We start from the raw sequence: 144,179 nt of genomic DNA, 5'->3' as shown, positions 1-144,179 counted from the left end.
ATAAATAAAGATGGATCAGCTAGACTACAAAAGAAACCATGTTTGAGGAGAAATGCATTGAAATGGTCAAACCAGGCACAGGGAGCTTGTTTTAAGCCGTAAAGTGCTTGTTGGAGCTTGCACAAGTGATGAGGGAACATTGAGTCAGCCATGCCTAGAGGTTTTGCCATATAGATATCTTCAAATAGAAGTCCATGGAGGAATGCAGTTTTAACATCTAATGGTCAAATATCCCAATGTCAAACTAAGGCAAGACTGAGGACAAGACGAATTGTGTCGGGTTTGATGATAGGAGAGAATGTGTCAATGTAGTCGATTCCATCCAATTGATGGTAGCCCTTGGCAATGACATGAGCTTTGAGGTGATCAAGAGAGCCATTTGGGTTGAGTTTTGGCTTGAGGAACCACTTGGAACCAATGACATGCATGGTAGGATCGTGAGGAACAAGTTGTCAGATGTTGTTATGATGAAGGGCATTCATTTCCTCTTGCATTGCTGCCCTCCAACCATCATGACTGAGAGCAGCTTTAACCGAGTAAGGTACCCTTGGAATAGCTTGACTATCAACAGTGAGAGCATATTTGGGATTGGATTTGTAAATTCCATGTTGAAAGCAAGTCATCATTTGCTAATTGTAGGTCTTAGGTAGCTCAGGTAATTCAGGTGGCTCAAGGAGATCATGAGATGCCTCAAGCCTTAACGTGCTCTGGAAGTGGGAGAGTTGACATAGGTGCTATGTCCATGACCTAATTCTAAGAGAACAAAGGAGAGTTAGTTGAATGAAGGTGAGAGCTATCATAAACTACTGAAGCAATGGGGGAGAAGGGCAATTGTGGTGCAGCCATCAAGTTTGAGGAAGCTAGAGTACTCAGATGTGGCATATCAGATGATGGAAGCAGTGAATCACACGAATCTGTAGATGGTATAGGAGAATTAGTTTGAGAGATAGGGAACATAGTCCATGAGTCAAAGATACTCATCCATTGATCTGAAGGAATAAAAAATTATGGCCTCGAGGTTCCTTGAAAGGAAAACTCGTCTCATCAAATACCACATGCTAAGATATAAACATTTTTGTGTAGATAGATGGAAACACTTGTAGCCTTTGTGCCAATCATTGTATCCCAAAAAGACACATGGTACTGTCTTTGGATCAAATTTTTGTTTCCAAGTATCCTAAGTATATGGAAAACATTTAGATCCAAATACCCGTAAAAATGAGTAATTTGGATGCACCCCATGCAATATGAAGTAAGGTGTATCTAGATTAAGAGCAATAAATGGTAAATGGTTAAGGAGAAAAGCTGCAGTTGTAAATGCTTCAACCCATAAGTATAACGGAGCACCACTGTGAAACAACATTGCCATACCTAAATCATGAATTATCCACTGCCAATGCTTGACCATACCAGCTTATTCTCGAGTGTGGGAGCAAGAAATTTGGTGAATGATGCCCTTTGCTTGAAAGTGAGAGCTGATTCTTGAATTAATGAATTCACCACCACCGTCAAAGTGAAAGATTTTAATTTTTTTATCAAATTGTCTCGTTACACGTTGCTCAAATGCCAAATAAGCATCAAAAAATTTAGATTTTGTTTTGAGAGAAATGAGCCAAGTATATTGAGAGAAGTCATCAACCAAACATGCATAATAACGATATTTTCCAAGAGACAAAATAGGTGATGGGCCCCATAAATCACAACAAATTTTATTGAAAATAGCTTAACTACAATTGTTAGAACAAGAAAATGGTAATTTACTAAGCTTTCCTAATTGACAAATATTGCAAATGGATTGCAACTTATTGTATCCTTGAACATGAATTAACCCTTTGTTCTGAAGCAACTTTAGAGTGGATGCTTGAGGGTGTCCTAATCGCTGATACCATCCTTCTGCAATACCAAATTTGAACCTATGGGAAAAGTGTAATCATGGGGGCTACAAATAACATATAAATCACCCTTGTGCCGTACTGTCAACACCTTGTGAGATATCTCCTGTTCTTTAACACAAAAACCCACATTAGAAAATTCACAATTCAAGTGATAATGGTCAGTAAGCTAGCTTACAGACAATAAATTTCTTTTTATATGAGGGACATACAAGACATTATTAAGGAGTAGGACTTGGGTTCCATTGTTAACAATAGCATCACCAACAAATTTAATTGCTAGTGATGTACCATTTCTAATCATAACGGAGTCAGTGCCAAGATAGGGACATATATTTTTCAACATACTAGCATTACCCGTCATGTGATTTGAGGCCCCTATGTCTGATGTTCATTCAGTATCAAAGACTGTGATGTCAAGAGTGAGAGCAACCAGAGCCTGCGGGACTTCATCTTGTTTGAGAGATTGTTTTGGTAAATGCCAACAGATCTTTGCAATGTCGCCTATCACACCACAAATTTGACAAGAATCATTGCAATACATTTATCATTCGGCTGGTGTCATTCGCTACTATCTTGGAGGAGCTAGTCGCTGAGACATGGAACCTTATTTGTTGTTGTCATGGGTTGACTGTTGTGGGAGTTGATATGTACCTGGTTGTTGAAATTCTAATTGTTGAAGTTCTAAGTGTGGGCTCGGAAGCCACGGCCATTTGAGTTGAAGTGACTCTATGATCCTCGATTGGTGGAAGCATATTGTTCAGGATGCTTCTTTTGACCATAAAAGGCCAACTGATGAGTTGATGTATTGGTAGTAAACCAATTTTGACGCTATTCATAACCTTGGAGCAGGAACGCCAATTCGGTCTTTAACATGGTTGTGATGAAGGACTTATACATTGGCCCTAGACTTGTGAGAAGGAAAAATACTTTAACTTTTTTAGTTACAAGGCTTCCTATGGCTGCTAGATTGTCATAGATGCCCTTAAAATTGCGAATATGCTCGCCAATGGTGGTGTTGTCATCTTTGCACAGGTAAGTCATTTGCTGACGAAGAGTGAACTCTCTCTCCTGAGAGTCTTCTACATATGCTTCCTTGAGAGCATCCCAGACAGATTGGGTTATGTCTAGAGCAATAACAATGCCAAGTGCTTTTTCAGCAAGTGTGCCAATAAGCCATCTGCAAAGAAGCCGATCTGATTTTCACCACTCGATTGTCTCATCTGTAGATGGGTCTGTGTTTGGGTGTTTCTCCAGTGAGATGACCAATCATGTCTTGACTTTCAACAAGAGCTACAGCTTGCTCACACCATAGAGGGTAATTGCTTGTTTTAATTTAAGAGTGATGAATTTGCTGACATTGTGAGAAAGAGAGGCCATTGAGAGAGAACTTGTTTCTCACACTAGCTGTGACACTAAGAAGAAATTCATTGGACCTAACTCATCTCATAAAATCGGTTCAAAGATAGAGATTTGTTCCAACAAACACACCTAAGACCTTGTCCACAGGTAATGTGAAATTTTTTCCTCAACACCTTCCCTCACGTGCAAGCAAGTAATTTTTTTTTTTTTTTTTTTTTTGTCCTTGTCATGAGGTAAGTAGTGTGGGCCCCATTTATCCTGTGGTAAGCTCTAATACCATGAAAAAATTTAGAATATTGGAGCAACAAATATTATTTTTGTATTTCTTTCTCAACTTGAGCAACAAGAAGAGGTTACAAACTATATTCAAACAAGGACTATACAATGGCTGAAAGACCTTGTGCAAAGAAGTAGAGGGAGAGAATATAGAAGACTATAATTATTGATAGGATTTGATTGAAGATGCTGGTGTATAAAAGGACACTTTGACTGTTTTGCCTTGATTTTAGGCAAGGATCTTCACGCAATGATCGAGTCAGATTAATCCTTGACTATGAATGAGTTGTACTCAAGTCTAACTTGTCATCCAAAATATCTCCACAAATTGTTGCTGATTATGAGGATGTTATTGTGCCTCCTTATCACTCATGGGCATGGTAATTTCCTTCTCTCTCCAAGAAGCATCATCAATGTACTATGTTTGTGGGAGTTTGGTTTATATGTGTTAATATGATGCAGTTGGGAGTATAAGAACAGTTGCTTCTTTCTATGCTAAAGAAAAGGTGATGAATCTATACAGAAGCAAATGGGAAGGCTAGGATAAAGCAAGGCTTGATCACTGGAACAGGATATGGGACATCTTTTGGCTTGTTGTTTCTTGCCTATGCTACCTTTTTCTATCCAGGATCCCAACTGGTTAAGGCAAGGAAAGCAACGTCCTTAGATGTTTTCCAAGTATGAATTCATTCTCTACTTTTAACAGGCTTACCAACGATTTGAAAAGTAATACAAGAAATCTAACAAGGGCATGAACTCTTGAGACCTTGTTAAGTTAAATAATGGTGAATGCTTGGTTTTTAGGTTTTCTTTGCTTTGAAGGCAACCATGGGAGTTTCTCAAACAAGCTCCATGGGTCCAGACACTGGCAAAGCCAAGAATGCTGTTTCTTCTACATAAATAGGAGAATTTGACTAGGACTAAGTGACTAAAATGATAGAGTCTATCCTATCATTAAGTTTGTATTTTAGATGAATGTAAATTATTTTTTACTTTATTTATAAAAATATTTAAAAATATTAAGTTTATCTATGAACTATTAGAGATTATTTTAGATAAGTCATATGTGTGAAAATAGAGTCCCAAGGAATCTGCACTTATCTAGAGAAGAGGTTGAACTAGGATCTGTTACTACAGAAAGGATTTATCGCAAAGTGTCAGCATCCTATCAGGAGAATTCTTTGCAACAGACTCGTCCATCAACAGAGTCCTATTAAAACTAAAACTTCTTCCAAATTGAATATTTAAAGGGATTCGATTGGATAACTCAAGAAGAGATTTTTGCCAAGAATTATTGAGAGTACATTCCATGTGTTTGTTTTTATCTTTCTTCAAGTGTGATTGTACTCCATGTTAGAGATTGATTGGTCATGATTCAACCACTGGACTTCCAGGAGAAAAGTTAATGTTTGAAAATCGTCAGAGGTTCTGACTGATACTGAGGTAGAGGCAAATAGGTCATTTGTCGGGTCAAGTAAGAGAGTCAATTAGCAAAGGTTTTATAATTGAGAACTTATTTGTAACTTGATTTTCAAATGATAAAATTGACTTTTTTTGGTTTGGCTACCTTGTAGGGTTTTACCTTTAAAGAGTTTTTTAAGAAATTTCCCTTTGTTATCAATCGTTGTGTTATGCAATTTATTTATTTACTTTATGTGTTCACTTTATAAAATAATTTCATGATTATGGTCTAACCAATTTATTCAAGTGAATTAGTAGATATTTCCGTATATATACAAGGGTATTTGGTTAATTTCACTCCATATCTGCAATAATAGACCTTCAATCGAAGATAGATGCAAGTGATGAGTCTGGTATAACTTTAGACAATTTCAAGGGTGGAATTGATTTTCGTCATGTCAGGTTTAAGTATCCATGCTAGCCAAATGTTCAGATTTTCCATGACCTCAGCTCGACTATCCATTCTAACAAGGTTCGTAAAGTTCAGTACTCACGGTGTTTTCAACAACTAGCACAAAAGACTCGAACAAGTTGTTCACATTGGTACTATTTTTTTTTATTCTTAGACAATTGCCTTGGTTGGAGAAAGTGGGAGTGAGAAATCCATAGTCATCTCATTGCTGCAAAGGTTTTATGATTCTGATTCTGGTCATATTAAACTTAATGGAATTGAAATTTAGAAGTTTCAAGTGAAGTGGCTAAGGTAGCAAATGGGTCTCGTGAGTCAAGAACTAGTTTTGTTCAATGACACTATTCGTGCCAACATTACATATGGAGAGGAGGAAGGAAATGCAACAAAATTAGAAACTATAGACATAGCAGAGTTGGAAAATGCTCAAAGCTTCATTAGTGGCTTACAAAAGGTAATCAGGACAAACAAAGCAGTGCATTTCTTTAAATTTCTCTCATTATCTATGAAAACACCATTTTTTCCAAAAACTATGAGAAGAGGTATAGAATTTATTATTTATTTTATATGATAAGCATCCTTAAGCTCTATTTGGATGCTAGTATCTCAGATCATCTGTTAATAGTAATGAAATAATTTGTGAATAATTTTAAAATAATAGTGAATAGTTTGTGAATAATAGTGAATAATTTGTGACTAATAGTGAAGTAGTCTAAGAAGAAGGTCTAAGAACACTTGTGTTCCCAAATAGACTCTTAGTCTTTTATTATTTAGTTTTGTTCAATGATCCTACAACAAATATAGTCTTTTGCGACAAAAATATTTCCGACGAGTTTCAAATGGCCCCAAATATAGTTTTTTTCTGGATCTTGATTCTGATACCACGTGAAATCACTACTTATTCAAAAAATATAAGGTGATAAGAAGATATAGATTTTATAATTTATTTTATATCCTTAACTAAGTTATCATACCCTAATATGATTTCCTTCTTGGCTTCCAAAATGAAGGGTTAGGATACCATAGTAGGAGAATGTGGAGTCCAGTTGTCCAATGGGCAGAACCAATGAGTAGATATTATGCGAGCCATGATCAAAAGTCCCAAGATATCACTGTTAGATGAGGCTACCAGTGCACTAGATGCCGAGTCTGAAAGAGTGGTTCAAAATACATTAGATAAAGTTAGGGTTAACCGGACTACGGTGGTGATTGCTCATCGATTATCCACAATCAAGAATGCCGATATAATCGTAGTTTTTAAAGATGGAGTTATGTAGAGAAAGGGAGACATGAGACTTTGATTAAAAAACAAGGATGGCTTTTATGCCTTCTTGGTTTCAATTCACACCAGTACTAATGCTTCGACTGCCTAGCTAGCTAGCTAGGAACTTAATGTAGTTAAATATTTTAACTTTGTAGATGGTTAAAATAAAAGATATAGACAAATCTTTTAATCACAAAAGAAATTTATAAAAATAAGTTTATGAGTGTATTTTTGTAAAATCTTTTTGTATTCATAGCACTTCTCAAAGATATATGAGTCCTTTTTTTTAACATTTTCATTTCATCTTATTGTAATTTCTATCGGACTTTCACAAATATATGTAAAAAATTTATTTTACACCTCCATGCTACCACTTTTTTTTTTCCTAATATGCACCTTAAATTATTAAAACTGGCAATTGATACCCCAAATTACCAAGATTTAACAATTTGCATCACACTCAAGTAATATTTGATCAAGTATTAAGATCGATAAAAATAAAACATGTTATATATATAATCTTAAGGGTCAAATTATTTAAATAATTAAAATTTTCATAGTTTGAGAGTTTTAATGTGCTGATTTCTAGGTAGTAATTTATGAGAAATGATTTGTACAAGTCTCAAATATACAAATCTCATGTAGTCTTTGTAAAAAAAAAAAAAAATAGACTCCACCTTAAAAAATTGTAAAAACATTATTTTTTATTAGTGTGACCCCGCTTTTTAATAAAAGACTTACACAGGACTTGTCTATTTTGATGTTGTACCTAACGTTACTCATAATTTATATATGGTGTTATAGATGCAAGATTTTGGCTATGACTAGGTAACTAAGTTGATAAGTTTGGATAGAACTAGGTGACTAAAATGATAAAGTTTATCCTATCATTAAGTTTGTAATTTTGGATGAATGTAAAATATTTAGTGACTTTATCTATAACAATATTGAGTTTATCTAAAAGTCATAGAGGTTGTTTAAATAAGTATTTTATGTGAAAATCGAGTTCATAAGAATTTGCACTTATCCAAAATAGAAACTAAACATAAATTAGTTACTACAGAGAAGAGTTATCACAAAATGTCAATAGTCTGTCAGGAGACGTCTTCTAGACAGATTCTATCCGTCAACAGAGTCCGATTGAAACTGTAACTCTTTCCAGATTGTTTATTTAAGGGATCCTACTGGTTAGGATCTGCAGAGTTTCAAATCTAGATATTTTCAAGAGCACTTTTAAATGCATATTTTGGTGAGAAAATTCTTTAGAGAATTTTTATATTTTTTATCTCTCTTCTAGTGTGATTGTTGCTCTATGTTGGAGAATTGATTGGTCAAATTTCAGACACTAGAGCTCCAGGAGAAAAGTCAATATTTGAATATCGTCAGAAGTTCTAGCTACTACTGCGATAGAAGATAAACAGGTCGTTTGTCTGGTTAAGTAAGAGTGTTAATTGACAAAGATTTTGTAATTGATAACTTACTTGTAATTTAATTTTTAAATAATAAAATTGACTTTTTTGAGTTTGGCTGCCCCGTAGGGTTTTACCTTTAAAGAGTTCTTTAAAGGGTTTCCCTTCGTCACCAATCATTGTGTCATACAAATTTGATTATTTACTTTATATGTTTAATTGATTAAATAATTGCATGCTTGAGATCTAAACCAATTTATTCAAGTGAATTGGTAGATATTTCCGTCCATATACATGGGTATTTGGGTAATTTCAATTGGCATCAGAGACAGGTTCCCTCATCCGAGTGTGATCCATGCCCTATAGATCATGTCGTTGTCATTATATGTCCCGCCGCACTTCTATGGAAAAAAATATGCTTAATTTAAAGTTCGTATGAGGGCTTTCCTCAAGTTTTTGGATGAACATGTGTGGCATGCAATTGAACGATGATAGACTAAGGTCGAGACATCTCTTGATGCTTGGACTAGAGATGATATCACTAATTACAATTGGAATAGCAAAGGACTTAATACTATTTTCATGCGGTATCCCCTGAAGAATTTAAAAGAATCTCCATGTGTGAGATTGCTAAAGAAGTTAGGGATATTTTGGAGGTTACATACGAAGGCACAAGAATAGTAAAAAATTCAAAATTATATATGCTAACTTCAAAATTTGAAAAGATTAAAATACTGGAAGATGAGAGTTTTAGTGATTTTTATACTAAACTGAATGATATTATAAATTCTAGGTTTAATCTCTGTGAAAAGCTAGAGGATTCAAGGGTCATGAGAAAGATTTTAAGGTCCTTAACTGAAAGATTTCTCCCAAAAGTTACAGCTATTAAGGAAAGTGATTATTTGGATGCTATTAAGGTGAAAGAAATAGTCGACTCCTTGCAAACTTATGAGTCATCATTTCCTCAAACAATAAAAGGTAAGTTCATTGCTTTAAAAACAGTAAAACATGATCAAGATGATTTTTCTAATAAAGAAAATTTGAACGATGAGGATATAGATCTCATTGCAAGGAAATTCAAAAAATTTTTGTTTAACAAGAAAGTTAGTGGAAAGCAAAAACAAGGTAAGAAATTTCCTACAAAGAAAAAATATTCTGAAAAATGGGATGAAGAAAAATATGAAAAAATTGATAAAGTAATGTGCCATGAATGCTTAGGATATGATCATATAAGAGTTGAATGTTCAAACTTAAAAAAAAAAAAAAAAAAAAAAAAAAAAAAAAAAAAAAAAAACGAAGGAAAAGTATTGAATGCCACACATAGCGACAATTCAAAATCTGAAACAGCTGCAGGAAGAAGTGGAACAAGCTCTGAATGAAGAAGAACAAAAATGGAAATAGAGGGCTAAACAACATTGGTTAAAGCATGGTGATAGAAATACTCAATTCTATCACCATCAGGCCAATCAAAGAAGGAAGACAAACTCTATTTCACAGATTCTGGACCAAAGTGGGCAGATAATTGAAGGCAAGCAGGAGATAGCATCGGTTTTTCATAAGTATTTCACTAACATTTTCTCCTCCTCAGGTCCATCTGAATACCAGGAATGCCTCCAAGGGCTGAATCCAACAGTCACCAACAGCATGAACACCCAGTTGCTAGCCAAGTTCACAGAGCAAGAAGTTAAAGAGGCTGTGTTGCAGATGAACCCGCTTGGATCCCCAGGTCCTGATGGGTTTCCAGCCCATTTTTACCAAACTCAATGGGGTAACATAGGCAAAGAGACCTGCCAGTTTGCCCTTGCCATCCTAAACCAAGGTGGCACCTTATCTAGTGTGAATGATACCTTCATTTCACTGATACCAAAGGTCAAGAACCCCAAGAGAGTCACTGATTTCAGACCAATCAGCCTGTGCAATATCAGCTACAAAATAGTTGCCAAAGTGTTAGCAAACAGAATTAAGCCTGTTCTTCCTGAGATAATATCAATGAACCAGAGTGCATTTGTTCCCGGTAGACTCATCACTGATAATGTCCTAGTTGCATACGAGACACTCCATTCCATGCAAACAAGAATGAGGGGTAGAGCTGGTTACATGGCACTCAAGCTAGACATGAGTAAAGCCTATGATCGAGTAGAGTGGGGCTTCCTTAAAACTGTTATGGTAAGGATGGATTTTGATCAAAGATTGGTTAGCTTAGTCATGGCCTGCATCACCTCAGTTTCATATTCTATTCTAGTTAATGGAGAAGCCACCATTTCCTTTAATCCTTCAAGAGGAATTAGACAAGGAGACCCCCTCTCTCCTTATCTTTTTACCATGGTTGCAGAAGTCTTTTCATGCCTCTTGAATCAAGTTGAATTGAAGGGCAGTATCTCAAGTATACCAGTTGGAACTGGGTCCATTCGTGTTAACCATCTGTTCTTTGCAGATGATAGTTTGCTTTTCTGCAAGGCCAACTCCTTAGAGTGGAGCAGGATGCTATACATACTGGAGGTCTATGAGAAGGGCTCGAGGCAGGTGATAAACAAGGATAAAACCAGCATCTTCTTTAGTAGCAACACTCCTACTGAGATCCAAACCAACATCCTGAATATATCAGGAGTTAAAGCTTCTGGCTCTTTTGAAAAATACCTTGGCCTACCTGCTATTCTAGGCAAATCCAAGGGGGCAGCTTTCCACTCCCTTATTGATAGGACATGGCAAAGGATTACAAACTGGAAGACTAAGTTTTTGTCAGCGACAGGGAAAGAAATACTTATGAAGGCTGTCCTACAAGCCATCCCAACCTACACTATGGTTATCTTCATGCTCCCAGTGTCAATATCCAAGAGAATTAACCAACTGTTGAGGAAGTTTTGGTGGGGTTTTGAGGAGGACCATACTAAGGTTCAGTGGGTAAAATGGGATCAATTGAGCCTAGGAAAGGAGAAGGGTGGTCTCGGCTTCAGGGATATCAAGAGCTTTAATCTTGCCATGTTGGCAAAACAAAGCTGGCGCCTACTTCAGGTTCCAAGCTCACTGCCAGCTCAGATTCTCAAACAAAAGTATTTTCCCAATAGGGCACTTTTGGACTCAAACCTGGGCAGCAGGCCATCCTATGCATGGAGGAGCATCCAAAGTGGCCTACAACTCTTAAAGGAAGGACTGGTGTGGAGAATTGGTAATGGAAAACGGGTAAGCATATGGAAAGACAAGTGGATCCCTCAACCTCATACATACAAGATACAATCCATCAAGCCTGAGGAAACAACAATTTCTTTAGTAGCAGACCTTATTGACCCGGTTCTGAAGCAATGGAAGGAGCCAATTCTAAACAGTCTGTTCACTACAAATGAGGTGGATGTCATCAAGTCTATTCCAATTAGCATTGGTGGGAGGGATGACCAACTAGTGTGGAATGGCACCAAAAACAGTAGGTTCTCTGTCAGCAGTGCCTACCACCTACAGAGGGAGATGGAGTCCAGACTAAAGGGGGGTCCTCACACCTTGATCCTCTTTCTAGTGTTTGGAAAACCCTATGGAAGCTACCAACTACTCCAGCAGTCAGAATGTTCGTGTGGAAAGCATGTAGTGAGGCCTTACCCACCATGGCAAACTTGATGAAAAGACACGTTGTCACAGAAAGTTACTGCCCAGTATGCAAGCTGGAGTGTGAAACAACTGAGCATGCCCTTTGGAGCTGTGAGGCTACTAAGGATGTGTGGAGTCAGGGCAGGAGGAAGATCCAAAAGTTGAGTCTAAACTGTGCATCCTTTAAGGAAACCTGGGGTCATCTTAGTCAACATCTACAAGGGGAGGAGCTAATGGAAGTGGCAGTAATATGTCGTCTTCTATGGACCAGAAGAAATGGATTCATTCATGGGAAGGGTTTCATGCACCCAAACCAGGTTCTAAGCAAAGCCTTTGGTGAAATAGAGGCTTACAAATCCAGCCAGGACCACCAAGGTTCTTGTCCAACATGTCATGGTGAGGGGTCAGCTAGTGTCTGGATCTAGCCCCCTGCAGATTACTATAAGTTGAACTGGGATGTAGCCCTTAGTGCTACTCGGGGGCTAGTGGGGATTGGTGCCATTTTGAGAGATCACCTGGGAAGAAGCATCGGTACTCTTCAGGCCAGGAGGGAGCTGAATTTGAATCCTTTCAGTGGGGAAGCTTATGCCTTAATGATGAGTGTCGTTTTTTGTAGGGATATTGGTGTCTCTAATCTGGTAGTCGAGGGAGATTCTTTACAATCATCAAGCTTCTTAATGGCAGTTCCCTCGACTGTAGTTATGGTGGATTGATAGTGGAAGATGCCAAGATGGAGCTGAACACCTTTGCTAACTGGTCAGCAGCTCACACGAGGAGGGAAGGCAACAAAGCAGCCCATACTTTGGCCAGAACTGCTCTCACACTCTCTGATGATTTGTTAGAACTTGAACTTATGCCAGTTTGTATTCAACAGATTATAAGAAGTGAAATGTCTGTAATGTCTTGTTAAGGAAATGAATTGTCTCTTTTCAAAAAAAAAAAATCTGAAACTTCAAGTTCATCATCTAATGAAGAAAATTCTTTTATAACTTATTCTACTATTGTTAATGATTTTCTTAAGGTTATACTAACAAAATCTAAGAGTGAATATGATGACAGTGACTATGGTATAACTCTTGTTGATACTAACCATGAACTGAGTATACATGAAACTTATAATGATTTATGTGAAGAAGTGATCAAACTGAAAAAGATTAATAAGAAGCTGTATAAAAAACTCACAATAGTGGAGAACGAAAAGAATAATTTTTTGGAGGCACTAAAAATTTCTAAAATTGAGATCTGGAGATTGAAGACTTAAAAGGATGCACTAGACAAAGATCCTACAACATCATCATCCTCTGCCACTACCTCTAAATATATTGTCTTTGTCAAAAGAAAAGTTGTGGATGCTCCAAAAGAAGTTGTTTCAAAGTCAAGTCTTTTTTAAAAGCCACGTGAAACATCAACCTCAAAGAAACTAAACCAAGGTAAGGTTGGAGGTAAGTTTGTGCCTATTTGTCATTATTATGGTATTTCTGGCCATAAGACCATATTACTTTAACTTGAATAAAGTGAAAAAAAAAATGGAAGTGAAAGAAAGTTAAAAATGAAGGGAAAGACTCTAGAAAATTAAGTTGATGAGATGAGTCAACAAATCACCTTCATAAGTATCAAACTTGGTGAACTGCCATAGTTTTGTCTTCACAACAAAGAAAAGACCATATAAAGTAGTGTTGATGAAAAGAATAGGCCAAAATTTAAAGTAAAGTGGGTGATCAAAGAAGATGTTGTGTCACATTAATAGGACCACTTGCATGTTCTTACATTCCTTATATTATTACATTAGTCTAGGACATGCATTTTTGTTTTGTTTTGTTTTGTTTTGTTTCATGTTTTTGTTCTTCAGTTTAAAATACATTATTTTTTTCTAGTTTGGTTCAAAAAAAAAATTTTAAGGAAAATGCATGCTTGATATGTCAAAATTTGAGCATTTGTATTCTCATATGATAAATTCTTGAATCTATGCATTTCTCTACTTTGTACAATTCACCTTGTGTATAATAACCCTATGGGTCATCTTGATAAAGTTCATTTACAAGTACTATGAGAAACTTATATGTATGCACATTATAATTAAGTTTCCTATTTATTATTGAGATGCTCATCATAGAGGAAGTCCATACCTTAAATTGACTAATACTAGTTGAACCTAATACAACAATAAAGAGATCTCTTCTTGCCAAACACAAATATTTGATCTATATAGAAAAAGTCGATGTTGGGAAAAAACAAACACATTACACGAATCTATCATTTAAGTCTATCATTTAAGTCCTTATAGAAAGAATCAATTCTCTAATCATTATGGGGAAAAAAAAAATGAGCAACAAAAATAGACATATAAAAGGGTTGTACAAACTAGTATTTGGAGGAGATACTCATGTATCTAAGTCCTAGTATAAAGTTTGATTTTTGAGATGAGTGACAATCTCTTATGAGCATTTATAGAAGAAAATACTCATGAATATTATTATAAAAAATATATTGAAAAAGAGAAAGAAAGAAAAAGTTATTGCTCTATATAAGTATGCTCACTCACACATTCACATCAACTTTGGTATTGATGATCTTATGAGGTGCGAACATCCATAATGATTGCTGCAAATAAGAGGGTGTACTCTAATGAATTTGTTGTGTGAGTGACACCATGTTTGTACTAAAATGAATCTAAGCATGTTACTTACCTCATTGTTTATATATATAAGAAAAAGATTAATTTTTTTAATTTTTTATTACTTTTAATTTTTTTATTTTTTATTTACTTATTATTTTAAATAAATAAAGTGATAAAAATATAAAATATATTTTTTTGGTTGGGTATTGGTCTAAGTCTGGACTTGATTTCTAATATATTGATATAAGTCCCAGTGGGACTTTATGGCTCAAGGCATACGCACGGTCTTTAGTCATGTAAACAACTTAAGTCACTACAAATGCGTATAGCCCCCCCCCCCCCCTCTCCCCAGCGGGGGGGGATATTATTCCCCCTTCACTTGCAGGAACTCACCCTTACACCCACGGCACTCTCCTCTCTCCTTCCTTATCTCAAGCCCTACACGCAAGACACATCACCTTATTGATTTCGTGCCCCTTGTGATTAAGACTCAGAAGTAATACTTCTAATCTATGTTCCTTCATCATGGTAAGGGTTCTATCTAAATCAAATCCGTCTCCCTTTCAAAGTCTAGGTTTCGGCACACCTATATCTGAAGTTTGAAATTTTGGTTGTTGATTTGTGATGTTGGGTCTTGGATTTGGTTTGGGAAGAGTAGGCATTTACCCATATGATCATTTGAAAGTATTTTATGCATGTATTGAGAATGATTTTTGGTGGGTTATGTGATTATATATTTCAGTTTTAATCAAGTGCACATCAAGTATTTGTGTTTATTTCTCAATCAAGTCACACTAATTATTTGTACGTATTTGTTGTGGTTATCTTACCCATATATCTAGAACATAAGTGTGATTAGTCTGTATCAAAAGTTGACACTATTTCGAGTTGTTCATCATGTCTTTTTTAGTATCTTCATCTTGACATACATAAGTGGTATTTATTCTCTTATGAGTCTTTTCAGATTAGTGACAAAAAGGGAGAGTATTGGAGGAGCAGATTGATTTACTTTTAGTAATGTGAAATTTAGGGAGAGTTTGAGTAAGTATGTTGTTGAGGAGGAATTGAATGAATTTGCTACTGAATTGAATTTATTGAGGAGGAGTTGAATGATTTTTTTGTGTTGTTTAATATTGTTACCCAGATGACTAACACAAGAGGGAGGTGAATTGGGTTATATTTAAAAAATTAAAAATTATAAATCAAATATACAATATAAAATATAAATAAAATACGAAGTAGCAATAAATGTAAAGAGTAAGGATAAGAGAGAAGCAAACTCAGTATGTTAACGAGGTTCAGCTACATTGCCTACGTTCTCGCCTTAAACTACCCCTTGAAGATCCTCAAATTCACTATTCAACCTCCTTCAAGTGGAGATAGAAACCTATTACACTTTTGAACAACACCACTACAAATGATCCGTGTAAAACACCCTCTACACTTGCAAATAAAACACCCTCTACACTTCCAATCACCTTACACGTGGTAATTCAATTATTTCCTGTATAGAACACTTTCTACACACAAGGGTTATACACACCATTTACTGATACTAGAGCTGATAGTGAGTAGGTTATCAGAAAACACTCCTCAATTAGCGAAATAAGAACAATACGTCGCAAACTATATCTCTCTCAAAATGAACAAGAGTTAAACCTCAATGCTTAAAAAAGAGAGAATGAAAGTTTTGAATGAATGTTGTATGCTCTTGGTGTTGTAAATGTAAAGCTCTCAAATGATCTATTTATAGGCATATGAGACTTCATATTTAAATTTAAAAAGATTCATATGTCAAAAACAACATCATTCACTTTCAAAAAATTCAATTAAAAGTTTCTTCTTTTTTATTTGTCAAAGACAACATCATTCTCTTTTCAAAAATTTCAAACCTAATTTTTTTACTTTTTGCATATGACAAAAGGAGTACACTTTACTTTTCAAATTTTTCAAACAAAATCATTTACATTTTGCATAAGTCAAAAAGAGTATCAATCACTTTTGAAAATATTCAAATAAAGCATGCACATGTGAAAGATGACAATCAATTATATTTAATATTTTTAAAATTTTCAAACAAAATCATCTACTTTTTACATAAGTCAAAAAGAGCATCAATCACTTTTGAAAATATTCAAATAAAGCATGCACATGTGAAAGATGACAATCAATCATCTTTAATATTATTAAAGTTCAAACATTTAATCATGTCATGCATATGTGAAAGATGACAATTAATCATCTTTCAAAATTTTCAAATTTAATTTTCAAAATATTCATACACATGTGAAAAATGTATTTTAATGTTTTATGATAAAATATTAATTTTGTTCCTTAATCCTAATTTCAAATTTTTAAGATATTTACAATATTACTCTATGATTTTAATGTGAACTTGTTCCCTTCTTGCTTATACTTGATTCTTTGATGTGCTTGACTCCATTGTATAGACAACTTGAGCTTGAGACTCCTTTATTCTTTGAATTCATTTGTTATCATCAAAATTCATATGTAGATATATAATTACACGAAACATGAAACCTTGAGTTCAACAATCTCTCCATTTTTTATGATGACAAATACTTTACAGAATCTGAAACCTATATTAATACTTAAGTTCCCCCTGAAAATGTGAGTTAGTTTTTCAAGCAAAAATATAAATATAATTCTAAGCATATATAACAAGTTTAGCAATTCAGAAAATGTTAATGTTCTAGTCTAAAACTCCTCCCCTTTTGGCATCATTAAGAAGGATCCGCAGAAAATAAACAAACTAAAGAAAACAGTGTGTTAGTAGAAACTGTAGATAGTTGAAAAATTGAAGCCGCCCGTGACCCAACAAGTGTTGCAAAGCCTTGAGACCTAACTCTATGAATTTAATGCAGCTGGAGATTTAAACAATTGTCTGATGTTGTTGACAAACAAGATTGAGGGCTCCGAGTTTTTATAAAAAAAATGATCATTTTTACCTATCTAATATAATATAAAATCACTCTTAAAGTTCATCCAATTCATATCAAATCTTATTCTCATCTCTATAACTCATCTGTATTCCTTTAACATTTTCACTTTAAGCTTTCAATTCTTTTCTCAATGGCTCATTTTTCTAACATTCCTCTAGATCCATTCATGAGGTATTTTACACCTCAATCTTCCGTCTTTTCTGCAGCTACTATTGGTGTCATGTTGTAGCAAGAGAATAATAATTTGGTTAATAAGTCAAACTCCGATACTATCTATGACTTTGTGAGTCTCGGGACTTGCTACTCCTCCTCTATAGTTGCTTTTTACCAGCAGCTACAAGTCAGAAACTATGAGGTTGAAAAGTTTAAAGAACAAATTGTTGTACTTCAATGAATTGTTCAAGAGTCTCACACAATGGAATGAATCCTTCGGCAGAAGAATAAACAGTTGAAATCTCTATTGGATTCTTCATTCCACTTGCCAGTTCCCATGGATAAGAATGGCATGATATTATATGAAGAGAATGAGCGTATCAAACATAAGGCTAAGAACCTCAAGTTTATGTAAAAGTATTTATAAAAATTATCTCTATTTTTATTGACTCTGGTATATCTTTTAAGAGATATTCATAACATGCATCATACATATTTCTCTTCTAATCATACATAATCTATCTTCTAGCAAAGGTTTTGTGAAAATATCTGCTAAATAATTGTGTGTGTTTGTGAACTCTAGTACTATATCACACTTCTGCACATGATCTCAAAGAAAATGATATCTTATTTCAATATGCTTAGTTCTAGAATGTTGTATTAGGTTCTTTGAAAAATTTATGGCACTTATAATATCACATTTGATTGGAATGTGATTATACATGAGTTTAAAATTTTCAAGTTGTTGTTTCATGTAAAGAACTTGAGCACAACAATTATCCGCAGCAACATATTCCGCCTCAGCAGTAGATAATGTAACAGAATTTTGTTTTTTAATAAACTAGGAAACTAGTGCATGACCTAAGAAATAATATGCTTCACTAATACTTTTTTGATCAATTTTGCAACCAGCATAATCTAAATCTGTGTAGCTGATTAAATCGAAAGATGTGTGCTTATGGTACCATAATTCTAAATCAATTGTACAACTAAGATATCTAAAAATGCACTTAACTGCAATTAAATGAGATTTTTTTGGAGATGATTGAAAGCGTGCGCATAAACACACACTAAACATAATATCTGGTCTATTGGCTGTCAAATATAATAAGCTACCAATCATACCTCATATACCTTCGAGTCAACTGGCTTACTGATTTCATCTTTATCAAGTTCAGTAGATGGGCTTATTGGCATTCCAATTTCCTTATCACCTTCCATCCCAAACTTCTTGAATAATTCCTTAATATATTTTGATTGATTGATGAATATTCCACTTTTTGCTTGCTTAATTTGCAATCCAAGAAAGAATGTAAGTTCTCCTATCATGCTCATTTCAAATTCTTCTTACATAGTCTTAGTAAAAACTTAGCATATATTTTCATTAGTAACACCGAATATTACATCATCAATATACATCTGAATCAAAAGAATATCATCATTATTTTCGTGTTTAGTGAAAAGAGTTGTGTCGATTTTTCCTCTTGAAAAACTTTTTTCAATCAAAAAACTATTAAGTCTCTCGTACCAAGCTCTAGGAGCTTATTTGAGTTCATATAGTGCTTTTGTAAGTTTGAAAACATAATTTAGAGAAATATGATTTTTAAAACCTAGAAGTTGCTCAACATATACCTCTTCATTTATAAAATCATTTAAGAAAACACTTTTAACATCCATTTGAAAAAATTTGAAATCTTTATAACAAGCATATGCAAGTAGCATTCGAATAGTTTCTAATCTTACAACTGGTGCATATGTCTCATCATAATAGATCATTCTTTTTTATTGAAACATTGGACTACAAGTCGAGCCTTATTTCTAGTAATGACTCCAGACTCATCTTTCTTATTTCTAAAAATCCATTTTCTTCTAATAATAGTATGATTTTTAGGTTTAGGAACAAGTGTCCAAATATCATTTCTTTCAAATTGATTAAACTCTTCTTGCATAGCTAGAATCCAACATTCATCAAGAAATGTTTCATCAATATTTTTGGGTTCAATCTGAGATAGAAAAGCAGTATAATTGCAAATATTTTTAAGCGATGATCGAGTGCTTACACCTCGTGAAGGTTCTCTTATAATTTGTTCCACTAGATGATATTTCACAAATTTTTACTATTTAATTGCATCTTGTATTAAATTTTGATGATCTTTCCTGATATCTTCATGTTGAACTTCATCTATTGTGTTCTCTTTGTTGAGATTGAGACCTTTCGTGTTATTTATACCTTATGTTTCTTCATCAATGGATTTCTTAGAGAGAAGAGAATAAGATTCATTAAATACTACATGCATAGATTCTTGTACAGTCAAAATCTTTTTATTGAATACTCTATAAACTTTACTATTAATAGAATACCCGAAAAAGATAAATTCATCAGATTTTGTATCGAACTTGTCTAAATTATTCATGTCATTCAAAATAAAATATTTGTATCCAAATATATGAAAATAACTAATGTTGGGCTTTTTTTCATTCCAAAGTTCATAAGAGGTTTTATCTAGTTTAGACCTTAGCATAATTCTATTTATAACATAACATGCAGTACTTACCGCTTTGGCGCAAAAGTAATTAGACAAGTTGTTTTCATTGAGCATTGTTCTTGTCATCTCTTGAATAAATCTATTTTTTCTCTCTACTACCTCATTTTGTTAAGGAGTTTGAGGAGTAGAAAAATTATGCATAAAATCATTTTCATCACAAAAAGTTTCAATATTTTTATTAACAAACTCTTTTTCCCTATCATTTCGGATACTTGAAATAGTATAACCCTTTTCATTTTGAACTCTCTTGCATAAATTGGTAAAGGCATTATGTGCCTCATATTTATGAACAAGAAAGATGATGAAGTATATGTAGAGAAATCATCAACAATAACAAATACATAATATTTTCCTTCTAGACTTGCAACTCTATTTGGTCCAAAAAGATCCATGTGTATCAGTTGCAATAGTCTAGTAGTGAAAATATGTTTCTTGGTTTTAAAAGAAATTTTTGTTTGTTTATCAAATTGGCATGCATCAAAAATTTTATCTTTAAGAAAATTTGCCTTTGGTAAACCTCTCACAAGATCATTTTTTAAAAATTTGGAAATAAGTTTCATGTTGGCATGACCTAGTCGTCTATAACATAGCCAACTAATTTCATTTTGAGCTAAAAAACAAATAACATCTTTTGAGTCAATTTCTTCAAAATCGATTGTATAAACATTGTTGATTCTAAAAGTAATAAAACAAACATTGCAATCATGATCATTCAAAATAATACATTTATCCATTTTGAAAGTAACTGTAAATCATTTATCATATAATTGACTTAATCTCAAAAGATTATGTTTTAGACTTTCAACAAGTAGAACATCTTCAATTATAGGAGAAAATTCATTACCAATTTTACTTATTCTCACGATAGATTCTTTCGAGTTGTCTACAAATGTCACGTGTCCTTCTTTTTTAGATCTAAAATCAAAGAACTTAGTCTTATCTCCTGTCATGTGTCTTGAACATCCACTATCTAAAAACCATTTATTTTTGCTTGTGGAGGACTTCATGCATACCTATAAAAACAATTAAAATGATTTTTTTTTGTACCCAAGTTAATTCTTTGGGTCCCTCTTTTATTAGTATTACAATAAATAAGATTTTTAGGTACCCATATGGCCTTAATAATCAATATATGCTTTCTTCTAATAGGACAAGTATGATAACTATGATCATTTCTATTATAAAAATTACAAATAACATGTGGCATATATGAAGAACTTGAGTGATTATAATAGTATCTTTCTTTGACAAAATTATTTTTATGAAAAGAATTTTGAATTCTGGACTTTAATGTAGAAGGATTATTAAAGAAATTTTTATAAGGTTTGTATTTTTGTTTTGGCATATATCCCAAGCCTGCCTTGTCAAAAACACATCTTTGACTATCAAGAAGTTTTTCAAAAAAAAATTTAATTCGTCAAGTTTTCAACAATATTTTCTAAATCAGTTTTCTTTTTCTTTAACTTAAGATTTTTATCTTTCAAAACGATACTTTCTTTTTTTAAAATATCAATTTCATTTGTTAAAAAATAATTTTTCTTTTTCAAAACAGTATATTTGATACCCAATTTTTCAAATTCCTCATATACCTCTTCTAAAATATTTTGTAATTCTTGATATGAAAGATTTTCAATATTATCAAGATTTGTTATCTCAAAGTCATGTTTAGCTATAAGACAAAAATTTATTGATTCTTCATTACTTATTTCACTATCTGAGCTACTTAAATCATCATCTCATGTAGTTTTCATTACTTTCTTACTCTTGTTTCGATCTTTCTTTAGTAGAGAACAATCTGGCTTGATATGACCAGGCTTATTGCATTTATAATAAATCAAAGTGTCATTTTTATCTGAATCTTTCTTGTAAAACTTTTTAAAGGATTTCCTCGGAGGAGCTTTATTTTTCTTTAATAACCTCTTAATTCTTCTTGTTATCATCACAACTTCTTCATCTTTATTTTCATTTTCCTCATTTTCATCACTTTCACTTTCATGAGGAATAACTTTAAGTGCCAAGCTCTTCTTTGGCTTTCTTTCTTCTTCTCATCTTTTCAATGTATACTCATGGGTGATGAGTGACCCGATGAGTTTATTCATTTCGAGCTTCTTGAGGTCTCTAGCTTCAAGAATTGCTGTCACTTTTGATTCCCAGCGCTTTGATAGAGAGTTGAGAATTTTTTTTACCATCTCCACCTTGGAATAAATTTTGCCAAGAGCTGTCAAACTGTTTACGATGTTAGTAAAACGAGTGTATGTACTAGAAATAGATTCATCATCATTCATCTTAAACATTTCATATTCATGAGTAAGAATATAAATTTTTTATTCCTTGACTTGCGAGATTCTTTCATAAGTAACTTCCAAGTTATCCCAAATTTCCTTTACTATAGCGCAAGTCGTTATTCTATTAAATTCATTTCCATTGAGAGCATTATATAATAAATTCATAGTAGTTAAATTCAAAATATAAAGTTATCATTTTCATGATCAAACTCTTATTTTTCCTTTCTGACCTTTACTCCATCAACAACTTTTGTTGGAATAGAAGGTCCATTTATAATACATTTCTAGATTTCTAGACCAGCCTGAAGGAATATTTTCATTCTAACTTTCTAGAATGAGTAATTGTCTCCACAAAAGAGTGGAGGCCGACTGCTAGATTGACCTTCACCAAATAAAGCTGCAATGTTAGCCATAAGATCTTATCTCAAAAGATAGTTAATCTTATGACAGAGCCCTTGCAGTGATACCAATTGTTACTGATCATAAGCAGCACCTATGTCACCTAACAATTGTACTTATCATACTAGCCGACCACCGTCTCTACTGGTGCACCGTCACCGATGGTTGGAGAGTCTTGCTTCGGTGACACAATCACAAGCAAATGTTCCCATGAATGATCCGCCTGTATGAACAATACAGGTCAACTAGTTCTGATACCAATTATTGCCCAGATGACTAACATAAGAATGGGTGAATTTGATTATATTTAAAAAAATGAATAATTATAAATCAAATAAATAATATAAAATATAAATAAAATATGAAACAACAATAAATATAAAGAGTAAGAGTAAGAAAGAAGCAAACTCAGTATGTTAACGACGTTCAGCCCCACTGCCTACGTCCTTGCCTCAAGCTACTCCTTGATGATCTCCAAATTCACTATTCAACCTCCTTCAAATTGAGAGGGAAACCTATTACATCTTTGAACAACACCGCTACAAAGGATCCGTGTAAAACACCATTTACACTTGCAATCACCTTACATGTGGTGATTCAACTATTCCCTGTGTAGAACACTTTCTACATGCACAAGGGTTGTATATATCATTTTATTTATACTAGAGCTGATAGTGGGTAGGTTATCAGAAAACACTCATCAATGAGTGAAATAAGAACAATACAGTGCAAACTATATCTCTCACAAAATGAACAAGGGTTAAGGCTCAACGCTTAAAGAAGAGAGAATGAAAGCTTTGAATAAATGTTGTATACTCTTGATATTGTAAATGTGAAACTCTCAAATAATCTATTTATATACATATGAGACTTCATATTCCAATTTAAAATGATTCACATGTCAAAGACAACATCATTCACTTTTCAAAAAATTCAAATAAAAGTTTCTTTGATTTGATTTGTCAAAGACAACATCATTCACTTTTCAAAAATTTCAAACCTAATTTCTTTTTTATTTGTCAAAGATAACATCAGTCACTTTTCAAAAATTTCAAACCTAATATTTTTATTTTTTTACATATGACAAAATAAGAACACTTTACTTTTCAAATTTTTCAAACAAAATCATATACATTTTGCATAAGTCAAAAAGAGCATCAATCACTTTTGAAAATATTCAAATAAAACATGCACATGTGAAAGATGACAATCAATCATATTTAATATTTTTAAAATTTTCAAACAAAATCATTTACTTTTTGCATAAGTCAAAAAGAACATCAATCACTTTTGAAAATATTCAAATAAAATATGCACATGTGAAAAATGACAATCAATCATCTTTAATATTTTCAAAATTCAAACATTTAATCATTTCATGTACATGTAAAAGATGACAATCAATCATCTTTAAAAATTTTCAAATTTAATTTTCAAAATATTCATGCACATGTGGAAAATGTATTTTAATGCTTTATAATAAAATATTAATTTTTTTCCTTAATCCTAATTTCGAATTTTTAAGAGATTTACAATATTATTCTATGATTTTAATGTGAACTTGTTCCCTTCTTGCTTATGCTTGATTCTTTGATGTGTTTGATTCCATTGTGTAGACAACATGAGCTTGAGACTCTTTTATTCTTTGAATTCATTTGTTATCATCAAAATCTATGTGTTGATATATAATTATACGAAACTTGAAACTTTGGGTTCAACAAATATTGAAGGGGAGAACTAGATTTTGGTTTGCAAAAACTACTTTAGAAACTTTTACTTGATAGTTGATTTCATTTAAGTTTATATTTGCTGGACATAATTTTGATGTTGGAATAGGACATTATTTCATTTAATATTTTAAATCTTGTGAACTTTGATAGTACTAATCTTAGTTATTGTTCTATGTTATTATTTTTTATTCTTGATTATTTGTTTGAAATTTCTACTCGGTTTCTTGGTCTACTGGTTTTGTTTTGACAGGTCTATATTACATTAATCAAAGTTGATTATATTACCAATCCGCCAAAGTAGGAGATTGTATATGCAAGATTTTGACTAGGAATAAGTGACTAAGTTGATAAGTTTGGATAGAACTAAATGACTAAAATAATAGAGTTTATCCTATCATTAAGTTTGTAATATTGGATGAATGTAAAATATTTAGTGATTTTATCTATATCAATATTGTGTTTATCTAGAAGTCATAGAGGTTGTTTCGATAAGTCTTTTATGTGAAAATCAAGTTCATAAGGATTTGCACTTATCCAAAACAAAAGCTTAACAGAAATTAGTTACTGTAGAGAAGAGTTATCGCAAAATGTCAGCAGTCCATCAGGAGACATCTTTGCGAAAGATTCTATCCGTCAGTAGAGTCCTACTGAAACTAGAACTATTTCCATATTGTTTATTTAAGGGATCCTACTAGTTAGGATCTGCAGAGATTCAAATTTAGATCTTTTCTATAGAACTTTTCAATGCTTATTTTGGTGAGAAAATTCTTTAAAAAATTTTTGTATTTCTTGTCGAATTTTAGCCACTAGAGTTATAGGAGAAAAGTCAATATTTGAATATCGTTAGAGGTTCTAACTGTAACTGTGGTAGAAGGCAAACAGGTCTAGTCAAGTAAGAAAGTCAATTGACAAAGGTTTTGTAATTGAAAACTTACTTATAATTTGATTTTCAAATAATAAAATTAACTTTTTTGGTTTGGCTGCCCATAGGGTTTTACCTTTAAAGAGTTCTTTAAAGGGTTTCCCTTTATCAAGAATCGTTGTGTCATGCAAATTTAATTATTTACTTGATTGATTAAATAATTGCATGATTGAGATCTAACCAATTTATTCAAGTGAATTGGTATATATTTTCGTGCATATACAGGGTTACTTATAGGGATACTTGAGTAATTTCAGGTGTATATTGCAATAAGGGGTAGTTAATTTGGAGGTATGAAATGTAATTTCCTGTGTCGATGTTATGCTAATTTCCTATGCCTTTTAGCAAACAAAGAAAAATTAGAGAATATGAACAAAATTAACCAATCAATTAGAAGCCAGGTTTCAAATTGCTAAGGAAATTTGTTAGGATATTCCAGCCATAATAGCAAAGTTTTGGTGGAGAAATAAAAACAGAGAAAGAGGTATCCACTAGAGAAGTTGGAGTCAGTTAGGGATATCAAAATCTTGGGGTGGACTTGGCTTTCGAGATATAGAAGATTTCAATACAACTTTGCTTGCCATATAGTGCTGGAAACTTTTACAACAACCTGACTCATTGGTAGCTCGAGTGTTTAGAAGTAAATATTTTAGTCTAATATATTGGAAGTAAAAGCAAGATCATCATTTTCATTTATCTGGGGAAGTATAAGTTCAGCAATTGGTTTGTTTAGAGAAGGGTTGTTATGGACAGTTGGGGATTGGAAAACGATAAAAATCTGGTAGTATAAATGGATTCCTAAGGAGTCATCATTCAAAATTCAATCTCCTATTAAGGTTTTGGACCCTACAGCAACAATTCATGAATTAATAGTGGAGGAAACCAAAGAATGGAATGAGCCACTTATGGTTGAGATATTTGATATTTGAGCAGGATGAAGTTCAACTAATATGCAATATATAGGTGGGGGGAAGATAAACAGATTTGGAATTACAGCAAAAATGGTATGTTTACTGTTAAGGGTGCCTATCACCTAGCACAAGCAGTGAAAAGAAAATGTAAAGGTGAATCCTCAAGAGCACAAGAGAAAGATGGATTATGGAAGAAGCTATGGGAATTAGAAGTACCAGGGCAAATTAGATTTTTTTTCTGTGGAAAGCATGTAACAATATCCTGCCCATTGGACTAAATCTATTTCAAAGAAATATTGTTGATTCATCGTTATGCCCGATATGTCTACTGGAATAGGAATCAGTAATGCATGCTATATGGAGCTGCACATCTGCTCAAGATGTGAGGGCAGAGAAAGTGAGTTTAGTTCAAAAGAGATCTAGTGCTAAAACTGACTTTATGCAGCTTTGGTTTTCTTTAAGCAGTATGTTTAACAGAGAACAATTAGAAGGGATTGAGTCGATTAAGAAAGGGATATGGTTCAGAAGAAATAAATTTATTTATGAGTCTCTTTTCGCAAGTCCACGAGTGATTGTATAAACTACAGCAAATAGTTTGGAGGCTTTCAAAGAAGCTTTTTCATGGTATGGCCAAATAATTGAAGATTTGAAACTAGTTTTCATTAACTACAAGGAATGGTGCCTTAGATTTACATACAGAGAAGGAAATTTGGTTGCACACCAATTAGTTAAGTTTGCCTTACAACAGCAAGAGGATTATTGTTGGATGGAAGAGGGTCCTGATGTTATTTTTAGTCTTGTTTTGAAAGAGAAATTTTGTAATATTTCTTGGTTTAATGAAAAGTATGTTTCTTGAGTTTCAAAAAAAAAAAAAAAAATTGTAAGCCAGGTTTCAAGTTATTGTGTATGTTTTAAAAGGAGGGGGGGGGGGGGGGGGGGGGGGGGGGGGAAGGTTTTCTGTCCGCTTTTATAAATTAATTGAGCCATAAGAGGAGATCAGCAAAGAGCAAAAGAGAAAACCTGGACTTACATGATCGATTGGTTTTCTAACGAAAAAAAAAAAAAAAGCCTTAGAATTTCACTAAGTTTATGGGTTGATTAATTATGAGAATATCTTTTCATAATTTTACCAAATTAAAAGAAATTACTTGTAGGATAAGTATTTAATATAACAAAGTAAATCAAATATGAGTTATTTTATTTTCAAGTTGGTATGCAGTATACACCATCTGCATTATTTAAATAATCAGATTTTATTGGTATTAGATTCAAATTTTTTTATAAATAAAAAAATAAAAAAAAAATCCTTTCAAATCAAATTGTGTCATACAAACACTTTACTAAATTTGTTATCCACATCAAGTTAATTATAAACAGAAATTTTCATTATATATATATATATATATATATATTATATATATAGTATGGTCCGCTAAAACCTAAACAGAAATTTGTTTCGATCTGCCCTGCTTGCTTGATCAACTACGAAAGTTGTCATTTTTATATATTGAAGGGATCAATTACTTTGTAAAAAAACAAATTATATAAGTAAATTTATAAACGGATATAATTTTATGTGGTCCATTAAATGTATCACATGAAACTGCGACCTCAGATAAATCTACTTTTACAAAATCTCTTTATGTTTATAATATTTTTTTATATTGAATGTTGTGAACCACTAAAATTTATTTGCGACGAGAACACAACTAGGTTGGTTGGTTGGTTGGCGTTTGGGTTTTGTTCATGTCAATGCACGGCAGTTGCGATAATATTTTAATTTGAGTTTTGCTACGTACAAGTAAAGTCACTTACTAATCTATATACTAATACTGATTCATTCATATTTAAATTTTAAATTGATATTATTTTTAATAAAATCTACTTTTTAATTAATTACATTAAATTAATACATATATTAATATATGCTTACAACTGAAATTTTTCTTTTAACTTTGATGAAGATGTTACTTAACATTTTTGAGTTAATTCCAAATGGTTTTGTATGCATTAAATGTTTGACTTTTCGATAGATCATTAATGTTAATAGTTTAAAGTGACAGCAAATGAGATTAGTTAAAATATATAATTTGTAAACGTTAAAATAAGGAGGAAAATTCAGACTAATTAATATTTATAAATGACATTTAACAGAAAAGACGGCCACAATTAGTAGTTATATGGCGCTAGGTAGCTACTCTATATCAAACTATAGATTAGACCAGTACTAATTAATATAAGTCTTGACTGGTCACAAAAGATAGATTGGAGCATGCTAGCTAGTTGCGTAGATCCTCGATCTTTTTCGTCCATTTTGTTAAGTGCAGTACTTATCTATGTTTAAATAGAATATTTATATTTATACAGCGCAACTGATGTCTTGTATTTCTTTATTAAGAAAATAAATAAATATGAGATTTATATAAAATAAAATAAAAAATTAATTTTTTAATAATAGATATTTTAGAAAAAAAAAAGATGTGATTGTATCAAATATTCTATACTTATCAAAATATTATAAAATTAAAAAAATATTTAAATATTATTTTTGTTTTAAAATTTAAAAAAATAATATTATTTTTATGTTTTGTTTGTAGGTTTTGAAAAATTATAATGTTTAGATAAAAAAAAAATTAAAATTTAAAATTCAAAAAATATTTTATATTTAAGTGAAACGTGTGAAAGATATATTTAACAAAACTTGAGAATAATTTAGAACAATTTTTATTGTCTAACTTTAATGTCTAATGACCCTTAGAAGATGGCATCATGGCCGCAGGCTAGAAAATAGGGGACGTACGCAGCCTATGTCTTTATTATCATAAAGTTTTCATCAATCAGAGATCAAAAAATGTCAAATAAAGTTTGCGTGCATTAATATATATATATATATATATATATACCGATCAGGCTTCAAGACTACTAGTAGCTTTAAAATTCCGTATATATATATATGGTTTATCTATATTTATGTTGCTTGTTTAAGCCATTAATTGAGTTCTGCAGCTGCAATTCAAGGTCTGAAAACTAGATTATCTCTTGGACAAGGAAATATGGTGGAGGATGGCCTGGAAGGCGATACAGCTATAAATAAGGCCACCACTTCGGAGGGCAATGCCGAAGCAGAGGAAAATCCGGCCGGCATAAATGGGACCCAGCTGGAAGATTCTCAGAGAAGCAAAGGAGATGATCATCAAGAAAAAAAGACAGTTCCTTTTTTCAAGCTTTTCTCGTTTGCAGATTCCACTGATATTGCATTGATGATTGTTGGCACAATTGGAGCCATTGCAAATGGGTTAGGCATGCCGCTTACGACATTACTGTTTGGAAAACTGACCAATGGTTTTGGCAATAACCAAAATAATGTCCAAGAACTCGTTGATGTAGTTTCCAAGGTTTAAAAAAAAAAAAAAAAAAGAACTTCTACTTTCATGTATTTGTTTGATTGATGTGAAGATGCTAATTATCCCACCTTGTGAAATATTACAGATTGCTCTAGAATTTGTCTACTTGGCTCTGGGTATTGGCTTTGCAGCATACCTTCGTAAGCACATTTCTTGTTCAAAATCACTGTACATTTTCAAGATGTAGAGATAGTACGCTATGCATAACTTATTCAAGATTTGTAAAATCACCACTTGTCCTCAGAGTTTAAGCTGTTAGCTTTTGGGCGAGACTCTCGTTCAATAGGTAGTCTAATATATAGAATATTTAATTAAATAAAATAAAGTATAGAGTTAAAGTTCAAACTCAAAACCTCTACTGGATACCATGTGAATTACTACTTGTTTGAAAAATTTAAGTTGATGAAAAGATAGATGTTATTACTTATTTTATATATTTGTTAACTTCGCTTTATTATTTGTCAGAGGTGATGTGCTGGACGGTCACGGGGGAAAGACAGGTTTCAAGAATAAGGGGTTTGTATCTGAAAGCTATATTGAGACAAGATGTTACTTTCTTTGACAAGGAAACTAACACTGGAGAGATTGTTGGGAGAATGTCTGGGGATACTGTTTCCATACAGGATGCCATGGGTGAGAAGGTATTAAACATCTGCTATGATAAATCAAAGATAATTACTATAAACAGTTTTTTAAAAACTGACATGATTTGACGTAGTCCGCCATATCAATCTACTTATTTACAGTAAAATGAGTCTTACAATATAATTTGCCAATATTCATCCCTCTAAATGCAATCTTGTAGTCAACTAGATCTGCCTATTTCCTGCAGGCTGGGAAATTTCTACAGCTGATATCAACTTTCATTGGGGGCTTCATAATATCATTTACAAGGGGGTGGCTTCTCACCATTATTCTGTGCTCTATTATTCCTCTTCTTGCGATAGCTGCGGGCGCTGTGGCCATTGCTGTATCCAAAACGGCATCCCAAGGACAACAAGCTTCTTCAGAGGCAGCAAATGTTGTTGAACAAACAATTGGCGCAATCAGAACCGTACGTCAATCTATCAAAAGCAAATATACATTTGGAACGTATTAAGATAATTTAAAATGATATCAGAGCAGAGATTTTGATACAGTTAATCTGATTTTGATCTATAATAGTGAATCTTTGGCAAAAAGTTTGAAATATGTCATTAATTGCTTCCATCGTAGGTTGCATCCTTTACAGGAGAGAAGCAAGCCATATCAAGTTTCGGTAGATGTCTTGTACATTCTTACAAAGCTGGGGTTCGTGAAGGATATACAGCAGGAGCAGGTTTTGGGATAATGATGTTGGTTGTGTTTTGTAGCTATGCGTTGGCTGTTTTTATTGGTGCAAAGCTGATAATTGATAAAGGGTACAAAGGGGGTGATGTGATGAACGTGGTTACTGCTGTCTTAACAGCTTCCATGTGAGCTACATTTTGTATTTTGTATTTTTTTTTTTCCTTTAGCTTATTGCACCACTATGCAGATTTTCTTTTTTTCTTTTTTTTTTTTCCTTTTTTTTTTTTTTTTTTTTGGGATAAAAAAGAGTAGGAGAGAGCAACTGAAGAATCAATATTAACTATAATTTAAAAAAAAAATTAAAATAAAAAAAAAACCTTAACCCTCGTATATATATAGATTTTTACTACTTCGAATTTTAGTTCAAAATCTTATTTCTGAATTATCCTTAAAAACATAAAGTTTGGTCTTAAAGATTTTCTAGAAGTTTAAAAATATATAATTTTATTTTATTTTTTTGAATCTTGATATATGTTTATATATATTTGAAGTTATTTATATGACTAAATATATGAATTTACCCGACGTATTATGATTTTTCTTGGTTTATTTGTTTATATGTTCTTGCCTTACGATATCATATGGATGCTTCAGGTCCCTAGGCCAGATATCTCCCCCCTTGAGTGCATTTTCTGTCGGCCGAGCTGCAGCCTTCAAGATGTTTGAGACAATCGAGAGGAAGCCGGAGATAAGTTCTTATGACACAAGCGGAAAAGTATTGGATGATCTTCGTGGAGATATTGAATTGAGGGATGTTTATTTCAACTATCCAAGCCGACCTCATGAGAAAATATTCAATGGATTTTCTCTTTACGTCCCCTGTGGCTCGACTGCAGCTTTAGTTGGAGAAAGTGGAAGTGGGAAGTCAACAGTGATCAGTCTGGTAGAGAGATTCTACGATCCACAAGCTGGTGAAGTTTGTATAGATGGCATTAACCTCAAAGAGTTTCAGCTCAAGTGGATTAGGGGGAAAATTGGTCTTGTTAGCCAGGAACCTGTGTTGTTTGCCTCCAGCATTAAGGACAACATTGCATATGGAAAAGATGGTGCAAGTATTGAAGAGATAAGATCTGCAACTGAACTTGCAAATGCTGCTAAATTTATTGATAAATTGCCACAGGTTCTAAGATTCATACTTTTAGACCTCCGTGTTCATCTTTAATGGCAGAAAATTGTTAATTTAGTATTGGATTTTGACTTTTACTGCCAGGGACTAGACACCACTGTTGGTAACCACGGAACACAGATGTCTGGTGGACAGAAGCAGAGGATTGCCATTGCAAGAGCAATTTTGAAAGACCCACGAATTCTACTTCTGGACGAAGCTACAAGTGCACTTGATGCAGAATCAGAGAAAATAGTGCAAGAAGCATTGGATAGGATCATGGTTAATCGAACAACTGTCATTGTCGCTCATCGTTTGAGCACAGTGAGGAATGCTGATATGATTGCAGTCATTCACCGAGGAAAGATGATTGAAAAAGGTACCTTAAGAATATATATATATCCTCCACGTTTGGTGTATTCTAAATTTTATATGAAGAGTGCAAAATATTAAGTCCTGGTGTATAAATTTAGCAGTTTTCTTTACTTATCAAAAAAAAATTTAGCAGTTTTCTGAATCATCAGTGCATATCTTTTTTATGTTATGATCATCTTTAAATTTATAAAAATTTGTTAGTTTTCTGAATCATGGAAGAGCAGAGAAATACTTTTCCCATAATTCATTTGGCTATTGATCAGGCTCGCACTCAGAACTACTAAAGGATCGAGATGGAGCCTACTCTCAGCTTATACGCTTGCAAGAAGGAAAACAGAAGTCAAAGCATACATCAGATGATCAAAACAGGCTTGAAATTACTGCAGAATCTTTTAGGAATTCAAGTTTTCGGCAGAAGAGTCAAAGAGCATCAATCCTACGATCCATAAGTCGGGGATCATCTGGAGTGGGAAATAGCAGCCATCACTCGTTCTCATCTGCATTTGGAGTGCCTGTAGGACTTGATGTAATTGATACTGCAGCATTAGAACGAGATAATGGTTTCATAGCACGAAAGCAATTTCAGGAGGTTCCGATTCGCCGCCTTGCCTATCTCAATAAGCCAGAGTTTCCGATCCTTCTGATTGGAACTGTAGCTGCAACCATCAATGGAGTACTACTCCCAATATTTGGTTTGCTAATGTCCAAAGTAATCAAAACATTCTTCGAACCACCTCACGAACTAAGAAAGGATTCGAAGTTTTGGGCAATAATATTTATAGTCCTTGGCCTGGTAGCATTCCTGGCACATCCAGCACGAGGATACTTTTTTGCTGTGGCTGGATCCAAGTTAATTCAACGTATCAGATCAATGTGTTTTGAAAAGGTTGTTCACATGGAGGTTGGTTGGTTCGATGAGCCTGAGAACTCAAGCGGTTGCATTGGTGCGAAGCTCTCAGCAGATGCAGCAACAGTGCGTGCTCTAGTAGGCGATACACTGTCTCAAATTGTTGAAAGTCTTGCATCACTGGTAGCAGGTTTAGTGATCGCTTTTACTGCTAGTTGGGAGTTGGCATTAATTATCCTTGCATTGGTTCCTTTGCTTGGAGTTAATGGATACATCCAGAAAAGGTCCATGAAAGAATTCTGTGCAAATGCAAAGGTATGCTCTAAAACAATTGACACAGTTTCTACTGCAGCAATGCCAAAAAGAATGAATTTTGAGGGAGGAGGGGAGTAAGAAAACAATGTCCTAATTCCATAAGATAGAACTTTGAAGCTCACTTTCTCCTGTTAACCGTATCTTATGGATTATTCATCAAGGATGAACATGGTTGCAGGCAATGTATGAGGATGCAAGCCAAATAGCCAATGATGCGGTTGGTAGTATAAGAACTGTTGCTTCTTTCTGTGCTGAAGAGAAGGTGGTGCAACTATATGAACAAAAATGTGAAGGCCCTAAGAAATCAGGCATAAAGGAGGGCTTGATCAGTGGAATAGGATTTGGGATTGCTAACTTCATTATGTGTAGCGTCTATGCCACGAGTTTCTATGCAGGGGCCCAATTAGTTAAGCATGGCAAAACAAAATTCTCGGCTGTTTTCCAGGTAAATGGGTCTAGTAGCCAGCGTACTTTTTACAAGACTTCAAAACTTGCAGAAAAACTTCGATGTCATTCATCCCATCAAACTTGCAAAAAATAAAAAATAAAAATCTTCTAATATTTTTTGCACGCATGTGTGGTTTGCAGGTTTTCTTTGCTTTGACCATGGCAGCCACCGCAGTTAATCAAGCAAGCTCTCTTGTATCTGATACTGAGAAAGGCAAGAATACAGCTGCTTCCATATTTTCTATATTAGATAGGAAGTCAAAGATTGACCCAAGTGATGGATCTGGGATGACACCAGATAATGTCAAGGGAAATATCGAGCTTCATCATGTAAGCTTTAGGTATCCATCTAGGCCGGATATTCAGATTTTCAGAGACCTCAACTTGTCTATTCGTGCAGGCAAGGTAAGTAGTATTCTCTTAAATCTTGCCTTGAATTCCACTGTTTGTTGGGACCGGTCCCCTGATTTACTTCCAGTTTTATTCTTATGAATCTCTCTTTTTCAGACAGCTGCCTTGGTTGGAGAAAGTGGGAGTGGGAAATCTACAGTAATAGCATTATTGGAAAGATTTTATGATCCTGATTCAGGTTATATTACACTCGATGGAATTGAAATCAAAAGGCTGCAATTGAAGTGGTTGAGGCAACAGATGGGCCTTGTGGGGCAAGAACCAATTTTGCTTAATGACACAATCCGTGCCAACATTGCATATGGAAAGGGAGGGGATGCAACTGAGGCAGAGATTGTAGCTGCAGCAGAGATGGCCAATGCACACAGGTTCATTAGTGGATTACAACAGGTAAGAACCATCCCAATGCTTGTTCATGGATACACATGAGCTAAGCAACATGATGAGCAATTATTCTGTAAAATTGCAGCACTCTTGTACATAAACCAATAATGGTGGGTAAAAGACATTTACTAGAGATATTCTTGTTATTGCTTAGACTCATATTCCTCAAAAAATGGATTCCACTGTACTAGCTTCAAATAAATTAAATACATGCATTAAAATACAAAGCCATCTTATTCCCCACAATGAAAGCACTTCCACTCTTTCACGTGCTAAGGGATTTCACTTGAAAAAGAAAGTATTCCCCACTAATAGATTCGGATCCATAACTATGGGTTCCAATGGACATCTTGTGGCACTTACCAAGGGTACAACTTTTGCAGATACCTAGAACTAAAGACATTTGTTCTTACTTTGATGCAAAAATGCAGGGCTATGATACTGCAGTAGGAGAACGAGGACTGCAATTGTCCGGAGGGCAGAAGCAGCGCATAGCCATTGCACGAGCTATAATCAAGAGTCCAATGATATTACTGCTAGATGAGGCTACCAGTGCACTGGATGCTGAGTCTGAGAGAGTGGTTCAAGATGCATTAGAAAAAGTCATGGTTAACAGAACTACAATTGTGGTGGCTCATCGATTGTCAACAATCAAGAATGCAGATGTAATTGCTGTGGTTAAGAATGGAATTATTGTGGAGAAAGGAAAGCACGAGACTTTGATTAAAAACCAGGATGGGTTTTATGCCTCCTTAGTTGCACTTCATACAAGTGCTTCAACTTCTTGAGATTTTTTAATCTTTTTCCCGTTTTAAAAAATTGTTGGAGGTGGTACTTCTCCCTATCTCTTCCAACTAGAACAGACAATAAAATGTTATTTTTATGTTTATAATATTTTGTTAATTTCCTAAGCATTGATGTTTATAACTCATACCTTTTTAGTTTTTGCGTTTTTGTGACCAATTAATGGGATGAGCACCGACTGAATTAGAGTCGGTATCTCCTAAATCCAACTCCGACTCCAACTTTGTCGGAGTTTGACTCCGAACTTTGATTCTGACTTCTATAGTTTCCGATCCGACTTCGGCTCTGATTTATCAGAGTGGAATCAGATTTACACATCGTAACTCAATTAAAAAAAAAAAAAAAAAGATCAGAACCAAATTAGAATCCAAACAAAATTAAGAAAAATTACTAGTAGCAATATATCGGGAAAAACTTGCATTTCGTCACAAATAGAGAAAAGATCAAAAACAAGCTTGAAGCTTCTTTGAAATCAATACTTGCTCTTCAAGTACATCTAAGAATGGAGTGCCATGAAAAACCAAAGGAAGTGCCAAGAATAACATAAAGAAACTGAGATACAACAGGCTTGAGGAATCTAGAGACCATCATCTTCAACAAATAAGGAAATGACAACAAGGGGATGCTTTTAGATAATTTTAGGGGCTTTCAGTGGCAAGCAAGAGATAGAAGGGAATGGCGGCTTGAGATTGAGAAAGTGAGAGTGCAATTTTTTAGGGTTTATTTAGAACAAAGATGCAAAACGCCACCATAGGGTATATAAGAGCACTCACATCCCATTCTGCATCCGTTACTTATCCTTATAATTTGGAAAAAAATTTATGATTTTCATGAAAACCCTCACTCCATCCCAAGCCCTAAAATGGGGATGAAATTTACGGGTGCTACAAAAGTTCCCCATATTTGGGGAATGACTGTACATCTGCATCGCTCCCTAGCCCTAACAATTGTCCCCTTCGTCCCGCGTCTTCTTCTCCCTCACAACGTAGCATCAATGATAAACCTCTCCTCACCTGTAAGTGATTCTCAGTTCTTTGGCCTTGAACATGCTTCTCTCTTCTCTGAGTTTTGCCTATTTTTCTATCCATCTCTCTCTCCTTCTCTGTTTCTCTCTTCCCCCATTTTCTTCCTCCCGATTTCTCTTGAGATTGGACTGAGGATTTATGCATTTTACTCCCTGTCTGGAAAATCATTATTTGGTACTCTCTTTTGAACTATCCATGCATTTCTATATACTTGTATATGTATGTGTTTTAATTTTTTGAACTTCATTTTGCGATCTAGGGTGAGATCCTTACAAGTACCACTACCACGCCCATAAGAAACTCCCCTTTTTAGTCAACTTGCTTCATTTTCTTGTCTTCTACTTTTCATCCTCTCTCTCTCTCCTCCCTCTCGTCTTTTTTTTTTCTTGTTGACACCTCAATTTGAAATCTCTTAGCTTTTCTTCAATAATTTGTTTTGTTTTGATTGCTCAGTAAATGGTGGAAAGGGGACAATGATATCTTTTTTGTTGTTTATTTGTTTAAGTTTCATTCTTGTTTGATTCTTTTTTGTTGTGCTGATTACAAATGCAGTCCGTTTGGTTTCTGAGGAATTGATAGGAGATAAAACTGAATTTCTCGGTTTGTTTTGGATAGTGAAAAGACGATGAATTGCGTGTCAGCTAACTGAAAGAGTTTTTTTTTTTTATTTAGTTTGGATTTTTAGCTAAGATTTATGTTTTGATTTTTCTTACTATCAAATGTAATTTCAGTTGCTGTGGGGATGCTTGAAACCAATTCCTGTCATTTTGATTGAAATTTTGTTCTCTCTATCTACGGTTCAAAAATTAAATCATTTCAGATTTGTTGTCTATTTATACGCTTGCACGGATGGATACAGACACACTCACATAATTACGTGTGCATACATAAATCATCCATAACTAGTGAATGGGGAAACATTGAATCGTTTGCAGATATATACACCATACTTATATGTAAATACATACACAATTCAAAATTTATTTATTTATTTTCATTTTTAGCTCAATAAAAAGATACAATGATAATTTACTTCTCCAGATTTTCCATGGTAGTTTGACTTTTCAGCTCACTTTTTATAGCAATTGATTTATCGTTTCAATTTAATTGGGTTTATTATAAGAATAAAAAAATTACTACGAGAAACTGATTGACACAATTTTGAGATCCAAGGTTTTGTTGCATGGCATATTTAACTTTAGTATGATAATAGTTTTTTTTTTTTTTTTTTGATAGGAAAACATACTTCATTATCATTAAATAAAGCTTACAAAGTACTTGAATCAGTCCAAAGAATATTAGAAATTACATCGGGATAAGCTCCCCACCATAAACTAATATTCTGAACACTTAAACCAAACTTGGCAAGTGAATGTGCTGCTGAATTGCAGCTTCTAATAACATGTTGAATCTGACAGGTACTAAAGCATGTCATCAACCCCTTAGCTTCTCTAACCACATTACCAAAAGTTGCCTGTGAAGATCCTTGTCTATTGAACTCGTTAACCACCAGCAATGAGTCACTCTCAATCACAAGATTTTGAATACCAAGATGAATGCAGAATTGTAAGCCTCTGAGAATAGCTAGAGCCTCCACCTCAACAGCTGTCATAACAGAAACTTCTCTCTTTGCAGCAGACATTATAACCTCACCCTTTGAATCCCTGACAATAGCTCCAATTCCAGCCAATGAACCCGTAGAAGAAAAAGCACCATCTATATTGAGTTTAAACACACCAGCTTGTGGGGCTTCCCATCTACACTGCTGTCTAACTACTGAAACAGATTTAGTTCTTAATTCCTTATAGGACTTCTGCATTGCTAATGCATTTCCAACAATGGTCTCGACTTTCACTTCCTTTGCCTCAAACTTCTTCATATTTCTTTTATACCAGCAGCTCCAGCATATCAGAAAGAACAGTTCAAGCATATCAGGACCCAGATTTAGTTGCATTCTCTGCACTAATTCAAGAAAAGTATCATGCTCTCTTATCTCCACCCGTGATGGGAAATAGATAGACCATACCTCTTTGATGGAAGGACAAGAACAAAGTGCATGCACTATATTTTCTGTTTCTGCATTACAGCAGTCACAACCCCCCTCTGTTAATACCTTCCTCTTCAGTAAATTGGATTTAGTTGGTAGAATCCCTTTGGCAGCTTTCCAAGCAAAAATTCTCACCTTTGAAGGGAGCTTCATATTCCAAATAAACTTCCATACCTTTCTCAACACCCTAGCATTAGAGGATTCACCATTCTGTCTATTTGCATATAAAGAATGAAACATCCTATAAGCACTTTTGGCAGTATACAAACCAGTAGCTTCATTCTTCCAACAGACTTGATCTTCCCCCTCATGAGTAAGCACAATCTTCAAGATTTGCATAGCTATAGGTGGTGTAAACAGAGAATTAATCTTTCCCACATCCCATACTCTTTGATTAGCAACAAATAAGGAGTTGACAGTAGCATCCTCCTCACTAAGCCCATCTGCATTCTCACTCATTAAGGAACCATTCTGCTGCCTTAGGACAGTTTTAAAACCAGGAACCCATGCATCTTTCCATATCCTGACTTTGTTTCCCGAGCCAATCCTCCACTGACATCCCTCTTGCAATTTATTCTTTGTTCCCCAAATACCCCTCCATACATAGGAGGGATTATGACCCAAAGCAGCATCAAAAAAATGTGTTGTGGGGAAATATCTAGCTTTGAAAATCTTGTGAAGTAAAGAATCTGTTTTCTGCATTATTCTCCAACCATTCTTTGCCAAAAGAGCATCATTAAACACTCTTAAATCCTTAAAGCCCATTCCCCCATTCTGTTTTGTATCACACATCTTTGCCCAACTCATCCAATGTATTTTTTTCTCTTCTTTTCTTTGACCCCACCAGAACTTTGCCATCAATTGTTCAAGATCATAGCACAAAGAGGAAGGTAGTTTAAAACAGCTCATTGCATAGGTAGGAATTGACAAAGCCACAGCCTTTATAAGTATTTCTTTCCCTCCAGCAGAAAGCATCTTCTCTTTCCAGCCTTGTAACTTCTTCCAAACTTTATGCTTAATATCAGAAAAAGCCCTATATTTTGCTCTCCCAACCAACGGTGGCAACCCCAAATATTTCTCCAATTGCTGGCTGTTCTGCACTCCCCAAAGCTCAAGAATTTCACTTCTATTTGCAGGTAGAACATTTGTACTGAAAACAATACCTGTTTTTGCTCTATTGATCATTTGTCCTGAGACAATCTCATAACGGTGCAAAAGATGTTGAATCCTCTGGTTTTCATACACATTTGCCTTACAAAATAAGATACTATCATCAGCAAAAAGCAAGTGTGATAATCTTGGAGCACCTCTGCATATTCTTACAGGTGTGATCTCACCATTCTCTTCTGCCTGCTTAAGCAAAGATATAAGACCTTCTGTGCAAAGAAGAAACAAATAGGGGGATAAGGGATCCCCTTGTCGAAGTCCTCTAGAAGGAATGATAGGACCTTTTGGCTCACCATTAATCAAAACTGAAAAAGATACAGTTTTGACACACATCATCACAAGATTAATCCACTGAGCATTAAATCCCATCCTAGACATTACACTTTCAATAAAAGACCACTCCACTCTATCATAAGCTTTCCTCATATCCAACTTAATGGACATATGACCCTCTTTTCCCTTTCTTTTTTGTCTCAAGTAATGCATCACTTCATATGCTATAAGAATATTATCTGAAATGATTCGGCCAGGTACAAAAGCACATTGTGAAGTAGAAATAACCACATCAAGCACTTGTTTAAGCCTATTTGCAAGAACTTTAGAGATCAACTTATACACAACATTACAAAGGCTAATAGGCCTAAATTCAGAAATCATTTCAGGCTTACTTTTCTTTGGTATCAGGGTTATAAAAGTATGATTTAGAGAAGAGGGAATTGTACCAGTTCTGAGGGCCTGTAGAACAGCAGAAGTAACTTCATTTCCTACAATATGCCAGTATTGTTGGAAGAAAAGTGGTGGCATACCATCAGGTCCTGGTGATTTTGTAGGATGCATCTGGTTTAAAGCAGCTTTGACTTCCTCTCTTGTAAAATCTTTTAATAACTCCACATTCATATCCTCAGTTACTCTTCCTCGCAGCCCATCCAGGAAATTCAGCTCCTCATTTGAAATGCCACTTTGTTGCTCTGATTGAAACAAATTCTGGAAGTAGGAAAGAATTAGTTGATTTCTATCCTCACCATGCTGCCAACTCCCTTCTTCATTTTTCAGACTTGTAATCCAGTTTTTGTTTCTCCTTTGAGATGCTTTATGATGAAAAAACTTAGAGTTACTGTCACCACCTTTGAGCCATAATGCTTTTGCTCTTTGACTCCACAAAATCTCTTCTCTTTCTAACCAAACCTGAAGTTGATCTTGAGCCTTCTTCATTTCTTCTCTTGTTATATTACTAGGATCATCTAACTGAATTCTTTGAAGTGACTCTCGAGCCCTTTTGATCTGCATTTTCACATGCCCAAACTTCTGTCTGTTCCATACATCCAACTCCTTACTACATATGCTCAATCTGTCAATGATAGAACCAGTAGGCCTATGTGCATGAAAACCTTGCCAACATCTTGATATAACATCACCACATTCATCATCCTCCACCCACATTGCCTCAAATCTAAAAAGCTTGTGTCTATATTCATTCTGAGCAGAACTTGGTACAAGAATGATAGGAACATGGTCAGAAGATGCAGCAACACCATGCACAACTCGAAGCTGGGGAAAACATGCTTTCCAAGAAGGAGTAGCAATAAACCTGTCCAATCTTTCACTAACCACCCCATCTTCATATCTTCTGTTACACCATGTATATTTCTGGCCCTCAAACCCCAAATCAATTAAATTGCAATCATCAATAACACTTCTAAAAGCTTGCATTAACCTCTCTGGTCGTGGTCTGCCCCCCAGCTTTTCTTCTTGATTGAGAACCTCATTAAAATCACCACATACCAGCCATGGCATATTTCCTTCTACCCTCAGTGTTCTAAGTAAACTCCATGTTTCTTCTCTTTTTTCAGTTTCTGGGTGTCCATACAAACCAGTGAATTTCCACTCCAACTCTCCATCACTAATTTTAGCATCAATGTGAAACAAAGAGTAACTTGTTATAGATAACTTAACTTCCTTCTTCCATAATAATGCCACACCACCCTTCCTTCCATCACAATCCACTGCAAAACAGCCATCAAACCCAACTCTCACACGAACTCTTTCCATCTGTCTACTAGTCAACTTTGTTTCCATTAGAAATAAAACCATAGGATCTTCACTCCTGACTAAGTCACAGAGAGCTCTAACTCCTCGTGGGTTCCCAAGCCCACGAGAGTTCCAGCTTATAGTTTTCATTGTTCTCGGCGGGGCTGCTGAACAGCCACCACCGTTGGGTTTAAATTGAGATCCTCACTTTCAACCATTGCTCTCCTACCACGTTTTGTAATAGGAGAAGTCAGTTGATTAGAAGAAGCCTTCCTCTTACCTTTCACTTGTGATGCCAGAGACACTCCAGAATATGCATGATCTTCGTGACTCCTTCTGACCCACTTTCTAATAGGCCTGCCCCTCTTTGATTTTGTTTGTGTTTCTAGCATAGCCTCCTCTCCTATGGGCTGAAGCCCACATGTATTACTCATCATTTGTTCAGCCACTATATTAGTATCATCATATGATGGATACTGACCTCTTTCCACTCTGTCATGCTTTGAGGAATCCTGCTGAGTTGGCATATCAGTTATAACCCCCGGAGTTATCATAGTCATATTATGATCTTCTACGTTATCTCCCATTAACTCCTCCTCCCTTATTTCATGCATAACAGAAACTTCAAATAACTCATTCTCTTGTAACGTCTCCTTATTCTCCTCTCTCTTCTCTGTCGACTCCTTACCTCCCAGCTGGACACCATTAGCCTGTCTTTCGCTCCCTGATGAAACTTCCGGTGTAAACTTCCGATGAACTGAAGTCTGAGGTTCAGTACTTTCCTTTCCTCTGCGTTGCAATGATCCAGCACGTAACCAAGGCCCAAATGGTAGTTGATCAGCAACCCGTGTCTCTTGAGGGCCAGCAACCTCACAGTCCTTCAGTTGATGGCCAAGTTTGCCACACCAGTAGCAAAAGTTTGGCAAACGTTCGTAGACAAAACGGATCCAGCATAAGCCATACTGACCCAGATTGACTTTGACACCACGCATAAGGGGCTGTGATATATCCATCTTAACTCTAATTCTCATAAATTCTCCCCATGCAGCCTCGCCTTGTTCACCATCAACCTCCTCCACAGTACCTATCTTGTTACCAATAAGGCGTCCCACCTCCTCATTCATTGCATTTAACGGCATCTCATGTAAACGAATCCAGAAAGAAGCTTCTGAAATTCTAATTTTTGTTACCTGTCGATCGCCTTCCAGTCGTTGCAACAGAACCAAGTTTCTATCAAATGACCAAGGTCCCTCACGAAGAACACGTTGCTTATCACGCTCGTCACCAAACTCCACCAGAATAAGCTTTGACCCCAAATCCTTAAAACTCACTTTCTGAACAGGTTGCCACACTTTCCTCATCATGCTCTTGAGTGCCTCCCGATTATAATACCGATCCGACAACAATGACATCACCAGACAACGTTCACCACGTAGAATATTTGGTTCCAAAACATTAGGATCCACATGAATCTCACTGCTCTCTTTCTCGGATAGAGACAAATGTTGGTATAAGGATTCAATCTCATCTGCCATTGAGACAGGAGACAAAAGAAAAAGAAAAGAAAAAACCTGCACTGAGACAGGGGAGAGAACCTCTACGCAGAGAGGAATTCTTAAAGTGTTGAAACACAGCTTTTGAAAGGGCTATAGCCGGATTTCTTTTCATTTGGGAGTGATTTTAGTATGATAATAGTTAAATGTTTATGCAATTGAATAGGTTCAATGCATATTATGGAGATCTATGGCTACATATTTCTAGTCTTTACTGTTTCAATTAAAATATATTAAAAAATATCTCAGCCATTTTTTTTTTTTAGGTGTTGTGGGTTTCAAACTATTGTCATAATCTACTTTTAGCTATTTTTTTAAAAGCTTTGTTTTAGGAATTCATAAAGTGGGTGAGCTATGAGTATAATTTTTCTTGTACAGGCTTGCCAGTATTGTTGGGCTAAAGCTTTTCTGGATTTAGATTAGCATTTCTGACAGATCCTGAACATTATGTTGAAAAGATAAAACGAATTATGTTGGTGTCTCTAACTGAACATAGGCCAGCTGGTGCTGGTAAGGTTCAAAATTGGCTTGCCCAGTTTTTGACTTTCTTAATCTGCCTCTCAGCATTAGGTTATGTCAAAAGATAAGAGCTTAGAAAGCAAGCTGAGTGCCAAGGAATGTGGTAGCCTAGGTAGAGGTTTCATAGTGACAATGTGTATGGCAGTGGTGTGCTATATTGTAGCTGGAGAGCTAGATTATGAATGTCTCTAGATGTCTTGGAATTGTGTTTTTTTTTTTATCTCAATTGGGGAATTGTGTTTTATTTTTATTTTATTCCTTTCACTAGTATGCAAAGTTTACTTCCATTAGTTGGTTATCTGAATGTTAATTGATTTTATTGTAAATAATAAACCAATACATAGATTGGAGTGCATTATGACTCTAAAGCAAAAGGAGAAAGTATGACACACCATGCATGATCACTCTGCTAGTATTGTTTCTAGCTGTTTTTTGCTGCTACTGAGGATCTATAGTTAAATTCAATATACGTAATTTATGTTAATGCTTCTAAGTAAGATGGGAAGGGGTAAAAAATTGATGTGTATAACAAAATATGAAAGTTAGTGAAAATTATTAAACTAGAGTGAACTTTTGATTGTACGAGTTTGTTTTTTGCTGTTGGTTTATAGTAATTTGTTGCTCAGATTTGTCTTTTGTTAACTTTTATATCATATTCAATATTATTTAATGAATATGTTTTACTTATCAAAATTTTATTTTTTAATGAAATCTTTTAAGCACAACTGGAGCTGCCTTCCTCATTCCTTCTCTTAAATATTCAAGCTTCATGTGTACTCTTATCATTCATTTTATTGGTGCATGCTTAGCTAATGATGTTGTCATATTCCATTCATAGGGACTTTGAATTTCCTGCTAGTTGAATAAGCACAAACCTTATGCCATAATCTCATGTCTTTTCACCTAGATGTCTTATGTTTGGGATGAAAATTTTGTCGTCCTCCATGATTTTCATTCTGTTTTGCTGCATTTTTCTTTGTGGGGATGGAAAAAAAATAGTGAATGGGGACTTTCTAGCATGATTTGATAGTGGTAAATTAGTTGTATGGCTGAGGCCTTCTACTTTCGATTATTTTATGTTTACAAGCTTTTAGTTAAAGTTGGTCTTATGTGTATCCTATCATGTGGATGGTTGGTCTTATGGTTTACAGGATTGCATTTGTTTTTATGTTAAATTAAGTTCTTAGCTATGTGCACTTTCATTGTTATTTCAAAAGAGTAACTTGTTTTATGTTGTTGGGTCATTTTCAGCTTGTGATATCTCTTGGAAGAGAGGGCTGTTATTAGACTGTGATGATGGTGTTATAGTACGGGGTTAATTCACAAATGTTAATGGGGCCCCATCGATATAGCGGGATAATCCTCACTCAGATGACCATATTGTAGTTTATGGTATTTTCCACAAAAGGCAATCAGGATTCAGGTGGGACTTTGCAGCCACTCGATGTTGGACTCCTTGCTTATGCATGTTGTCAATATTTACACCATTCTGAACCCCATTTATTAATATATTCTATAAATGGACTGGATGGGAATGCTCTTATTTAGCATGTACTGTGATTTGCATGTTGTTTGGTTGCTGTTTTGTGTTATGTTGTGATAGAGAAGTAATGTGCAAATTAAACCCCCTCAGTTGTGATGATAACAAAACATGGTGGGGATACAAAAAATTTATGGTCATTTCCTCAATAGCTAGGTAACCCGGACGGCCAACAAATAGTGACAACAGGTTATTGCAGCCATGAGAGGGTGGCCAAATTTTCAAGATGTCACCATTCAGTTCCTGAGCCAGAAATAGATAAACTCCATACTTCATAGTTACGTGTCTAACATTAGAATGCTTTTTTAGAGATGGATTCACAAGACCCTAGACATATATACTCCACCAATCTCCTAAATGAAGATCCTCAACTCAACCAAACTTACCTTGAGCAAAGTGAAAACTTTCCTATAACTGTTGAGGACTCTCCACCCCTACCCCATAACGATCCTATTGGCATTAAAAAATCAGTCAGGAGTGCGAACTTTACCCCGAAGAAGATAAGTTACTTGTTTCCGCATGGCTTAATCGTAGCCTTGATGTCATCCAAGGAACATACCAAAAACACTCCCAATATGGGAAAAAAATTTTGAATACTTCCAATAATTTAAAGAAACCACAAATGACCGAACCATAAAGTCTTTAATATATCGATGGTCGGTTATTCAAAAGGCGACAAACAAATTTTGTGCAAAAATAGCCCAGGTTGAAGGGTTGAATCAAAGTGGCATGACCGAGCAAGACAATGTAGAATTTCCATACTCTTACTTGTTTTACGAATAATTTTTTTTTCCCTACATTGGTTTAACATGGGATATTTTGTCTGATCCAAGTTTGACAAGGCCAAGGTTATATACCAATCGCTAGAGAAATACTCTTCCAGTTCGAGCATTGTTGGTACCTGTTGAAAAACCAACCTAAATAGATTTGGCAATCCACAAAGAAGGATCCAAAGTGAAGGAAAACGATATCCCCATCCCCGAACCCAACTCGATGTTTGGGCACTGCGGTAGATTCAGTCTTTGGTCTCGAGGCAGATAATGTAAAGGATAATGACGTGATCAAATTGGAGCGACCAATAGGAATGAAAGTTGAGAAAGAAAAACGAAAGGCCCAAGGCAGACAAGTAGAGGAAAATTTTGAGATCAGGAAGATGAAGTATACGCTTTTGGAAGAGTCACACGCTTAGGAGAAAGATTTTTATCGCCCTAAGGCGAAGAAGATACAATATGATAAGGAAAGAGAAAAAAAAAATTGCGTCTCGAGGATGAATAAATGAGGTTGGAGGCCAAGAAGATAGTAATTGAAAATGAAAAAAAAAAACTAAATAAAACCCATCAAGGGGACAAAAGACTGAGGTTGGAGGTGTAGAAAATAGAGCTCGCGTTGAAGGAAGCAGATCAGTGCATTATGATGATGGATGTGACTGCCATGCCAGAAATGCAGTGGTTATATTTTCGGCAACTGCAGAGGGAAATCATGGCAGGCCCAATGCTGCAGCAAATTTGGATTGATTGACTTTATTTTTGTAAAAAGTTTATTTCTTTGTTTAGTATGTTTCGGACAATGATAGATGAGTATATTATTGATATTAAACTTTTGTATTTTTTTGTAATGTAAATTGATATTTTTTAAGTAAGGAAATTGGTCATTACAATTTCAAAAACAATTCAAATTACCTCAAATATAGTCACTATTAACATGAAGGAAATATGAACACAAATTTGATTACCATTAATATAGTCACTACTAACATAAAGGAAATACCATACTATAATGCAACATACCTAAAGTTGGGAATATAATAGCCATTGATATTCAATTAGATCTACTTGGAGTTGATGATGTGCCGAGCTGTCTCTAATATGATGATAACGCTGGATGAAATCCATAAGCTCAGTTGTATGATTGCGCGACAGTTCCGGGACTTCATCATCAAGTTGATCATACTCAATGTTCAGACTCTCACTATCATCACGCTCGTCTTCAATGATCATATTATATAGAATAACACATACTTTCATTATATTTGTTAGTTCCTTCACTTTGAACATTCGGAAAGGTTCACGAATGATTGCAAATCGTTGTTAAAGTACCCCAAATGCACACTCGACATATTTTCTGGAAGATTATTGTGCTTTCACATAAAAACATTTCTTATTCCCTTGTGATGATGGAATCGTCTTCACAAAAATTTGCCACTTGGGATATATATCGTCTGCAAGGTAATACCCCATAGTATAGTCGTTGCCATTAATTGTGTAATTGACTGGAGGAGAACGCCCTTGGGTAAATTTCATAAAAATAAAAGATCTCTCTAGCACATTAATGTCGTTATATGAATCAGGCAAACCAAAAAATGAATGTTATATCCAGAGATCATATGAAACAACTGCTTCTAAAATAATAGTTGATTCACAAATGTGGCCGAAGTACATACCTTTCCAAGCTGCGGGATAATTTTTCCACTTCCAATGCATATAATCAATGCTTCCCAATATTTCTGAGAATTTTCGTTGTTCAGTAACAACAAGCAATCGGGCAATATCATTGGCATTTGGAGACCGCAGATATTCATCTGAAAAAATACTTACTATTGTCTCAAAGAATTTTTGTTAGGCTCTCTATTGCAGTGCTTTCACCAATACATATGTATCCATTCATAAAATCTCCAATAACCCCATACGCCAGCATTCTAAGTACTGCAGTTATCTTTTGCATAGAAGATAAACCGAGTCTTCGACATTATCTTTTCTCTAGATGAAATACGGTTCGTAAGACTCTACCTCATTTAAAATATGGAGAAATATGGATAGCTCATCCGAAATCTCTTTCAAAATAGATTCGAGCGATATACTAGATTTTCTGTAAAATAATCGCGAAATATATGCTTATGCCCTTGAATATGATCACGCCGAATAAACTTACAGTGTTGGTGATTGTCACGGTGCCTCGATGACTGTCCGTCGGCCTCGTCATTAAGAACAACACTGCTATCATATTCAGAGGATATGTATGTGAGCAATTTGTGAAAGAATGTACGAGTCATTTGATGAAGAGAATGAGAGATCATGGGAGACTATTGAATTTTAGTTCTTTAGATAAAATAAGACTTGAGTTTATGAGAATGTGAATACTAGCAAAATATGTATTTATAGAAAAAAAAAGTTACCGTTAAATATAAGAAAAAAAATGTTACCGTTTGAAAGAAACCAAAAAACTTACCGTTGGAAAAAAGATAAAAAATGTTACCGTTAGAGAAATGACACAAAATATTACCATTACAAAAATGACAACAAATTTTATCATCACTATGTGGCTAAGTATTACCATTAGAGAAATTGGTAAAGAGTAGATATTAAAAAAGTACCATGACGTTAGAAAATGCACATATTAAAAAAATTTGTCATTTTTATCATACGGATTTTGGTTTGAAAAATAATATTGTATTTGGTAGTCAAAATCATATAAATATTTAGTAAAAAGTGATATTTGAAAAGAAAATAATAAGACAAAAGAGTTAGTAGTTAAGATTGTAAATGGAGGTGAGAGAAAAAAGTAATAAAAAAATAATAGAGAAATATTATTTAATATAATAGAGATATGGATGTGAAATGGGATGTAAGAGGTTTTTAGAAGATAAATAAAATTTAGGAAAAAAATTTTAGAGATGTGATTTTTAGTTAAATTATAGGAAATTTTATGGGATGCTCTTAGGCACCACATAGTCTATAACTATATAAGGGCTAAGCTTATGGAACAAACCATGTAGGGGCTGGGCTTGTAGAACAAACTAAATAAGGGTTTAAAGTATGAGTAATGTTATACACCACACCATCATCTCACTTGTATCCTACTATATATGATGTGGCACATTTATCACCATTTGATGATAAAGAAGTATGCAATAAATGATCATTCAATAATAGTAAATGTACTACATCTTATTTAGTTGGATGCAAATTGAATGATAGTATGGTGTATAGAATTTTTTTCAAGTATAAAAATACATTAAATAAGTTGTAAGTGTATTATAATTAGTATGTATATAACATGTTCTGGACTTTTAGGGCCATATGCTCATGAGTTATAATTCATCATACACATCTATACGGTCCGTAGCTAATATGTTAAGATTAGTAAGCATATTTATAGTATATACTCACAGATTATTAATTAATTAGATTTCTAAATTGCACCTATATGATTAATAGGTTATGAAAATGATCAAATTAATAAGTATACTTGCTGATCAAAGCATATTAACGAACAAATCCTTTTTGTAAAAAGTTTATTTACAATTATAAGTATATCATGATATAACTCTTACCTATTACTCTAGAATGCACTAATTCACTAGTATCTAATTAAATGTTATTATGATATAATATTACAATTTACGTATAATTACATGTTATTATATTATAGTATTATATATTATTTCTAGTGTCTAATTACATGTTACATATTATTATACTATAGTATTACATGTTTTTTTTTTTTATCTCGGCCTATAGTATTACATGTTATTAACTCATTATAATATTTTATACTAATGTCTAACTTATTCCTATTATAGACTTATACTATAGTCCTGTTGTTAGTTTCTAACTTATTTCTAACCTAATTATATACTAGACTTAATATTATATGTTATTATACTAGTTTTTTTTTTATATAACAAATTAGAACTTTTATTCATCAAATCCAAACATTACAAATTAGAACAACCCAAATAGCTTGGGAAATACATTCAGGCAGTGAGTCCCACTGAAAAATAATATCATCAAGGTTCCATGCAAACCTAGCCAAAGCATGTGCTACTCCCTTAGCTTCCCATCTCCTGTGATGAACAGACCAACTAGAATACCTATGGAGCAGTTTTTTGATTTCTTGGATCAAACCACCCTACAGAGTTGTAGAATAGCCTTCCTTTTCCAACTCTTGTACCGCTACCAAAGCATCAGACTCCACCTTCAATTCTACAATTCCTAAAGGTATGCATAGCTGCAAGCCCCTTAAAATTGCAATTAATTCAATCTCCATTGGATCGGCAATAGCAACTTCTAGTTTACTTGCAGCAAACAGCACTTTCCCTTCATGATCTCAAAGTACTACTCCAACTCTAGATTTACACTAATTACTAAAAAGATCTCCATCCATATTGAGTTTTAACACACCTGAAGGAGGAGGCTGCCAATTAAACTTGTGCCTTTGTCTAATTTTCAATGCCTCTACTGCCGCATTATGATCCTGGTATAAAGTGAAAGCATGCTCAATAACTTTATCAGTTGACAATATATTGCCCTCATACATTCTTTGATTTCTTCTATACCAAAGTCTCCATGCAATGAGAAACAATTGTTCTAATTCTCCTACTATTTTTCTTCTAATAACAGACATAGCCATTTTTGTGAACTGTAATCTATTTGTTGCATCTTTGATAGTAGGAAAGAGCTACATCCAACAATCTATAACATGAGGACAGTAAAGTAATGCATGCTTTAAATCCTCATCTCCATTTGACACCACTAACAGCTAGCTTCATCAATTACTCTTCGGGCCTTTAGGTTTTTAAGAGTAGGGAGAATATTTTTACATACTCTCCAGGCAAACAGCTTAACTCTTTGAGGGACATACATTTTCCAAAGATGCTTCCATAACTGTTTATTGTCTGTAACACTTGAGCTTTCTGCCTCAACTCTGTTTTGCTCCAAAGAATTGAAGAAAACATAGGCACTTTTTACACTATATACTCCACTTCTCTCATGCTCCCATATAAGTGAATCTGGCACCTTATCTAGTTGTAAACTTATACTTAGAATCTCAATTGCCTCCCTTACTGGCAGCACACTTCTCACCTTCTCAACATTCCAGCTTCTATGATCCTCCTTTATAAGAGAAGCCACTACCTATGAATCAGTTGAAGTGGGTATACCAACCAGATTAGACAGCAGTTTATGATTTGGAAGCCAATAATTAGTCTATATATTGATAAACAAACCATCACCAACTCGCCATCTACATCCATGTAATAAACTATGCTTGGTTTGCCATATGTCTCTTCAAACATAAGAAGGATTACCACCCAATTTAGAATATTTAAAACTAGATGTAGGAAAATATCTAGCTTTAAAAACCTTACGAAGAAGAGTAGAATCCTCATTCATTATCCTACATCCCTACTTAGTTAACTGATGCAGTGTTGAATGCTCTTAATAGTGGTTCTTTTGCTATTGAGATTAACCATACCTTTGTTACTTTGATCCCTAAAAAGAAAAACTTTGAGCTCGTTTCTGATTATAGGCCAATTAGCCTATGTAATGTCATCAATAAGCTGATTTCCAATATTTTAACTAATAGGCTTAAGCTAATTTTACCTACTGTTATTTCACCTTCACAAACTTTGTTCTAGGAAGATTAATAACAGATAATGTATTAGTGGTCTATGAGTTGGTGCATTTTCTTAGAAGGAAGATAAGTGGAAAGAATGGATTTATGTCTTTGAAGTTGGATATAAGTAAGGCTTACGATAAAATTGAGTAGAGATTCTTTGAGAAAGTGATGTTGCAGATGGGTTTCAGCTCAAAATGGATTCAGATGGTGATGTTTTATGTCACAACTATTTCTTTTTCAATTCTTGTGAATGGTGAGCGATTGAGACAATAAGATCCTATTTCTTCCTATATTTTTCTACTTTGTACTAAGGGTCTCATATCTTTGTTAGACAAGGCCAATGAACATCAACGGATTGAAGGCATTCGGGTATGTATAGGGGGACCTAAGTTGAATAATCTCTTGTTTGCGGATGTTAGTGTTCTGCTTTGTAGAGCCACTATGCAAACTTGCTTAACTTTGCAACATAAGCTTGATATCTACAAGAAAGCCCCAGGACAGAAGATAAATTGAGAGAAGACTTCTACGGTATTTAGTCATAATGTTCCCTCTGCACAAAAGGTGGAGATCATGCAATTTTGGGGTGCTAATCACTTCCAACAATATGACAAATACTTAGGATTGCCACCTATGGTTGGAAGAGGTAAATGTCAAGCATTTTCAATCTTAAAACATAGATTCTAGTCTATATTACACGACTGGAAAGAGAAGCTTCTGTAACAAGGAGGGAAATAAGTTTTGTGATGACCCGCTTTTGAGTGTATTTTCGCTGGAATAATTATTTTTATTTTAATTAATATATTAGTTTAATTATTTTAATTTATTTGCGTTTTAAAATTGGTTTTTAATTTATTTGATGTTGTGTTTTATTTCTTTAAGTTGTTTTGTGGTTTTTAATCTTTTTCGGCGGTTTGTTTCGTTTTCCCGGAGTGAGGATTGGACCTCATTTCTTTTCACATCTTTTTCCTTTTTTTCTCTTTTTTCTTTTTCCTTCTTCTTTTCTTTTTCCTTTCTTTTTCTTTTTTTCTTCTTTTTCTTTTTTCTTTTCTCTCTCCCCGCGTCCGAACCCCCCCCGATCGGCTCTCTCTCTCTCCTCCCTCTCCCTCACGCCGATACCTTCTCTCTACCGGCCCACCGCCGTCCGGCCACCACTCGGCTCGCCACCGGTCCCATTTCCTTCCCCTCCCTCCGGCGCACCACCCCTCCAAAGCCCACCCCCAACCGGCCGGCCGTTTGGCCGGAAAAGCTCTCTAAAGCCTCCACGGATTTTGCTCTGATCCGCCGCCGTCGCTCCACCTCCGGCTACCACTTCTTCACCACTTCATCACCGACTCCTTGCCGTCCTAACCCACCCATTTCCGGCCTCCAACGACCACCGGAACAGCTCCTACGAGCTTAGTTTCCGATTTGCACTTCCCGGCCATTTCCGGCGATTCCGCCGCCACCCACGGCCGTTCATCACTCCCAATAGCTTCACAACCATCCCTAGACCATTCCCTATCAATTTCGTGTCCTAGTTTGTCCCCGTTCAAAAGTGGGTTTTTCACAACCCACGGCCACAGTGAATTTTCACTGTGACGTTGCTTTTCCGGCGCCGTTTGCAACGCCGCGTGTTTTCTAAAATTGCCATATAGCGCTGTAAGTATTTTCCAAACCCTATTTTCAGATTTAAATATATATCGCTCATACAATTTATTTATTGTTGTTGGATGTTGATTCCGGACTGAGTCCGAGGAGTTTCGGGGGTCGGATGGATGGAGGACGGAGTTGTCTGTTTAATTGATTTATGTTGTTTGATTATTTTATTATGCATTGTTATGGCATTGCATGGTGCATGCATGTGTGTTTGTGGAATTGTGTGAAAAGCCTGTGTATTGGCGTGAGTGGTTTTACAGGTGCATGTGTATCACGAGCCCAAGCCGGGATGGGTTATTATCCCGGTGGAGCTCCTCTGGTCACTCGGGAGCGGAATAAACTGAGTGATGTCCCCTGAGTTGTCGCTAGACGACGGGAGCGGGGCCTAGGGGTTGCTTGGCTACGAACGCGCCTGGCGCGGAACCGGGCATCGCCCTACGCACCGACTCCTTGGCCCTTCGCTGGTGAGGGCTAGAGGATGCTTGGCTACGCACGCGCGGGGCGCGGAACTGGGCATCGCTTGTTAGGTGTCACACGCGTGGTGGTACTCTGCGGTGTGGCACTGGAGCCAGGGTGTGCGGATGACCCCTAGGGGAGGTCATGGTGCACGCGGTTAAAATTGGATAATGGTTTGAGAGGCCAAATGGGACTTTTGGCGAGATATTGGGCCAAATGTGACTTTTGGCGTGTTAGTTAGAAAGGTTGTGTGTTTTTGGGCCATATGGGTTTTTGGCGTGTGTGGAAAACTTGTGTTTTATGGGCTTTGTGCATTGGGCATGTTTCATGCATCTTGTTTGAGTTTTATGTGTTTTTATCTGGTAGTGTTTGGGTTTTACTTACCTGCGGTACCATTCTTGGTTCCGTAGCTTTTGGTGCAGAGTTAGAGGACAAAGAGGAGGAGGCTGAGCCCGAGGATGCGGCTCCGCCGAGTTGCTGATGCTATGTTTTATATTTGTTTAAAACTGTATTTTTGTTTTGTAATATTTTATCTATGTACGTTTTAAACAGCTTGTATTACGTTAAGAAAAATTCTGGTACTTAGTTATGACTTTCGTTATCCGCTGCGTGTTCTTTCGTGCACATTTGTTGCCTTTGCACACACTCGGCACCCGTCGATAGGGTGGTGACCCGGGTTGTCACCATCCGGACGTCTCAATTTTTCCGTGTTCGGGTGTGGGGATTTGGGGGCGTCACAAGTTTTGTTGAAAGCAGTGGCCCTTGCAATTCCTACTAACTTTTGGTGGGGTCAAAGAAAAAAAAAAAAAAAAAAAAAAAAAAAAAAAAAAAAAAAAAAAAAAAAAGCTAAGTTGGGTGAGTTGGAGGAAGCTATGTGATTCAAAGCAAGATGGAGGTATGGGATTCAAGTGTATTATACTAGTCTTATTATACATTAGTATACATGTTATTATATATTACTATTACATATTACTATATTTTAGTTATTATGTATTAGTATTACATGTTATTGTTACATACCACAAATGGTGGTTGAAGTTTTGGCCAGCTGGCAAGGCCTTTGGAGCACTTCTCAATTGCAGTTATGTAGAAGATGATACCAATAAATCTTTGAAGATGTATCTAGATGAAGAGGAATGGTCGCAACTTTGAGGTTCGTGAAAGGACAATGGACGATCTTAAAAATTTTTTCCTTCAAACTTTATTCCATTAGTCACTTGTAATAGACTTTAATGGCATGAACATAAATGATTCCCTTGCATCCTTAGACACCCTTGCATAGGTGTTACAAGACTTGCATAGGTGTTACTCTTGTATACGTCTTGTGTACTTGACTTCTTTTTCAATAAAATTCATATTTATTGAAAAAAAAAATTATACATTAGTATTACATGTTATTATACATCAGTGTTACATGGTAATAATAGTATGATATTTACATATACTAAAGTATTGTTAGTCAATTTAGTCTATTTATATTATAGTACGATCTCACTTTCATCCCACTAAGTATGATATTATACATTTATCACTATTAAATGATCATTTATTACATGTTTTTTTTATCATCCAATGATAATAAATGAACCACATCTTATTTAATAGGATAAAAATAAGATGAGAATATCGTGTATAGCATTACTATTTTTATAACATATGTGCAATATCTTAGTCGAAGAGCAAAAGTTAGTCAGGGTCAGAATCGATATGTATTTAAGATTTAATTACACATTGTAGTTTTTATTTTAACAAGTTTAACTAGAGCTAGTAGCTAGTATCTATAATAATGCTAAGCATGTAAAGGACAATTATATCCTGGAAATACAACACCATCACCGACCAAACTTGCCAACACTGAATCTTGCATATCTGAAACAATGCTTGCATTCATGATCAAATTGATCCAAGAACAAATAATTAACACAACAAAAGAAAATTAACTTATTCTAATGTAAATCTGCTATTCATCTTCTTCACTTTCGTCACTATATAAAACTAAACCAATTTTACCAACATCTTGGGACTCGTCACTATTTCTAATAGTGGTTGCCACTGGCTCTAGAATTTTTTCCGTGGGGACTTTTGCCACATCGGAGAGTTCTTTGGATGCTCCTGGGTCTAACTTTGCTTTCTTTGCTTGTGGCTTGACCTTTATAATCATACCAAATGGACGAGCAGGCGGATTTTTCCGACCAACTGATTTCTGTTCCTGCAAACAATAACAGGTTTCATTCAGAAACTAATGCAAACTAATAATTCCAGAGGTGATATTTCACCCCAAAGAATTGGCAAACCTCTCATAAAGATTTGAATACAGAACTCAATACAAAGCAGAGCCTCAGCCAAATTGACTTGGCCGACCAAATAATAATTAGAATCTTATATTTTTACCAACTTCTTTTGTAAGTAAATATTATATTTTACCAACTTCTCAAAAAAATCGGCATACAGAACAAAGCTTTTACTCAGCCAAATTGACTTGATTGGACGACCATTAAAAAATAGAATCTGATTTTTCTTTTTAATTTCAATATAGAGACACCCTGTTAGCAGTCACACAATAATTACACCACTGACGAGGATGAATGTGTTCTGCTTTGGGTTGAGCATCATCTGGGTGGAATCGGCATGAGGTAGAACCAACATCTCGCAAATGTTCAATGTATACAATTGATGCCAGTTTTAATCTGGCTATGGTCCAAGTGCTTACCATCAAGTTCTACAATGTTACTTGACGCATCAAATTTTCCTAGATAGAAGCATTAAATCACATGGTAGAGATTCAAGTGAAATGTCACGACTTGCTTAATTGGTAAAGGCCCATGAGGTTGTATCGGAGACCTGGGTTTCAATGTGGTTGTGAATATGAGTGAGCGGGTAGGAGGGGGTTACCTTCCAATGTGTAGCCCCAAGTGGCTTCCAATCAGGGGCCAAATCACAAAATTTTTTTTTTTTTTTTTTTTTTTGGGGGGGGGGGGGGGGGGGGGGGGGGGGGGGGGGGGGAGATATGATGCAAAACACAAAAAAAAAAACTTCTTAGGGGGGAAATTAGTTTTTATAGCCCACCTTATAAAAAAAACCTTAATATTAAATAAATATCCAAAGATTTTTTTTTTTTTTCTTCTCGTTATTTTGGTTCGCTATTCTTGGGAGATAAGTCTGTCCATGCCTCAAATTGAAAAAAGAAAAAGGTCATAAAGATAGAAATGCACATATATCAAATTAAATATAACCTGGACAAAAAAATATACCCGGACTATAGGAGCAGGGGGTGTTTCCTTGAGCTCATGCACGATATTAGACTGTGCTGCCAGTGCTGCCTGAAGAAGAAATCATAACAACCAGAGGCAAGAGATAACGTTAAGTACAGTCTTGAGCCTCAACAGGACCATGCAACTATCAAAGGAAACTAGGGTTTTCTTTACTTAAGATGCGGCAGTCTCCTAATAGGATATGTTTTCTAAATAGTTATCTTGTATTTAAATTAAACTTGTATATATTTTGATAGGATAAAGTCAGGTAGTTAGTGGAGATTCAAATTGAATCAAAATCTTATCTTTGTAACCCGTGAACTATTGTTTATTTAATGAGAAGAAAATACCTCAAGAGCTACTTCGGCTAAAACTTTGACAGCAACATCATACGCTGAAGGACAACTACTTCAAAATTTTATATGATACTTACGAACCTTTCTATTAGAGAGAACAATCCATGTGATGCAAAACCAGCATAAAGCTTCTTCTTCTTTTTTATAAGTAAAACCAGTACAAAACTTTAAGCAACAAGTATACCATGTATAAAGTCCTTGGCTCTAATTTACTACTTGGATGCATAAACACCCCTTCCACAGACAATATAGTCCACTTAAAACTGAATATCTCTAGATTTCATAGAAACTTCAATAAACTATGCACAAGGCGCATCTAAGTACACTAGTGTATATAGACATTATGGTGAAAAACGTTTCTTGATAAGTAATAAAACTTTATTAAGCTATGCAAAAGGTGCATCCAGGTACAAAGGGTATACACAAGAGAGTCACCTATCTAGAAGTATAAGAAAATCATGAAAAGTCAACCCACTGAAATTTGTGGGCTTCATCCTAACCCTCACCAGATATGAAAAGGTCCATTACTCTTATGGCCATGACCCTAACCAACCCGTTTAAAGAAATCACTGCACAAAGCACTAGCCATCTCACAATGGAGTAAAAGATAGCCAATGGACTCCCCATTCCTCTTAATAATCATGATTCATATTACAAAACAATTCTGACAAAAACAAAGCAATCATGAACCACAATTGTTTTGGACATATGCGGTGCTGACCTAATGCTTCTAATCTAAAGAGTCTGAATTACCAAAACTTTTTTTTAATAGGTAAACAATTGTATTAATAAGAATAAGAATAGGCATAACTCAAGTACACAAGATAGTATACATGAGGTAACACCCATTCAGGAAAATGAAATGGAAACAAGAAAACTAGGAAAGCCAAGGCCATTAAAAACTACAGCTTTGTCCCATAAGAATAAAGTTTTGACAAAAAGTAATCTAAGCTCCTCTAAGGAGCTTAATAGAAATCTAAGCCATAAGCACCAAAACAAACATAAGGGAATCATCCTCCACACTGCTGTACTGCCTCTCCATCCAAATGGACCTTGCCAGCACTTAGTTGTAAGGGATGGGAGGTGTTTTGAATATTGTGAACGTTCTATGGAGGAGTTTGGGGATTTATTGTTTAGCACTTTAAGTTTTTGGGGGAAGAATCTTGTAAGGGATGGGAACATTTGTAATGTTTTGTTTTAGTTCTGTTTTGCTTTAGCATGTATTTAGGTGTACTCACTTTTATACATCCTATGTACTTGGGCTATGCCTATTTACTTGGAATAAAATCTCTTATTAACTATATAAAAAATAAAATAAAATAAAATCTAAGCTCTTCTAAGGAGCGTTCCTTGTCTTCGAGCATCCAGTCATTGCGCTCTTGCCATAAGCACCGCAGAATACAAATATGGACCATCTTCCACATATCTGTGATTTGTGGAATACCTCCTAAATTTCAGTTGCTCAACCACTGTGTCAAACATAACCCAAGCTAGCTCTAACCTGCTAAATACATCTTCCCATAACATTCTAGCAACCTCACAATGCAGTAGAAGATAATCTACAATCTCACCAATTTTCTTGCATATACAACACCAATCCACTATAATCACCCTACGTTTCCGTAAGTTGTCCATCATTAAAATCTTACACAGAGAAGTTATCCAAGCAAAAAATGCCGCTTTTGGAGGTGCCTTATTTCGCCAAATCCTTCTCCATGGAAATTGATTGTTCTGCGATTGTGTGGGAGACTTATAGAAAGAGCTAGTCGAGAATGTACCTTTTCCTGCGGGGACCCACCACAACGTGTCAGATCCTTGAGTGCTCTGGTCTCATGGAGTACAGAAGTCAGCCACTGAAGCTTCTTTCTCACATGCAATCCCAAAAACTAAAGGGAATGCATCCTTAAGAACATTATTTCCACAACATAAATCATACCATAATTTTATTCTAGACCCATCTCTTAGCATAAGTCTAGTGTGACGAGAAAAAACCCCCTCACCCTCGTCTAATGTGCATCCATACTCCCACTCCATATACCCCACGTACCTCCCTAGTGCTCCAACCCTTCCCCATCCTCCATATTTGAAGTCAATTACCGATTTCCATAAGGCTTCCAATTGCATATTATATCGCCACAACCACTTCCCAAGTAAGATCCGATTGAAAATCCTCAAATTTCTAACTCCCAACCCACCAGAAGAGATTGGGGAGCATACCTTATCCCATTTGACCAGATAAGATTTGAAATCATCCCCCCTGCCACTCCAAAGGAAATCACGCTGAAATTTCTCAATACGAGGTAGCCACACTTGCTGGAATTGGGAATAAAGATAATAAATAATTTGGTAATTTTTTTTATAATTAATAAGAAATTTTATTACCAAGAATAGGCTAAGCCCAAATACACAATATGTATGCAAAGAAAGTGCCTATTACACACTAGAAAATGAAAAAGAGGCTAATACAGATTCTAAAAAATTTCATCATTCAATACAAGAGTCTTACCCCACAAACACAAAGTACTAAAGAAGAAATCCCTAAGTTCTTCCAAAGAATGTTCTTTGTCTTCAAAGCATCTCTCATTCCTTTCCAGACAAACACACCACACCAAGCACAAAGGAATCATCTTCCATAAGGTAGCAACTCATATTCTTCCCTCAAAACCATACCAACATGCAAGTAGATCCACCACTTCCTTGGGCATCACCCAATCTAATCATGTCCAACCAAAAACCCCATTCCTCAAAGACCTGGCCACCTCGCAATAAAGGAAAAGATGATTTACAGATTCACTATTGTTCTTACACATGACACACCAATCCACTATAAACATACTACGCTTTCTTAAATTATCCGTGGTCAAAACTTTACCAAGAGAAACTACCCAACAAAAAAATGCCACCTTAGTAGGAACCTTCACTTTCCACGCTTTGGGCTGCCCTACACTCCCTTGCCTGACGGACTCTCAAGTTTCCACTGAGTTGATGTCGTCTCCATATATCTCACCACCGGGATGCCCCCTAGAAGATCATCAGCCGCCATCGATCCTTTCTACGAGGACGTTGATTCCGTCGAAGCACTCAAACCATTGGGCTAAGCCGACATTGCTTCTATCGGGCCAGAAAAGCTTGATTTCCCCTTCTAAGACTTAGGCCTCCAAGAAATAGACCTAGCAATTGGGCCTCTCTCCAGCCCAAATCTATTCCCCATATCCTTCAACCCACACTTCTCCCCCAAAACCTTCTTTTTATCTTTAGAGACCATCGAAAATGGCAAACCACCATCAACCTTCTCCAGCATAATATTGAGCTTCTCCCTCCATCCAAACAGCTCAGATAGAAAAAGCCACAGTGACCCTTCCTCTTCTCCAATTCTATGTAACACCTCAGAAGATCAACCAGCAGCTCCACCAACATAACTATTTCGCCGACACTCCGTCATCAGACCTTCCTTCCTCAAATGTCCCTCTGCACTTGTTCCACCTTCCCCTCGTTTCCATAACCATAGCTTTCTATCACTGGTGCTGGTTTCAACAAAGCCAACACATAAGAAACAGTCCAATGCTTAGAATCAACTATGTTAACGTAAGTCGAACCTAAGGAAAAAGACCCAACCATAACTCTCATATTCCTCACCAAACCAGCCCATCCACTTCCTCTCCACCCTTCAGAAATGACTAGAATTCTTTTTCCCATCCTCATACTGTACTCAATCAACTTCACAAATCTTCCTGACGAATTCTAACCTCTTTGCACCGTGAAAACTTTATCTCCTTCTAGTCTGATACAAATCCATCTTTCCAAAGTTTTTCAAGCAATCCTCCATCTTTCCAAATTTTTGCACCATTAAAGCCAATTCTTTGAAAGCCCGTGTTTATGTATCACGCATGTCATGATATTTGCAAGCACATCATTCATTATGTTTCATTCCGCATATTATAGTTATATATGTATTATATATCTCATGTATCTCACATTGCATAAGACATGTAAGTTTTCATAAAATCGAGTGTAAGATAAACTCAGAACAGTTAATCATATGGCCACTTAGGTGCATGGTACCAATGTGAGGATTGCCAAAAGGAGTTTCACCAAGTGAAGAAATATCGATTTATGGGTAGATGTGCAAGCAACGAAGCTAAAAGTGGTCCACCATGGTATGTTAGAATACTATTAGCAGCTCCCCTTACAGCCGCGGAATATGGGGTCAGTGCATAACCTTGTGCACAAGTAAATGTGTGGGCGAATATGATAAGTAAGATAAATCATATAAGCCAAGATAAGTCATGCATGAATAAGCATACATATGAATTATCATGATTTTAAGCTCCCAACATTAAAGTTTTTTGGAAAAACCTTATGTTAAGTATGTTTACATTATGATGGGTTTCTTACTGAGTTTTCAACTCATTTTAATTTGTTTTATTTTTTTAAACCACCCCAAGTCAGAATATTTATTAAAGTAGAGCTGCAGGACGGGACTTAGTCCAGTGAGGCGTGACAATGGCCTAGATCATGTATAGAAATTTTAAGTTATGATTTTTATGGCACAGATTCACCAAATTTTTAATAAATGCTTTAGCACACTCTCATTTAGGTGACATTTGGATAGTGAATTGAGATAAGATTAGTTGATTCGGAGTCAATACTACAAGGTCCTATCGAACTCCGATTCCGACTCTTAATTCTAAAAACTTCGACGGAAAGCCTTGTAGAAATTCAGACAGAGTTCAGAAATTTTGCTCACCCCTATTCTTAACCATAGGGAGTGGGGTGTTACACAAAAGAAAGCACCTAATTACATTCTATGAAAGGGAAAATGAAAACAGAAAATCATGAGTTGAAGCTCCATCAAGCCCTATAGCAGAAAACCATTGCAATAAAGAAAATACAAAGAATTTTCATATTTCCACCAGTGCGCTGCTTCAATCACTTTAACAATCCAAACAACCATCCCTCCAGAAAAATGAAGAGACTTCATCATCTTTCTACTCTTTTCAAAGTTATAGAATACATTGTCACCTTTTCTTCTGAACACAAACAACTTAGATTTTATGCAAAAACTGCAATCCACCTCCAAACTGACTAACTAAGAAGAATTCAAATCAAAGCCCAACAAGAAGGATTAAGAAAAATAATAGAAATATTAAGAATCATTCCCAGCTAGAAGCATTGGGAATGGAAGATGAAAGGTCATAGCAGAGAGAGCAAGAGAATTTGGTAAATTAGATGAGAGTGCTCTTGATTAAGGTGATCCTACCACCTGCTGACAAGTACAATCTCTTCTAACCTGCCAATCTACGTTAATTTTTTCAATTATTGTATCCCAAATTAATTTAGCCATTGAAGCTGTTGCCAAAGAAAGACCAAGATAATTCATGGCAAGAGATGAGACCTTGCATCCAAGAATATTAGCCTACAGCCGGATGTTTCAAACATTACCAACAAGTACCAACTCTGACTTGTCGAAGTTCACTTTTAGACCCAAAACCGTTTCAAAACAGAGTAAAAGTGCCCTCCATATCCGAATATGGTTTTGTTCTGCCTCACAAAATATCAATGTATCATTTGCAAACAATAAGTGAGAAATGTTAAAAGTACCCCTACTTGGTCCGCCAACCGAGAATCCAACCACAACGCCACTGTTAACCAAGGTCAAGATAATTCTGCTAAGCGCTTCCATGACAATGACAAAAAGGAGTGGGACAAAGGATCCCCTTGTCTTAGACCTCGAGACCTATTAAAGAAGCCAACTGGACTGTCGTTCACCAAAACTGAAAATTTCGCCGTTGATATGCATCATCTCTCCCCAAATCCACACCTCCCAAACAAGTAAAGTAAGAAATCCCAATTAACATGGGTGTAAGCCTTCTCCATGTCCAACTTGCATATGATCTCCAAACTGCCAAATTTTAATCTATGATCTAGACATCCACTGGTGATGAGGACTGAGTCCAAAATTTGCCTACCCCTTACAAATGCATTTGGAGACTTCGTAGTGATCCTCCCCGCAACCTCCCATAGGTGATTTGCAAGCATCTTGGAAATAATCTTATACACCTCATTCACGAGACTAATGGGCATGCAATCCTTCACCTCCAAATTACCAAAACTTATGGTTCCATAACCTTGTTACTTGAGCCTAACTATATAGGGGGGAGTTCTCTTTCATTGATCATTAACTGCTCATCATATATCACAACATGCTTAATCTGACACTAATTTTTTATGCATATGCGTCAGGATCCTAACTTAGGATTGTAAACTTGGCCAATTCAATGCACTGCATTGTTACTTTACAACAATGATCTCAAGGCAAATCCACGATTCTCAAGCTAGAAAATTTTTTGTTTCTTACAAGAAAATAAAGAATTAGAGTAATTATGTGAAACATTAAAAAAAATTACCTGGAAACTCAGCAGCTCTTGAGCTTCCTCATCTGCGATTTGTTGGTCATATTCCCTCCTTGACTTTATGAAAAATAAAATAAAATAAATAAAATAAAACTCTAACAATATAAAACAGGAAGAGATGACAATAGTCCTGCAAACTGAGATAATAAATAATTCATAGTTTTAATGTAAGCCACCATATAACAAAAATATTTCATTTGATTCTGCACACTCTACAATTCACAAGTACAGCAGCTTAATGACTCCATACGTATATCAAATGGTACTAATCAAAAAAATTGCACTCCATGTAGCACAGAATAATATAGATCTTAGAACATAGTCTTACCATTTCCAACCTCTCAAGAAACTCAGTCTCATCTTCATCCAAAGCTTTGGGTGGTCCTGTTAATAAAAGGGATTTTAAGGCCATATTCGTTTAGGTCTCATTGGGAGATAACAAGAAATCCATTATACCACATTCTTTTCCCCTGTTGTGGTATTGTTGCTCTAAATATCTGTTGGAGAAATTTTTATTTAAAAAAAAAAAAAAGAATATTTTGAGTTTCGGACTCACTGTGCTTGAATCGTTCATTAAATTCTGCATCCTGCTTGTCTTTGTTCTCCTTCAGGATCTGCAATCAGAAAATATAAAGTGCATATTTGGTATTGCGGAGAAAAATATAGCTTATAGCTTTAGGGATTATAACTTATAGCTTAAGTAATAACTTCTACTATTAAAAAGTTATTTGTTGGTTGGTAACCATATGCTTAAAGCATTTTCAAATATGTTACATTTGCCAAACAACCTAGTTTGTCCATTAAAGAGTTTTTAAGGCTATTTAAGCATTTTTTAAGGCTTCTAACGCAGCCCCAACAGGTCCAAAGGCTCGGAATGTGTGAATGGCAGGAAGAATAATACCACACCCAAAGGTATTGGGTGCCCTAAACCAATAACTTAGTTCTTGTTGGATAGTACGAGCCATATCATGGTAGGCACAAAACTTGCTTCAATTTATTTACTTGCACTCTTGATAGGTATTGAAAATGGAATCGCACCCATTTTTATCAGTCGGTCTGGAAAAAAAATAATAATAAAATAAATAAAAATAGCAAGTAACAGGAATTTCAAGTATCTATCAAACTTGGTATATCACCCGCATTGAAAATTTTCTCAAATTGTAGACTCACTCTTGTGTCTGAGTTTTCCTTCTAAGTTAGTTGTATGCATGTACGAATCATATATCTGTTTAGTTACTGAACTCTTCTTCTGATTATTAAGCTCTTCTTCCAAATTAATAGTGGCTACAAAATTTTTATACACACCCACACAAACACATATATACTAAAATGGAAAAGAGAAGGAAGAAAGAGAAACCTCAAAAAGGGGTCTATCTCTTTGGGCAGTTCCATCCTCGACGCGTTCGCCCCTTGTCTTCTTAACTTCATCCAACTGCCACACCACCAAAACCCAGAAAGTTCAACAATTTGACTTTGGTTAATTATCACAATTTTTTTTTTCATACCACCGACGCAAACCCAAATTTGCAAAATGAAGTGTCAGCAAAAACAAAAACAAAAACAAATTAGGCTTCTGAACTCGTAATAATATAAATAATGGGATTCGAAAGTTTCGAGAAAAGCCCTAAACCTGTTCCTCCGAGACGAAATTCATTAACCGAATTGGACGGCTCGATTCTTCAGCCATGCTGTCTCTTTCACTCTCTCTCGCGCTCTGCTCCCAAGGTACCCCCTTTTATAACGGTTTCGACTTCCGACTAGAACGCCGATAAGCCGGCGTAGCTGCGTACGTTAACGGAGAACGTTGGAAACGACGGGTCGTTTTATGATAAAAAGCGACTTTGAAAACGGCAAGATTATGAGGGCTCATTTAGATACAAAGATCAAATGAAATAAAATATTTTAAATAATAATAAGGTTTTTGATTTAATATGAGATAAAATAATTTATAAAAAATATATATATTTAGATAGTAAAATAAAATGAGATAATTTTAAATTTTTGGGATTGAAAAATGTATAGGTGCTACTATTTTATAAAGTATCCAAATTATGCATTGTTCACATATTGTTCATGTCATATTAATACTATTCATCTATACTGAATAACTAAATGGGCTAAATGTTTTTCAAACCTTTGGTATTGGAGTCCAAAACAAAGAATAAATATTTAAATATAGATACAATTATAAGTTGCATAAATATTATATTTTTAAAAAAAAAGAATAATAGAATTTATCATCAAAAAATTAATTTTTTATATAAATTTCATATTTACTCACTTTATTTAAAATAAGTGCATAGCGAAATGCATCTTATAACTATAAATATCATTTATTATATTTAAATTGATTGATACATATGATTAAAGTTGGATTGTTTAATAGTCTCTTTTAATTAATTTTATTTTTTTAGTTGTTATGAATTATCAAATTAATTTCTTTTATGAACTTCTATTAGTAAAATGCTAAACAACTTATTTATTTTTTACTTTAAAGTATCTCTATTGAACCTCTAGTAAAACCCTTAAATGATTTTAACATTAATATATATATATATTATTTTTTTGCAAAACACACTTAATGTATTAAAATTTTTCCAAAAATAAATAATAATTGTTCAACTCTAAACAAATATAACTTAGATAAAGGAAATAATAAATAAAAGTTAGTTTGGGGTTTCGACATATTTATTCGAGAAATATTTTATTTATTAAAAAATAATGAATTTTTTTAAAATTAAAATAATTTAATGTGATATATCATTATTATAAGTATATTTTTATTGTAAGATATGCAACTCACTTTAATTTGTAAATTGTTTTATAATTATAAGACATTTTATAAACACAACATCCCTCTATAGTTTATTAGCCTAGCAACAGTGCAAACTTGCATTTCTTTGTTTTTCCAGGAGAATGTCAATTGTCAAGTGCCAACGTGCCTTCAGCAATGCACAAATTTTATAAAATTATGAATAATGATATCTTTACAAATTCTTTATAATTATTTTATAATTTATTTAAAATCAACCAATATAATCATATTCGTTTTAACCCCTCAAGTGTACCTGGAGGGCATTTTGGGTTTTGTCTTGTTTTTAATGTTAAGAAATACGTACAAATTTATTAGTGGTAATTTATTTCAATATTTAAAGAAAAATAAAAAATAAAATACACTAGTAATTACTTTGAGTTGTACAATTTTTTTTAGAAATTATATTTATAGTCATGGTTGTGTAAGCACCGCGCAGTCTTTTTGAAAAAAATAAATTAATACGGGACTCATATGAAAAAAACTAATTTTTTAATTGTGGACTCCACACTTTTTCAAAACGATTGCGCAGCGTTTACATACTCCACGACTGTATGTAGAAGTACTCATTTTTTTTAATACAGGGGTGAGGGGTTCGAATCAAAATTTTCTAATTGGATAATCAGGTCATATCCTATCAGGTCATTAAATTCTTAACTGAGTTGTAATTTAAGTGAACTAACTAACATTTTAGTTTATCATTTTTCAAAGAGTAATTTTATGGGTAATGCTAGACTTACATAGATCCTCAATCCTTAAGGATTAACCAAAAAAGATTTTTTTGTTTATTTTTTCAAACAATTTTTTTAACTTTTTAAACTTTTTTAAAAAATTAAAAAAAAAATACAACTTTATTAAAACATATTTCTTTAACCACAAAGTAAAAATAAATAAATAAATAAAATAGGGTACAAAATCTCGGTAAGCATTGTTTTCCTAATTTTATACATATTACCATTTCTACCCTAACGGGCAAACAATTTGATGGGACAAAATGTAAGGTTGGCTAATAATCCAAGTGGGGTAATTCATCCGAGATAATCCATTTTTTATATGTTTTTTATTCAAATATCTAACACAATTGAGAGAGAGAGAGAGAGAGAGATGCGTGAAATATAAGTAGCGTGTCTATCTTTAGATTGTTTACAAAATATGGAAAAAATTATAGAAATATCTCGATTTAATTGGACCATACACGTTTAGTGATTGACTTAACAAGTGCCACATGTCCGGTTTATTATTATTATTATATATAATAAATATATAATAAGTAAAATTTAATAAATAATTTTTAATCATCTAATATTACATTATGAAATTATAAGAAAAAAATAATGAATAAATTTTGTATATATATAATTTACAAGTCTTTCACAAACTCCATCGAAAAAAAGTAAAAAAAGTTTGAAAAATAATATTTATAATTTTAAAATATGTAAATATCATTTTTTTTAAAAAAAATTATAAAAAAATAATAATTATTTAGTAATGAATCTCATTTTTTTTTAAAAAAAAAAAAGAGTATAGAAAACTTATATATGTTAAAACTGTATAAATATTATTCATTTCACGAATCTATATAAAAAAATTTAACTATTTTCTTAAAAAGAGTGTATAATATTTACATAATTAAAATTTTATTTAATATTAATTTTACATATATATATATATATAATAAAATAAAAATTATTAATCCTTCTAATAATTCGCGATTGAAAACATCAATTCTCAAACTGCATATAGGCCTCATTTATTTTTGTAGATGAAATAAGATGAGTTTAGATAAAATTTAAAAGTTGAATAAAATATTATTAGAATAAATTTTTTTTAATATTATTTTGTTTTGATATTTGAAAAGATTAAATTATTTATTTTATTTTGTGTAAAAATTTTAAGAAAAATTATAATAATTAAATATGATAAGATAAGATGAGAAATTTTGTGAAAATAAACAAGGACAACTCCGTTTGGATAGTGACGTGTTCTCATAACTAGGGATATAACCGGTCCAGTCCAGTCTAATTTTAAACAAAATTTAGAACCGAACAGATATATACCGATTTTGTATTTTTAAAAATCGGTTAGACATTGATTACCCTCCTAAACCGGTACTTCCAATTCGTCCGGTTTTAATCATCTAACATAAAAAAAATCTGCCATAAAAACATAAAAACTACTTCCATGTAAAAAATCTGCTGCCATAAAAAATGTGCTATAACAAAAAAAATTGTTGTAGAAAAATTTGCTATAAAAATATAAAATCTGATATTAAAAAAAAAAACAAATATGTAACAACAAAATAAACCCTAAATGAGAAGCTCATTATGTTTTTACAATGAGTTTTGTTACATACAAGTAAAGTCGCATACTAATCTACGAACCAATACTGATTTCTTCATACTTAAAATTTTAATTAGCATTATTTTCGATAAAATATATTTTTTGACCAATCACAATAGATTGGTGTACATATTAGTGCACAATTATACTTGTAATTAGATTTTTCCTTTTACAATATTCAGTTTTGCACATGCATATTGATACCAGTTCACAAAAAATACACAAAAACAAAAAATGATCAACCAAAACTGACTTTTTTTTATTAAGTGTTCAATAGACATTAGACACTAAATAAATTGATATAAAGGAATCTCAAATACAGGAATTGTTATAGTGATTTATATCTAATACTATATTATTGGTAGGCTATGGTGATGGTATTAGTATACTAATTACTAATAGTATTAGTATTACTATATTATTATTTTCATATGTAATTATTTAGTATAGTAATTTTATTAATATAGTATTAGATCGTTAATATACATTATATACTAATATACATTATATACTAATGTATATTAATATTACTAATTTACTAATATATTATGTACTTATTAAAAAGAATATATTGAGAATTTATTATGCTATAAAAATTTGGTAATAATATTTGAGTGATATTATTTACAACTTTGGTATAAAAATTCAAATCTTGGATAATTATGACTTTTTTTTTTCAATTTTAAACTGATTTTAAGTGATAAAAAATAATATTGATATGATTTATTAATTTTAGTTTAAATTTTTACAATTTCAGTTCATTTTTTAATTAATTTATGATAAAATGTTATTAATATATATATATTATGTATAAAGCATATAATCAATTAAATTTTCAAATTTAAGATTAAACTTTTATTTTATAAATTATGATAACATTATTTTATATATAATTATAATTTATATTATTATATAAAAAATTAATATAAAAATATTATATAATATTAAAAAAATAATTTAAAATATATATTATATAAAACCGGTCCGATCCGGTTGGGCCTAAAAAGTCAAGAATTAGAACCGGACCGGTTTATGCAGTTTTTTAATTACCAAAACCAATTCCAGACCGAACCGATTCAAAATCGGATCAGTTTAGACCAATCCAGACCGATTTTTCAATTTCTCAATTTTTTTTTACATCACTATTAAGAACATTTCATTACTATTTATTATTATTTTTTCCTTATTTTTTATAACGATTTATTATTATTTAATATATTATTATTATTATTATTTATAAAATATATCAAATTACCTCGTTTCCAAACACAACTTCAGACCTTGGAGAAGTGTGCGCACAGAACGGGTATAAAAAGGGTATGTACAGCGTCGCCAGTCGCCAGCCTGTGGCCTGCCGTCTTATAAACACCGAATCGAGCCCGTTAAAGGAAAAAGAAAAAGAAATTTGAATAGAAAAAGAGTCAATTCTTTGTCTTTGGTTTTTTAAGTAACATTACCCTCTATCACAATTATCTGTCCCTCTCAGGTACGCAATTCTCATTCTTGGTTCGTTCAATTCATTCCAATATCTGATTTCCCGTTTCAAATAACCCTAGATCACGTGGTTTATTTCAAAGATGCAATTTTTTTTATTTTGGTTTGTTAGATTTCTCCTTGGGATGGGTTTCTTCTGGAAGCTTCAATTGTGAAGAGATAGAGGGCCAAATGGTCGGGTTTTTTATCAGAACCCGGTAATGCTTGGTCCTGAATTTGATATACGGAGGTTAAATTTTTGTGATCTTGATCCTGCTCATGACTCTGCCGTGGGTATCTTCAAGTGGGTACCGGGGAGAATTCGTTCTTGTACCTTTTTATCGCTGGGGTTTTAGGCTGCTTTGAGGGTTTAGTTGATCAAAAGCTTAACTCTGTGAATTCTCTAAGCGAAATCTGAGGACTGGAATAAGATCCATTTGCGGAATTTTATGCTATAGCTTTGCGAACTTGTTTCTTTCTCATCATTTGCGGATTTTATGTTATAGCTCAAAGAATTTGCTGTATGTCTTCATCATAGGACCCGGTTTGGGGTTGAATTGTCTATAAAGACCGGTTCTTGATTCTTGGTCCTTAGCTTTTTTTTTTTTATATATTTGTATTGAACCTTGAGTTTCAATGGCTAATCCACCACAGCCTTCCGTTGGATATGCTGTCACTATCACTCCCTCAAACCCGCCCACTGAGAAAAGTCCGATTCCTCGTCCTCCTTCAATTTCCCCCACACCTCCCAGATTTCCTCCGCCAAGATTACAAGATCAGAGTGCTTCACCTTCAAGGGAAAGCCCAAATGTACCATCTCCAGCCAATGGTGTTAAAAGTGGCAGCCCCATTCCTCATTTAAGCACCCCCCCTGGACCTCCTGTCTTTACTTCGCCGGTTCGCCCTGCTGCTGTGCCTTTCCGCTCTTCACCTGCATCTCCTCAGCCGGTTGCATTTTCTTCTGGATCATTTTTACCGGCATCTTCACCTCCCCACTTTTCAAATGGATCGGTCGAGTCACAACATCAAGTTTCCAGCGTTACGGAGAACTCAATACCAGCTGGGGAATCACCATATGTTCTATTTTCAGCTCATAAGGTATCATCTGAACTTTCCAGCTCGTATGTTTTATGAATTTTTTTATGAAATTAATTTATTTCATTTAATAACTGCTTTCAATTTCCCGTTTACCCCCACCCACAGAATAGTTTGACTTAAGTAGATTTCCTTCAATGCTCCTACTATGGTTTTTGCATTCTCTGCCACAGCTTTGAATATTTTCATCTCCTTATGTTTTTTTACACAGATTTTGAAACAGAAAAAGCAAGCTAATGTACCCAGTTTATGTTTTGGGGCATTGGTGTCTCCTGGGAGGGAGATTTCTCCCGGTCCTCAAGTAATACAACGCGATCCCCATCGTTGCCAAAGTTGTGGGGCATATGCAAATTTCTATTGCAACATACTACCTGGCTCAGGACAGTGGCAGTGTGTAATTTGTGGTGAGCTGAATGGAAGTGAGGGCGAATATGTAGCTCCCAGCAAGGAAGATCTTCGTAACTTCCCAGAACTGTCATCACCTATGGTTGATTATGTTCAAACTGGTAAAAAGAGACCTGGTTTTATTCCAATTCCCGACTCAAGAATCTCTGCACCCATTGTTCTTGTCATAGATGAGTGCTTAGATGAACCCCACCTCCAGCACTTACAGAGCTCCCTACATGCATTTGTTGATTCACTGCACCCATCGACAAAATTAGGAATTATTTTGTATGGCCGCACAGTATCAGTTTATGATTTTTCAGAGGAATCAATTGCATCAGCTGATGTGCTTCCTGGTGACAAATCACCAACTCAGGAGTCGTTAAAAGCATTGATCTATGGAAGTGGCATATATTTGTCACAAATCCATGCCTCATTATCAGTAGCTCATGCTATATTCTCATCACTGAGGCCATACAAATTAAACCTTCCAGAAGCTTCTAGAGACCGGTGCTTGGGTACGGCAGTGGAGGTTGCTCTTGCTATAATTCAAGGGCCTTCAGCAGAAATGTCTCGAGGGGTAGTTAAAAGGTCCAGTGGAAATAGTAGAATTATTGTGTGTGCTGGTGGACCTAATACTTATGGTCCTGGATCTGTCCCTCATTCGTTTAGTCATCCGAATTATGCTCATATGGAAAAGACAGCATTGAAATGGATGGAACATCTAGGTCAGGAGTCTCATCGGCACAATATAGTGGTTGACATTCTATGCGCTGGAACATGCCCTTTAAGAGTTCCTGTGTTGCAGCCTCTCGCAAAAGCTTCTGGTGGTGTTTTGGTTCTTCATGATGACTTTGGAGAAGCCTTTGGAGTAAACTTGCAAAGAGCAGCTACCAGGGCAGCAGGTTCTCATGGATTGTTAGAAATACGTTGTTCTGATGATATTCTCATATCTCAAGTTGTGGGTCCTGGTGAAGAGGCACATGTAGATACTCATGAAACCTTTAAGAATGACTCTTCTTTATATATTCAAATGCTTAGTGTTGAAGAAACACAGAGCTTCGCTCTTTTCATGGAAACTAAAAGAGATATGAAGAGTGATTACATATATTATCAGTTTGCAATTCAGTTTTCAAATGTGTATCAAGCTGATATATACAGAGTTATTACCGTCAGATTGCCAGCTGTGGATAGCATTTCAGCATATCTTGAGAGTGTTCAAGATGAAGTGGCAGCTGTTCTTATTGCCAAGAGGACCCTCTTGCGTGCCAAAAACTATAACAATGCAGTTGATATGCAGTCAACAATAGATGAACGAGTCAAAGACATTGCTTTGAAATTTGGATCCCAAGTACCAAAGTCGAAGCTTTATCGGTTCCCTAAAGAGCTCTCTTTACTCCCAGAGCTCTTATTTCATCTCAGGAGGGGTCCACTTTTGGGAAATATTATTGGCCATGAAGATGAGAGGTCTGTATTACGGAATCTGTTTTTGAATGCATCATTTGACCTTTCACTGCGTATGGTAGCACCTCGTTGTCTAATGCACCGGGAAGAAGGCACTTTCGAGGAACTGCCAGCTCATGACCTTGCTATGCAGTCTGATGCAGCAGTTGTTCTTGACCATGGCACGGATGTCTTCATTTGGTTGGTATGTCAGTCAAGCCGTATTCCTGCTATTTTAGTGTCGCATCTTTATAGTATATGAGGATTTTGTATATGATGTATGCCACATGTATCTTTTCTCTCTCCCTCTCTTTCTCTCTCACACACACCTCCATTTTTGCCCCTGTGATTTGCCTCTGTGGCACACTATTGCTGTTTGACTGGGGAAGGATAGGGGATCATGGGCAATGTAATGGATTCCACCACTATCACAAAGTCGCATAAAAAATCCATCTTTAAAATTTTCTTGAAAGTTTCAGAAGCTTTTAAGATCTTATATCCAAACATCCACATTTAAAGGTGTACTTGCAGTTCCATGACCCGTCTATTATGGGCAATGTAATGGGTTCCACAACTATCACAAAGTCCCATAAAACCCTTAAAATTTTTCTCAAAAGTTCATAAAATCTTATATCCAAACATCCCGTAGTCTATGTTTCACATTCAAAGGTGTACTTGCAGTTCCATGACCTGTCTATTATGATTTTCAGTATGACATTTCTTTTATTCTTCCCCCGAATTCAGGGTGCTGAACTTGCTGCCGACGAGGGAAGAAGTGCAGCTGCTTTGGCAGCTTGCAGAACATTGGCTGAAGAGCTAACTGAAGTGCGATTTCCAGCTCCTCGGATCCTTTCTTTCAAGGTTCTTTCCCTTGTGGTTCACAATTTTTTGGGTGCATTATATTCCTCTTCTGTTCTATGAGACATCTAAAATGAAAATGAATCTAATAACCTGGACTTGAAACAGGAGGGGAGCTCTCAGGCTCGGTATTTCGTCTCTCGACTCATACCAGCACATAAGGATCCTCCATACGAGCAGGTGAGAGAAAGTAACATGGCAAAAGAAATGGCTTGCATATTGATTAAACTGATGTAGGAAGTAACACTTCAAAAGAAATGGCTTACATATTGAGTGATGCCAACTATTGCAGGAGGCAAGATTCCCCCAGTTGCAGACTTTGACAACAGAAAAACGAACGAAACTGAAAAGCAGTTTTCTTCACTTCGATGAGCCCAGCTTCTGCGAGTGGATGCGAAGTTTGAAAGTGGTACCACCAGAACCAAGCTAAGAAGTTTTGAAAGAGATTTTGCTGGCCGATGTACCTCTGAGACGAGTCTGAAGAGTTGGCATCCTTCCAGCACTGGTGGGAAACTTTAATCTGCTGTTTCATTTGGTTTTTCTTTTTCCGTTTTCACTGGTAAAAGGAATGGTACCTCAATGCGGTCCAGACTGGCAGTGGTGGTCATATTTGATAATTTGATGCCATCTCACCCTTCCTTCCCTTCCTCAAATTTTTTTGTCAAAACTTGAAAGGAACGTTTATTATACATTACTATTTAGGAGTTTGAAACCTTGTCTCATCTGGTTCTCAGATAACATGGCATTTTAGATTGTAATAAAGATGTACCTTGTTGATTCAACTTTGTCATCCAATCAAAAGCGGCTAAATTATCTGATCAGGATATTCTATCTGGGTTTTCTTAAGGTTTATCTCCACGGTACTTGTCTTTTACAACAATTTTATCTTCCATGCTTCAAGCTCAATTTATATTTGCTATTGAAAAATTTTATTTATCATCTTTACATCACACACCACACATAATTTTTTAATTTTTAATTTTTTTTTTCTCTTACCAAATATGTGGTGTATAAATAATGAGTAGAAGAATTTAATTGAAGAATAAAACAAAAAAATTATAAAAAAATAATAATTGTGGTGCGTGGGGATGTTGCTAATACTGATCACTGCTGCATATGAGGCGATGAAAGCCGATTCAAGCCTACTCTGTTGTGCAGTTCTTTCCCGAGATGAGGGTGGGGGACATCTGTGCTAAAATCTATAGGTATTAACAGAGACTGTTACATGCTTCATTTGATTATGCCATTCCAACACTGATATTTTCATTTTGGCCGACTCAAAAATTAGTTGGAACAAATACTTTTGGATCCTTTTAAGAAAAAAAATAATATTTTAATATGCTGAGTTATTTTATATATAAATCCTATCAAAAGTTGTAACTTTTAAATTCAGAGGCAAGTTTTTTTTTATATCATTGGCAAGGATGTTCTGGATTTAACAAAGCTTCACTGATTTCGGAGTAAATGGACCCTTGACTCGGAGGAAGAATTTCCTTTACTAAAGTCAGTCCTACGTATTACGGACAATCTTTTGCCGCGGAGATATATTCGCATAAATATTTATGTGAGAACTGAAGTCACTGAAAATCTTTGTAACCTGGCCTGAGAATTTGCGCCCCGATTTTTTTTTTTTTAATATAACTGGTTGGATGCGAATCTTGCTACCCCTACTGGCGCCTTCTCACTGGTCAAAGAGCAGCTCATCACGCTTATGGAACATTGGAACCCTTTTCACTATCTCTTTTGCTTACTCGCCACGCTTATGCTTGAGGATTGCATTTTTGCCTTTTAAATATGGGATTTTGCGTGATTGTTACGTTTATGGCTTTTCATATTCGGCTTGAAATTGCCCCTATTAATGAGGACTTGCATACATTGCTTGAGCAATGTTACGAGGCCCAATTACCTCGTAGTTACCATCCTTTCTAATTACCTCGTAGTTACCATCCTTTCTATCTTTCTTCAGTTTTCCCACATTCTGTTTTGATTTCCGTTAATAGTTTCCCTTGGAAGTTCGAAAACGCTCTGAGAAAAAAGAGGTCGAACTAAGGCACATTATTTTCCTTTGCAACTTTATTTTCTGCCATTCTTGCTCTTTCATTTCTCTCCATCACATGCCTACAGTTTTTTTATTCAGGTATTGATGAACCCTTTGGGTGACTGGTTTTGTTTGCTCTGTCTTGCTCAAAACAGTTTAAATTGCTTAAATAGATAAGGTTTTGGTCTCTTAATTGGGGCAATATGTAAAATCCAATGCTTTTTTTCCCCTATTCTATTGTCTTTGTTCTCTCTTTTTGGTACCCTTGCAGGTTTTGTCGCCATCGTTTTTTACACATTTCCTTCAAATTTAAAAGGAATTTTGTTTCTTGATTAGAGGAAGGTGTTAGGAAGCCCTTCTCGATATACCCTGCTTGTCTTCACAAGCTTGCAGGTCACAGATTAATTGACTACAAATACTGAGTTTATGATATTATAGCAGAATTCCCACTTCGGATGGGAGCCATGAACCCCATACATAAAAATACAAATTGACCGACTATTGTGCCTTAGTCCCACACAACCTTAAGGCTTAGTTTAATATACCATGTCGAGTATAGGAAGTTGGTGAATGAGATTCCACATCGCTTATAATAGAAAGAGTTCTTGCCTTTTATAATGATTCTAAGGGACTTTAGTTGTAACATTAGTTAGTCCTTTTGGAGTATGGGCTCAAACACAATATTGGCTTTTCTTTGGATCGTGACAAATGGTACCGGATCCAATTCTAATCAAAAGTGTAGGACTTGAGTTGTACCACTAATGATGAAATAGCCTGATGAGGACATCGGCGATGGAAGGTGGTGAATGCTAATTTCGTTAAACCCTTACCCTTTAGGATCGTGAAATTTCAACATGCTTTTGAAGCCAATGTCAATGGTAGTCCACTCTATCAATATTGATGCGATGGTAACCATGTCACTTTTTGGTGGCTCCTTGACTTGAAACAATTTTTTTTAGGTAATCAAGAAGATTTATTCATAAAAGGAGTATGGGCTCAAACACAATATTGGCTTTTCTTTGGGTCGTGACAAATGGTACCGGATCCAATTCTAATCAAAAGTGTAGGACTTGAGTTGTACCACTAATGATGAAATAGCCTGATGAGGACATCGGCGATGGAAGGTGGTGAATGCTAATTTCGTTAAACCCTTACCCTTTAGGATCGTGAAATTTCAACATGCTTTTGAAGCCAATGTCAATGGTAGTCCACTCTATCAATATTGATGCGATGTAACCATGTCACTTTTTGGTGGCTCCTTGACTTGAAACAATTTTTTTTAGGTAATCAAGAAGTTTTATTCATAAAAGGAGGCAAAGCCCAATTAAACAGAAAGTATATATGACAAGTACCTAATTAAAGTTTACAACCGAAAGTAGAAAATCATATACATTTAGCCCATTAAAAACAATGGTCCTCGCCCATAAGAACACTATTTTAGAAAAGAAAATTTAAGCTCATCCATTGTTCTCTCGCGGTCTTTGAAGCTTTTATCATTTCTGTCCCTCCAAATGCACCAACACCTGCATATAGTAATCATTCTCCAAATTGTTGCCACTTGTGGATTACCTCAGATGCCTCTCCAGCTTGCTAGGAAATCCACCATCCTAAGAGGCATGACCCATGATAACCCAATTCCCGCAAAAAAATCACCCCACATGGTCCTGGCCACCTTGTAGTGTAAAAGTAGGTGATCAACTAATTTCCCACTCTTCTTACACATGCAACACCAATTCAACATCATTACCCGACGTTTTTTCAAATTATCTGTAGTAAGAATCTTATCCAAGGATGCTGTCCAAAAAAAGAAACTGCTTTTAAAGGAGCTTTTGTCTGCCATATACTCTTCCATAGGAATGTGGTCATTCCGGGGCTCGTCAAAACTTGTTGAAATGACTTGACACTGAATCTACCTTTCTTGGAGGGACTCTAGTTCATCTTATCTTTAGTACCCTTAGTCATGCTTATGGAATATAGTGCTGCATAGAACTCTGTGTTAGCCTCCAACTCCCAATATTGGGTTGACTTAATGAAATCTACATTCCATTGAGGGGAGCCACTAGAGAAGACCAAGACGTTAGCTATTGTTGCATTCTTTGCTCGGGCGAGCTTAAAAGCAACAGGGAAGGTGTCTTAAAGGCTTTGTTGAACCATTTGTAGTACCAAAATTTGACGTGAGACCGTCTCCCACCACAATATGTGCATGTCTTTGGAAGATCTCCTAACCTTTTCTAATATATTTCCACAAGCCCATTCATAATATTAGGATATTTTAAACCAACCTATTAGTTGTCCTGTTCGTGATCGAAGTCTGGACATGGTCCCACTCTGATACTAATAATAGGTCATTAATGTGATACAAATACTGGAGTCTATCTTTACTTATAAAAAAAAAATACTAGAGTCTATCTTCTGAAAAAACAAAAATTGGAGTCATGATATTATTGCAGAACTCCATTTCAGGTGGAAGCCATAAACTGCAAACATAGATGTACAAATTTACCAACTGTCGTGGCCTTATCCCCTACAATCGTGGATACTTCTTCCAAATCGTTACAAACAGTTATCTACATAGCCGTTACAGATAAGCACAATAACTGATTGTATGCGCAATAACTGATGACAATACCTGATAATGAAATGAATTTTCCAGCCATTTGTTGCCTTATTTTCAATTTTGCATAGTTGCAATTGGCAATTAGGCCTTCCAACGAGTCACAGTCTATCACGAGCAGAGTAGGACCTCTGTGGTGCAGTGAAGTCTTTCTTTAATCCACGATTTTACCAGAAGGCTCCTTTTTTTTGAGCTAGTTTACTCATCAGTTTGGAATGACCTGCTGAATACACATTTCTGCAAGTTTCATGGTGTGTCTAAATCCCGATTATGGTACTTGTGGTTTACACGGTGATGTTTATAAATATTGCATGCACCATACTGGATTTGGTTTCAGAGCATTAGCTGTTTTTCTCTAAAAATTTTAGCTTGATTTTCGTTGGGTATTGTGCTCAGGAGAACATGGCCAATGATGATGTGAAAAAGTCTAATGCTAATGCCAGCGGTGGTGAGTATTTTTCCCCTGATGTAATTTGCTAGTTTTGCCTGATGGTATTTATGTATATGGCTAATTATGTGCGTGCATTCATGTGTATTTCTGGCCATTTGAAAATCCTTTCCGTTGTTCTTTCATTTTTCTTATGCTGTATAATTGATTTTATAGGAGGGAAAAAGAAAGAGGTGAAGAAGGAAACGGGTTTAGGAATAACCAATTGTAAAGATGAGAATTTTGGGGAATGGTATTCTGAGGTTCGTTTGAATGTTTCAATTGTGCATTACAGCTTTGGTTAAGTGTGCTTTTATATGTTTGATTACACAAGGGTTGGCAATTTGTGTTGCTGTGTTGGGTTTGGGCTGTGTCAAATCATGTCCATGTCATAATGAGTCAACCCTAATAACCCAATCCAGAATTAAATGGTAGATCTCTTGATCCTAACCTGCCAATTTCATGTTAGGTTTGTGTCAAGTATGTAGATTGTGACAAAAATTGTCAGCTCTATATGCCGCGTGTGGGTTCAGGTTGTGTCAAATAAAATTTGGAATGTATATGAATTAACCTTAGCCTGATCCATTTAATTGGACAAGTCCAACCACACCATCCTAATGTAGCGTTCCTGTCCCATATTGGGAATATAGTGATTCTGGGGAAGCTTCAAATTGACTAGTCCTTTCGGGGTTATAGTGTAAATGTTGCGCTATTCCTAGGTTTGCAGATCGTATAAAAAATTGATGGTCCTAATTCCATACCATTCCATTATCTCATTGTAATATATATCAGAATTTAAGAAAGGGAATTTGTAATGCACTAGTCCCAACATGGATAAACTGTAGAGAGTGGTTAGGTTATAAAGTCGTCATATATATATTCAGTTCTACATTGACTACTTACTAGCGCTTTCCCAGGCTTGTTATACCTAGCCCGTTTTGTGTCAAATTCCTTTTGGGTTTGTTAATCGTATAAAAAATTGCCGGTCCTAATTATATACCATTTAATTACCTCATTACAATTTCTAAGATGGAGAAACTTATTCAATCATGACGAGATCATTTTCCCATAATAAGATGAAGACTCTTTACTTTGGATAGAGAATTGATCCATCATCAGACATATGGTGTAGATAGTTTACAGATGATAGGCCTTTTAGCCTTTTCATGTGCAAAGAAACAGACCACACAAAAGTACGAAATTTTTATATGGGAAGTGTCAGGTCTTAATCCATTTGGTTCCTACTGACTTCAGTGAAAATATGATTTTAGGGCCATTTTCTATTAATCCTTATATTGGCCTGTGTAGGTAGTTGTCAATGGAGAATTAATTGAGTATTATGATATCTCGGGCTGTTATATTCTGAGACCGTGGGCAATGTCGATCTGGGAGACCATGCAAGTGAGTTTGAATCCCTATTTAAACCCTTTATTTTTATTCCTTAAGATTGATCTAGATGAAATTTTGTAAGCTTGGCTAAAAATTATGGTTATTTCAATCTGTTTGTGGAGCAGTGTATTTTTTCCCCTTCATTTTTCAGATTTAGTGTCTAAATGACTAATTTTACATTATATCTGCAGAAATTCTTTGATGCTGAAATAAAGAAAATGAACATCCAGAACTGCTACTTCCCACTTTTTGTTTCTCCAGGCGTATTGCAGAAGGAGAAGGATCATGTGGAGGGTTTTGCTCCTGAGGTGAGATGTGAAATTTTTGTCCACAATCTTTTGTTGTAGTATTTAATTTTACTATCTTGGGTTGGATACACTCATTTTGTATAGTATGAATGTTTCTCTTTATACTGATGTCATCATTGAAAGCACATATCAACAATGAGGAGGAAAAAACTTGTTTGTCAAACAATGAGGAGGTCAAACCTGTTTGTCAATATTTTCTATGTACCGTATCTCAGGCATTTATTCCGAACAATGGTCGTGGTATACAAGGTGCAACTTCACATTGTTTGGGTCAAAATTTTGCCAAAATGTTTGAGACAAACTTTGAAAATGAAAAGGGAGAGAAGGGTATGGTTTGGCAGAACTCGTGGGCCTATAGCACTCGTACGGTAATTTTTCAGCATCTATTAACTATTTGATTAACAGTTGTAATTAATTAGCTTGTGCATTTACTTGTGGTATATAATAGAAAAAATGAAATCATGCCTGGGTCTTGGAGTTTTTTTTTTTTTTGTATATTTACTTTTTTTTTTCATTTTTTGGGGGAGGGAGTGTTTAGATGGTGGGTCGGCACGGTGAGTATGCACATCGGCAGGATTTTTTATATTGACATCCGCTACTATAGATGGATACTGTTTTTTCTAATTTTATTACTGGTTATGTTCAGATTGGTGTGATGGTAATGGTTCATGGGGATGATAAAGGCTTGGTGCTGCCACCTAAAGTAGCAACAGTCCAGGTTATTATAATTCCTGTGCCGTACAAGGATGCTGATACTCGGGGAATATTTGATGCCTGTGCTTCTACAGTGGATATCTTGTCTGGGGCCGGTATTCGTGCTAAGGCAGACTTTAGAGATAACTACTCTCCTGGTTGGAAGTACTCACATTGGGAAATGAAAGGTGCTCCTCTAAGGATTGAAATTGGGCCAAAAGACTTAGCTAATAGTTAGGTCTGCCAGTTTATCTTGATTTTCTATCATTGTTACTTGCTTCCATTGATTTGCACAACCTACTGTCTTCAAATATTTATTCCTTAGTTGATCAACCCAAAGAATTGTTACACCCTGATTTTATTCACAGGTACGAGCTGTTCATCGTGATAATTCATTGAAAATAGACATCTCTAGAACCAACTTGGTTGAGCAAGTGAAAGAAATGCTTAATAATATCCAACATAGCCTATTTGATGTTGCGAAACAAAAGCGAGATGCATGCGTTAAGACCATACAAACTTGGGATGAATTTGTGGAAGCACTCAGCCAAAGGAAATTGATCTTAGCTCTTTGGTGTGATGAGGAGGTATAATACTGATTTTTCAGCTTAGCCATTGCCTATATGGTTTATATGTCCTACAGTATCTCAAGGTTTTCCATTGATTTCTTGTCCTTCGAATAATGGATAAATAGGTTTAATTTTTTCTATGGACATTTGCATACATTTCAAGTATTTAGTTTTTTCAATGGACATTTGCACTCATTTAAATACCGGAAATGTATCTCTTTTAGGTTTTTCAATTCATATTACTCTATTCCACACTGTCAAATTTGGATGGTAAGTTATGTTTTGTCATGCACACTGTGGAATGGTCTCTTGAGAGGCTGTGAACATTTTTTTCAACCTCCTCTCTTTATTTTATTTTCTTTTTCTTTTTGTCTTTTCCCTTTATGTGCTTCTTATAAATTTGTTTAATCACGATTTATTTGCTGTGTAAATCTTAAGGAGGTGGAGAAAGATGTGAAGGCAAGGACAAAAGGTGAGATTGGAGCGGCTAAGAGCCTTTGTTCCCCATTTGACTAGCCAGAGCTCCCAGAAGGTACTGGCCCCATGTTTCATGTGAGGGTTGTTTCATTTATTGACTTTCCTTTTCCACTTTGAAACATCAACTCAATTTTTATAATCTTCCATCCTTTTTTCTCAAATTGATACTGCTCCAAATTTACCTGTTCTTGCCTCTGAAGGTGATCAAAAATTGAAGGGGTCATGATGGTCTGTCTTAGAGTTGTCACTAGCTGGGCAATAGCTGCAGCTCGTTACCGCAACATGTGCACTACTTTCACCCTTAGGATATTCAGTTCACTCGTTTTCTTATTTATATCATTGTTGGATAGAATTGAGAATTTGTTGTGGTTAAGGCCATCTCTGGTCAATTGGTGCTACAATGTGGGATTATTGTAGCCACGACTAGAACCTTCATCAGTGTATCACAAAAATGTAGAATGTTACTTTCAAATGTCTCTCAAATAGAGGTGGGTACGAACACCCTCAGGCTGGTTGGCAGCAGTTCTCACTGGGTGAATTGATGGGTGTCAGCCATTCAGTATGATTCCTCAAACTGACCAATGATGGGTCCTAAATTACAGACAATGATTGCTGTTGATCAGTTTGTAGTTGGTGGCGAGGGTGTGAGATACTACCACCAGATTACTACACCTCACCACTAGTATTCTGGTGGAAGAATGTTTGTGGTGTTTGAGAGATCTCAACACCTTGCCACCACCATAAATAGGCTCCAGGGCTGTCAGGTTGGTTGAGCTTGTCAGTTTTTTAAACCCTATTTCCAACAGCCGCCCTGACCTTTTTGGAAACCTTATTTTCGTTAGCCACCACTGCCTAACAGCAAAAACCAAACATTCTTGGGTCTGTATCGGTCATGTTGGTGGTTGGGGTTGGGTATTTTGCCCTCCTCTAGTCTCAATTATTCCTTGTCATATTTGTCTAATCCCTCTGACTGTTGCAGTGTTTCAACTGCTGGTTCCCCCTTGGGGGGATTTAATTACTGATGTAGTGCCTAGTAAAGTTTTCCTCTATTAGAAAATATTTGCATCACCAAAGGATCAAGAAATCATGGTTAATGGTACTTGTGTTATTTTCTGAAAGTTGCATGTTAATCCAATGGTATGTTATACTTGATTAAAAACATGATAACATAAACTACACTTGGTTTGGATGTTTGCTCCAACGTCTAGCAACATTGCTGTAAAATGGCTATTCCTTATGAAATATGACATTTATGTCAGTGACAGTGTAGGATGATGCAACATTGTGGCTTGTGCCACTGAATAAACAAGTTTCCCTGAGACATCTATGTGGTCTGAATGGTTCATCACACACATGAGTTTGATTGTATGTTTATTCTGAATATTTTCATAGGTACTAAATGTTTTGCTTCTGGAAAGCCTGCAAAAAAGTGGACATACTAGGGCCGGACTTACTAGATTATTGGGTTCTGGCACCAATTTCTTATAGTTTCTCAACCTGATTGGCATGCCAAGAAATCAGTAATGCTAAAAAACTAGACATACAAGAAATGAGCTTGACAAAGCATCTGTTAATACCATAAAATACATTGCTCAACATAGGTTTAATATTATACAGTTCTGTTTATGTTTTTGGTGCCATCTCTGGTTCGTTGTTTTTTTTTCTTTTCCATTTTTTATCTGGTAATTTAACATTGTGTACATATTTGTTTCCAGATTTTTTAAATGAAATATTTAAGTTATGAGGAAAAAAATAAACGTTCTATGGGGACATTTTTTGGATAAGGAAAAATATATAATTCCAAGAATGGAAAAAAATGTAAGTTTGCAAGCATATCACAGGGTAACACAGCCAAAATTTTGAAAAAAAAAAAAAAGTTTTCTTCAAAGATGCGAGGTGGTATGGGTTTTAAGAACCTTGAGCTTTTTAACTTAGTTTTATTACCAAAACAAGACTGTCGAGTAATTCAAAATCTTAATACTTTGCTGTCTCGGGTCTATAAAACCAAGTATTTCCCTTTCACGGATTTTTTTTCATTCACATTTGGATAGTAAACCCTCATATGTATGGAGGAGCATTTGTGTTGTTAAATCTCTTTTGCTAGCTGGGGGTATTTGGAGAATAGGGAAGGGTGTTGATGTAAGGATAACTCAAGATAAATGACTCCCAATTTTCTGGTTACCTGAGTCTGTTCCACGAAATTATGTATTCATGATGATTGAAAGTTAATATTCTTATGCATCAACCTAATGTTTATTGGGATGTGAATTTGATTCGATCTATATTTCCTCCTTTTGTTGCTAATGCTATTGTACAGCTTCCTTTATTGCCAAAGGGATGGGGTGATAAGTTTGTATGGATTAGCACTAAAAATGGCTTGTATTCACTAAAGTCTGGATATTATCTTGCTGTCATATTATTTGATTCTACTGTTGGTGCGGGTAGTTATGATTTTCAAGGTTCTTCATCCTTTTGCTGTCAATTCTGGAATTTCAATCTTTCGAAAAAAGTTAAGAACTTTGAGTAGAGAGCATATAATGATAGTCTTTCTACAAAACTAAATATGCTAAAGAGGGGTGTTATATCTAATGCGCATTGTTCTTTTTACTCATTGGTCGTGGAAGATTACTATCATATTTTTTAGGATTGTCCACATGCGAAAAAAATTTTAACTGTACGTTGTGCTTTTGTTATGCCTTTTTTGGAGACTCTAGACAATTATTCTGATTGAGTTGGGGTTTTGAAGCAATACTATATAACTACAGCTTCACGTTTTATTACTATTTATTGAGGTGTTTGGCAATGTAGGAATATGAAGTTATTTTAGAATTCTAATTGTATGCTTAATGATGTGGTTGATAATTATTTGGCATATGTTGATGGGTACACTACTATTAAATTGCATCAATCGATTGTACATAAGGATATCATTCTTTTTTGAAAATCTCCTTTGCAAGGTTCAGTAAAGCTTAATTTTGATGTTACTTTGTTTCATTCTTCTGAATCTGAACGTGTGGGGGCTATTTTAAGGACCAACGTAGACGGACCCATATTGAAGCCCTCTCGAAGCCATCTGCATACCCCACGTCGAGTGTAGGTGGGGGAGGGAGAGGATAAGAAAGAATGAGAGTGCTCTTTTTTTTTTTTTTGGGCTTCCGACGACGGTGGAGAAGTGCAAATGGGAGGGAGAGAAAGGAGAGGGCTGAGTGGGAGAGGGAGAGCATCGGATTGTGCTTATGGGTGTCTTTTCTCAATTCTTATACATGCGGGTGCATTTTAGTGATGAATAGATCGCTTACGTGTCTTCTTGTTATTGGTTGATAGGGAAATATTTTTCACACCCATCCGGCCTTAAGCTTTTCTCAATTAAAAAAGGATACCACCCAACACGGTTATACCAAACCGGGTAGAAAAGCCCCACATGGAAAAAATAAAAAATAAAATCGAATAATCATATTGATTAACTTTTTATATTTTATAAAGATATTTAAAATATAAATATCATTCCTTGTTAATAAAGAAGATAGATTTGTAGTTTAGTATAATTTTTTTTAATTAATATTAGATATAGTTAAAGTGTGTAAATCTCGAGCAATTTCTTTAAAAAAGTTATAGTGCACAATCTCTAATAAAAAAAGTTGAGCTCACCTTGAAAAAAAAATGAATTTTTTTATATGAATCTTAAGTATATTCCACTTTTTTTAAAAGAGATGATGCATACATTATATGTAGAGATTATTTTTCTAATTTAATATGAATATTTTTTTGTCACTACAAAGAAAGTAATTTTACAATCAAAATTTAAATCTAATACAATTTTTTTAAAAATAAAAATAAGATCTTAAGACATATATAAGTTTTTTTAATAATAGACCCATGTATTTATTTATTTATTACAAAAGACCCCATTTATTTTAAGAATCTACGCTATCTACCACTAACCATTGTTGAAAATTACCCTTAGACCAGTTGATCTTTCCAGTCCGTCCTTGCCTTATCCTCTCTCCCCCTCTCTCTCTCTCTCTCCGTTTATTTCTTTTGAAACCGGCACAAAGCCAAGGCCTCCTCTGTAGTCAGTAGTGAACAAAAACGCAACATGAAACAGAGTACCAACGATTGCGAACATAACACAACGTTTCGCTACAGATTTTTTTACTCGTTGCAATAACTCCTTGTTCTTGACTAAACCCAATCAGTCCCATATCTTAGCTTTTGCTTAAATTAAAAAAAAAATGGCGTCTTCACTCTCTCTGTCACCTTTAGTGAAGCACTACCACTACCTCTCTGTTTCACCTTCCTCTTCTAAGTTCCTTCATGCCCACAAAGATTGCTACCAAATCTCCCACTTGGGGTCATCGAAATACCTTCAAATGTTTGATGTTGGAGCCAAAACACCGAAATTGAAAGGTAGTAGGAGCGGGCGGATGCGTGCAATGGCTTCGTTGGGAGGGCTTTTAGGTGGGATATTCAAAGGGAACGACACTGGAGAATCCACTCGGCAGCAGTACGCCTCAATTGTAGGTGTCATCAATGGAATGGAAGCTCAGATGTCGGCATTGTCGGATTCGGAACTAAGGGATAAGACGCTGATGTTGAAAGAACGAGCCCAGCGGGGTGAATCTTTAGATTCCCTTTTAGCTGTAAGTTTTATATAATAAACTCTTATTGCCAGTTATTATCATTTGTTTTTTAAATAAAATACTTTATCTTGTCTTTTCATATGGTGGAATCGTAAGTATGGAGCGGGTTCGATTGTAATTTGAGCCAGAAGTTATTGAATATTATAAATCCCAATACAAATGTAATCTGTATAAAATGTTAATTGCTTACATTGTCTTAATGAAGGAACCGGAGAATTTTGCTTGCAATTTTTTCCTTTTAATTTATGCGTTTCTTGTTGTTTGTGGTTCCAAGTATAGGTAATATATTTGTTGCTTTTGACCATAACAAGAGGCACTTATATTGCAGGAAGCATTTGCTGTTGTCAGAGAGGCTTCAAAACGGGTGCTAGGACTTCGTCCCTTCGACGTCCAACTGATAGGTAAAACTGCTATGCATAATTATCCACTCCCACTTCTTCCTTTTCAAGTCCAACTGATAGGTAAACACTTGTTAATATACAATCCTGTGTTCGCCTGTTTGGAACCATTTTTGTCTGTTGAATGTTCCATGTTATCCCCTATGGTTCGTCGAGCCTCATTGTAACACACATTCTGCATTGTCAATGCCTAATAGCTCGAATACTTTCATATCTAGAATTTCTGGGTTTGTTGTGTAGTTCACCTGATGTCTATATTAGACCTCAACACTTGCATCCACATCAATAGTTAAGGTTGCGTATGCATAGTCATAAGTGGCCAGTGTATGTTCAATAAGCTTTCTTTATGCAGGTGGCATGGTTCTTCATAAGGGAGAAATAGCTGAAATGAGGACTGGAGAAGGAAAGACCCTTGTTGCTATTTTACCAGCCTATCTAAATGCATTAGCGGGAAAAGGAGTCCATGTTGTGACTGTCAATGATTATCTTGCTCGACGTGATTGTGAATGGGTTGGTCAAGTTCCTCGTTTTCTTGGATTGAAGGTTGGCCTAATCCAACGTATGTCACTTTCTTTTATTTTTGTCATACTCTATGTTCTGTGCACTTTAATATCTATTGCCATGCATTTTTTTAGATGGATGGATGCTCACATGTGATCTTTCGGCCCTTCGGGGATTGGTTATTTTAAAGTTTCTGATTTTAATCGTTTAAGTGCATTGTGCCTGTTTTTGATGAGCTGTTTGTTTGTTGTCCCAAATCGATTCCTTATTAGATAGAATTAGACTCTCCAATTGTAAACTTGATTAGTCCTTTAGGGGTATAAACTGAGATGTGGTTTGGGCTTTCCCTAGTTTGTTACATGCTTTCTCACTTCTTTTTAGTAGATAAAAAATTGTACCAGTGGAGGTTGCTTGGTGCTGCTATAACTTAACAACCAAAAAGTTCTGGATTGAACTTCAGCCCCTTCGAGTTGGGCATGGCCTCAACAGGCGAAACTTGAGTTTGATTGCTGTGAAGCATGTTAGTGCTTTACTAATAAGATAGAAAGGGTTTTTCACTTCATATTAAATTTTTTTATTTCTCCTTCCTCGTGCAATTGATCTAGGTAACTATTCTATTTTTTAGCACCTCTTATGATTGACAAGTACATAATGCCAAATGTCAATGAATTGTGTCTGATTTGAATGGCCTAAATTTACGTACCTAAATTGTGTCTTAGGAGCAAACACTAGAGGAGTTTTGATCTTTATTTTTCTGTACCTTATTTTCTTGGGCCATATCTATAGATTTTAATGGCCTAAATTTACATGATTTTCTTGTTCCCACTCTTGTGACCTAGATAGGTCTTATCTCTTGTATACCATCTTGTATACTTGAACTATGCCTATCCTTATTAATACTACTGTTTACTTATTAAAAAAAAAATTGTGTCTGATTTGAAGATCACTCTTCTTTTTTCTTTTTTTAATAGGTAATAAGATATTTTATTGATTTAGAGATAGGCATAGCCTAGGTATACTGTAAGTATACATGTGAATACACATATTTAAGCACTAGAAATAGTTACAAGGAAGTCATGGAAGCTGAGACCATTCATATCTAATGCAATGGCCCACATAAATAAAGTTTTCTAAAAAAAATCCCTAAACTCTTCCAAGGAGCGTTCAAGATCCTCAAAGTGTCTATCGTTTTTTTCCTTCCAAAGGCACCAAAGAATACATAAAGGAGCCATCCTCCACATGGCTGCAATTTGGGGTGTCCCGATGATCCCTCTCCAACTGGCTATTAACTCCACCACCCTTTCCGGCATTGCCCATGCTATTCCAACTTTGCTAAAGAGGTAGTTCCAGATTTCCCAAGCAAACTCACAATGCAAAAGTAGATGGTCTGCCGATTCACCACTATTTTTGCACATACAGCACCAGTTTGGGATTATTAGGCCTTGTCTTCTTAGATTGTCCATAGTTAGAATCTTCCCTAAGGCTGTTGTTCAGACAAAGATGCGATCTCGGGAGGTGCTTTACTCCTCCAGATGTTCTTCCAAGGAAAATTGTGCCTTTGTTGTATAGTTATAGACTCACAGAAGTAGCAAACAGAAAATTTTCCTTTCCTAGACAGTCTCCATTCCATTTTATCTTCATTTATGTCAGCAATGGCAATATTATACAGCAGGCTGAAAAACTCCACCAGACCAGTCACTCCCCAATCTTGTGCCTCCCGAGTAAGACTAATGTCCATGCCTGTGTGCCATGAATTACTACCTGCAGATCAGCCACCATGGCTTCTTTTTCCCTTGCAATTCTGAAAATAGTAGGATAAGTAACTTTCAGGGCCGTATCTCCCACCCACACATCATGCAAAAAACTGATCCTACTGCCATCCCCCAAAAACTGATCCTTCTTCCACAACCAGCACCTGCAGAGCTTCCACCGCACCACCAGCTAGTTCTCCATGCTCCACCGAACTTTTCTGTGCCAACGCAGAAGCACTTGGCCCAGATATCGGCTCCGAAATGGAGGGTTTTGGATGAGCCAATATTTCGGACGTTGGTTTTCCGAGTATCAGACGCCCCATCTCTTTCCATGCCTTTCTCGGGCTTGGACTTATACCTGGCCCCTCAATAATATTCTTCCCCTTCAACCCATCTGGCTGAGGTCCTCTAGACAGGCCCAAAGGGGCACGGTTGCTTGAAGGACCCTTTTGGATACCTTCATTCTGATCCCCACCCAGGCCCAAGCCCATCCTTCTATTCTCCTCAGCCTGCCTAATAAGCCAATTGACTTTGTCCTGCATAACATCTAGTTGGTTCTTCAGCTCCAGCAGCACACGTTCCTCCATTTCCTCTTTCAGACCAACAACACCCCTGCCATCTCCCTCAAGGCTCTGAGCACCTATTGAAAGGGTTGTACTACCTTTACTTGGCAGACCTACACCACCTCTGGGGTAGGCCAAATTGTCAGAGCTAGCCCCCAACCTATCGTTGTCTCTGGGTTGTTGAAGGGCCTCCCTATATGACCTGGCAACTGGTTGCTGCACAATAGCAACCCCTTTCTCTGACGGTGGTGGAATAGCAGGACCTCTTCCAGCCTCCCTCAATGCTTCCACCAGCTTAACCCATCCCCTGCCATCCCTATCCTCTGGAATAATGATGAAGCTCCAATGACCACCTCCACCATACTCCACCAACTCCACCCTAAAGTTAGCACATCGTTGTGCAGTGTATACCCTGCCTCCTTCCCTATGAGCAGAATAAAACACCTTACGTCTAGTCTTCAAGCAGTCCTCCAGTGCTCTAATAAACCATCGTGCCATGCCTAAACCCAAGCAAATCTCTATCTCCACTCTCCTTCCTCTCTCAATAATAAGCACTTGTCTACCATCTCTAAAAACCTCAAACTCCTTAGACTCAATAGCTACAAATTTTGAATGCCCCATACCACTCTAGACTTAATCAACCTCACTGCACCACCAGAGCATCACCATGGAAAAAAAATTTCACTTTTCCTCATGGAGATTTTGAGTGTACACAGAAAAAGTTTTTGAGTGTACAGAGAGGAAAAAAAAAAAAAAAAGCAGAATTGTATGGATCACTTGTCTTTTCATCCTGTTATCTCTGCCCATCATTTTTTCGCTTTAATAAACATTAACGATAGAAAATATTCTTATACTGTCCAATTATACATATATTTTAATTTATAAAATAGTTGTAGCTTTCGAGTCTTCAGTTTGATTCTAGTTGTTGGATGCTTCTAGTTGACTTGTTGAATCATATTGATCTGCATTCTTCTTATCTGGGGCGTTTATATTTTTTTCATTAATAGTCCATGGGTACTGCTTCTACATATTGCCTTGCCAATTTTACTTTTCATTGTTAGCTAACAACTGGATGCATTTGTGGCAGAGAACATGACAAGTGAACAAAGAAGGGAAAATTATTTGTCTGACATCACATATGTGACCAATAGCGAGCTTGGTTTTGATTATTTGAGAGACAACCTTGCCACGGAAAGTAATTCTTTCTTTATTGTGCTATTTTATATGAATATCACTTGATTGCATGAATTTCAATCAATTTAAAGCTTTCTAAATTTCATTTCTACCTTAGCTGAAGGAATTTTCTGGCAATGTACAGAGTGTTGAGGAGCTTGTTATGAGGGGTTTCAGTTACTGCGTAATTGATGAGGTTGATTCCATCCTTATTGATGAGGCCAGAACTCCTCTCATCATATCTGGATCTGCAGACAAACCTAGTGATCGTTATTATAAAGCTGCAAAGATAGCTGCAGCCTTTGGACGGGATATACATTACACTGTAAGATTACTAAGCATATATTTCAATTAATATATGTTCATTTTTTGACAGGTTTTCTTCCTTGACTAACAAATACTATTGGAACCAAAAATGGTGAATCAGAAGCATCTTATGAAGTGTTCAGTATAAGTTGATTCTGCACTGGTGCTGGGCACTGTGTTAGGCATAAATAACTTCGCAACGCCTGTCTATGTGCCAAACATGCTATTGACGTGCACATAATTTGACAGTTGACTTGGCATGAACACGCGTGACAGCTATTGTTTGGAGAAAATGGATCAATAGGAGAAGAGTTGTTCTATTGTGACACTGAAAAGGGAATAAAATTGCAAAAAAACTACAATAAAGATTTTCCTTTTAGGAAGAAATAGAAATGGCCATTCTTGAAAGACTTGTGTTTGAGTAAGACTTTGATTTTTAGGTGGAATGAGAAAGAGAAGTGTTAGAAGAAGGATATGAATATATTTTGCAAACTTGTGTGGTTCACTTTTATGCATTAATATGTAATTTATAATTGGTTTGTCCTTGCAATATCTGTGTCCTGTATTTATAAGAATCCCCAGTTTCCTACATCATTTCCATTCACTGTCAGATCTGTCTGGTAACCAAGTTCATAAGTTTACATCAGTAATTTAACCATATCCACCCATCTTTCTTTGATCCCATGTAGGTTCCATTATGAAATACTTTTAAAATAGATTGTCCCTGGACTTAATAGCGAAGTAGATGCATCATGGATCATGGAGAAATATAAATATTTTCAATTTTTTCTTAGTAAGGTTGTTGTTGCAGGTAGATGAGAAGCAGAAGACAGTTCTACTAACAGAACAGGGTTATGAAGATGCTGAAGAAATTCTGGCTGTAAAGGATTTGTATGATCCTCGAGAGCAGTGGGCATTATACGTTCTGAATGCAATAAAGGCCAAAGAATTATTTCTTAGAGATGTAAACTATATTATCCGTGGCAAGGAGGTTCTAATAGTGGATGAGTTTACTGGTCGAGTCATGCAGGTGAATCTCCATCTAGGTTCTGTGTCTCACAAAGAAAGTTGTTTGCAAGTTGAAAAATTTGTGAAACTGTATGCTTTGCATATGATTGTCGATTGTTCCTTTCATTTACCCTTTTCACTAGAGGAGAAAGAAATGAATTTCACATAGAAGTCACGTTCTCCTTCCCTCAGAGGTTTCCGAAAAAGATCTGAGATCTTAACCAATATGGTTCCTTTAACTTATTCAGACATGCATATAAACGCCTTTTATTTGAAAAGGAAATTCTATACAGAATTCTTTAGGCAATGCATTTACCTGCTTTTTTTCTCTTTCATTGTAGAAATCTCTTTATTTCCTGATGCTTCTTTCTATATGCATACGAAGGTAACTGCCCTCAGCAGACACGGCAGAGAGTGGTTTATTTTCTTAGATCGCAATAAGGTGTAAACAATTTCACCCCCAAAGTTTTTGAGATTTCTACATCTCTGTTTTTAACCACTAATTTCTCTAAGCATCTGGAAATGACTTATCATGGGCTTATGTGATGAAGAATGATTTGCTTGGGAAAAAATCTGGTGCTTATGTGGGCAGGTCACTTCAATTTTCTAACTAAAGACGGGGGTTTTCATACAAATGATGAACAGTGTATCCAGTCCCTAATCATTCATTGTTCCTTCCTGTTGCGGCTGACATTGACATTTATCTGAAGCTGGGTTTATACTATATATATACTCCAGCTTAAGGGGGAGTGTTAAAGAATAACTGTATTTTGTATACCCCATGTATAAATGTCAAATGAAAGCTAAGTTAATATATTGCAAGAGTAAGAGGGTAGGGATGATCTTTGAATCACCTACCATTTTCGCCATTTTCCATTTTCATTCTCTTTGTGGCCTAACTTCAATAAAATTAACAATGATGCTAGGATAGATTTGGGTTAAAGAGTTTAATGAGTCTGTAAATCCGTTTAGCTCTGTACATATGTAATATACAGTTTACTTGATGGTGTAGTTACCAGAAGAGAATCCCTCTAAAATACACTGCATGTGGCAAGCACTTCAATGAGTTTCTTCAACATACAGTTGCTTGTAAATATCGTAGCAGCATAAGAGTACAGAATGAGCGACTTTGGTTGTGCCAATGCCAAAACTATAAATCTAGGAACTAGATTCTTTTTGTTGCATGATTGAAATTATTGGTCTTGTACATAATTCTACCATAATTATAATACCCATGGAATTACACACATAATAATCTCAAGGATATGAGGAAAACAAAGGTAAAGAGTAAGATGTTGATCTTCAAAGCACAACATAATGTCCATTGCTTCTTTTTTGTTAGGGGAGGCGATGGAGTGATGGGCTGCACCAGGCAGTTGAAGCAAAAGAAGGTCTGCCAATACAAAATGAGACTGTAACTCTGGCTTCAATTAGCTACCAAAATTTCTTTCTCCAGGTTGGAGCTTTCTAGTCTCATTACATTAGCTGAAGAATCCGGAAAATTTATCCTCAGTAACCAATGCCTTTTTCCTTTCATTATTGCAGTTCCCGAAACTTTGTGGAATGACTGGTACCGCTGCTACTGAAAGTACAGAATTTGAGAGCATATACAAACTTAAAGTTACAATTGTGCCTACAAACAAGCCTATGATAAGAAAGGTATCTCCTAGTGATCCATTCATATAAGAAATATCAACAGTGCTGCTGGTTATTATCATTGCAATGCAGATTGTGAAGCATAATCACTTTATGTGGACTGAGGCAAACAAAGAAGAACTATACTACCAGATTTTTTTTTTTCTTTTCAATGAAAAAAATTAGATTTCCCTTAAAGGAGAGGCAATTTTTTTTCTTTGTTTTGAATTTTAAGTTTTCAAAATCCTGCCACCAGTTTAGTACCATTTTTTCCTTTGGTGGGGCTGGGGTCAAACCATGACTCCATCTTGAGAGAGTGCCTCAAGTTCCTCTGCTCAGTGCCTGTAAAGAATCAGCCCCCTTTTACTGGCACTCTGGAGGCCGGTCTAAACCCCTGTGAAGGGTTCCTTAGTGAGTTAAAATGCTACAGTGGTCATGGGGAGATAGATACCAACATCTAGTCTCTCTCCCTCCCACCACTGGTGCCCTTTTTGCCTGTAAAAAATGCCTGGAAAATATTTTTAGTGCAGATGTGAGTTTTGTTGATAATACAGAATTTATCTAAATATTTGAAGTCCATCAATTTCATTATGATCTCTTCATCTTTCAGGATGAATCTGATGTAGTTTTCAGGGCAACTACTGGAAAATGGCGGGCAGTTGTGGTAGAGATTTCTAGAATGCACAAGACAGGCCGCCCAGTGCTTGTTGGCACTACCAGCGTCGAGCAGAGTGATGTATTGGCACAACAATTGCAAGAAGCTGGAATTCCTCATGAGGTGGGACTTATTTCATCTCTAGGGATACAAGCACTATAACTTGGGGGAATCTGACTTGCAAATAACTTTATGAGGATCAACCAAGTAGGATCTTAGGTCTTTTACTTACATCATTTTTCATGCTTGTGCATTCATTTTGTTAAATCAACCGCCATTCATTCTGAAAATCGGGGAATAAAACTGAACATCTCATTCAAGTCTTTTCTTTGTGGAGAACTTTAATGGATGTATATTTTAATGCCTATCCTTTTATCAATGAAATATCATATTACTTATCAAAAAAAAAAATATTTTAAAGGTTCTCAATGCGAAACCAGAGAATGTGGAGAGAGAAGCAGAAATTGTAGCACAGAGCGGTCGTCTAGGGGCAGTGACAATTGCTACCAATATGGCAGGTCGTGGTACAGATATAATCCTTGGTGGTAATGCAGAATTTATGGCAAGGTTGAAGCTACGTGAGATGCTTATGCCAAGGTATCATCTGAGCTTCATTATATGTTTTGTTTCTGATGGTTTTTATGTTACACAAGTTTCCTGTCTTGCCTCTTTATAGTTGACTTGTTTAACTCCATTTCTACACTGAAATTTCTGATAGATGTATTTTGCATCAGCCACTAGATGATGCCTCTTTAGACATGCATTACAACCTTTTTAATATAATATAATCACAGAGTTGTTAAGCCAACTGAAGGAGTTTTTGTATCAGTGAAGAAACCTCCTCCAAAGAAGACATGGAAGGTGTGATTTTGGTTTTGTTTGTGGTATTTGTAATTGTATTTTACATTGGTATGTAAAGTTATTTTTCTGAAAGTTTCAATTTTCTGTGAAACGATCAATCCTGGAACTCATTATTTTATAATTTTCCAGGTGAATGAAAATTTATTCCCATGCCAATTATCGAATGAAAAAACCAAGTTGGCTGAGGAAGCTGTACAATTAGCTGTCCAAACATGGGGTCTAAGATCTTTAAGTGAGCTTGAAGCTGAGGAGCGCCTATCTTATTGTTGTGAAAAGGTGAACCTCTTTGTAGCTTCAATTTTTTTTTCTTTTGCAGTTCAACATTACAGACAATTACAAACTGAATGAAATATGACGAATTTCTTCATGTGTTCCATGAAGTTATTTCTTCTATGTAATCGCAATATGAAATATTTGTATCTTTGCATTTATAGGGTCCTGCTCAGGATGAAGTCATTGCCAAACTCCGTGATGCCTTTCTCGAAATAGTTAAGGAATTCAAGGTCTACACTGAGGAAGAGAGAAAGAAGGTTAGTTGTAATATTCCATAGTAAAGTTAAGTTGCTTCTCTTTGCTAGTGTTGATTACAATCTCTTATATCTCCAAATCCCTAGGTTGTATCAGCTGGTGGACTTCATGTGGTTGGAACAGAGCGCCATGAATCTCGCCGCATTGACAATCAGGTCTAATTTTGTCAAATTGTTTAGTTTTTCCCATCAAACTCAGGGCTCTTCATCCACCTTTTTATTTGAAAATTTCCTCTCTACATACTCTTGACATGAGAATGCTTTTCTAGAACTTGATAAAAATTGAACTTGCAATGTGTATTCATATAGCTGCGAGGTCGAAGTGGCCGGCAAGGGGATCCCGGAAGTTCACGCTTCTTCTTAAGTCTTGAAGATAACATCTTCCGGATTTTTGGTGGAGACAGAATTCAGGTTCAAACTGTAGTTGCAGTAGGATAATTGTTTGTTTTTTTTTTTTTTTTTTTTCCCCTTTAATTCTTGGTAAGTGGTTGTATCATGATAGTTGGTAATGCTTCTTTAGGATATCATTTTAAAACAAAATTGTGGATTTTGCAATTTGTAGGGTTTAATGAGAGCTTTTAGAGTTGAAGACCTACCAATTGAGTCCAAGATGCTGACTAAAGCTCTAGATGAAGCTCAGCGGAAAGTGGAGAATTACTTTTTTGACATTCGGAAGCAATTATTTGAGTTTGATGAAGTTCTAAACAGCCAAAGAGACCGTGTATATAAAGAGAGAAGACGAGCACTCGAATCTGATGATCTCCAAAGTCTTGTTATTGAGTTTGCTGAACTGACAATGGATGATATCTTAGAGGTATGTTTCTTATATACGATTTTGGGTTTTTCTCCCATTCCCCCCACCCAAAAAAATTCTGGTACAATAACATGTATGCGATCCTCAAGTAAATCTCTTTTGTACTTCTATAATGAATAGGCAAATATTGGCTCGGATGCCCCAAAGGAAAGCTGGGATTTTGAAAAGCTCATTGCAAAACTTCAACAGTAAGAGGCACCCTTGCTTGTGTATTGGTTCAAAATTGACAAGAATTCTAATGGATGGCTAAAAAAGGTTTTAGTGTTGCAGTTTGTTGCAGCTTTTGGTTTCTGATAAACTTGTAGATATGTTTAAATTAAATATTATCCCAGCCAAATACAATTGTTAAAATCTGAGATATTATCTTGTAAATTGAGCATTAATTTCTATCTAATTTGTGGGAATAATTTTCATTTTACACTATATAGTGTGCTGGAGTGGTGGAGTGATGGATCCCCTTATGTTGCTTGGCCCAATTTTTCTGACAAACATATTGCCGTATGTTTAGGTATTGCTATTTTTTGGATGATCTGACCCCAGATTTACTAAGGAGCAAGTGTTCTAGCTATGAGGAATTGCAGGATTACCTTCGTCTTTGTGGTCGTGAAGCATATTTGCAGAAAAGGGTCGGTATTATAGGCTGCTTAATCTGACTACTTTTTTTTAGAACTTAAGTTCTTTTAGCTATAGGTGGTGTTCTTTTAGCATAATCAGATGACAGGAAACTTCAGAAAGCTTGGTGTCCACCCTGTGTGGGCTCCAATGTTTTGGCTTAATTATGAATATGATATATATGGGTGATAAATGTCAATCACTCGTTTCAATCACTTCTTATTTATTTTTCATTGAATGTTATTTTAGGATATTGTGGAGAAACAAGCACCAGGCTTAATGAAAGAAGCTGAGAGGTTCTTAATTTTGAGCAACATTGATCGTTTGTGGAAAGAACACTTGCAAGCTCTTAAGTTTGTTCAGCAAGCTGTAGGTTTACGTGGGTATGCACAGCGGGATCCACTTATTGAGTATAAACTTGAAGGCTATAATCTCTTCTTGGACATGATGGCACAAATAAGAAGAAATGTTATATATTCAATATATCAGGTTCGTGCAATATCTATGATTCACATGTTGGTTTATAATGACATCATGCTGCTTAAATATACCTGGTTGTTTTGTTCTAAACTAGTTTGGTTTTTGGTTTGTTGGCAGTTTCAACCCGTGATGGTTAAAAAGGATGAGCAGCAAACACAAAATGAGAAATCAGGCAAAATTGGTAGGAGTAAAAATGACCCTGATCCAGTTGTTGTTGCGAAGTCTTCCTGATCGGTTACCAGCACCCAAGTTAGCGCATAAGATCCAGTAGATCTCTAGCTCTCACAAAGAACAGGTTAAAAAGGCGTGAGTTCATTCTTATGTAAGTGCTCGTTTAATTAACTGCTCCTCAGACTTTTTTGTGAGTACGAGTCTCAAGTTATATCTATATGAGTAGATATGTACCACAATGATGTTTGTAAATCCACATGGTTTTAACATAGTAATTACATATTTTTCATTGAAGTTTGGATTTTCTCATCAATCAAGTAGGTAGAGCTATTACCCGGATTGATATTCGTACTCTATGGCAGACTGTTAATGGAAGGTTTTTGTGTCAATGAACGAACCAAAGGGGTCAGCTGCCTAAACTATTACATGGTGGAGGTTGAAATCATATTTTTGTTACAATTTGTTGTCTCATCTTCCTGTTATTTCTCTTGCCATAATGGTTTAGTTCTTCCTAGTAGTATCAATAATACGATTCAGATCCTAGATGTAGAAATAGAAGAAATCAAATATGCTTTATCGAAAGCAATGATATTTGTGCTTAAACTGAATATATAAAACATTAAGATAAGGGGGCTAATCCAATCATTGTCTCATATGCAACTCTGGAACATTGACATCAAATATCTGTCTAGCTTTCAAAGCATTTCATGAATCCCCGTGATTTCCAAGAACAGAAATAAACACCTAAGACCAATTTGAAGCCCCGAGGCATGTAGAGAAGCACATCGTTGCAAAAAGTTGACATGCACATTTTCAGGGTCCTGAAAGAAACTATAAAGCTCACACGAACCAACAAACTGTGCAAGTTTGTTTCCAGTAGCTGATTCTGGACCGACGGCTCTCCCTTTCTGCCATGAGTTCGCATTACTCCTTTCATGTCTGTGCAACTTACGTGTCACTGACGGCTGCATCTGGCATTTCGTTTGTGTTCAGGCAATTGGTTTCACGAATTATTTCATCGCCATGAAGAATTTTCCCAAAAAGTTCATTAATGGCATTTCCTTTAGCCTGTATTTAGCGAGAGATTAGCAAGATTATGGTATAGAAGAATAAGATGTTCACCTTGTAACTGGTAGCATTGCATTTACCTTCACTCCAATAGCAATGGCTGTTCTGAGTTTTACAAGTTTACCTAACCTTAAAGAGCCCCCCTTCTTATCTCTGACATAGATCAGTGGAACCCTCCTTGATGAGGCCAAGCTTGGAAGATGCTTTGTGAGCCACCGAGGGTTGCAGTCAGAAGCTAGCAGCACAGCCTACAAAACTAGATGCATTATATATGTCGGAATATAAATATGTATTGGAAAAGGAATGTTTAATGGGCAGGAAGAGTGACCACTAATACAGCAAGTTGAGAGGCATCTCACAAAAGAACGACAAAATATATCAGAAGAGAAGATAGACTAACCAAGAAGTATCCAAACAAGGTCTTGATATATTACATTAGATTTAATGACAAAAATTTCAAGTCATATCTATTTGGAATTATATTTCGAAAAGTGTTATAATTGAGTTCTCTTAAAACTATTATAAACGAGAGTTATGTCATTCTGTTGTAGGTGGCACAATTCAATTCTCATACCTCTAGTTGAAATTAATTTCGATACAATTTCCTACAATTCATGAAAAGTCCAAACCACGTTAGGATTTATGTTCCAAAAGAACTAGTCAATCTTACAATTACAATTTATCGAAATTATGATAATGTGCAATAATATTTGAATATTTCCCTTCCAAACAATGTAAGATCACATTCACCATCTTTTCATTTTAATCCCGTAAGTTTGGATATGATTCCACAATGTTAGATAAACGAGGAATTTCACCGCACAAGAAACCAATTAAAAGGTGACCAACCTGAAGCTGAAATGAAGTCACTTTACGATTGCTGCTGACTGAATGGGGCTGAGCAGGATAGCTTCCCACTTGAGGTATTGGTGCCATGCGTTCAAGGACGCGAGTGACGTCATTGACCCCAATTGAGAACTGTTGCTAAAACAGAGAAACACACATCTATCAGAGGAAGAACTACTTTTAATGGTGAAGTTAACAAAGTATAACCAAACACAAAATCGAAACATCGGAAAGCAAACCTTGAACCATATTTTTTCAGGTAAGGAGTTCCCATCCAAGAGTCTTGCTGTCTCTGTCTCCCTGTACAATGTTTCCATCACATTGATGACTACTAGTGAATGAGAATCTGAATTCATGGATTAAACGACGTAAATTTGATAGAGCCTCAACAACAACACTTGGACTAAGAGGCAACCAATTATGAACAAAAAATAAATAAAATGAAAACCGGGCAAAGTTTCATGAACGCTAAATTCACGTACGTCAATGAAAGAGTAAATTGAAGCATGATAAGAGTATTATACCATTAACAAATTAAATCAAACAAGACCTCAGAAAAATAGGAAAAAGAAACATAGAAATATGGAATTGGGTTCGAAGTTTAACCTCCGAATCGAGTTTAGCAGACTAGCGAGACGTTCCCCTTCGTAACAACTGCATATATGAAGACGCTACCAGAGTTAGCATTCATCCACAACAAATCAGAAGAAGAACTGAGTATTAGAAAAGAAACCCATGGGAGAAATAGTGTCGTACTCTTGATTTTCAGAAGGAACAGAGCTTGCTTTTGAGATATCCGTGTGTTTTTTTGAAGCTTTCTTTCGCCTTGGCATGTTTGCCTTCGATCTTTGCTTTGCGCGTAAACTTGCTCGACGGCAAGCTCCGAGGAATTATATACCCGTATAATTGGGGTCCAAGGGTCCAGTATGAAGCCCATCCGTTTAAACATGGCATATTTGGGCCTCAGCCCACGTTCCTAGTTCATTCTGGGCCCTTACCAGTGCTTCTTCAAGAAATGTTTGGTTGAGGTAATACTGTTCTTATCCACGAATATGCTTTGGAAGATAAATTGAGGCAACAAAGTAAATTACTAAATTCAAAGGTCCATGCGACGTCGTACGCCTTATGTTTTACTTTTGAAAAATTATACTTGTCATCCAAACACATCACATATAATTTTCTAATTTTTTATTTATTTTTTCTCGTATCATATGTGTGGTATATAAATGATGAATAGAAAAATTCAATTAATTCAAGAAGAATCTAATTTTTTTAATAGTGGACCTCATTATTTTTCAAAACGATTGTACTGAACAACTATATTTAACATTACTCAATAAGTTGAATACTCCTCAAATAATTATTGGGTTAAATTATAGGTTGGTTGGTGATGGTGGAGTTCGGACCCTTGTGAATGAAATGTGCATGTAAATTAAATCATAAGATAGTGATCCCTCCGAAAAAAAAATTGGTTAATCTAATTTAGGTCATAAAAATGGTTAATCTTAGGGATGATTAGGATATCAAGAATATCTTATAATATTTATAAATAATAGTGAAATAATTTAAAAATATCTATAAATATTTGAAAATTCTCGACTCCCGAAAAGACCCTTAATATTATTAATCTTGTCGATTTTGTTTATGTCATTCAAGTGGAATTAGATTATTCATGTTCAACCAAACTGTTTTTATTTCTTTAGAAGAGAAATCACAAATACAAATATTATATAAAAATAAATTTACAAATTCACATGGTTTCATGTGATCTATTAGGTTTATTTTTGATGTACTATATCAAGTCATGCCATTTTATGGATTTACTTTTATATAATTTCTTTATGGTTAAAGTATTTATCTTATCCATTTATTGTTTAATATATGAATAATGTTAAATAAAATTTTAAGATGTACAAGCACATTCACTCCCTTAAAAAAAAAAGGTCTATTGTTAAAAAAATAATTATTTCATATAAATCTTATTTTTATTTAATTTTTTAAAAGAAATGCGTGAGACTTATATACTCTAAAATTAGAAATATCATTTTTCTTAAAAATAAATAATTATTAAAAAATTAAATATAATTTTTGTCAAATCATATACCGCAAATGTTATTTTAAGCCTTCTATATTATATACCGTGACATAATTTGATTTAGAAGATTTAATATCTTGCAAATGATTTATTAAAAATAATATATTAAAGAGAAATTCGGATGCAAAAGCATTAGAAGAGGAAATTTGGTAAAAAATAGTGCAAGGTATGGGGTCGCCAAAGGAGCTGGGTAGGCTCGTGAATGGACTATCGTTAGTCGCCAAGGAGATCGTGGGGCGTTCTCAAGCTGTGGAAGCCGCCAAGAATGGAGATCTTCAATGCCTAATCAAGAAAGCCATTCTATCCGCCACTGATATCACTGGCCTCACCAAGGGAAAGGTCCGCATCCTCTCCAACCCAAGCTCCTCTAATTCCGATTCCGTCGTTCACTTCACAACAGCCACCGCTGACGATTCTTCCGCGTCCTCGGAGGAGGTCACGCCGCCTGTTGCCTTTCAACAACAACAACAAAACTTCTCATCATTCGACGATAAGGGTGATACTGATAGTAATATAGAAAAAGCTTCTTCTTCTTCTTCTTACTCTGCGGCGGAGAATTCGGATGTTAGAGACGGGTTTAGGCCTGTCAATGAAAGTGAGCTCCAGGATTTGGTGGAGAAGGACAATGCCCAAGTGGCATTTAAGAGGCGGAAGCCAAGGGAGAGGAGAGTTCCTTCCACCCCATTTACCAGAGCGCTTGGGTCAGTGCTTTTTTCTGCATGTTTATTATAGCCTTACTCACGCTTTTATCATATGATTTGCTGTTCTAGGGTTAGTGTATCATATATTTGTGTTGTGGCATAAAATCTTGCTCATCGATTCCTGACTTAAAATTCTTGAACTTTTTATATAAGGTTTGCTGGCCTTGGTGCGGGCCTTGCGTGGGGAACGGTTCAGGAGTCTGCCAGGAGGCTTGTCTTTGGCACGCCACGCTCACAAGATAATCAATCTGCGGTCTCCCCATTCCTCTCTGAACAAAATGCACAGCGTCTGGCCCTTGCGCTTTGCAGAATGCGTGGAGCAGCACTCAAAATAGGCCAGATGTTGAGTATACAGGACGAATCCCTTGTCCCACCTCCGGTATTCCAATTCTTCTCCTTTATGCAATGTAATTTGATTGCCTGAGACTCCTTTTATCATGAGGTGTATTATAAAATTAACGAATGAAGAATTCGTTATGGATAATGATAATTGTTCTAACTTCTTATAGATTTGGGAGAATCAGTTACTTTTTTTTTTTTGCCAAGTAAACGAGGTCTTTGTTGAAAATCGGAAAGGCATAGCACAAGTACACAGAAGCATACAAGAGAAACACCCCACTAAAATAGAAAAAGAGACAAATGAGAATCAATTACAAAGTGTCAGCAATTCTGAGCTGAAGTTCTAGAGTTGAAAGCAAGTGGACCTAATACAATTTCAAATTGTTTGTTATCCCACGAAGTAAATCTGCCAGATGACTTTTGAACTTTTTGAAAAATCTGATCCTAGAAGGAGACTCACTAGACATTATCACAGCCATACAAATGATCGTCTCACGGTGGTTTGGAAAATTGCCCCCTTTGTAAAAGCTATCATGGACACTCAAAGACACCATATCATGGAAGACTTCAAAGATCAAAAGAAGTGCCAACTCTACAGCACACAACATAGCCAAATGAGTTGCTTCCACATATCATAAGGAGCGCTCCCATACATTCCTTCCCAACCCAATTTTTTTTTTTTTTGATATCGGGGAACCTCTCCAAGGCAGGGCCCTTTGGACCCACCCCTACAGAATAAACCCCAGTCCCGTGCACCGCACCCTCGGAAGTTTCCCTACACGGAACTGGCTAAATCGCTGGCTTTTCACCAGGGGGTGTGGCCCCAAAGGATTGTTTGCACCTATGAGGTGTTGAACCTTGGACCTTGAAGGGAATGAGACCCCAAGACCAAGGCCTTCACCACTTAGGCCAATCCCTTGGGGTTAAAAAAGGATCCAACCCAAATTCTTGACCCCAACTTTGTAGTCAACTCCCCATTTGTTGTAATTTCTCTTGCTCATAAAATAAAAGATGGCTTTTGGATCGGCAGTGCTAGGATGATATTAACATCTGAAGATAGTGGCTGAGCACAGTGACAACGAACTGCCATCTTGCAAGATGAGTGCCAGGTTTCATGGGAAGGATTGTTTGTCAGTTGTAGTGATTTAACTAGATGTGAATCTATTATCATTCCTGTTTTATCAAGTCTGTGTTTATATATTAGATATTTATATGTATGTGTCTCTGAGTGTGTGTGTTTTTTACTATGTTCTTGACACTTTTCAATTCTGTGTAGATCTTGGCTGCTCTGGATATAGTCCGCCAAGGTGCAGATGTGATGCCAAGAAGTCAGCTTAATCAAGTGTTGGATGCTGAATTGGGTCTTGACTGGTCGTCGAAGTTGACCAGCTTTGATTATGAACCCATAGCTGCAGCAAGCATAGGACAGGTGATAAGACATTGCTACATTATTTGGTACAGTCTCTGGGCTAGTCCCATCACACCCACTCCCTCCCAAGTCCCAACTCCATCCCATAGGTAGTGTTATCGAATTTGCCTTTGAAAGAAGAAAATTGAGTACTGTTATAGATGATTGGTATCAGACGATGTGATATTTTCAGGATGTTGTTTCTGTAAGCCTAACAGTTCTACAACAATTTTAGGTGCACCGAGCTGTCACAAAGGATGGTATGCAAGTGGCTATGAAAATTCAGTACCCTGGTGTTGCAGATAGCATTGAAAGTGACATAGAGAACGTGAGACTTCTTTTAGATTATACAAATCTAATTCCAGAAGGACTTTATCTTGACAGAGCTATGAAGGTAGGTATATTTATGTGCATTTATATATTCATGTGTCTTGATTTTCTGTCAAAGTATTGGTTAGCCTTTAACACCACATTCGTCCATGTGCAATCTCTGAGAGACTAAAAATAACATGATGCTCTTCACAATCCCAGTTATTTTCTCTTTTCCAACTGAATGATTAGGGATGGAGTTTGCTTCATGGAGGATGCTAGCTGAAGCTAAGAAAGATCAATAATTATATTATTGACCTGTTTAAAATTTATGATTATCTTCTTGTGGGCATTGTCATAGGTGGCAAGAGAAGAATTAGCTCGTGAATGTGACTATAAATTGGAAGCAGCAAATCAAAAGCACTTCCGCAATCTTTTATCTGGCGCAGAGGGGTTTTATGTTCCGTTGGTTGTGGAAAATATTTCTAGCAAAAAAGTCCTAAGTACAGAACTCGTTTCTGGTAATAACACTACAGCCTCTACTTTGCTTCAATTAAGATGTGTGCAATCTGAACTCAAAGCTTTTCAACTGCTCAAGACTCCAACTGAAAAATGCGCGGGGAGTTTCTGCAGTTACATTGAAATAAGAAAGTTCCCCTTTTTATCGAAGTATCGTATTTATACAATATACGATGTTAAGAGGGGAGTTTATCTAGGAATCTTTATGGTGGTGAGACTGTAAACTTCTCCAAGGTTTTTCTAATAAATCTGAGCTGCTCTTAACCTAAACAGGACATGTGATATGCACCCAAATGCTGGCAGAAAAGCCACCTTCATGCTTTAAGTAGTTGCAATCACCAACTAAAATTGCCATTTAGCCAAATTGGCATTTTTAAAAAGGCATCAAAATATATGATTGCTTTACTAGCACTATAAAGTAATTGGCAGCTAGTTTTTATGGAGGCCCCCACATGTTTAGCCAATATTTGTTTCCAGATTTGATTCATATATTTTTATTTCTCCTTCTAATGAAATTTTATTTTTGCTCCTTCATATGGTAACAGTAATTGTCTTTTACAAGTATGATAACAGTAATTTTAACAAGTGCAAATGGTATTTTCTGTTGTGTTTCATGCGGAAAATATTAAACAACTCTATTCCCGGTTTATCCTTCTTTTTATACTGGCATGATGTTGGCACAATCTGTTTGATCATTTAACTGAGAAGAAAAAATTAAGCAAAATAAAAGAATCAGTTTTATGATTAGTGGAGTATGCATGGGATTGATTTCCTCTGTTACAGGAATTCCAATTGATAAAGTGGCATTACTGGACCAGAAAACTCGTAATTATATTGGCAAAAAGTTGCTAGAGCTCACGTTGATGGAGCTATTTGTATACCGTTTCATGCAGGCATGTTCTTTCCCTTTTCATGTAATTAAGTTTCTATAATTTTATGTGTAATTAAGTTTCTATACTTTTATGTGTAGTTACTTATCAAAAAGAAGTTTCTATAGTTTTTTGTGCAGCCATTCTTACTTTTTTATCTGAGTTTCTTTAACTTCCTCCTCTACATGGTCAATTTTGCTTCGCCTAAGGCTTGAGCATTTGCTATCAATTACTGAGGTTGTTCATAGCTGCACTTATTTATATGAGTTAATCATCTGAAATTGAAACCCCTGCAAATAGTTTGGAGTTCTTGGATCAGATAATGTAATTGGCAGGGGCATGGAGTCAAGTATTAGGGAAATTTTGTCTGATAAAAAAATGTCGAGACCTCGTCTATTGGGAAGTTTGTAATAAGAATGGATTCTGGTTACTGGAAGCTTAAAGCCCAAACAACGATCTGGTTTACATCCTTGATAGTTTCTCTACTCAGTTCCTTAGTAATATCAAAAAATGAAAGCATCTGTTTTACTTGGCATGCATGATTTTGTACTGTCGATATGGATTTTACTTCTTGGATTGTCTGGTATTACCCATTGGTATTTCAGATGATTTTGCCCCTAACTGTGGTCTATGTTGGTCTTGTCTATATTTGGTCTTGACCTAGTGCAGACTGATCCTAATTGGAGTAATTTCTTGTATGATGATGCAACAAAATTAATCAATCTCATCGACTTTGGAGCCGCTCGTGATTTTCCTAAAAGTTTTGTTGATGACTACTTAAGAATGGTGAGCTTAATATTTGGCTTAACTTTTTTTATCCCTGATCTGTATTCGTTTTCATCTTCTCTTGAATGTGCGCTTATCAATGCTTAAAGTTTTGATTCTCTCTCTCTCTCGCTCTCTCTCTCTCTCAAGAAGTCTGTGGTTCACATTTAATAACAATTTCCTTGATACATTATAAGATATGGCAGATTTTACTTGTAAAAAAAAAAAAAAAAAAAGATATGGCAGATTACACCGAAGGAGAGACAATAGTAACAATACAGGCTTAAATTTCACTGCAAAGAAGGCTGTTGAAACTAATAGAGCAGTCTACATTATCTCTTAAACCTTATAATGGCAGTGATGACACTCTTATTTTTTGGTTGCTTGTGTACATATTTGGTTTTTGAATCTTTGGAACACCCAATTTAGTTAGGATTAAGGCTTTGTCGAACCCTGTGTGTGCATCTAAAAGCATATTATGAGGTGTTAAGGTTGACTCACCTGTCCTAATTTCTGGAACACTCCAAGTAGATAAGATAGCATTCATATATCATTTTTCTACTTAAAAGGGGAATTTATAAATAACTTGGACATGATGAGTAATGACAATTTTTAATGTTCTGGACGTGTATGTAGGTATCTGTAATGTTCGGGGTTTCTTAACCTCCATGACAAGACCCTTTTGTAGGGCCCCACGTTGTTTGTTTCAGTTTAAAGTGAGTTAATAAGATAGGTTCATGCAGGCTATAAGTAGTTTTGGCCAGCAGTTGTGGCAGGCCCCTCTGGTGCCCGAACTTGGATCTGGGGAATTTGACAATTAAATCCTTCAATTTTATTCTAGATACTTGGATTAATGCTGCTGGTTTTTACCGTTTAGACCGAGCTCTTTGTTCCTGAGTATCTATAATGTTCGGGGTTTCTCAACCTCCATGACAAGACCCTTTTGTAGGGCCCCACGTTATTTGCTTCAGTTTAAAGTGAGTTAATAAGATGGGTTCATGCAGGCTATAAGTAGTTTTGGCCAGCAGTTATGGCAGGCCCCTCTAGTGCCCGAACTCGGATCTGGGGAATTTGACATTAATTCATAGTGACTAGTGAGGTGAATCAGGTTGACAGTGCGATAGATAACTTTAGTCTTTAGACCTCAATGCACTACAATTAAATCCTTCAATTTTATTCAAAATACTTGGATTAATGCTGCTGGTTTTTACCGTGCTTCTTTTTTTTTTTCCCTGGATAAAAACAAAAAGTTGAGTGCATTATACCTTTTTTAGACCGAGCTCTTTGTTCCTGAGTTTTTATTATCATTATTATTATCCGTTTGATCAGGTGATTGCGTGTGCAAATGGTGATAGAGATGTAGTTATTGAGATGTCAATAAGACTAGGGTTCCTCACAGGAAAGGAGTCGGAGATAATGTTAGATGCCCATGTTCAGGCTGGTTTTGTTGTGGGAATGCCTTTTTCGAAGCCAGGGGGGTATGACTTCCGTTCCACCAACGTTACGCAAAACCTCTCAAACCTTGGGGCAACCATGCTTAAGCACAGGCAGACACCGCCGCGTGATGAAGTCTACAGTCTTCATCGGAAGCTTTCTGGTGCTTTTCTGGCTTGCATGAAGCTTGGGGCTGTTGTACCATGCAGGGAAGTATTGTTACAGGTTTATGACCATTATCAATTTGGTGAAGAAGATGGGGGGGAGATCTTGTCAAGTGGCTCAAGTTCTTCATAGGTATAACTCAATTGAATTATTTTGTATACTTGTAATAATAATGGCCTGCAATTATGCCTGGCGAGCATCATCAAATCCTTATGTTGTTGCTCCAGAACTGGAGAGAGAGAGTTGTAATTTTTTTTTTTTCCATGTTGAGATAAAAAAAAGCAAGCAAGCAAGAATCTTAGCCAGACCAGACAAGACACTTGAGGTCAATACTTGTCAGTGAAATATGAAGAAAAGAAAAATAGTTTGAAAGCGTACAGTGTGGATCCATGCTCCAGTTTAGACAGTCTTACCTTCAAGCCAGTCTTTGTGCCAATTAGAACGAGCCAGTTGCGTGTGAGCCATCACCATATAATATGGGATGTATTTTGAATCGTGATTTACTGCAAATTTCGAGTAACAAAATTGATTAAAAATATCGTAAGTTTAAATAAGAATTGTCTTTGATATTTTCTCCAGAAAGTAATCTGAATTTAGATACCTAAAGAGGCTTGTATTACAAACAAAAATGTTATAACTATAAAAAAATTTTATAAAAATAAATTTATAAATTAATATAATTTTATATATTAAAAAAATAATATTTATAATTTTGAAGTATACTTTTTATATATTTAAAAAAATAATTTTTTAAGGAAGCTGATAGGTCCAGTGGGCTACCGCTACCGTTAGTAGTTCAATGGTTTTTGTGTTTTTTCTTTACATATATCTTTTAACATTTTTAAATAATTTTTATTTAAAATTTATAATATTATTAAAAAATACTTTCTTAATCATAAAGTAAAAAAAATTTAAAAATGGCCAGCAGTAACTAGGAGCGGTATCTCTATTATTATTCATTTTTTAATAGTGATCATCATTTATTATTATTTATTTTTTAATAGTTATCATCATTTTTTTTTAAAGTAATACGTGGGAAGAACGTACTTTAGGACTATATATATAATATTATTCTATTTTAAATTTATTTTATAATAAAAATAATTTTAAAATATAATATATTATATCAAATTATGTCATTTTATTAATTAATTTATTTTTTATGGCTAAAGATTTGTAATCGGGACATTGGTGGGAATTTCTCAGTCCACTTTTTTCGTTTAAGTACATTCATGATTTATGGAAGAGGAATGTTACCTACGCCGTGAAATGCGTAAATGATAGTAATTATTTTTATAAAAAATAAAATTTATTATTAAAAAATTTTAATATAAATTTTATATTTATTATTATTATTTTAAATAATTATGTCACACGTACTACTACTAGAAATATCTTTTTTTGGCTGAGACGTAGACAGAGGAAGAAGGTCGTGTCGACTAGTGAAAGTGGTGAGGGGATAGAAAAGGGACATTTCTCAGCGCAATTGGTGGAAACTGGGAAAGTTTGATTTGGGGAAGGCAAGGACTTGTGTCGGCAAAGCCGCCTAAAAAGTTACTACCATATTTCTTTAAAAAGAAAAAAGAAAAACAGAAAAAATCAACTCCTCTTTAATTGAAAATCACTATAAATTTATAAAATAAATAAAAGAAATTTTACTATTTTTGTCAAATGACTGAAAAATAATTCATCTCAAATATTATTTTACAATTCATGAACATAGCATATGAGCTTCAATTTATATTTTATAGATACAGTATTTAATATTGTATGATCTGCATATTCTATTTATTCTTTTAAAATTATGAAAAAATTGACAAAAACAATTATTACAACTAAGCAGAGGAATCAGACAACCAGCGCAAAAGACAAGAAAAGAATAAACACGAGTGATTGAGACGTGACTCCCAGAGCTCCTACACGCTCTACAGAGAGAGATAGGGGGGAGGAGGACAAAGGTCTCCCGTGTCTCTCTCTCTCTTTCCTCTCCCTCTTTTTTTTGACATTTTAACCTGTTTTTAATGATGTTTGACGATGCACTTACTCAAAAAATAAAAAATAAAATACAAATATTTTAATCATAACAGCATGCTTTTCATCGTGCTGAGTGAAATTTCCAATGATAAAAGTAAAGAATGGTGGCCCGCCAGTGCATTTCATATCTCATTGTTTCCGCTCTACTTAACGTGGGACATGTGTAGTGAAGGATGGCCAAGAGAGGAGAGTGAGTTGGATAAAATCAATTCTGAGAAAAAGAAAGGGGAAGAAGGCGAAGAATGAGGGTGGTTCTGACCGTCCTGGGGTATGCTTTTTGTGTTGCTGGGTTCGTCCTGAGCGGATCTGAACCTGGTTATTTTGAGGAATTCAATGCCAGGGAGTTGGACATAGGGAAAGAGAAACAGGGTCTGCTTTCTTTCTTGGAGAATCATGCGGCAGCAGCATCACCTTATTCTCCAAATCCCCTCATGGTCCCCCTAACTCTTATTCAGGGAGCTGCTTCTAAAGCAGCTGGTCTCTCTCTCTCTCTCTCTCTCTCTCTCTCTCTCTTCTTGCATGTATAATCTTGTGAAATGCATGTCTTGCACATTGGCTTCACTCATGTCTTCATTATATTTGCATTCCATTCCTGCCATCGTTCATTCAACTTGATTTCTTTCTTAAAGTTTCGTTAGTTTAGTTCTTTCGTTACTTTTTTTTTTTTTTTTTTTAAACTTTTCAGCTTACATTTGGGTTGTGGTTGTGGACAGCAATTTGTTTTCCGTGTGAACCATGGCAGCTGTTTTTTTTTTTTTTTTTTTTTTTTAACAATGTTCATTGCTGTCAGCACTGAACTTTGTTGGAGTCTTTATCCAATCAAATTGTTGATTCACTGCCACAATGGCATTGCTGTTTAATGCTAAAATTTACTACTTTCCTCAATTTTCGCACTATTTGTGGTTCCCTTTAACATGATTTATCAATTCTTATACAGTTAAACCAAGTTTGCGTCCTCCTTCTTCTATCTCAGCTGTTCAATGTCGAGAGAGAAATTACGTGTTTCAATTTCTCACGATTGTCTGTCTGAGATTTCTGTTTGCTGATAAATTTGAGTATAATTAAATGCCCAGCCCAACATAATTAGTATCATGTGGGAATTGAGTTTTTCTTAGCTGTCCTCTATTGCAACAGTTTGCTTGGATGGGACCCTGCCCGGTTATCATCTGCATCGTGGTCACGGATCTGGTGAAAACAGTTGGCTCATTCAATTAGAGGTGTGTGACACCTCGTTTAAGTGATTGGATTCTAGGATTCTGAAGAATGGTGGTTCCAATGTGTATCCATGTTTGATTTGAAAAGTTTATGCCCGTTTCCTGGCTTGCCATTGGTTCTTATACTGTGTTAGGTACTAAATGCAAATGGCGTGTGGCTTTTACACTAAAGATTAGTGTTGCCTTCTATTCCTAATGCTTGGTTATGGCCAATGCTTGTGGTTATACTTCATTATGTCTTGATGCAGGGAGGGGGATGGTGTAATACAAGAAGAAGCTGTGTTTACCGCAAAACTACTCGCCGTGGTTCATCAAATTTTATGGAAAAAGAAATACCATTCACGGGAATATTGAGCCATAAAGCTGAAGAAAATCCTGGTTTTTCTCCAAGCCTTGATACGTTCTATCAATATAAATAACTTTCTTTCATTTGTCGATTCACTCCCTTTTGCTCTCAATATTTGTTTGCCTGGGCGTATACCAATAGACAGGCTTCTTATGCTTGCAGATTTTTTCAACTGGAACAGAGTCAAGCTACGATATTGTGATGGGGCATCTTTTAGTGGGAATGGTCAGAATGAGGTTTGGTTGGAGCAATTTCTGCTCTTAACACTTTTTCCTGAAATCGTAGCTACTTATGGCATGAGTTTCATGAATATTTGACCTTGAAAATATACTATTTCATTTGATCACCTTATTAAAGAGGTGAGGTGCAATCATTTGCAGAATGATGAACCCCAAGATTGGTTTATATCATGATTTGGATGCCAATTATTACAGGACGAGTTCAGTATATGACAAGGCCCTTCTACCTATACTGTTTCAGTTTTAGACACTAGTCTTTTATTTTAGACAATTAGATTGATACACTATTTCTTGCCTTGGAAGCTAATAGTTCATCCTTCTCATTAGACCCAATGCTATGATAGTTTTGCAACTTTCGTGGCCTATACTTGGGTAAAACCTGTTTTCATGTAAGAATAAGGACTTATTTTTATTTGATAAACCAAATTCTATTTTCTTCTAAACTTATATATAGTATGAAAACTCCATTTTACCATTTAATGAATTGTTTTATTCGTATAGAGATTGTCTCCTTATCTGACTAGATATTCTTAGGTTTTTTTAATGCATGCTATGGAAGGAATTTGCATATGTAAGACTTCCAAATCAATTTTAAGAGTAATTCAAGAAATGTGCTTGTTAGAGTTTAGTGCAACGGTGCTAAGCTGTTGTTTGTGTTTGTAATCAGTGGAGTTTAGTTCAGTTGTTTTACTGTTTAATAGGAGTTGTTTATGTGAGATGAGGTCGATTAGGAACGTTATTATTGATCAAAAGTGCTTTGAGTTCAAGAAGGTCAATGAGAGATAGTGGAGAGTTACAGAGAGCAGTTGTCGTGCTGTGAATCACGTCTCCATCGACCAAGCCACTTTGGGGTGGTTGGCGGCCATGGTAAGAGAAGGTGCAGCTCACGGGGGGTCTTCTAAGTTTCACAGATCACGTTGAAGTGGGCATCGGGTTTTGGTGGTGCAAAGAAAGCATAACTCCCATGGGAGATTTGTTTCTCTTTCAGAGTTCAAACAACAGAGGTGCAATGGTCTGTTAATGATACCGGAAGGGAGGAAAGGAGTAGGTTGGAGGAATTTCGGGGACTTGCTACAAGAGCTAGCTGCAACGGGTTATGCTTTGAGAGGGAAAAACATAGGCAACCTCCCATGGAAGCCTCCTCCTCCGTTGCATAGAGAGGTCCTGTCTCGAGCTCCAAAAATGGCAGAGAGGGCAGGCGATCTTTCCTCTTTGATGAAGAGCCTGAACTGCCCAGAAGAGGGTAGGAGTGTGTCGGGGCTGAATTTAGAAAAACTACTGCATGCATTGATTGTAATGGAAAAGCAGGTGGGAGAATTGCATGATAATATGGCTTTAGTAAAATGCTGCGTTGAGGAGGGGGTGAAGAGAGACTTGGGCCCGGGTCAGTTAGAAGGCCTGTCTTTAGACGGAGAACTGCAACCTAATCATGTGGGGAATGAAGAGCAGGGGCTGATTTTCAAAGGCAAGGGCCCGTTGTTGGGCTTAAAGGGGCCCAAAGGACTTTCACGCAAGCCCACCCGCAAGAGCTTCAGGCTCTCGGCAAGCCCACCTGTCAAAGGTTTTGGCACAGATTGGGTCGCCTGAGTTGGGAGGATGCACGGCTATCTCCTTTGTACCGGCCGAAACGCTGGATTGTAGGCCCGTGGCCTTGGGGTCTCCGACAAGCTTTGCATGTAAACTTGAAGAGGGATAGAGAACTGAAAAGGCTAACTTGTTCCATTAATTATGAAGGAAGTGGCGGAAAGGAGAAATTGAAAGGGAGGGGCAATTTAAGTTTACATGCATCCTAAGATTATATCATGGAATGTGCGGGGGCTTAATGAGTGCAATAAACGCCTTTGAATCAAAGCTTTATTGCGGATGTGGAAGGATGATGTGGTGTGTTTGCAAGAAACAAAATTGCGGAGTATTGATAGAAGCATTGTGCGTAGTCTATGGGAGTGTTTGTATGTGGGTTGGTCTTATCTGGCTTCAATGGGAGCTTCAGGTGGTGTTTTACTTATGTGGGATAAAAGAGTGGTGGAGGTGTTAGAAGAGTGTATTGGTGACTTTTCGGTAGCAATTATGTTTAAAAATGTGGAGGACAGATGGGTATGGGCATTTGTAGGTACTTACGATCCTAATGTGGACAAGGATAGAAGAAGGTTGTGGGAGGAATTGGCAGGTATTTATTCTTTATAGGATGTGCCGTGGTGTATGGGGGGTGATTTCAACATTACCCGTTTTTAGAGTGAGCGCTCAAGGCAGTATAGAAATTCTGTGGCCATGGAAGAGTTTTCAGAGTTTATTTTTTATTTGAATCTCATGGATCTCCCCCTAGTAGGGGGCGAATACACTTGGTCAAACGGTTGGGTTTGGTCAAAATTGGACAGATTCCTTGTCTCTCCTGAGTGGGAAGCCCACTTTCCGGAGGTATGTCAAAAACGGTTACCTTGAGTCAGCTCTAATCATTTTCCTATTCTTCTATATTGTGGGGGCATGCACAATGGTCGATGACACTTCAAATTTGAAAATATGTGGCTTACAGCGGATGGGTTTGTTGAGTTGGTGAGTGATTGGTGGTCTTCGTACCAGTTCTTGGGTACTCCAAGTTTCATCCTTGCAAGTAAGCTAAATGCTTTTAAACAAGATTTGAAGAAGTGGAACTTGGAAGTCTTCGGCCACATTGACAATCAGAAGTCAACCCTACTAGAGGAATTGCAAGTATTAGAGGGACAGGAGTTACAGGGAGATATCTTAGAGGAGGGGTTTTTGAGGAAGGGCATGGTTATGTCAAATCCGGAGAGAGTTTGTTTGGCGGAGGAGACCTCTTGGCGCCAAAAATCTAGGGCACTTTGGTTGAAAGAGGGGGATAGGTGCACAAAGCATTTCCATAAAGTGGCAAACTCTCATCGGCGTAGTAATGATATTGAGGTGTTACATTCAGGTCCTGAGGTGTTGACTTCGCCTTCTATTATAGAGAACCATATTGCGCAACATTATGAGTCCGGTCTCACCAAACCAGTTGATTGGAGGCTGAAACTTGATGGCTTGTCTTTTGAGACTATTGATTCTTAGAGTGTGAGTGTGCTGGAGAGACCTTTTGATGAAGATGAAATTTACAAGGTTATTTTTGGTATGGCAAAGGATAAAGCACCGAGACCACATGGATTCTCTATGGGTTTCTTCCAAACTTGCTGGGACATAGTGAAAGGTGATGTTATGTAGGTATTTAGTGAATTTCACTCTTTTCAAAAGTTTGAAAGATCTCTTAATGCAACTTTTATTGCTCTTATTCCCAAGAAACCTAGAGCGTCGATTATTGAGGATTTTCATCTTATAAGGCTGGTGAGTGGTATTTGCAAAAGAATATCGAAAGTACTAGCAAATCGGTTAAGTCCTGTGATGGAAAAGATTATCTCCAAGTCGCAAAACACATTTATTCGAGGGAGACAAATCCTTGACTCAGTGTTTATTGCAAACGAGTGTTTAGACCACAAATTGAGGGAGGGAAACCCAGGTATATTATGTAAGTTAAACATGGAAAATGCGTATGATCATGTGAACTGAAATTTCTTGTTATATCTGCTTGGAAGGTGTGGATTTGGTGAGAGGTGGATCTTGTGGATGAGTCATTGTATATCTACTGCAAGGTTCTCAGTGCTAGTTAACGGCACACCTGTTGGTTTCTTTAGTAGCTCTCGGGGTTTGAGACAAGGAGATCCATTATCTCCTCTTCTGTTTGTTATAGTCATGGAGGCTCTTAGTCGGATGGTAAAGGCGGCAGTGGAGGGGGGTCTCTTATCTAGTTATCAGGTGGGTAATGGCTCTAGAGACTCCATTATCATTTCACATTTTTTATTTGCAGATGATACTCTTCTCTTTTGTGATGTAGATACTAGCCAGATTCAAACTCTACGGGCACTCTTACGTTGTTTTGAACCAGTGTAGGGACTCAAGGTGAATCTTGGGAAGTCTGAGATGGTTCCAGTGGGTGCGGTCTCAAATATTCACAGCTTAGCAAGCATGTTGGAGTGTAAGGTATCCTCTTTGCCAATCAAGTATTTGGGCCTACCGTTGGGTGCAACTTTTAAAGCTAGAGCTATTTGGGATGGGTTGGTGGAGAAGATAGAGAAAAGGTTGGGTGGGTGGAAACGGATGTATTTATCGAAAGGGGGTCGTCTCACTCTTATTAAGAGTACACTTGCTAATCTTCCTACATATTTTTTATCCCTATTTCCTATGCCAGTAGGGGTGGTGAATAGGATCGAGAAGATATTTAGGGCATTCTTATGGGGGGTATGGGGGAGGAGAAGAAATTTCACCTGGTTAAATAGAAGACAGTATGTGACCCTGTTGTACATGGGGGATTGGGAGTGTGTGATTTGAGAACTTTTAATAAAGCGTTATTGGGAAAATGGTTGTGAAGATATCATGCGGAGGGGGGATCTTTGTGGAAAGCAATCATTGATGTTAGACATGGGACAGCTTGGGGTGGGTGGTGCTGTAATGAAGTGAGAGGGGGTATGGCGTGGGCTTATGGAAGTTTATAAGGAGTGGGTGGCCATGTTTTGAAAAACATATTTGTTTTGTAGTAGGTGAGGGCAATCGCATCAATTTTTGGCAGGATGTGTGGTGTGGAGATCATGGATTGAAAAGGGTATTTCTGGCTCTTTATAGTATTGCTGTGAATAGAGAGGCTTTTGTGGCGGATATGCGACTCTTCTCGAATTGTTCCCACCAGTGGAATATTCTTTTTAGTAGGAACTTTCATGATTGGGAACTAGCCATTGTTGCAGAGTTTTTCAGCTTACTATACTCTAGGGGGTTGCCTTCGACACAGAGGGATAGATTGAAGTGGAGGGATAATAATAAGAAATGCATGGTTAAGGAATATTACAAAATCTTGACAACACAAGATCATGCTCCGTTCCCCGGGAAAAATATATGGCGGACCTGGGTGCCCTCTAAAGTTGTTTTTTTTTGCATGGAATGCGGCTCTCGAGAAGATCTTGACTATGGATAATTTGAGGCAGAGGGATTGTGTTGTGGTAGATTGGTGTTATATGTGTAAAAAGAATGGAGAATCTGTGGACCATCTTCTATTGCATTGCGAGGTAGCAAGGGGGTTGTGGGATGACATCTTTCAAAGGGTGGATGTTTCTTGGGTGATGCCCGCGAGGGTGGTGGATTTGTTGGGATGTTGGAGGAAGCTACAAGGTTGAACTCAAGTGGCTGCAGTGTGGAAAATGATTCCATTATCTATCATGTGGTGAATTTGATCAGAAAGGAATGCGTGTTGTTTTGATGATAAGGAACGTACAAAGGAGGAACTGAAGAATTTTTTTCTCCACACTTTATTGCTTTGGTTTTCTGCTATTGTACTAAATGGGAACAGCGTTCATGATTTTTTATCTTTAATTCAGCAAAGTTAGAATGTATTTAGGTCTTTTTCTGTATACTTCCAGTGTACACAGCTTAGGCCTATCTCAATTCATATCAATAATATCTATATCTTACTTATAAAAAAAAAAAAAAAAAAAGGAATTTGCATGGTGAATTGGGATAAAAGGATTCTTTGGACCTATAAGTTTTCTCTTTTAAATTTATTTTGTGGACTGATTCTCCTTTTAGGCTGCACAACTCAATTTTCGAGGACAGCAGATTTGGTTAGCTGCTATGGAAGATTTAATGTCCAAGGGAATGGAGAATGCTAACCAGGTTTATAGTTTAACATTTGCTTATTTTTTTGTTAGTTGTCTTAAGATAAAGTTTTTATTTTATGCCAAATGTATTGCAGGCTCTTCTTTCTGGATGCTCTGCTGGGGGTCTAGCATCCATACTACACTGTGATAAGTTTCGGGACTTGTTTCCAGAAACTACGAAAGTGAAATGTCTAAGTGATGCTGGATTGTTCCTAGATGTGTAATCAGCTATAATGCTTAAAGTCTTTTATGAATTTATTAGTGTAAGCTGTCGGTTTGCAAAATACATGTTATACCGATAATTTCACTTGACCATGTAGACTCGATGTGTCTGGAGGGCGCACTTTAAGGAATATGTTTGGAGGTGTGGTTAACTTGCAGGTAATTGAATAATACTTCTATTTCCATGGATGTCAAACCCCAGTTCAAAATCTTAAGAAATGATTTTCATGTGATTTTTAAGAGGACAAGTTGTAAGCTTTAATTTAAACTGCTTGATTGCTCTATGCTGAAAATTTTGAAACTACTATCCCAAACTCAGTGGCATTTACCTGTTAAACATTAAAGTCTTGATTGATCATTTGTTGAGGTTATGTTATTTAACCGTGAAGAACTACCATCTTCATGAAGATTTTTTATTTCAATGGAAGCAACATAAAATTTATGGGTTCTGAATATTTTTTATGTTTTCTTAGCATGTCTCAATTTTCAATTATAGTTATCTTTATGCAATTTTAGGAAGTTGAAGAGAATCTGCCAAATACTTGCATCAACCACCTGGATCCAACTTCGGTGATTTTCTATCTTTATTTATTTTAATGAAATTTCATGAGTTGATTTTTGTAAGAGAGATAATCTGAGATTTTGACATATTTGAACTCTCTCTCTTTCTCTCTCAGTGCTTCTTTCCTCAGAATTTGATTGCAAATGTTAAGACACCATTGTTTATTCTTAATGCAGCCTATGATTCATGGCAGGTAACTTTTTATTTTCTTGTGTTTTTAAATTTATGTTGCATTTTTCCTTACCCAATTTATATTGCCATTTAGTTATGCATCAGTGGCAAGGATTGATAATTTGTTATCTATGCTTCCTTGACAGCCCACAAGTTTCAAATGTGGATTGGTTTAGACAATTCATTTTTTGAGCCCTCTCCTGTGTTGGCACTTTTGGTTAAATGGCCTTTGTTGAACAACAGTAATGCCCTCATAGCTTGGCAGAGTCAATAGATTTCCTATAAGCTTAAAATAATACCTCTGAGTCAGGAGATTTATCATTGGTCTGTGCCTTTTCACCCTATTCTGACTTAAAATGGTTGCTAACCAAGATAACTGGCGATTTACTAGGACTAAATCTCTTTTGGAAATCTCATATATTTCTCTTAATCAGCTCCAAGCTAGCTTAGCTCCGCGATCAGCTGATCCTCATGGCCATTGGAATGACTGCACATTAAACCATGTGCTTTGTAATTCATCACAGATCCAGTTTCTCCAAGGTAATATTTTATTTATGTTATTATGCTTTCATTACAACATTGCATAAAACATTGAGGTGACTGTTTAGATAGGAATATCAAGTAATTTTTATCTTTTTTTCTTTATTCCATGAAGCAGACTTTAGAAATCAAATGCTTGATGCCATTAGAGATTTCTCGAGGTCCAGTCAAAATGGATTATTCCTAAATTCCTGTTTTGCCCACTGCCAGTCTGAGAGGCAGGACACATGGTTTGCTGATGATTCTCCTCTAATTGCAAATAAGGTATGCACTATCTTGATATCTATAGAGATATATCTCACATTGTTTAATAATGTGATGACATAAAATGATATGTTTTTTTTTTTTTGATAAGTGATGACATAAAATGATATGTATGATGCATAGCAGCATATTCGATTCACTTCTGGTCCATGGAGATGGAGGCTTTAGATTCTAACACATTTTCCCCCCTAAAATTTATCTGTGATGGGAGGTGGAGTTCCTTGCTTTTACTCCATTGTATTTACATGCTGTAAGAATGGAGGATTGGTAGTAATACTTCTGTACTGCGATATGTAAGTGAGGTCTAAATAGGGTACAGAGAGAATTCCGATGTTTCACAACATTTTGCAAGTGAGGTATTGTAAAGCTTGCAACCATTATGAAGTCAGCTGCAGAAACAACTAACATTGGAAGGGATACTGTATAGATGATCGAGAGAGCAAAGCCCAAAGCAGAGAGAGAAAGTGGCCGCGCCGGGGGGGGGGGGGGGGGGTGGGGGGATAGGGACAGGAGACTAAATGAGCGAAACTTAGAAGTAGAATCTACTCCCTGGATTAATATCTTTGCTAAATTCGTGATGCATGTCTTTTATTTTTCAGTACACATTATGTAATTCAGAAAAGAAAGAAAAATATCTATGGAATCTGTCCATAGTGATATGGTTACATCATCCTGTATGGAATCTGTCCATGGTGATATGGTTACATTATTCTTTATGCAGGGGATTGCAGAGTCTGTTGGAGACTGGTATTTCGATCGAGAGGATGTGAAAGCTATTGACTGTGCATACCCCTGTGATAACACCTGCCACAATCTAGTTTTCAAGTGACTGCCAAATTAGTTGATTTCTGCTCGTAAGGCCTCCTTATTTGTCCTGCTTTCTATTGCCAATTGTAAAATTGCAACATTTATCGATTTTAGTAACAAAGTCATGCCTTGCTGAAGAGTGCAAAAACTATAAGAGCTACTACATTCTTGCTCATGGTTTTTGGCATACATTTATGAATGAGAATGTTGTTTAAGCATAAGTTGAAGGTTTCTCAGGCAAAAATTACCAGAGATGACTCCCAACCTTACACATCACACAAAATTTAGTTCTTTATATCCAAATAGTCTGTAGTCTGTAGGAACCCAACTTTGACTTTTCACAATTAACCTTGTAATTCCTAATCTGTACATGACCAACCTCCCTCCAACCCCATCTGGATAGGCATATTAACCAGTGGATCCTATTACTTCATAAAAACCTAACTGGGGGTGCCCAAACTTAAGAGATGTATAGCAAGAACAACTGCTTTGCTGTCAAAATGATGATGGGTCTTCTTCAATAGAACGCTTAGAGAGGTTCTAGACCTCCCAAAATTGTTAATTTCAGCATCTTAAATGAACCCTTACAAGATGAAATAAGTGATTATTCTTCAGTCTTAAGGACAACTTGGACCCAACCACTTTATAATTATATCAAGAGATATGATACTAGTAGTTATAAAGTATGTAAGTTTTGTGTACTTTTAAAAAAAATGGGTAAATTTTAATTTTGTACGATTTTTTTTAATAATAAACTTTATAATTTAATAAAGGAAATGCACGAAACTTATATACTGTATCTAGTAATAGCATTACTATTGTAATAATACAAAAACATGTATAAAAACTAGAATTATGGTTAGATAAGATAACTTCTGTCGCTTTAAGCAGGTATTTCCTTTTGCTGCACGTCTATGCTTAGTTATCCCATTCACACCAACTTCCTTGTGTCGCTGCCACGTTAAATCTTTCCCTTTTACTTGAGACTTTCGACCATGGACGCGTCTTTAAATTCCTTCTTCGGGCGAGGAATTTCCGAATGTCATTCCTTGCTTGCAATTGGCCTGAGGTGGTTTCTTCGCTTCCAATATCCGGATACACCCTTTCAATTTCTCATCATTTTCCTATGTTGTAACTTGTAAGAAACCGGGAATGAGATCTTCTTAGTCGGTGTTGATAGAGCTGGCATATTCCCAGACCTATTGGGTTGCATGCGGAGTTTAGTTTGTCAACAGAAAATGTGCAACTTGTGAGTTTGCTTGATTGTAATTCAACTTGACGCTCGAGCAAAGCCCAACCTATGAATTTGCTCAAGATGCGCTTGATAGTGAGTTCAGGTGAAGTTCAATCCGTGAATTTGCTCAAATTGCGCTCGACACACCGTTCGAGCAAAGAATTTATTATTTACCAAATTAAAATTTCCAGCGTTGTCTACATATATATGTTATATTTTGGTTCTTTTAAACACGTTTTTCAATAGTTTTCAGTGAGAACAAGAAAAGTAAAGTGTGAATACATATCGTGAGAACAAAAAAAACTCTAAAGAGTATTAGTTAAAATTGTGTGATTGTAATCTCTTTTGAATCAATAAAACTTCTACAACTCTCTAGACGTAAGCATGTAGTCAAACCACATAAACTATGTCATATGATTTTTGTTACTTTAATTTATTTGCCATCGATAGCGTGTTTTTCACAACAAAGCCTTGGTTCAGAACGTTGTGCCCATAATCTCCATCTGCTAAAAGTGTGTTTCTTGATGATCAGAACATGTTCTTGATACCATGGGATTTTTATTTTTGCCAGTTGGGAGTCTCGAGTACATCCTCGATTCTGTCTTCACGCAGGGCTCATGGATTTCAATGAATGATACGAGAAAGTTGGCCTAAAAGTTGAAAACAAACTTACGATCACCATTATTAAGGTATTTTCCATTTGTGCAGATGTTCTACTCTTATCATCTTTGTGTTTCTCAGTCTTTCAGACGTACTTCCGAGTAGCTAACGAAAGAAGGATACACTTTTTAGTAACTCAAGTCAATGGGATGTTTCACCAATATATATTGGTCATCAATATCATGTAAATAACTGAACAGGCTGAGATACATTGTTCTTGAGCACACGGTACTTTACACAATCCCAATTACAATGCAGTAAGAACTCAAATCAACCAAGAAGCAAAAGCTGGACAGAGAGAATAGAAAAGGGCAGACCAAACTCTAAACTTAAACTAGCATTCAATTGTTTTATCAGGCTGTCATCATGGTTCCATCCTCAATTCTGCCAAAATGCTGTATTTACAGTGGGGAGATTGCAACCAAAAAGGAAACTGAACCTGAAATCCCAACACTCCCATGGAAAACGAAAATGGAGAAAGGCTTCACAAACGGATCCCTCTTTCATCCAAAACCAAAAGAAAATGAAGCAGCCACTTTCTTCATCCCAAAAAGAACACAGGCTTGAAGAAAACAATTAGAAACACAAAACGGGTAATCGATGGTTAGAAAAAGTTGTCAGCTTCCCTGACGAGATGTAGATGCGAGCGCCACTGCCTGTGCCCATACTTTGAGCCGAGCCTTGACATCTCGTGGATCATCACCTAAATCCACAAGTTCAGCACTCAATCAGATTTGACATATGCATGTGTTCCTAAATTCTCACTCGAGCCAAACGAGAAAAAACGGTTCAAACGCTAACTTACTGGCAATTTTGGGAATCCTAAATATTGGTACAAAACAAGTTCTATTTTTAGATTGAGACAAAGCAATTTGCATGCATGATCAGAGAGTAGCAACGTCTACTAACCTGGGCTGGATATGCGCCAGTTGGCGATGGGGGAATTGCCACCACTGCTGGTGTCAAGCGTGGAACCAGAAACAGAGAGGTGAGAGGGCATCTCCAGCATGCGCTCGTGTTCCAACTCAAACCCAAGATCTCTACAAGCCTTCACTTCCTCCAAATCCATGCACAGAGATCTTCTCCCTCCCTTTGGCCTCGTTATCACCATCAACCCTGCACCAATACCACTGCCACCATCGCCGCCGCCCTGGTCACTTTCTGCGCTGAAGCTATGGCAGTTGGAATTACCACCCGCGACATCCACTACTCCCATCCTCATTATGTTGTTCTTGCTCTTGTTGTTGCAATCAAAATTGTCCCAACCAGCTTTTTCCAGCAGCCATCTCTCCCTTATGATTCTCCTTTCCCTCCTCGCATTGTTCCTCCTCTTTTTCCTTCCCAAAAGACCCCTTTGAGCTTCGTTCTCGCTGGCATATTCTTTGATCCCTATCAGCTGCTGATGATTCAGATTCAGAACCCCACCCGGCCTGTTCCTACGTCGTGGGGGAGTCGCCGGCAGTGAATAACAGCCCTGTTCGCTATCGGAGTCAGACCACAGCCCTGAAACTAGTTCTTTACTTTCTCTTTCATCGGATAACTCCTCGTCTGCATAAAAGCTCTCAACTGAAATGCTCATGCCATTGTCTGCTTCAGCAGTTCGAAAGTAGCTCCCAACATCCTCCTCCTCCTCATCTTCATCATTCTCGTACATGGAACTGCTGGTACACACAGAAAGCCTGGACAAGTTGTGGGGATTGGGATGTTGTTCATGATCATACCCATCATAGATATCATCTTCGTAGTCATCTTCCTGAGCTGAAGATCGGAGTGTCATAGTCTCATCCGAAGCCATGTCCTGCAATCTCCTCCACCCAGATATCAACTTAATAACAATCAGTCAAAGTATGATGAATTATTGATGCTGGCACAAGCACGAGTGCGAAAGATGTGGGCAGAACACAAAACTAAAGAAGGAAAGTAAGCGTTTAGGAGTGAATCAAAGCGAAACTTTTTGAGGATAAGAGTGAGGAAAGAGAGCAGAGACTGGGGTTTGGGCTTTTGTGAATCATTCATTTTACTTGGAGGATAAAAAGGAAGGAATAAAGGTAAGCCAGACAGCTGCAGCCATCCACCCTATTTCTACTAGTAGCTCTCGTTTTCTCCTATTTCCTAATTCACCCTCCAACCTTCGTGGCTTCATCTTCCATTGCCAATGAGTCCACGTGTCACTTGTCCTCCAAGTTGGTATCGCTTTTCTTTTACTATTTCTCAGTCCTAAAGACATTGAAATTTGAAACGACAGTGACCAGTGAGCTGGGAGATAAGGGTAGTTATGACTCATGGACTGAAATTTAAGCAAGAGTTTATCCACAAGTTCATTTATTGACATCATAAATATATGGAAAATCATACAAAAGTATTTAAAAGTAAATAATATTATAAAAAAATATTTAAAATTATTTTTTAATAATATTATAAATTTTTAAAAAAAAATATTTAAAAGTGTTAAAAATACATGTGACCAAAAAGGTCAAAAAAACACACTTAAAAATAGTGGTTATAGAGCCACCCAATCTTATGTACTCATTTAAAAATAAATAAATAAATTTAAAATTTATATAAAAATATATATTTTTTAATAGTAAATTGTACCATTTTTTAAAGGAAGTGTCACGAGCTTAAACGCTCGTAAAATGTATCTAACATTATTTATATTATTGAATTATAAATTTATCATGTTAATTTATATGAAAAATATATTTAATTTTTTTTATAGTTATAATAAGTCTCGTAAATAGTATGTTTATAGAATTCAAAACTTCATTAATTTTCTATTATTTAGTATAATTATATGCAGTGTTTTCAAAACATGTAGTCTATGTTTTGCTTGAAATCCAATGAGATAATGAATGTTTCGTATAATTTATTGTCGCGAAAGTAAATATTTGAAACAATTATTGTGAGAAAATGAAAATTGGATGAAATTAAATCATGTAATCGCTTATTAATATTTTAAATAATTTTATATAACAACTATTTAAATTGATAAATAATAATTATTTAACATAATAAGGGTGTCAATTATGACATGACCCATAAATCAAACACAAAAATAATAGATTTGAATTTAATGTTAATGATTCGAATCAAAACAGATTTAGATTAATCCATTAAGACACGAATTATAAACAGATCAATAATAGATCAATCCGCTTAATCCAAAATCAACTCTTCTTAACTTATTTAGATTTTATTTCAAAATCATAACTTTAGTATTGCTGAGTTGTAATACTAGTACTTGTCAGCATGTTTACGTTTTTATTGTTAAGATTGTAATTATAGAACTATGCTCATATTTGCTATTGTAAAATTTATAATATTGGTTTTATTATATATTAAAATTTGAAAAATATTGATATTATTTTTGTTAGTAGGTAGCTTTATTTTTTGTAATATATTATGGTTACTAATAAATAGATATTTTAATTTTGATGAAAAATTATATAAATCAAGTCAAATATATTATGTATGTTCGTTCAACTTATTTACATTTTAAATAAGTCTTATTATATTGATTTATTTATAATTAATTATTAAAATAGTTAAAATGAGCGACACGACACGATCTGTTATTTAAATAATCAAATTAAAATTTAAAAATTTAACATGTTTAATTTAATGAATTAAATTTAATTAACTTATATAATCAAATATTCATAATTTAAAATAATACGAAGAGAAACTAAAACACGAGTTGTCATATCTTAATATGTTTTATAATATATATAATTAAAAATAATAAGATTAAAAATAAAAATTAATATTTATAAACAAAATTGACCTACTCATTGAATTGGCCTAAAACCTAAAAGACAGAGTAACCCACACCACTATAGCAGAGACGCGTGGCTTTAATTCCAACGTATTGTATTAGGAAGAGAAAAGGGCGTGAGTGAGGTCAGAGTCCAGACAACTGAAATTTCTCGCCAGGTGTTCAAAAGGATACGAAAAGTATCAGATATACATTATCCTACCTGCCAGCACGAATGCCTAAGCCATTCGCCATAGCCATAATGGCAAAGCCCCACCACCCCTACGTACATAATCCACAAAAATAATTAAAAAATAAATACTTGACTTCTTCTTCGTTCTAACTTCTTCGGTTGTGCTCATCTTCCCACCTTCAAACATTTTCATTTGCTTTCTTTTTGTCAATATCTTTGTGTAGTTTATATATATAATTATTTAAGTAACATTGGAAACATGGTTTACTCTAATCTCTAGTTTTGGGAATATCATCTACTCTAATCTCTATAAATATATAAAATATTTTCATTACAAATACAAAAACAATATTATAAAAATAATAAATAAGATATTATTCAAAATTTATTAGAATTGAGTTGAACTTTTAAGATGGGTTTAAGTGTTGAAAATTGTTAAAAAATAAGTAAAAAATAATAATAAAATAATAAATAATAATGAAAAATGTTGAAATATTCTCAGTACTCAAACACAATCTTAAATAATTTGTGACGTATAATATTTAGTTATGAATTTAAATTTTACGAGTGAGTTGATTTCAACTTGGTTTCGACTGATTTATCAAGTACTCTTGTTTATTTACAGTTGTACACTTGAGTTTATGATTGAAAAATGGAAAGGGTATGACTACATGATGACCAAAACCTCTTTTAACTTTACTTTATAATTGAAACATGCTTCGCAATTTGGAGAGATGAAAATGTTAGATCCAAAGGTGGACCGGAGGATAAGCTCGTAAGCATACTAGTAATGATATCACAACACCCATTTCACAATTATATATTTTACCATACATGTTATAAAATAAAAATATTTTTATAAAATAATTTATATGAATACTTCTCTTTCTAAAATATTGTCATATAAAATATTATAAAAAAATAAAGTGTTTTATCATTTTTCCAAGCACATATAATATATATTAATAGTGGTATGTTATATATATATTATACAGTCATTTTTATGTATTATTATAAATTTTATTTATTATAAATTTTATTAATGTAATTAATTAAAATAATTATTTATATTAATACAAATTAATATAATTAATAATATTAATAAAATATATAAAAGAACATGCAAAATGAAATAAGTAAGATATTTTGATTAATCATATTAATAAAATTATAAGAGTAGGTAGAAATTACTGTATATAATATTTTTTTATTTTTAAAAATGAAAAGCCGCCAAAATGAAACCGTGTTTACTGTTGTAGGCGTTCTTAGAGAAGTGGAAAAGGCGACACCTGTCCGCGTTTTCATTCCCCACTAAAGGCCATATTACGGTATTACCAGTTTTTTATCTTACCAATTAATTACTGTTATGATGACAAATAACGGGACACCTCATGGTCTAAGTGGGGTCCAGTCAGCAGCACTACCTTACCACGTGGCCTCTAACGTAGGAGAAGTGGGTCCACAGATTTCTCTATGTTTATTTATATGGATAAATCTAAGTTAGGAACTGCATTAAATCTATTTATATTCACTATCAAATTCCACGTTGGGTACTGCATTAATTAATTAAAATCAGTAGTAAACACCGACCCTTGATCTCTCCGGCTGCTCGTCTTCCCCAAGCCAGCTTTCGTTGATGGCAACGTAAATGGACGTCTCGATCTTCTCATGAGTCATGACGGCCATTTCGACGCACACACCTATTTCATTACTTTTTATATGTCATTTATATACGGAGACTTTTTACTTATAAAAATGTTGTAGATATAAATAAATTATATAAAAATAATTTATAAATTAATATAATTTTTTATAATATGTTAGATTTATTTATATTAAAAATAATTTTATAATTTAATATATTATATTAAATTACATCAGTTTATAGATTCACTTTTATATTATTTTTTTGTGGTTAAAATATTTATTGAGAGGTGCTAGAGATACAAATGTTCTCACACACGGGTTATCACGCCATTGCACCACCACCACCTAGCTCCCATTTCTTTGGAGACCACCCCATGCTCTTCTAGTCATCCTTAACTCCTCCCCCTTCATGATTGGCACGGGGAGAGGGGGAGAAAAAAGTGGAGCGGGAGGGAGACAACGAGCTGCCGTGAATTCCACGCCGGCGGTGCTACTTGGATTGTCTGCATCTTCGACCCACCATGAGATGTAGATGTGTAAATTGATCTGGTGCGGTCAATTCGGTTCAATTTTTTTTTCATCATTTTTATCAAAACAAATTAATAAAAAAATGTATTTAAATTACTAAATTAAAATTAAGTGAATTATTAATTTAGATTACGTAACTAACTCATTAAAAAATATTTTACATGGTCAATAATAATAAATTAGATAAAAATTACATCATTAACTTATATAATTACTATATAAAAATAATATATTAAATTATTAAAAATATTTTAAAAATATATATAAGAATTTGATTGGGTCTGGTCCCAAAATTTATAAACTTCAGGACCAGACTGAATACCATTTGGTCCACACCTTTTAGTATTGAGATTGATCGACTTACACCCTTAATGAGGTGGTCCCCAACCACCATGGCCGGCGTGGGGAGAGGGCATGGGGAGACGACAGGGGGTGGGAACTGGGAGACAAGGAGGGGGAGAAAGGAAGAGGAGAACAAAATAGGGGGAAGACGTAGTACATTACCACAATAGTGTGTGAGATCTATTTGTATCTATAGTGTTTTCCATCCTATAATATTCAGCTGTTGACATTGTTTTGTTTTAGATGAATTCTACAAACTACAATTTTATTTTTGGCTTTGCTAAAGTTGTCTATATCACACATGATACATTGCATATATTTTAATTTTTTTTTATTAAACTTATTGAATTCTTCTATTCATCATCCATATAACACATACTTGCTAAGAAAAAGAAATAAAAAGATAAAAAATAAAAATAAATGCATGGTGTATGAACGATGAGTATAATTATTCTTTTATTTTGCTCTTACCGTATTATGATCAGGCGATATATATTTTTTTAATTTGCTTTTAAAAATATAAAGGATGATTCAAAAGTTATGAAAAATACTACATTTCATAAAAATGAGATAGGAGTAGGGGTGCTACCCGCACCATACGGTGCGGGGTAGCCCCCTCCCTACCTGTAACAACCGCTAGAAATTCAATTGTGGAATTTCTATTGACTTTAGGAATCTCGTGAAAACTCCGTAAGTTTACACGAATTGATTAATCGCATAAGTTTTAGCATATCAACATAGTTAGTGTTATCACTCACTATGGTGCTAGAAATGCGATTTTAATTATTTGAGATAATTAGAAGTGTCAGAATACATTATAGTCTACACCACTAGGCTTAATTGAATATTTAGGATTTTTCAGTACTAAGTTTGTTACGTTTATTTTTGGAGTGAATAGTAATCTCGGTAAACGTACTAAGCGCAGTGTTTTTCAAAATCACAGTGTGTAATGTCCAAATTAGGTTAGCGAAATTTTATTTAGACACATAGAAATATTTTAGCCACCTTACTCTTCCAAGTCTACTCCACATTTGGAAAATATATTGAGCTGATTTTTGTAGACATTATTGGATAGAATATTTTGAGATAATCTTTTATAGATATTTTGCGTAGGAGAAAACCATACTCAACTCTCAACTCCAGCCTTATCACCTCCTTTATCTCGTCCATAAGTATGTCCAGCCAGCACCCATGAACTTATCTTCAATTACACATTCCAATAAAAGATTATCAAACACTCTCTCTCGGACAGCTTTTAGGAGTTCTTTTGCATGCCCATTTCGAAGCTGTTGTAAGTGTTTTATCATAAAGTCTCCTTCATATAAGTTGTTCTATTTTTAGTCTAGTTTACATGAATATCTTATTTGTCCCATTTTAAGATCATTTGGTCAGTCAAATATTATGTAAACTATACAAAGGTCATTCTGGGAGATAAACTGGAGAATCTGTTATAGTTTGGAGTTTTTGACCAAGCTAATGGATAGATATTGGTCCGAAATTTTTATGAAGTATTGTTAACATATATATATGACTATTGGTTGAGGATTTTTGCATGATTAAAGGTTTTGATGAAAGATTTTCTTAGATTTAGAAACTTAAAAACTGGAAGAGGAAAAACAGTTTCTGTTTTGAGAAAGTTTAACTCTTTGGTGGTCTAAATCTATTCTAATGACTTTGATAATTTTATTAGAGGATCCTAAGCATCTTATATACATGTTATATTATTATTTTGAAGATATTTCATGTTAGTTTCAAAGATATGAAATTTTATGTAAAGAGATATTCAGATAAGCCAAAGTGTGGATGTTCTTGGCTAAATTTATGTTTTGGTTAATTTTTAACCATGTGATCTTGAATTAGAAGCTTATATATGTTTTATGACATCTTTTTAAACCATGTGATGGTTTGATTTGAAGATCACATATTTATAAGTCATAGATCAAAAGGTTGATCAAAACAAGTTGGAAACAAAAATTAATAGAAATAGAATATGAGAAATTTGGCCCTATGGAGTTTTAATAGTTGTGATTAGTTTTAAATTTTTCTAAATTGATATTTGAATTGAGGATAAAATTTACATGAGGCATGTAAATTTTGGTGACTTTTGGAGTTAGTATGCAAAATCCTTAAGTTATGGGTAAAACGGTCATTTTCCTACATGCAGAGAGTAAAATAGAAATTTTACTCTTTAAGTTAGTATTTTCCATATTTCAATTTATTAGTGATTTAGTGCTAACTTTTAGAATCACTAATTACAGTTCCTTACGATCGCGCTTAAGGTTTTGTAAGAAACGCGGAGATTGAGGTAAGTTAGCTTTTAACTTACTAGCAGTCTACTGTGTATGTGTGCTAAGTAAAGGAACCACAGTGTATGTATGTGTGTTATCATATATGTCATGCTATGCCAAGTTATCACGTAATTGTCTATTATACAGAATTTATTCTGTCATCAATTTTTTATCTGTTACATAATATATTCTGTCATGTATTACTGTACCTTACAAGTACGTCATGCTAAGTATGCCATCTATTACATGTATGTCAAGTCATGTAATATTCACTGTTGCAAGTATGTCATGTTAAATATGTTGTCTATTATATGTTATGCCATGTTACGAAATGTTTCTATCTCAAGTTGGTCATATATTTCAAGTTATATTCAAGTCACGTTATATTACGTCAGGGCTTCAGTCATTTCGTATTCCAGTCACGTTTCATCTTGATTACTTATGTATGGGGTCACAGCAATTGTGGCGCATACACTACGTGAGACACAACAATTGTGACACGTAGAATACATGGGGCCACAACAACTGTGGAATATGTATTTAAGAAGTTAAAGAATAAGTTTCCGTAGAATACATGGGGCCACAACAACTGTGGAGTATGTATTTTTCATGTTAAGTCAAGTTTGTGTAGAATACATGGGGCCACAACAACTGTGGAGTATGTATTTACACGTAGAATACATGGGGCCACAACAACTGTGGAGTATGTATTTTTCATGTTAATTCAAGTTTCAGAGCAAGTTCATGCTAAGTCAAGTTTCAGAGCAAGTTCATGCTAAATCAAGTTCAGTTCATGTTTCAATTTAAGTTATATCAGTTATGCTATGTTGTACGCTAAGTTATGCTTTAATTATTTATGAATTTGATTATGCATTTATACTTTTACTGTCATCCATGCATCATTAGCTTGTGTGGAAGTTTTTTTTTTGTTAACTTGCTGAGATTTGATTACAAATCTCACTGTGGTAGTCCTAAATACCATTCCCCCCGAATGGTAGATCTTGTTACAGGACCTGAAAGAGGATCAGGAGCTGACCAACTAGACACAATCGACTGAATGACGGTGCATCGTTAATGTTAATATAGTAGTTAAATTACTACTTGTACGATGGAGTTGCATCTCCAGTACTTTTGGATCATAACTATTTTGGACTAGGGCTGTGATCTTAGTTATTCAATGGATTTTTATATATGAAGTATGTTTTAAGTATTTGAGATATTTTCAGTTTGGTGCATAGTATTGCTAAAGAAAAAAATTATCCGCTACGAATATTGCATAATGTTAAATGCATGTTAGGAATATTGCATCTTATATGTCATGAATGGGGGCAGGTAACCTTATGTTGCATGTCTCGACGTTTCAAATGTCCGTCCGATCCCAAACGGAATTTGGGGGCGTCACAGGGTGGTATCAGAGCAATACGTCTCTGGGCAGTACAACATAGCATAATTGACATAACTTAAATTGAAACATGAACTGAACTTGACTTGATATGAATTTGATTATGCATTTATATTTTTACTGTCATCCATGCATCATTAGCTTGTGTGGAAGTTTTTTTTTTTGTTAACTTGCTGAGATTTGATTACAAATCTCATTGTGGTAGTCCTAACTACCATTCCCCCCGAATGGTAGATCTTGTTACAGGACCTGAAAGAGGATCAGGAGCTGACCAACTAGACACAGTCGACTGAATGACGGTGCATCGTTAATGTTAATATAGTAGTTAAATTACTACTTGTACGATGGAGTTGCATCTCCAGTACTTTTGGATCATAACTATTTTGGACTAGGGCTGTGATCTTAGTTATTCAATGGATTTTTATATATGAAGTATGTTTTAAGTATTTGAGATATTTTCAGTTTGGTGCATAGTATTGCTAAAGAAAAAAATTATCCGCTACGAATATTGCATAATGTTAAATGCATGTTAGGAATATTGCATCTTATATGTCATGAATGGGGGCAGGTAACCTTATGTTGCATGTCTCGACGTTTCAAATGTCCGTCCGATCCCAAACGGAATTTGGGGGCGTCACAGGGTGGTATCAGAGCAATACGTCTCTGGGCAGTACAACATAGCATAATTGACATAACTTAAATTGAAACATGAACTGAACTTGACTTGATATGAATTTGATTATGCATTTATATTTTTACTGTCATCCATGCATCATTAGCCTGTGTGGAAGTTTTTTTTTTTGTTAACTTGCTGAGATTTGTAATCAAATCTCACTGTGGTAGTCCCAACTACCATTCCCCCCGAATGGTAGATCTTGTTACAGGACCTGAAGGAGGATCAGGAGTTGACCAACTATACACAGTCGATTGAACGACGGTGCGTCGTTAATGTTAATATAGTAGTTAAATTACTACTTGTACGATGGAGTTGCATCTCCAGTACTTTTGGATCATAACTATTTTGGACTAGGGCTGTGATCTTAGTTATTCAATGGATTTTTATATATGAAGTATGTTTTAAGTATTTGGGATATTTTCAGTTTGGTGCATAGTATTGCTAAAGAAAAAAATTATCCGCTGCGAATATTGCATAATGTTAGATGCATGTTAGGAATATTGCATCTTATATGTCATGAATGGGGGCAGATAACCTTGTGTTGCACGTCTCGACGTTTCAAATGTCCGTCCGATCCCAAACGGAATTTGGAGGCGTCACAGGGTGGTATCAGAGCAATACGTCTCTGGGCAGTAAATCTAAACGTCCTTAGGAAATGCACCAAATATTAGATTTGAAATTTAGTTGTCATTAGGCTTGAATTTCTTACAAGTATGAAAGGTATTATGTGGTTGTAATACGTATACTCGTGTGTTACAGGAAGGGACAAATGACTCATAGTAGAATACCTTAAAACCCTGAAGGTGGTATCAATCAGGAGAATCATAATTTCTCGATGGATAGAGGATTAGCTGAAACTGTGCGTATGCTGACTGACGTGCTTAGACATCAGCAACAGTAACAAGTGAATGCACCTAGACCCGAAGTTAGGGGTTGTCCATATGAGAAGTTTATGCTTTACCGTTACCCAAATTTTTTTGGTAATGAAGGGCCACTGAGAGCCGAGAAATGGATTATAGATCTCGAGAGAACGTACAAGATTTGTGGATGTCTTGAGGACCAAAAGGTTCTATATGCTGGATACCTATTCCAAGGAGAAGCTGGAATATGGTGGGATACACGTAGATAACTTCTAGTTAGGGAACTAGGTAGTATGGCTGCATTGTCTTGGGAGAGGTTCAAGGAAGAGTTTGACAACAGATTCTTCTCAGACTCTGTCAAACAATTGAAAGCCCTGGAGTTTGCGTCCTTAACACAATGTAGTTTGACTGTAGAGCAGTATACCGCTAAATTCATGGCATTGGGAAGGTTTGCACCACACTTGATTTCAACTCAAAAGATGCAGACACAAAAGTTTCAAGCAGGACTTCTGCCTAGAATCCGAAGTCAAGTAGCTTGCCTTAGAATAGAGAATTACCAAGAGTTGGTAAATGTAGTGACGATAGCAGAGGCTGAGTAGAAGGAATTGGCGATCCAGAACATGACCGATCGAAAGAGGGCCATGCCATTTACTACAAGTAGTAATGCTGAGAAAAATAGGCATTTTTCTAGTCCGGAGAAAGGCAAGGGAATAATGATTGGAGGACAGAAGCCGTCTTTTTATTCACCATGCCCTAAGTGTGGTAAGCTTCATTCTGGAGAATGTTACAGGGGATATGGAGTTTGTTACCAATGTGGAAAACCAGGACATATGATTAGAGATTATCCTAACGCCAAGCAAGGTAGTGGAGCTGGTGATCGCAAGCCAAGGCCCCACATCCCGGCACGCGTGTATGCAGTAACACCAGGTGATTTTGATGTTGATGCACCTGAAACTGATGAAGCTGGCGTCATGACTGGTATTTTTATTTTTTATTTTTATTTTCTCTTTCCTTTTACTATTTATGATGTTGCATGTATTATAAATGTGTTAGAATTAGTATTAATATTGGTGTATATTTTTTTTTAGGAAGTGTTAATTTGTTAAGGTTCTCGGCTTGTGCACTATTCGATTCGGGTGCGTCGCAGTCCTTTGTGTCTGCAGCGTTTGCACGAATTTGTAGTTTGCAGACTGAACTCTTACCACGACGGGTCGTAGTATTAATCCCCGATGGGAATACAGTATCTTGTACCCGTTTAGTTAAGGATTGTCCGTTAGAGCTAGAAGGAAGGACACTGAAGGCTAACTTGTTAGTATTCGGGCAGATGGAATTCGACCTGATTTTGGGGATGGACTGGCTTTTCAAGCACTATGCTAAGATAGACTGTCGGAAACGAGAGGTTGTATCTGAACCTCCCACTGAAGATAGGATGAGTTACGCTGGAACATTAATTAAGGCCACCCCACCTTTGATCTCGGCGGTGCAAGTTAGGAAATGTATCGATGATGGAGCCTTAGCGTTTCTATTGATAACTGTAGAGGAGACAACCAAAACTATAGGAATCCAAGGGATACCTGTGGTTGAAGACTTTCCTGAAGTTTTTGTCGATGAGTTACCTGGTTTACCACCGGATAGAGAAATAGAATTCCAAATAGAGTTGGAGCCGGCAACAACTCCGACTCACAAGGCACCATATCGTATGGCCCCTACCGAATTGAAGGAGCTTAAGCTACAATTGGAGGAACTTTTGGAGAAGGGTTTTATCCGCCCTAGTTCTTCGCCGTGGGGAGCACCTGTGTTATTTGTGAAGAAAAAAGATGGATCTATGAGGATGTGTATAGACTATAGAGAGTTGAATAAGGTGACGATTAAGAATAGATACCCATTACCCAGAATCGATGATTTGTTGGATCAATTGCAAGGAGCAGCAGTGTTTTCAAAGATTGACCTGAGATCCGGGTATCATCAGCTAAAAGTTAAGGATCAAGATGTGCTGAAAACTGCTTTTAGGACAAGGTATGGCCACTTCGAGTTTTTAGTGATGCCTTTTGGGTTAACCAATGCTCCAGCCGCATTCATGGACATGATGAACAAAATATTCATACCTTATTTGGATAATTTTGTTGTCGTATTCATTGATGACATCTTAATCTACTCTAAGAACAAGGAGGAACACAGACATCATCTAAGCATGACTTTAACTATACTTAAGGATCAGAAACTTTATACCAAACTTAGTAAGTGTGAGTTCTGGCTGGAAGAAGTAAAATTTCTAGGTCATGTGATCTCTAGTAAAGGAGTAGCAGTAGACCCGAGCAAGATTGAAGCCGTAACGAACTGGCAGAGACCGACCAGTGTGCATGAGATCCGAAGTTTCTTAGGACTGGCTGGTTACTATAGGAGATTTGTAGAAGGATTCTCCCGTTTGTCTGGACCACTCACCTCTCTGACTAAGAAAAATGTGAAATTTACTTGGAATGATAAGTGCGAAACAAGTTTTCTTGAGTTGAAGAAAAGACTTACCACCGCACCGGTACTTACACTGCCGGAACTTCTTAAATCTTTTGTGGTATATAGCGATGCATCTAAGGCCGAACTCGGATGTGTGCTAATGCAAGAAGGGAAAGTGGTTGCTTATGCTTCACGACAACTGAAGAATCACGAACAGAATTATCCTACTCATGATTTGGAATTAGATGCAGTAGTTTTTGCTCTTAAAATTTGGAGACATTATTTGTATGGCGAGAAGTGTGAAGTCTTCACGGATCACAAAAGCCTAAAGTACCTGTTTGAGCAGAAGAATCTTAATATGAGGCAAAGAAGATGGTTGGAATTAATCAGCGACTATTAGTGCAACATCAAGTATCATCCTGGAAAGGCCAACGTGGTAGCTGATGCTTTAAGCCGCAAGAGCAGACAAGAAGCTTCATCAGTTCCTTCATCAGAAGTAAATTCCCTCTTATGTAGTATGAGAAAACTGTTGATTAGAAACCGTAGTCAGGAAACCATGTTGACTACAATCCAAGAATTCATTCTATTGGACTGGGAAGAACTGAAAGACCGTCAAAAGAAGGACAGTAAACTTGCAGAAGTTGTAAAAAAGATCGAAAAGTCAAAAGGACCAGTGGACTTTAGCCTCAGAGAGGATGGGACTCTGTATTACAAGGATCGAAGAGTCATTCCAGCAGACGAAGAGTTAAAGGAAAAAGTACTAAAGGAAGCTCATAACACACCTTACACTGCTCATCCTGGTAGTACAAAAATGTATCAGGATTTGAAACAGTCTTTTTGGTGGGAAGGAATGAAGAAGGACGTAGCAGAATTTGTGAACAAATGTTCTATCTGTAGATTAGTAAAAGCAGAGCACCAAAAGCCAGTCGGTAAATTGCAGTCATTGCCAATCCCAAAATGGAAATGGGAGGATATTTCCATGGATTTTATAGTAGGCTTTCCAAGGACCTCAGCCGGAAATAATACTATCTGGGTAATAGTTGATCGTCTGACAAAAAGTGCTCACTTCATACCCATCAAGAATACAGATTCTCTAGAAAGATTGACGAGAATTTATATAGCAGAGATTGTCAGATTGCATGGAGTGCCTAAGACGATCGTATCAGATAGAGACCCTCGTTTTACGTCACACTTCTGGAAAAGTTTACAAGAATCGATGGGCTCTAGTCTGAGGTTTAGTAGTGCATACCACCCATAAACAGATGGACAGACAAAAAAGACGATTCAAACTTTGGAAGATATGCTAAGAGCCTGTGTTTTGGATTACGAAGGAAATTGGGAGAAACAATTACCTTTGGTAGAATTTGCTTATAACAATAGTTTCCAGGCCACTATTCAAATGGCACCATATGAAGCCTTGTATGATAGAAAGTGTAGATCACCTCTGTATTGGGATGAAGTAGGGGAAAGCAAAGTAGTTGGACTAGAAGTCTTACAAGAGATTAAGGACCAAGTACACTTAATTAAAGAAAGGATGAAAACAGCACAGAGTCGACAGAAGAGCTACGCTGATAATCGAAGGAGGAGCATAAATTTTAAAGTTGGAGATTGGGTCTATGTGAAGGTATCTCCTATGAGAGGAGTAAGTCATTTCAGAGTGAAAAACAAGTTAAGTCCGAGATATGTGGGACCCTATGAGATAGTGGAGAAAGTGGGAGTAGTTGCATATCGTTTGGAATTGCCAACTGAGTTCCATGGAATTCATAATGTTTTCCACGTGTCTTCTTTGAAAAAGAGTTTTGGGAATCAGACACCAATGATAGTGGATCCTGATAGCATACCTTTACAACCCAACTTGACCTATGAAGAGAAGCCAATGCAAATTCTTGACTGAAAAGATAAAGAATTGCGGAACCGTAAGATCCCATTGGTCAAAGTACTTTGGTAAAATCATAATATTCAAGAGGTGACTTGGGAGAAGGAAGTTGATATGCGAGCCAAGTACCCCCAGTTATTTGACATCTAAATTCAGTTTTGCAGAGTTGTTTTGGGCTTTTGCTTAATTGATACTTTGTGATTCACTTGTACGTGACTGACAATATCAGACGTTGTACTTCTTTGTTCGAATATCAATAAAGTATATGTGTTTCCTTAACTTTTGAATTGTTACTTATGTCGATTTCGAGGACGAAATCTTTTTTTTAGGAGGGGAGATTGTAACAACTGCTAGAAATTCAATTGTGAAATTTCTATTGACTTTAGGAACCTCGTGAAAACTCCATAAGTTTACACGAATTAATGAATCGCATAGGTTTTAGCATGTCAACATAGTTAGTGTTATCACTCACTATGGTGCTAGAAATGCGATTTTAATTATTTGAGATAGTTAGAAGTGTCAGAATACATTATAGTCTACACCACTAGGCTTAATTGAATATTTAGGATTTTTCAGTACTAAGTTTGCTACGTTTATTTTTGGAGTGAATAGTAACCTCGGTAAACGTACTAAGCGCAGTGTTTTTCAAAATCACAGTGTGTAATGTCCAAATTAGGTTAGCGAAATTTTATTTGGACACATGGAAATATTTTAGCCACCTTACTCTTTCAAGTCTACTCCACATTTGGAAAATATATTGAGCTGATTTTTGTAGATATTATTGGATAGAATATTTTGAGATAATCTTTTATAAATATTTTGGGTAGGAGAAAACCACACTCAACTCTCAACTCCAGCCTTATCACCTCCCTTATCTCGTCCATAAGTATGTCCAGCCAGCACCCATGAACTTATCTTCAATTACACCTTCCAATAAAAGATTATCAAACACTCTCTCTCGGATAGCTTTTAGGAGTTCTTTTGCACGCCCATTTCGAAGCTGTTGTAAGTGTTTTATCATAAAGTCTCCTTCATATAAGTTGTTCCTTTTTTAGTCTAGTTTACATGGATATCTTATTTACCCCATTTGAAAATCATTTGGTTAGTCAAATATTGTGTAAACTATAGAAAGGTCATTCTGAGAGATAAACTGGAGAATATGTTATGGTTTGGAGTTTTTGACCAAGCTAATGGATAGATATTGGTCCGAAATTTTTATGGAATATTTTCCATATTTCAATTTATTAGTGATTTAGTGCTAACTTTTAGAATCACTAATTACAGTTCCTTACGATCGCGCTTAAGGTTTTGTAAGAAATGCGGAGATTGAGGTAAGTTAGCTTTTAACTTACTAGCAGTCTACTGTGTATGTGTGCTAAGTAAAAGAACTACAGTGTATGTATGTGTGTTATCATATATGTCATGTCATGCCAAGTTATCACGTAATTGTCTATTATACAGAATTTATTCTGTCATCAATTTTTTATCTGTTACATAATATATTTTGTCATGTATTACTGTACCTTACAAGTACGTCATGCTAAGTATGCCATCTATTACATGTATGTCAAGTCATGTAATATTTACTGTTGCATGTATGTCATGTTAAATATGTTGTCTATTATATGTTATGCCATGTTACGAAATGTTTCTATCTCAAGTTGGTCATGTATTTCAAATTATATTTAAGTCACGTTAAGTTACGTCATGGCTTCAGTCATTTCGTATTCCAGTCACGTTTCATCTTGATTACTTATGTATGGGGTCACAGCAATTATGGCGCATACACTACGTGAGACACATCAATTGTGACACGTAGAATACATGGGGCCACAACAACTGTGGAGTATGTATTTAAGCATTTAAAGAATAAGTTTTCGTAGAATACATGGGGCCACAACAACTGTGGAGTATGTATTTTTCATATTAATTCAAGTTTCAGAGCAAGTTCATGCTAAGTCAAGTTTCAGATCAAATTCATATCAAGTCAAGTTCAGTTCATGTTTCAATTTAAGTTATGTCAATTATGCTATATTGTACGCTAAGTTATGCTTTAATTATTTATGAATTTGATTATGCATTTATACTTTTACTATCATCCATGCATCATTAGCATGTGTGGAAGTTTTTTTTTTGTTAACTTGCTGAGATTTGTAATCAAATCTCATTGTGGTAGTCCCAACTACCATTCCCCCCGAATGGTAGATCTTGTTACAGGACCTGAAAAAGGATCAGGAACTGACCAACTAGACACAGTCGACTGAACGACGGTGCGTCGTTAATGTTAATATAGTAGTTAAATTACTACTTGTACGATGGAGTTGCATCTCCAGTACTTTTGGATCATAACTATTTTGGACTAGGGCTATAATCTTAGTTATTCAATGGATTTTTATATATGAAGTATGTTTTAAGTATTTGAGATATTTTCAGTTTGGTGCATAGTATTGCTAAAGAAAAAAATTATCCGCTGCGAATATTGCATAATGTTAGATGCATGTTAGGAATATTGCATCTTATATGTCATGAACGGGGGCAGGTAACCTTGTGTTACATGTCTCGACGTTTCAAATATCCATCCGATCCCAAACGGAATTTGGGGGCGTCACACTACCCCCCGCCCCGCATGGTGCGGGGGTGAGGTTTTCTCATCCGTCCCCCACCCTCGCATCCCAGGGGTGGGGTACCCCGCTCCGCTCCGTTTCATTTTTATTTTAAATATGAATTATATTTTATTATATTTAAAAATTATTTCTATATCTAAAAGTGATAAAAATATATATTTTTAGATCTAAATTGTAAATTTAAATTTTGTAAATATGATTATAATTTAAAAATTATGTAGTTTTAAATTTGCTAGCGTATATTTTATGTAAATTGTAATGAAGTAGTTTTAAACTATATAGTTTTTAAATTTACTAATGCATACTTCGTAAACAAGTCTAACAAATTATAATATATATATTTATATATACACAGTTTGTAAAATATAAAGATATATTTGTATATATAATCATATATTTATGTTTTTGTATATATATAAATATTTATATTTATATATATAATATATATATAGGGGGCAGGGTGGGGTTGGGCGCTCCCTACCCCTGCCCCTGCTAGGGGGACTAAATATGGGGTAGTGTTGCCTGCCCCGCCATGCAGGGGCCGGGTAAATGGGGGCGGGGTGCGGAGCCCTGTTACCCACCCCTAGATAGGAGTATAGTTTTAGACTTTTTTTGCTTTATATATTTTTGTTTCGTGGTTTTAAAAATTGAAATAATAATAATAATAAAAGAAAAGATAAAGTGTGTAGTTAGGGGATAAATACAAAAGAATGGATAATATAATTATGGGACCACCCTCCACGAATAGATGATGTGCACCGGATCACCGATAGTGAAATTAGGGTTTTTTATTTTTTTTTATTTTTGTGGATAATGAGATGAAATTTTTTTTGTTTTAAATAAAATTTTAAAATATTATTTTTTAATATTATTATTGTTTTAAAATTTAAAAAATTTGAATTGAGATTTGAAAAATTGAATTATTTATTATATTTTATGTGGAAATTTAAAAATTTTATAATAATAAAATGAGATATTTGTATCTTATCTCATTTAATTTATTTTATTTTATTTCATCTCATTATTATAAATTTTTTAAACATATAAACAAATTATAATAAATAATTAAAAATTTTCAAATCTAAAAAAATATATTTGAATAATATTTTATTTAATTTTTAATTTTTATCTAACTTTATTTTATCTTGATTTATTATTTAAATACGCCCTAGCATTTTCTTGTAATTATATAAAAAAATAAAGTGTAATTTTAGTAAGAGGAAAAATACAAAAAAGAGGGGGACCGAAAAAAACAATGACGGGAAATGTGGGTCCAATAGAGCACGGGGAGGAGTAGGGTAGTAGCCGGAGAGGACAACTGACATTGGAGTTTGTGTGGATAGAATTGAGATATGCAACTTTGGTCAAGAGATTCATCATTTCCTTTTCTTTGGCTTTCTTTTTTTTTTTTTCATTTATTTATTTATTTAGATCTATATAAGATATAAGAATTATTTTATCTCGTTTAATTTTATTATTATAATTTTTATATAAAATATAATAAATAATTTAATTTTTTTTTAAATTTTAAAATAATAATAATATTAAAAAATAATATTTTAATAATATTTCATTCTAACACGTTTATTTTTAAAGATGAGATGAGATGAGATGAAATAAGATTAAAATTGAAAGTTAAATAAAATATTATAAGAATATATTATTTTATATTAAAATTTGAAAAAATTGAATTCTTAAAATTTATTTTTATATCAAAATTTGAAAATTTTATATTATATAAAAATTTAAAAAAATTATAATAATTATTTTAAGATAAGATAAGATGAGAATTTTAAAAGTGAACAAATTTTTGACCCTAAAATAAATCTATTTTTTATTAATTTAAATGTTTAAAATCAATAATAATATAATATGATACCAGATCATTTAATTAAATAGTTTTTGAATAAATAATGATTTCGCACTCTTGAACAATTTGTTATAGCATTCATGTCGTGTAAATAGACTTCATTTAGATAGTGAGTTGAGACGAAAGTTAAATAAAATATTATTTATTATTATTATTTTGTAAGAAAATTTAAA

The 144,179-nt window shown here is 35.4% G+C and overlaps 10 protein-coding genes across 17 annotated transcripts; 7 read left to right on the top strand and 3 right to left on the bottom strand.

The window, feature by feature from the left end:
* Positions 1–11,678: 11,678 nt before the first annotated feature.
* Positions 11,679–12,362, top strand: LOC122274384. The gene is made up of 2 exons (XM_043083423.1): positions 11,679–12,024; positions 12,112–12,362. Exons 1-2 carry the CDS (start codon positions 11,679–11,681, stop codon positions 12,360–12,362), a joined length of 597 nt encoding a protein of 198 aa, XP_042939357.1.
* Positions 12,363–29,104: 16,742 nt separating this feature from the next.
* On the top strand, positions 29,105–35,703 carry LOC122274272 (ABC transporter B family member 4-like). Of its 2 annotated transcripts, XM_043083310.1 has the most exons (12): positions 29,107–29,570; positions 29,665–29,719; positions 30,045–30,220; positions 30,412–30,633; positions 30,795–31,033; positions 31,503–32,028; positions 32,119–32,392; positions 32,652–33,550; positions 33,729–33,995; positions 34,139–34,402; positions 34,505–34,798; positions 35,224–35,703. In XM_043083310.1, exons 1-12 carry the CDS (start codon positions 29,229–29,231, stop codon positions 35,578–35,580), a joined length of 3,915 nt encoding a protein of 1,304 aa, XP_042939244.1. In that variant the 5' UTR covers positions 29,107–29,228; the 3' UTR covers positions 35,581–35,703. The 2 variants fall into 2 exon arrangements, with proteins under 2 accessions (XP_042939245.1, XP_042939244.1); XM_043083311.1 differs by lacking the exons at positions 34,505–34,798; positions 35,224–35,703 and having other exon boundaries at positions 29,105–29,570; positions 34,164–34,364.
* A 19,945-nt stretch (positions 35,704–55,648) lies between these two features.
* On the bottom strand, positions 55,649–65,767 carry LOC122319365. Its single transcript, XM_043137406.1, has 7 exons — positions 65,613–65,767; positions 65,340–65,414; positions 64,539–64,596; positions 64,311–64,366; positions 63,977–64,039; positions 57,214–57,282; positions 55,649–56,171 (listed from the first exon to the last, which is right to left on the bottom strand). Exons 1-7 carry the CDS (start codon positions 65,667–65,669, stop codon positions 55,923–55,925), a joined length of 627 nt encoding a protein of 208 aa, XP_042993340.1. The 5' UTR covers positions 65,670–65,767; the 3' UTR covers positions 55,649–55,922.
* Positions 65,768–70,426: 4,659 nt separating this feature from the next.
* On the top strand, positions 70,427–75,208 carry LOC122318734 (protein transport protein SEC23). Its single transcript, XM_043136317.1, has 6 exons — positions 70,427–70,620; positions 70,741–71,705; positions 71,914–73,734; positions 74,274–74,390; positions 74,496–74,567; positions 74,680–75,208. Exons 2-6 carry the CDS (start codon positions 71,244–71,246, stop codon positions 74,815–74,817), a joined length of 2,610 nt encoding a protein of 869 aa, XP_042992251.1. The 5' UTR covers positions 70,427–70,620; positions 70,741–71,243; the 3' UTR covers positions 74,818–75,208.
* Positions 75,209–76,288: 1,080 nt separating this feature from the next.
* LOC122318735 (proline--tRNA ligase, cytoplasmic) lies at positions 76,289–87,148 on the top strand. Its single transcript, XM_043136318.1, is given in 9 exon segments — positions 76,289–76,524; positions 79,436–79,487; positions 79,644–79,729; positions 80,775–80,867; positions 81,047–81,163; positions 81,379–81,531; positions 81,810–82,094; positions 82,225–82,443; positions 82,864–87,148. Coding segments are annotated over 8 exon segments (1,077 nt in total). The 5' UTR covers positions 76,289–76,524; positions 79,436–79,441; the 3' UTR covers positions 82,942–87,148.
* On the top strand, positions 86,942–99,291 carry LOC122318733 (protein translocase subunit SecA, chloroplastic). Its single transcript, XM_043136316.1, has 20 exons — positions 86,942–87,542; positions 87,871–87,943; positions 88,293–88,499; positions 91,843–91,946; positions 92,074–92,253; positions 93,046–93,264; positions 94,585–94,698; positions 94,788–94,901; positions 95,488–95,655; positions 95,954–96,129; positions 96,327–96,393; positions 96,523–96,669; positions 96,828–96,923; positions 97,008–97,076; positions 97,230–97,331; positions 97,483–97,734; positions 97,855–97,922; positions 98,243–98,360; positions 98,596–98,835; positions 98,944–99,291. The coding sequence occupies exons 1-20, from the start codon at positions 87,135–87,137 to the stop codon at positions 99,055–99,057; spliced, it is 3,036 nt and encodes a 1,011-aa protein (XP_042992250.1). The 5' UTR covers positions 86,942–87,134; the 3' UTR covers positions 99,058–99,291.
* Positions 99,292–99,588: 297 nt separating this feature from the next.
* On the bottom strand, positions 99,589–101,796 carry LOC122318736. 5 transcript variants are annotated; one of them, XM_043136321.1, is made up of 6 exons: positions 101,668–101,796; positions 101,518–101,565; positions 101,151–101,211; positions 100,915–101,049; positions 100,120–100,313; positions 99,589–99,968 (listed from the first exon to the last, which is right to left on the bottom strand). In XM_043136321.1, exons 1-6 carry the CDS (start codon positions 101,742–101,744, stop codon positions 99,953–99,955), a joined length of 531 nt encoding a protein of 176 aa, XP_042992255.1. In that variant the 5' UTR covers positions 101,745–101,796; the 3' UTR covers positions 99,589–99,952. The 5 variants fall into 5 exon arrangements, with proteins under 5 accessions (XP_042992255.1, XP_042992253.1, XP_042992254.1 ...); XM_043136319.1 differs by having other exon boundaries at positions 99,589–100,065; positions 100,146–100,313; XM_043136320.1 differs by having other exon boundaries at positions 99,589–100,065; positions 100,146–100,313; positions 100,915–101,043.
* Positions 101,797–103,131: 1,335 nt separating this feature from the next.
* Positions 103,132–109,894, top strand: LOC122319158 (protein ABC transporter 1, mitochondrial). Its single transcript, XM_043137101.1, has 8 exons — positions 103,132–103,707; positions 103,861–104,086; positions 105,323–105,475; positions 105,690–105,848; positions 106,125–106,284; positions 107,066–107,175; positions 107,821–107,937; positions 109,246–109,894. Exons 1-8 carry the CDS (start codon positions 103,175–103,177, stop codon positions 109,645–109,647), a joined length of 1,860 nt encoding a protein of 619 aa, XP_042993035.1. The 5' UTR covers positions 103,132–103,174; the 3' UTR covers positions 109,648–109,894.
* A 1,777-nt stretch (positions 109,895–111,671) lies between these two features.
* On the top strand, positions 111,672–121,822 carry LOC122317899 (pectin acetylesterase 12). 3 transcript variants are annotated; one of them, XM_043134969.1, is made up of 12 exons: positions 111,672–112,026; positions 112,684–112,766; positions 113,012–113,141; positions 113,272–113,345; positions 118,965–119,051; positions 119,131–119,255; positions 119,356–119,416; positions 119,774–119,827; positions 119,935–120,012; positions 120,425–120,530; positions 120,649–120,794; positions 121,516–121,822. In XM_043134969.1, the coding sequence occupies exons 1-12, from the start codon at positions 111,792–111,794 to the stop codon at positions 121,621–121,623; spliced, it is 1,287 nt and encodes a 428-aa protein (XP_042990903.1). In that variant the 5' UTR covers positions 111,672–111,791; the 3' UTR covers positions 121,624–121,822. The 3 variants fall into 3 exon arrangements, with proteins under 3 accessions (XP_042990903.1, XP_042990905.1, XP_042990904.1); XM_043134971.1 differs by lacking the exon at positions 112,684–112,766 and having other exon boundaries at positions 112,004–112,026; XM_043134970.1 differs by lacking the exon at positions 111,672–112,026 and having other exon boundaries at positions 112,759–112,897.
* A 1,818-nt stretch (positions 121,823–123,640) lies between these two features.
* LOC122317900 lies at positions 123,641–125,551 on the bottom strand. The gene is made up of 2 exons (XM_043134972.1): positions 124,405–125,551; positions 123,641–124,198 (listed from the first exon to the last, which is right to left on the bottom strand). Exons 1-2 carry the CDS (start codon positions 125,288–125,290, stop codon positions 124,113–124,115), a joined length of 972 nt encoding a protein of 323 aa, XP_042990906.1. The 5' UTR covers positions 125,291–125,551; the 3' UTR covers positions 123,641–124,112.
* Positions 125,552–144,179: the final 18,628 nt, after the last annotated feature.

This window comes from Carya illinoinensis, chromosome 8, assembly GCF_018687715.1.
Source record: "Carya illinoinensis cultivar Pawnee chromosome 8, C.illinoinensisPawnee_v1, whole genome shotgun sequence".
Classification (NCBI taxonomy): Eukaryota; Viridiplantae; Streptophyta; class Magnoliopsida; order Fagales; family Juglandaceae; genus Carya; species Carya illinoinensis.
The sequence above is the reverse complement of the archived record's forward strand: the minus strand, read 5'-3'. Positions and strand labels throughout refer to the sequence as shown.

Bases quoted from the DNA above. Each gene is read 5' to 3' on its own strand.
- LOC122274384 (XM_043083423.1), top strand. From the start codon at position 11,679: ATGAAAAGACACGTTGTCACAGAAAGTTACTGCCCAGTATGCAAGCTG. The intron at 12,025-12,111 runs GTTCTTGTCCAA...ACTGGGATGTAG, and splicing joins ATCCAGCCAGGACCACCAAG to CCCTTAGTGCTACTCGGGGG.
- LOC122274272 (XM_043083310.1), top strand. From the start codon at position 29,229: ATGGTGGAGGATGGCCTGGAAGGCGATACAGCTATAAATAAGGCCACC. The intron at 29,720-30,044 runs GTAAGCACATTT...ATTATTTGTCAG, and splicing joins TGGCTTTGCAGCATACCTTC to AGGTGATGTGCTGGACGGTC. The intron at 30,634-30,794 runs GTACGTCAATCT...CTTCCATCGTAG, and splicing joins CAATTGGCGCAATCAGAACC to GTTGCATCCTTTACAGGAGA.
- LOC122319365 (XM_043137406.1), bottom strand. From the start codon at position 65,669: ATGGCTGAAGAATCGAGCCGTCCAATTCGGTTAATGAATTTCGTCTCG. The intron at 64,367-64,538 runs GTGAGTCCGAAA...TTTTATTAACAG, and splicing joins TAATGAACGATTCAAGCACA to GACCACCCAAAGCTTTGGAT. The intron at 56,172-57,213 runs GTATATTTTTTT...TATTGTTTGCAG, and splicing joins CCCCTGCTCCTATAGTCCGG to GAACAGAAATCAGTTGGTCG.
- LOC122318734 (XM_043136317.1), top strand. From the start codon at position 71,244: ATGGCTAATCCACCACAGCCTTCCGTTGGATATGCTGTCACTATCACT. The intron at 71,706-71,913 runs GTATCATCTGAA...TTTTTTACACAG, and splicing joins TTCTATTTTCAGCTCATAAG to ATTTTGAAACAGAAAAAGCA. The intron at 74,568-74,679 runs GTGAGAGAAAGT...CAACTATTGCAG, and splicing joins AGGATCCTCCATACGAGCAG to GAGGCAAGATTCCCCCAGTT.
- LOC122318733 (XM_043136316.1), top strand. From the start codon at position 87,135: ATGGCGTCTTCACTCTCTCTGTCACCTTTAGTGAAGCACTACCACTAC. The intron at 97,077-97,229 runs GTCTAATTTTGT...GTATTCATATAG, and splicing joins CTCGCCGCATTGACAATCAG to CTGCGAGGTCGAAGTGGCCG. The intron at 98,361-98,595 runs GTCGGTATTATA...ATGTTATTTTAG, and splicing joins AAGCATATTTGCAGAAAAGG to GATATTGTGGAGAAACAAGC.
- LOC122318736 (XM_043136319.1), bottom strand. From the start codon at position 101,744: ATGCCAAGGCGAAAGAAAGCTTCAAAAAAACACACGGATATCTCAAAA. The intron at 101,212-101,517 runs GTTAAACTTCGA...AACATTGTACAG, and splicing joins CTGCTAAACTCGATTCGGAG to GGAGACAGAGACAGCAAGAC. The intron at 100,066-100,145 runs GTAAATGCAATG...CGCTAAATACAG, and splicing joins CCATTGCTATTGGAGTGAAG to GCTAAAGGAAATGCCATTAA.
- LOC122319158 (XM_043137101.1), top strand. From the start codon at position 103,175: ATGGGGTCGCCAAAGGAGCTGGGTAGGCTCGTGAATGGACTATCGTTA. The intron at 104,087-105,322 runs GTATTCCAATTC...AATTCTGTGTAG, and splicing joins AATCCCTTGTCCCACCTCCG to ATCTTGGCTGCTCTGGATAT. The intron at 106,285-107,065 runs GTAATAACACTA...CCTCTGTTACAG, and splicing joins AAGTACAGAACTCGTTTCTG to GAATTCCAATTGATAAAGTG.
- LOC122317899 (XM_043134969.1), top strand. From the start codon at position 111,792: ATGAGGGTGGTTCTGACCGTCCTGGGGTATGCTTTTTGTGTTGCTGGG. The intron at 119,828-119,934 runs GTGATTTTCTAT...TTTCTCTCTCAG, and splicing joins ACCACCTGGATCCAACTTCG to TGCTTCTTTCCTCAGAATTT. The intron at 120,795-121,515 runs GTATGCACTATC...TTCTTTATGCAG, and splicing joins CTCCTCTAATTGCAAATAAG to GGGATTGCAGAGTCTGTTGG.
- LOC122317900 (XM_043134972.1), bottom strand. From the start codon at position 125,290: ATGGCTTCGGATGAGACTATGACACTCCGATCTTCAGCTCAGGAAGAT. The intron at 124,199-124,404 runs GTTAGTAGACGT...TTGTGGATTTAG, and splicing joins CTGGCGCATATCCAGCCCAG to GTGATGATCCACGAGATGTC.